Source organism: Buteo buteo, chromosome 1 (genome assembly GCF_964188355.1).
Source record: "Buteo buteo chromosome 1, bButBut1.hap1.1, whole genome shotgun sequence".
Classification (NCBI taxonomy): domain Eukaryota; kingdom Metazoa; phylum Chordata; class Aves; order Accipitriformes; family Accipitridae; genus Buteo; species Buteo buteo.
The window spans coordinates 59,486,808-59,630,170 of NC_134171.1; the positions used below are offsets into that span (position 1 = coordinate 59,486,808).

At 40.1% G+C, this 143,363-nt stretch overlaps 5 protein-coding genes across 11 annotated transcripts in view; 4 read left to right on the forward strand and 1 right to left on the reverse strand.

The window, feature by feature from the left end:
* Positions 1-42, reverse strand: part of CFI (complement factor I) — a 15,864-nt gene extending 15,822 nt beyond the window's left edge. The window contains exon 1 of the mRNA XM_075032820.1: positions 1-42. This exon is cut by the window's left edge and continues 872 nt beyond it. The gene's annotated coding sequence lies outside the window, so the exon portion shown is untranslated.
* On the forward strand, positions 32-10,543 carry GAR1 (GAR1 ribonucleoprotein). 3 transcript variants are annotated; one of them, XM_075032855.1, is made up of 7 exons: positions 32-167; positions 780-978; positions 1,059-1,213; positions 3,310-3,369; positions 3,779-3,914; positions 4,840-4,956; positions 5,301-10,542. In XM_075032855.1, the coding sequence occupies exons 2-7, from the start codon at positions 798-800 to the stop codon at positions 5,312-5,314; spliced, it is 663 nt and encodes a 220-aa protein (XP_074888956.1). In that variant the 5' UTR covers positions 32-167; positions 780-797; the 3' UTR covers positions 5,315-10,542. The 3 variants fall into 3 exon arrangements, with proteins under 3 accessions (XP_074888956.1, XP_074888972.1, XP_074888964.1); XM_075032871.1 differs by lacking the exon at positions 32-167 and adding an exon at positions 254-593 and having other exon boundaries at positions 785-978; positions 5,301-10,543; XM_075032863.1 differs by lacking the exon at positions 32-167 and adding an exon at positions 256-593 and having other exon boundaries at positions 5,301-10,543.
* A 120-nt stretch (positions 10,544-10,663) lies between these two features.
* Positions 10,664-24,590, forward strand: RRH (retinal pigment epithelium-derived rhodopsin homolog). The gene is made up of 7 exons (XM_075032841.1): positions 10,664-12,041; positions 18,006-18,196; positions 19,789-19,888; positions 20,598-20,751; positions 21,099-21,267; positions 23,361-23,539; positions 24,462-24,590. Exons 1-7 carry the CDS (start codon positions 11,936-11,938, stop codon positions 24,565-24,567), a joined length of 1,005 nt encoding a protein of 334 aa, XP_074888942.1. The 5' UTR covers positions 10,664-11,935; the 3' UTR covers positions 24,568-24,590.
* A 1,423-nt stretch (positions 24,591-26,013) lies between these two features.
* On the forward strand, positions 26,014-38,721 carry LRIT3 (leucine rich repeat, Ig-like and transmembrane domains 3). The gene is made up of 4 exons (XM_075018984.1): positions 26,014-26,144; positions 27,375-27,853; positions 35,835-36,140; positions 37,181-38,721. The coding sequence occupies exons 1-4, from the start codon at positions 26,029-26,031 to the stop codon at positions 38,242-38,244; spliced, it is 1,965 nt and encodes a 654-aa protein (XP_074875085.1). The 5' UTR covers positions 26,014-26,028; the 3' UTR covers positions 38,245-38,721.
* A 17,073-nt stretch (positions 38,722-55,794) lies between these two features.
* EGF (epidermal growth factor) lies at positions 55,795-121,163 on the forward strand. Of its 5 annotated transcripts, none has more exons than XR_012651102.1 (25): positions 55,795-56,420; positions 65,720-65,851; positions 70,268-70,467; positions 71,459-71,640; positions 74,681-74,911; positions 76,498-76,700; positions 81,989-82,114; positions 83,121-83,243; positions 85,714-85,836; positions 87,034-87,159; positions 88,130-88,266; positions 90,188-90,336; positions 91,998-92,102; positions 93,837-94,060; positions 97,629-97,796; positions 98,557-98,706; positions 99,155-99,301; positions 100,543-100,659; positions 101,688-101,813; positions 104,189-104,308; positions 106,718-106,868; positions 109,553-109,717; positions 113,223-113,325; positions 114,728-116,901; positions 118,414-118,459. XR_012651102.1 is itself a non-coding variant. In XM_075032884.1 (25 exons), exons 1-25 carry the CDS (start codon positions 56,294-56,296, stop codon positions 118,632-118,634), a joined length of 3,759 nt encoding a protein of 1,252 aa, XP_074888985.1. In that variant the 5' UTR covers positions 55,795-56,293; the 3' UTR covers positions 118,635-121,163. The 5 variants fall into 5 exon arrangements, 4 of the variants coding, with proteins under 4 accessions (XP_074888985.1, XP_074888999.1, XP_074888993.1 ...); XM_075032884.1 differs by having other exon boundaries at positions 116,799-116,901; positions 118,414-121,163; XM_075032898.1 differs by lacking the exon at positions 104,189-104,308 and having other exon boundaries at positions 116,799-116,901; positions 118,414-121,163.
* The last annotated feature ends 22,200 nt before the right edge of the window (positions 121,164-143,363 follow it).

Consider the following 143,363-nt stretch of genomic DNA (forward strand, 5'->3'; position numbering starts at 1 on the left):
TCGGGACGCCAGGAGCCGCGGCGCCCCGGCAGGACGACTGGCTTTGGGGTCCTTTTGCGACGGTGCCGCTTGGAGCCGGTGCCGTTTACATTTACGGCAGGCAGCCTCGCTTCCGGCAGCGGGGGCGGTTTCCCGGTGGCGGCGCGCCCGCCCGCCTCTGTGTGGAGGTACGCCACGTGCGAGGGGGTCGGGCTGGAGGCGCGGCGGGGGGGGACGTGAGCCGTTAGCGGCCGTTGGCCGTTCCTCAGCGGCCGGGGCCGCCGCCGCCGGTCCTGGCCCGCAGCCCGGAGGGCCGGTGGCAGCTCCGAGGGAGGGCCGCGCCGGGCCGCAGGCGGGGGTCCGGGGCGCGGGGGGAGGGCGCCCTCGGTGGGGATCCCCGCGCTCAGAGCGGCGGCGGTGCCCCGCGGGCCTCGTGAGGCGCCTGGGAAAGGCGCTGTGGGTGTGCGCCCAGCGTGTTCTCGCTTTGTGCCGCTGCGTGGCGGGGCTGGGGCTGGAGGGTTGCAGAGCCTTGTGCTGGGGCTGGAGAGCACGTTCGACCCTCCTGCGTGTGTGTGAGTGAAAAACACGCCGTCGCTGCCAGTCGCTTTTTACAGGTGGGCGTTGCAGTGGATGGCACCTGAGGGGTAAACTTGAGTTTTCACGTGCCTGCGTGTTTTTCGTGAGGACTGAAATGGCTGACCGTTAAATTAACAAACAAGGCTGTCAGGAGGCTTTCATTTGTACAGCAAATCAAACGTGAAGCGGCTTTTACATCTTAAACGGCTGATTTCTGTCCACAGTTTAGGAGGTCGTAGAGAATGTCTTTCCGTGGAAGAGGAGGTGGAGGAGGAAGAGGAGGCGGCTTCAATCGTGGAGGAGGTGGTGGCGGTGACAGAGGTGGCTTTAATCGTGGTGGACGAGGTGGCTTTGCACGGGGAGGTGGACGAGGAGGCTTCAACAGAGGCGGATACGACCAGGGGCCTCCAGAAAGGGTAGTTTGTAAGTTACGTGAAGAGATTGTATTTATTTAATTTAGAATGACTGCTCCACATCTTTAGCTTGTTTGTTCTTTATTTCAGTATTGGGAGAGTTCATGCATCCGTGCGAAGATGACATTGTTTGTAAATGTAAAACAGAAGAAAACAAGGTGCCTTATTTCAATGCCCCAGTGTACTTGGATAATAAGGAACAGATTGGCAAAGTGGATGAAATCTTTGGACAGCTGAGAGATTTTGTATCCTTTGAAAAAATGTGTGATGTACCATATGGGTTTGTTGAAGGCTGATTGATTATTAAATGGAATTTCTCTAGGATTTTAAAGTAGTTCAAGGCTTGGCTACCAGTTAGATGTTAGTCACAAGTCTAGCTGGAACTGATGGTGTCATAGGTGACTCATTCACATTACGTGCCTAACTTAAAGCTTTTCCAGTATGACAGACTACCTTATGTTGGTGTCGTGGTTTAACCCCAGACAGCAACTAAGCACCACACAGCTGATCACTCGCTCCCCCCCCCCCCAAGTGGGATGGGGGAGAGAATTGGGGAAAAAAGTAAAACTCCTGGGTTGAAAAAAGAACATTTTAATAGAAGGGAAAGGAAGAAAATAATAATGATAATAATAACAGTAATGAAATGACAATAATAATAATAAAAGAATTGGAGTGTATAAAACAAGTGATGCACAACACAATTGCTCACCACTCACCAAATGATGCCCAGTTAGTTCCTGAGCAGTGATCCCCCCCAGGCCTGCTCCCCCCAGTTTATATACTGGGCATGACATCACATGGTATGTATTATACCGTTGGCCAGTTTGGGTCAGCTGTCCTGGCTGTGTCCCCTCCCAACTTCTTGTGCCCCTCCAGCCTTCCTGCTGGCTGGGCATGAGAAGTTGAAAAATCCTTGACTTAGTCTAAACATTATTTAGCAACAACTGAAAACATTGGTGTGTTATCAACATTATTCTCATACTAAATCCAAAACATAACACTATACCAGCTACTAGAAAGAAAATTAACTATCCCAGCCAAAAACAGGACAGTTGGGCAGAGGTTTTCAGTCAGTACCAGTACTGGCAGATGTCTTTTGGATCCACGGTGGTTCGAGATGTTACTTTTTTCTAGCTACCCAACCACGTTTTCTGCTATAGATTACTTGCCTATAATAGAGTTGGATCAAGGGAGCGGGTTTTTTTTTTGTGTGTGTGTGTTAGAGGACCTTGCTCATGCTCCAGCTTATTACTTAATTATAAAGGTGAATTTTTGCTAGGAAGTCCTATTGCTCATTGTCCAGCTTATTACTTAAACTGGCAATAAAAGTGGGTTCGTGCTAGGTTGTCCTCTTGCAAAGCAAAGCTGTTGAGACAGAGGCACTGGGTCCATTCTGTTGTCACTGCCATATTGACAGAATCCATGACAAAAGCAGGACAACTAGGGGAGTAACCCTTTAACGTGGCGGTAAGACTTAGCCTGTGTTGGCTGGTTGAGCATCAGTAGCTAGCTGTATGCATTTTCCTCTCCCACATTAAATGTGAAGTAAAATGTGCAGGTTTAAATCACTCGCACGCTCTGAATGTATTAACTTGCAGATTTACTTTTTGTATCAGAATTATTTGAATTTCAGAAACTTGCTTCCTTCCTACAATAGCATATTAAGAAAATACGTTACTGGATTTTGCAGCTCCTTGCTTCTCCATTTAATTTTGAATTGTAATTAAGCAGAGTTGGCCAGCAGCTCCTTTTGATCTTGGGAACCCCGAACCAATGTCCTTGCGTACTAGAGAGCCAAAGGATTCATGCAAGACTGCATGTGGGGTTACAGAGAGTGTCTGCCACTTCACTGTAGAATGAGGCTGGGCATGTGGTTGGTCCAGCAGTCCCTGCTGGCTCTTACCTTTCCACAACCAGGCAGTTGTACCACCCAGCAGCAGCAGCACTAGCAGAGCCCCTGCAGCATATAAATTGTTCCAGATAAGCCTTGAGGTCACCCTAGGCCTAAGGGGGTCATCACTTGCTATACAAATTTGTTTCTTTACAATTATGTTTTTATGTACTCTTTCCACTGCTAAGTTCTTCCTTATGCTTTAATACATGGAGGGAAAAAATGATTTTGCCACAAAACACTGTGTTTGTAACTATGAAAAAAACATGAGAAAAATTAGAAATAGTTTCTCCTGATCTTTTAATTGTAGTTTTTCATTTGCGGTGATGATGTTTAACTTCGTTTATAAAATACTAATTTAGAAAATATCTGAATGTGCCTTTCGTATAATAATCAAAGTTACAATTTCTAATGTTTTATTCCTGCCGTGTTCCTTAAAGAAACTAACAGTATTTTTCAGTGAAACTGTCTGAGAACATGAAAGCCTCTTCATTTAAAAAAATGCAAAAGGTTAGCCAATCTCAGTAACAGAATTCTACTGTGTCATGAGTTAGATAAATCTACTCTGTCATCAGATAATAAAAGCTTTATTAAGTTTCTATTAACTTTAAATGCTAGTTGTCCTTTATAAACATGAAGTATTTGTTTCCTCTTCCTTTTCACTTTTGTGTCTGCCACATTATTCTTTCTCCCTGCCTTGCAAAAAAAGATGTAGCGAATGAAACTCAAGCATCATCTATGTTTTAATAACTTTATAACACTTTGGTTTAATTCTTGCATGCTTTCTTTATTTGGCTATTTGCAGAGGTCAGTTAGACATAAAGGGTTAAGACCCAGTTGTGGATATTTGTAAAGGGAGACATTAATGTGCTCTTTAGTCTTGGTATTTTCAAAGCCTGATGGAACTCTCTTCCTACAGTTTTACATTGATCCAGCAAAGCTGCTACCCCTTCAGAGATTTTTGCCAAGGCCACCTGGAGAAAAAGCTGCTCCCAGAGGAGGTGGTAGAGGAGGACGTGGTGGTGGACGTGGAGGAGGAAGAGGTGGTGGTAGAGGTAAGATCCCAAGAATGGAAGCTGCAGAATGTCGGCTTTTATTTGGTGTGGGGAGGGTTGTTTTGGGGGCAGAGGGGGGCAGGTATTTTGGGGTTTGGGTTTTTTTTGGGGGGGGGGTGTTGGTAAAGCTGCCATTGAGTACCTGAATATCAACAGTTGTATTGCAAAGAAAAATGTTATGCATATTTCTGTTTGATGACTCAACGGAAGAGATGGTGATATCTCTCCAATGGCAAGACCTAGGCTTCTGTAGCTAGCTAAATAACAGCTCCAAAAGATAGGGAGGAGAGTATGCTGGTTTATAAGAGACAGAAAGCATGGCTACTAAGCAAACTTGTGGTAAAAGGTTGTAGATAATACACACTCAAAATTGTCAGTGAAAGCTGTATTTTTAGTATGTTCTAAAAATCTAGTTTGGACAAAATACTTGAAATGCAGTGTTTGAGAGGGGTGAATGACCTGGTAGATCTCATTCTTCTTTGCTTTTTCAACATCATTTGTGATGTACTCGTCAATTAAAGCTGAAGTTAATTTTTTCTTACACTGCAGTTTCTTGCTTCTTCTCCCTACCCTGCCTCTTTGCAGCAAGGCAGAAGTGTTTCAAAGTTTTGTTGAGTTGTAATTAATTAATAATTAAGAGTTTTAATTAATTTTTTACTCTTATGAAAGAAGTTTATCATGGAGTTTTGTTAGTGTCTTTAGTATTTTGGATATTGTATATCAGTTATTAAACAATACCTAAAATGCTGCAGATGGTCCCTAGCAGTGACAAGGTACTAGTAATTGACCTAGTAACTGTCCAACAGTTGACAGTTTCTGTTTTTCTGTTGTTCTTTTCCTTTCAGAAGCTATCAATGAAGTAAGTTGTTATGCATGACAGAGAATTTATATGCTCCTCAAAGTATAATTTCTTTTCTATGTTTAGGAGGATTTGGAGGAGGAAGAGGTGGAGGAAGAGGAGGAGGATTCAGAGGAGGAAGAGGTGGAGGAGGAGGAGGAGGAGGATTCAGAGGAGGAAGAGGTGGAGGAGGAAGCTTTCGGGGTTAGTGTGTGGTTTTCACATTTCAGTAATAAGAATGGCTCCTGATATCTAAAGTTTTTAAATGTTAAACAATGTTGTATTTTTTAATCTCTTACAGATGTTTATAGTTTCATGCAAAAAGTTTCTGTGTATCACAGTAGCTAGCTTAATTCGAAGCATAGTATTCTGCATTTTTTGATGCTGTGTAAGACCATGCTAGTTTTTTTGCATTCAAAAAGGACTGTGAGAACAGCTAATGATGATAAATTATTTTATTCTAACAACTCCTTTAGTGTTATGTATATAATTTATTTGCTTTAAATGCATCTAAGATGTGAATTGTTTCTTCTTCCCTCTTAAAATAGGAAGAGGATATTAAAATGGAGCCACAAGTATCTCCCCGCTGTCTTACTGTATCATCTACAGAAGTGAAGAACAAGGACAAATTTTTGTAAAGCACCCTGAAAAAGCTCTTTTTATAAAGAGCTTGAAGCTGTAAAATGACAACTGTTTTTACACTTAATGACTGTTGATCAGCAAATGAGGAGAGCGTAGCCCCAGGCGAAGAACAGAAGACTGCTCAGAATATACTTGAACTTTTTTAACTAAGTCAGGATTCAATGTTATTCTTAAGCTGTTTGTTTCTGACAAGTGACATTGTCAATGCTTGACTTCATGTTGGAGTTTGGAGTAAACAATCAATTGAAATATTTTTTCACAAAACCCTACGGGTTCACTACATGCACAGTCTTCAGTATGAACCTGTTACCTACATGTGACTGATCCCTAGTTCTCATCCTCTTTTTGTATTGAATCTTCTGGGTTGCTCTAAAGTGGACGTGCCATTTAAACAACCTTTGTGAACCTTTTTTTTACAAACTGAACTTCAAAATTTTGTGTTGATAGAATTTTTTTATACATAATAATGTATAAAAGGAAAGGAAGATAGCAAAGGATATTTTGTGGATTTTTCTGTATAAATCTCAATGAAAGTCAAAGGCGTTAAGACGTGTTCTTCTGTAGAAGCTATCTAATGAATCAGACAAGGTTATTCTTAAGTCACCTAATTGTACCTAATTACACTGATACTAAAATTGCTAAGAGTTTTTAACTGCCCCCACCTCCTCCTTAGCCTGTATCTCTTGAGGTTTTGATGTCCTGGCATCGCACCTCTGGTGCTCTGAGCTTGTGTAGGACTAAGATTAGATAGCCCATCAAAGGGTTCCTCTGCACACAGTGATTTCAGTTAAGTATTGCTTAAAAAAGGCATGAAAAAAATTCCATGAATCTGGTCTGCAATCCAATTAAAATTTGGATGCATTATGAGGATTGTCGAAAAGGTACTAACTGCCCCTTCTTAGGGGTGGAGGAGAACAGGGTGCCTCTCTACTCTAACTTTGGAAATAAAATAGGAATAGAAAAGTAGAATCTCCCTGGATTTCATCCAGAGCCAGGAGTCTGTTCACAGACTCTCATACCACGCGCTTTTGAAAAGGGATCTGCAGAACAATTACATGAAAGTATTTTGAACATCTTGTTCATTGTGGAAAGAAGTACATTTCATAATTGATTGTACTGTTGTATTTTTTAATTAATTAATGCAGTAACAGGCAAATGAGTTATATTAGCCTTCTACATAACAGAAAGAAACAGGTAATTTGTCAGCACCAGGATTGCAGTGTAACTGGTCATTTTAACAAATGTGACTTAGTTTGAATAATCTCTGGAACAAGGTAGCAAAACAAATGTTCAAGAATTCAGTTAAGTCTGAACAGATGCTGCATAGGATAACAGATAAAAATGTTCTTCAGCTTAAAAAAACAAACCACAAAACATTGGAATTTCTGCTAGATCTGCTTTTGTGAGAAGAAGCTGAGTCTACTTTTCAACTGCAGCACAATCGGGAATTGAGGGATACCGATTATATTCCTGGTATTGCTACAGACTTAACTTTAACCAGGTCAGTTAAATCCAGACCTCTGAAGATGTTTAGACTTGTTGCGGTGTATTGCTGGGCCTAAGTGACTTAGGGCTCTGATTTGAGGCACTGTAGAGTTGTCCTTTAGACAAACCCTGCGCAAGTCGTTGCATCTCTGGCATACCACGTTGCAGTTGAACAATACCAACCTGCAGTGGAGCTGGAATTATCATGTCTTTTGTTGTGTTTGTAATTGCAACCTCTGCTGTGCTGTATTCACTGATGCTTCAGTAGCTAGTCCTGGGTAGCTGACTTAGATCTTCCCTTATTTTTTGAGCTTTGGAAGACTAACATAACACAGTCCTCACTCTTATACCCAAATTCATGTTCTGCTTTGCTATTCTCACTGCATGCTTTAGGGACATACTTTATCCCAGGGTATCAGAAGACTACTGCCACCACTTTTAAATTTCATAATGTGACAGCTGATGTTTTAATTGCATGAAGTACCATCTTGCAGCCTAGGACAAGAAGTGTATGCTTTGAATCTCACAGCAGATGGAGCAGTGAGTCAGTCTGAAGCCGCTGCAAGAAAGCAAAGAATTTTACATCTGTGTGTGGAGGGGTTAAAGAACGACATCCATTGCAACTCTAGAGGGAACACCAGTCTCTTGATTATTGGGAACTGTATTGCAGCCCCAGCTGAGAAATGATGAGGAGCATTATGGCATGCCCTACACATATAAATAATGTTGGATGGGATTAACACAAATACCCAGAGAAAATGTGTAATGGATCTTTGTAGAGGTTGTAGGATGTTCAGGTGCTGATGGAAGAATGTCCTCAGTGACTGGATGTGAAATGAGCTGCCATATGAGGAGGCAGTGTCTGGACATGTCTGCTATGTGGTGGTGCCTTCCCCCGCCCCCCCCCCCCCCCCCCCGAATCGGGAAGGATTGTGTTTGGTTGTGGCAAGGCCCATCTAGTCCCTGTTCTGCCTTGTTTTCTCTATGCCATGGCATGACCCTGCCCTCCTAATGCAAGTAGTTGCTAACTGTAATAGATGAAAATTCAGTGTCTTAAATTAAGACATGTCTTGTCTACAGCGTAGTGCTACAATGAACTAAAATACAGGTTCTCTAATCTTATATGACACCTTCCTCTCCGTCTTGAACTTTTTATTCAAATCCTATCTGTGATTCTGTCACTGTGCTCCTGGTCCTAGTGAGTGAAGTGTTTGAGTTTTACATATGTGCTTGCAGATGTCCTAGGCTTTTTCTGCAGAGAATAGGAAAGGTGGGCTTACCACCACCCTGACAGAAACAGGTATGTTGGCAGAAAGGGGAAGTTTCAAGTAGCTGTAGTGTCTGGGGAAAAAAGTCACAGTGCAGTCTGAAGCAAGGGGGATGGGGGAGAGGTGTTAGTGGCAGTGTAGGTTCTTGATGATGGTTTGGTGTTCCCTTGATTTCCCCTCACTGGCAGCCTTTGGGGCAAATGGCTGGGCCACCTAAAGAACTTCTCGCCTGCCACCCGCTCCAGCAGCCCAAAGGGTGTTGCTGTCCTGCAGTATTCCTCAAGCTCACGAGGAAGGTAGGCTTCAGCGTACCCCACAGTGCTTGGCTTCCCACCCAGGACACAGCAGTAGTGGTGTCACCTACCTGTCTCCTTGTCCACTTCTCAGTGTCTGCATATGCTCACTGTTGACAGAGGCAGAGCATTCAACAACCAAGTCCGGCTTTCAAAATGTTCCAAGTGAATGTGTTACCCACTGCAGTATTTGACCCAGACAGAGGGTCTGACTTTCAGCTGGTTTTGAAAATGACAGCTGGTAAATCACTAGGATCAGGTTGCTTAAAGGTATTTAGAGTACCTTGAGCCTTTGGCCTGGCCACACTGAAATTCTGGGTTTATATTTTTTTTTCTATGTGGGATCTAAATCCTTGCTAAACAGAAGGTAATACGTGGAGGTGTATTGTAAAGCTTAAATTGTTACCAACCAAGAATGGCTTTAGTACTCCTGCATTCCTTCTTGGAGGGATGTTTTTCCTCCTTGTGTTTTCTGTAGTCACTGGGATAGGATGGCTCAATATAGTTCATAGATTTGCTATGTTACTTGACAGAGAAATTTGCTGAAGTGCAGAGAATAATTGGGATATTTTAATATGTCTGCAGCACTGGCTGTTGTAGAACAGAAAGGATTCTTGCTAGTACTGACACGAAGTAATAGATGTTTGCCTGAAGTATCCAGTGCTGGATAGTCGCATACATACTGGTGCAAAGTTATTTGCGGTTGTGCAAAGCATTGTCTTGGCAAGAGACAATAGTGGTGTCTTTAAAAAAAAGTACAGCTACTGTACAAGGAATGGCAAGTAAAAAGCTTTATGGAGTCACGTATTTTTTCAGGGCGTTTTCTTCAGTCAGCTGAAAATCTCTTTAGAGTAAAGCTTTTCTAATCAACAGTTTAAGTCTCTGTGAGGGAGGGTAAAAAGTAATTTATTAACTTGTTTTCCATTGGGTTTGAACGATTTTCATCTGTTGGCGAAAATAAGATTAAAGGGAAGTTCTGCTTCATAGAGCCCTCTAGTGGTGATGTGCTTAATAAACGTAGGAGGGTTTTGTTTTTTTAGCGTGGTTAGCACTGAAAATGGGAAAGAGGTTTTGTTTTGGTTTTAAATTTTTAAATTTTTATTTTTTTTAACGCAAACGGTAAGTTTCTTTACTCTCATCACTTGTGGATTGAAATATACTTTACACATAACTGAAAGCAACTTGCTAAACCCTGTAAAGAGTTTTGCATTGCCCCATATCTATACAGATACCTACTAATTGAAGAATGGACTTAAATAGAAAATGTGATTTGTTGCAACTGGTCTGGGACAAGTGGGAAGGAAAAGCATCACTTGAGGTTATAAAGTGCCCCTCTGACACTAATAATACTATCTGATATTGGAGGATAAAAACAGCCTGAGGTTTTGGATTGTTTATTTTTTTTTTCTTATGCCAGTATTAAAAAGCAATGTGGTAAGCCATATTTTATCTTCCTTAGGAACTGTGGTTCCAACTTTCTAGATTACCTGTATACTTTAATACTTAACTCCTTGCTTTATCTTTTTGGCTTGTTTTATGAACTGCAGTGTTCTAGAAAAAATTACTTTTAGGTTAATGATAAGTAATGTCTGCCTTTAATTTTTACTTTTTTTTTTCTTAATTCCTGTTGCTGTAAAATTAGCCAAATTTAAGAGGAGACAGAGACAATGCGATGGTATATAGGATGGACTGCACACATTAGAAACTTGCTTTTTAACCAACAAGTATGTATAAAATTTGTGTGGTCTCATTAACTGCTACTCTAAGTCTGGAATCCTATCTGAATAAAAATAGTAATGCTTTGCTTTTCTGAGACATTCAGCATTGCAAGCTCTGACTTCTGTGGAAGCTGCAAGATCTGAGATGCTTTTGAAAATCTTGCCAAAGTTTCAGGGGAGGAAAGCAAAGATATCAAATTATCACTATGCTTTTATCTTTTGAGGCAGGACTATGGGGCACTAGGGAAGTGGCTTCATTGCCAAACAGATCGTCTTTTCTTTCAGAACCCTCTCACCCTGTTACTGCTTAATCCTTTTCTGACAGGAAAAATACCTTAATGATAGAAGTACCCCGAGAACTGTAAGAGTGAGTGTAGATTTGTGGCATTAAAGAAAATGTTTGCTGGTAGAACTGTGACACATAACTGTCTGTAGTAATGATGACTAAATGTTGTGACTGCACAAGTTTTTTATCAAAATTTTCTTACTTTAGATTAGGTGAAAGATGCAGGATGTCCGTTTTGGAAAGCTGAGGAGTGGGAGGGAATGCTCTATGAGTGTTTCATGGGTTAGAGAAGGGAGAGCTTTTCAAGTATACTTCCTTTCTATGGGATGGCTATATTCCTCAGTGCTGCCTGTGTCACTACCCCCTTATTGCTGCTCAGAAGACACAGCCCTAGCCTGGGAGCCTGCCTGAGCTGCCTGCGAACCACATACAACTGAAGAACCATTGGTTGCTCATCCTTGTCACTATACCCATTATGAGTACAAAACTGGAGGCAAAAACCATATGAAGGGGAACTGGTGGGAAACACCTTCTTTGATTGCGTATACTGATACTGCATATAAGCTCTTTGGGCAAGGGTTTATTGCAGCTAATATTTATGCAGGATTTTGTGAAAGGTCTTTACTTTGGTGTGCTGCTACCCTCATCATTGAAGAGAAGAAAACACGAGCTTCTGCTGCTCAGGGCTTTGGAAAATGCCTAATGATTTTCTGCCCAGTAACATGCTTTGGAAAATTTGCCCGAAGAAAGCTTACATGTGTGTGTTTGGGAGAGGGAAGGTGTCAGACTTGTAAGGCATATTCAAGAACCATTTTCTGCAGACCGGGCTATTTTAGAAATGTAGCAATTGGGTTTTCTCAAAGTCATGCTTCACTTCAGAAAATACTGGACTGTGTTCTTGTGTCTTCTGTCTGTGTCAGTTTGAGAGTTTAAATCAAATGAGGAATCTTGAAGTAGATCTTTAAGGATATGAAGGGATGGACTTTAGAGTAAGCGTATCCTGCTTTTTAAAGAAATTGACATTTGTGTCTATGTTGTGCTGCAGTTTTGTGTGTTCACTGTGATGATGGGAATTAATTCCAAGCCAGGCTGATGACCAAGTGGCCTGAGCCAACTTTTGTTGAGGTTTCCGAAGCATTGCACAAGAGGTTTGAAGGAAAAAGTTTGGGGGCATGTGACAGTTAATCTCTTTAGCAGTAAGAATGAAGTTTAAGCATACTGTTGGAAATGTACTCTGTTCTGTGCTGCTCTTTGTTTTAATTAACAATCTCCTGCAGAGATTGGGAGTGTAAACTTCTTTGCACTTTAGTCCAATTAAATCATGCTTGGAGGCTGTCAATGGTGGGGGGGGAACTCCCCCCTACTCCCCTTTTTTTTAATTGTTCAGTGAGTCTGTTGAATAATGAAAGAATTTGCCTGACAGGGTTTTGTAGTGTTTCGTCGTCTTGATGAATTATTGCAGAGGATAGACGACAGTCTCTTTTGTCCAAAATGCATTGGAATGATTCATCCAATTCCTCAGAAAGTGACAATGAAGCTCATTCAGCCTTTACACAGACTGAGCACAACATAGTTGCAGCTTACTTAATAACAGCAGGTATGGGCATTGGCAAATTGTTGCATAACTTTTTAAAATAGAACTGTAGATCTGAATGCTCATTTTGTATAGTAACAGCGATGGTATTTCATTTTGTATTACACAAATGTCTGATGGCTTTTCTCCATAGTTTCCTGACAAGTTAGCAATCAGCAGGCTGACTGAAGTGTGCAGAAACATCTGAAGTGTGCAGAAACATCTAAGCTTTCTGTTCTATATTTGAAGGAAGTGTTGTATCTCGAGAAATATATTTTGTTGATACATAATTATAGAATAGAGTGAGAATTGATTTCTGCCAGCTTGCAAAAGAGATAAAAATAGGGCATAGCTGTCACATCTTGCATTTTTCTGTGATGTGCTCGAAGCTATCTTGAGATTTCTCCTGGGCCACATGTTCGTAGTAATATATGTGTAGTCTGAGCATGTGAGCGGGTGTCTGTTAGGGGGATGTAAGGGGAAGGGTTGGAATGTGACTTCGAGGGAGGGAGCTGGTCATTAATCAGAGAAGAGCAGACTCCAGTTGCAGCTGTATTTTTCACCGATGACACATGTTAGAAAAAGCACGCTGAAGGGCTTGACATCGTGTTCATTCCCTGTGACTGCAATGGCCTTTGGCTAAACTTGAATTATTATGGAATTTTTTTTTTTCCTTTGAAAACTTCCTCATTGTTATGACCGCAACTACTTCAGTAATGTTTTTCTGAAACATTGAGCGCTATAGCAATGAAATATCAACCTGACCAAAACCTGAAACCTACTGTGTTTAAAAATAGGCCTTCTATACCTTTATTATGGAAAATTAAATCAGTTTATAAATACTTTATTCACAGACTGTACCATATATTTTCTATGCTATAATTAACTTTTAAAATACTTTAAAATATTAATGTACTTTAGGTTTATATGAAATAGTATTGCTAATGGTCACATTTTATTTAGCCTATCTGTTTGAAGTGGTGACTATCAAATTGCTGTTCTGGTAAAGAGGGTGTTTTTGAATGCAAAGGCAATATATTTCAGGTTTTTAGAGAAATTGGTAGAACAGCTACACAGAGCAGTAGACTTGTTAAGAAGCTGTAGAGATGGATGATGGTCAAGTATTGGAAGGCTAGATACACTCTGCAGTACTACCACACTATTTGCAGATAACTGGATCAATTAGGTGCTGCGAATATGTATGATACTTGTTATTTTAGTTAAAATTGATTACACTGTATGTAATAAGGTGGTCTTTTCACATAGTTTGACCACCTGGTGTTAGGGATCAAAGCTATAATAGGTGATCAATGGGATTAGTCAGAATCAACCCAGCTCTTCTTTCTTAATCTTGCATGGAAATTAAATGTCTTTCAAAAAAAAGAAGTTGGATTACTTTGTGGGTTTTTTTTTCTTCTTTTTTTTCTTAATATAATTGGGGGAGTCTAGTAAATCTTTCACCTATAGCTTGGACTTTCCTGTCTTAATGAGGAGTGTTCTTGACAGTAAGGTCTATAACGTCTTTGAAAGTATGATCAATTGCTTTGAAAATGCCTTACCACAGCAAATCTCACACCTGGAAAAATTAAACTGTGTTAATACGCAGATGTCTAAGAATAAAAATGAAGTACAGGTACAGTGTTCATCATTATGCTGCTTTTTAAAAGGTTTGAATGCTTTTCTCTCTTGCAAATAATTGCTTTGTTTTCTGAGAAAGAAGTAATTGTTAAGTATTGCACTCTACAGTGGTCAGTGTATTAATTTTAGTGATGATAACAGGGATACTCAGGCTGCAGGAAGCAATACTGCCTCATGGATATTCTTCACCTTATAATGGTGAAATTCTCTGGTATCATTTTAAAATGCTAACTGAAAAAGTAAATTCCGTGTTATACACGGACCTAACCTTCAGTGTTTTGATGCTGCTACCCATGTGTCTTGCTTTACTCTGTTAGGACTTGTATTTGCATTTGGTCTGCCTTTAGTTTTGTTGCTTCCCTGGGAAGAAGGAAAGTAAGAAATTCTGCTCTTGATCAGGTCATGAGGTTTTTATCTTCACCTTCACAAAACTACAAGATTTAATTAAAGAAATATGGGAATAGTTGTCTAACCCTAAGATGTTTCACAGGCCAAGTGGCAGCATCCATGTGCTTTTTCTGAATCACCTGAGTTCATCCCAGCTGATGATTTCAGGTTACTGAAGGTCTTGGTCTGCACTCCCTGCCCTCTAAGAAATCAGAGAATCATAGAATTGTTTAGGTTGGAAAAGACCCTTAAGATCATCGAGCCCTACCATAATAAACCTAATACTGCCGAGTCCACCACTAAACCATGTCCCTACGTGCCACATCTATACATCTTTTAAATGCCTCCAGGGGTGGTGACTTGACCACTTCCCTGGGCAGCCTGTTCCAACACTTGACAGCCCTTTTGGTGAAGAATTTTTTCCTAATATCCAGTCTAAACCTCCCCTGGCGCAACTTGAGGCCATTTCCTCTCATCCTATCACCACCTGACAGAAGAGACCAGCACCCACCTCACTACAACCTCCTTTCAGGTAGCTGTAAGAGTGATAAGGTCTCCCCTCAGCCTCCTTTTCTCCGGACTAAACAACCCCAGTTCCCTCAGCTGCTCCTCGTAGAACTTGTGCTCTAGACTCTTCACCAGCTTTGTTGCTCTTCTAAGGGACACTGCTTAACTGCTGCCTGGAGGAACTTTGTTCTACTTGACCTGATTCTGAGAAACAGGGAAGAGCACTTCTTGAATCTACATGTTTTTTCTCACTTTGTTCAAGATGGAATCCATCTTCTTTCTTCCATTTTGCTCCCCAGAACATTTTTGGGGGGCTCTATTATTAATTTGTTTTAGTGGTGCTAAAATTTTTAAGGAATTGGCATTCATTAGCATTCATAGCTTACCAATTTCTGCTTTCTCTTCCTTAGTTTAGCTTGGTTCCCTCTCCCCTCCCCTCCCTCCCCCTCCCTTCATTTTAAGATTGGGCTCTGAAGCATTAAATTTAAGTGTCTAGCAGGATCCTTCTTTCACCCTGAGGATAAGACTTTACAGTTCTGTTGTATTTCTGATTTCATTCTTGGTAGCTGTAATATCTGTTAAAGCATGCCTTATAAGAAGCCTGTACTGTTTTATAAACTTGTAATTCTATTTTGCTTCTTCTCTCCCAAGAGATGACACACTACCTACCTGTCAACAGGAGAGGTGACAGAACTGGCACTGCGAGTGCCTTTACTGTGGTGTTAGTTTCAGATGAGATCCCCAGCTCCCTGCTTTTGTTCATTTTAGGGGCTCATAGCATCACAGTGTCATTCCTGAAATGTGTGAATATGATAGCTGATGGCATCTATGTGGCTATGCACCTCCAATGTCATCTGTAATGTAATTTTTATGTACTAAGCAGGAGACTTGTGCCTGAGAACGGACACACTTGGTGGTTTTAAAAAGAGAAAGGAAAGAGATAGCCAAGAATGAAGTATAATTTCACCTCATTTGATTTTAAAATTACAGAATCTTTTAAGAGACTTTCTGTAATGTAGGGGGTTGGCACTGATTAATGAAATGTTGCAGTGAAACTCCTTATGTGAGTTTCAGGTAAAAAAGGTACCAATTTACCTAATTGAAATGGAGAAACTCCATTTAAAAGCTGAAGAATTGGTGGTGTCCCATGTGTGTGTTATCCAAAGTATCATCTTTGTTATATTTTTATGCATGTTATTATGATTGCACTGGTTTTCCTTCTGCCCTTTTTCATGTCTGTCATGGTATTAACGTAGCTCTTGCTGAGCATAGTGGTTCAGACAGGACTTCTGATGTGTATTTGACTTTAGAAATGTCTGCCTCAGTTTGATGCACTGGTGTGTGTGCTTCACATCTATGGATTGTGTTCCTGTGGACTGCCAATGATGGAGTCCACAGGACTTTCCATGAAGGAACTTCCATATCAGTACCAGTTGAAGTCTTCAAAATTCAGTTGTAGAGCTGAAGTGCTTGAAACTGATTCTTGCCCTCAAGTTTTCTAACCCTGCTGATTTGAAGTTATTGTTTGAACTGCAGCGTGTTTGTAGTCTGACTATAAACTGATATTAGATTTTTCACTCTGTGCTGCAGCATCGACAGTGACAGAGATGGAAGAACATTGTATAATACTTAAAAACCTTATTGCCCTTTCCACAGAGGCATGTCAGCAAAAGTTGTGTGTGTCAGGTTTTTGGTGGTGCCAATAGAGGAGCAGAAATCCTATCAGTGAAGGTGATGGATTGCCAGGGGACTGGAGCAGGATGGGCAGTGACTGTGAAAGAAGATGGGTCTGCTTTTGGAAGTCCGCATTCAGTATGACAGCCATTCGTTCAGTCTCCTTACAGAATTATGCCTAAGATCTGTGATGATGGAAACCATAATGTTTTGATTCATAGGTGAAACTTCTTAAATAAAAAGAAAAATTCTGAGGGGCATTTCCACCGATAACATGTTAGACTTTTACCAAAATAACATTCCACAATGCACTTGTAATTTAAGGTGCCCAGGCTATACAAATGTTTATAAGTTTAGGATTTGGTTCAGTAACAGCTGTGCCAGACTAGGGAATCCATGAACAATTTAGAAATTCCTGTTATTATTTACAAGTTATTTTTTTTAATGGCTGCGTTTGCTTGCCCATGTTGGAATTATCCATTTTATTGATAAAAGCCCTGAGTCTTTCTCTGCTGAGGTGCAAGGGGGAGTTTTTAACCTGATTATCTATTTATTAATAGCTTGTATTAATAGGGGGTTAGTAAAAGTTTAGAGGATGGGAGTTTACTCTGGATATCTCTGCAACAGGCTAGAGTCTGAAGAGAATAAAACCACAACAAACCCCCACCCCGTTTTGTGGGAGTGCCATGTAAAGTCACTCCAAGAGCCATGCAGTAGGATTTGGCTAAGAAGGAGGAATAGCGAGAGAAAAGGAGGATCTGGAGGTTTTAATATAGGTCACCAGGATCAGCAGGAAAAGCTTGCTGATCCTCAGCGTCCTGAAGAGTGTTCTGGGCACCTCAGAGAGCATTAAGTCCAAAGCAAATTTCAGATGGATTGGACATGAAGAGAGGAGAATGTACATTTATCTTTAGTACTGTGTTTCTTTATTACAACTCTTTGTCTACTGCCCGTTTCTTGTGTTGCTTAATAATAGACTTCAGACACAGTTTGAGTCAAGCCAGACCGAAGAGGTTTAAAAACACACAGGTCAGCGAGGCAGGAGCAAGTTCAGTGCAGAGGTGGACTTTCACCATGGCTATGACACAGCCCTAGAGCTCGTCGGGTGGAGGAAATAGCTCTGGCGCAGGCCCAGCCGTGCCACTGTGGCAGGTTGTGCGGATCGTCCAGGCTGCTGGACGAGGCTTAGAAAGTACCGTCTGCGGCCGCCTGAGCCACCTCTGATGCTTGTGAAGAGCTGGGACCTCATGAGCAGAGAGGGGAGTCAGTCTGGCTAGGATAGTGGAAGTAAAGTCAAAGCTTCTATATTCCTTTTGCTCAGGATTATTGTCTGAATGCACAGGAGAACCTCTCTGCTGAGAAAGGAAGATCTCAGGTGGTGGCAAGGGCCTTCTGCTAGATCAGGTGCATCATAAGCCCTGCTTTTTTTGCCAGTCACCAACCTGCATTCTTTTTTGCCGTGGAAGACAGCACTGTACTCGGTGGCTGGAGTATTTGAATTGTAATCCTAGATGCTCTGGAATTTCTGCTATGCTTGTCATTGCATCGGAAGACCCAGGTTCAGCAAAACACTCCGCTTTTGGTCCTTACTGAATCCAAGTTACGTAATTGGAAAAGATTTTCTCTCCTTTTCAGGTGTCTATCCTCTTTGCAAAATTGTGCTTGACTGAAAATAAAGCTTGTTTAGGATTTGGATATTACAATAGGCTGCATTTTCTTCTGCATGTATATTACTGACTGGTGTGTATCTTCTATAAAGTTTCCCTTTTTCTGTCTTTACAGGAGTGATAAGCATTTTCAGTAACATTGTTGTGCTAGGCATCTTTGTTAAGTACAAAGAGCTTCGAACAGCAACCAACGCAATTATTATCAACTTGGCTTTTACTGACATTGGTGTTAGTGGCATTGGTTACCCCATGTCTGCTGCCTCAGACCTGCATGGAAGCTGGAAATTTGGCTATACTGGATGCCAGGTATTGCAATTCAGTCAGAGAGAAACTTTTGAGCACTTAAAAGCAAACTGAGAAATAAAAAGTAGCTCTACCTGATATTAGATCTTTTAAGAGACAACAATTTTTGGATATAGGATTTTTTATGAATTTCATTCCAAAATTATAATCTCAAAAAAATTAAAGTGTAACCTTATATTTATCAACTAGAGATTTAAAAATAGCTTTAAGGAGGCTTAGGAAATTAAATCCCCAAATGAAGAAGGTTATAGTAGCCTATGCACATTTGTTGGTTTATTTGATAGTTAAAAGACTTTGGACATGGCTCCTGTTTTGATGATGATCTTGACAGATCTTAATGAGTTCTGCTTGGCAAACACATGTTCTTTCGGATGGTACTACTAGGATATCCAAAATGAAGGCCTGCAAGGCTATTTGTCTCCATTAAAGATTTAGCCTAGTTTTAATAGCTGTCTATTTTTAAAAATAGACTGGCTGAAAAATTATACTTCCATAGCAGAGAGATGGTACCCTTTGCTCGCTGTGTACTGTGATTTAAATCTACTTTAAAAAAAAGAAAACAACTGCTGGGCTTAAGTGCCCAGGAGAATGACTAGTAATGTAAAGACATGTGCTGAAAATGTGACTTAAGGAAAATATTAGCAACACTATACATTTTGGACCTTTATATAATGGATGTTTGTAACAATCTGATGTCAGTTGCCTGAGTACACGGTTATTTCAAGCTCAGAATTCAGTCACTGTTTGACAGGAAGCATCACTTGCAACATCTTTGGATCTAGACTGACTTGTAGTGGGTTGAAGTTGATGTTAAATCTCACTACCAGTACTTTGGGAGTTAGGATCACTTGCAGCACAACTCGTGTCAACCTAAACCAAGTGAATCCTGTGAACGGAGATGGCTTGAATGTCATGTGGTTCTATTATAACCACTGGTGGCATGTGGTCTGGCACAGGGGCTCTGTATTTCTGGGGTGCCAGTGGTAACAGAGCCCTCCCAGGCATCCTTCCTGGTCAGGCTGACCATGGGATGACTGGGCAGATGCATTTGGAGCATCTTGGGATTGCAGCATATGTTACTCTGTCCAGTCGATCTGAGACATGTAAAAATGTGGGCGATGGGGTAAATCAGTGTACCGTATCTGTAAAAAAAGTGTAGTTATACAACAGAGGAAAGAGTGACAATTCAGGACCCCACATTTGCTAAAGCCATAACTTTTTTGATGAATCAAACGCTCTTCAGGTTTCTTTAACATATACTGAAAACATGAATTGAGCGCCCCAACCTCCAAAGTCTTTATGTCTGAATCTCAAAATTTACTTATTGAAGTATGGGTTTTGTTTGCTTTTTAGACTACTGTCTTTAGGATTTCTGATGTGCACACAAGCAGGTTGCTTTTGAAATGTTTAATTTTAAATGAGCCAGCTCCAAATTGTCTGCATTGAATTAGTTCCTTCAGTACCTTGCTTATGGAAAAGAACACTGGCTGAATGTAATGTATCATAGTGCCTTCGATTCAGTCCACAAATTTGTTCTTGTACCTTTGAAAGATTTCTCAGAAATGTTTTTGTTTGTTTGTTTGTTTTAATTTCAGATCTATGCTGCCTTAAACATCTTTTTTGGGATGGCGAGTATTGGTTTGCTCACTGTTGTTGCAGTTGACCGTTATCTGACAATCTGCAGGCCTGATATAGGTACTGTACTTATGGTCAAAAATCGTTCACTGTTGGTCTTCTATGAAATAAAGAGTCTAGTTGTATTGTTTTCTCATGAATGACTCCATAATTACAGTGCTGGCATAATTTGAATTTAGGGCATGATCCTACAGTACTTGGTTAAGTTATCTAGTTGGCATGGATGGTACTGCTTGTGAAAGTGAAAATTGCACAATTAGGCTGTTATTCTGTTTATAAGTTGTATTTTCTTGGCTATTTACAGTCTTTAGAGGGCCACATCCACACACAGAAGGACATGAAAAGCCTCTAGCTGTGGGAGGTTTTGACCTCTGTCAGGACGGTGTGTGCCTCTAGTGTTGTGTTAACACTGTGCTGGATGTTTTTCTCTCCTCTGTTACAGCTGTACTGTAACAGCCAATTCCTCCCCCTGCAATCATGCAAAGATGTTCTTGAGTGCACTGTTGCATAGTAAGCTTTTTGGCGTGGGGTTAGAATTGCCTGTATGTTGTGAGTTGGAACAGGTGATGGTATTTAAGTAGCATTAGAGGCTGGAAAGCTTGGATGTTCAGCAGTATGAAACAGGTATGTTACAGTGTTTGGGAGTGTAGGCCTTTGAAATGATCATTATTAACCTGGCATACGCTTGCTGGAAGCCACTTGTTCAAGTTCAACACTGGAAAGAAGCAAAAGATGACAATGGTTTGTGATTCTATGTGCTTGGCCACAGGAAGAAGAATGACTACCCGTAGCTATGCCACTCTAATCCTTGCTGCTTGGATAAATGCAGTCTTTTGGGCTTCCATGCCTACTGTAGGCTGGGCTAGCTACGCTCCGGATCCAACTGGAGCAACGTGCACAGTAAATTGGAGGAAAAATGATGTGTAAGATTCCCTGTCACCCTTTCTTTTAAACTTGCTGTCTCCTGAAGGCTAAGATTATTTAATTCACCACTATATAAGCATAACTTCTTCTTTCTGAAGTATGAAGCCTGATTTATAAAAATCATTTTAAAACATAGAGCAAGTCTAGAAAAAACACAGGAATTCAGCCATGCTTGAAATGCAAGACTTGCAGTTGCTAATAAAAAAATTAAAGTTAGAGAAAATTTTCCTAATTCTTTAAGAACTTGTTTTAAAATTTCATAATAAATCAAAATATCAAATTCTTCAGTAACTTTTGCTGGATGACTATTTGTAAGTTACTGTGTTTTGTTTTTCTGTCTTATCAGGTCCTTTGTTTCCTACACAATGAGTGTAATTGCTGTTAATTTTGTTGTACCCTTAACAGTCATGTTTTACTGTTATTACAATGTTTCCCGGACAATGAAACAATATGCCAGCACTAACTGCCTGGAGAGCATCAACATAGATTGGTCTGACCAAGTAGATGTGACAAAGGTATGGTAAATGAGGGCATGTTTTCTTTCAAGCATGTTCTTTTGTGGTAAATTCTTGGGGGCAAAGGAAGAGTGCAGCCTTTTAAGCATTTCTGTTTCCTACATTCCCCCTTTTCCTTTCGTACTAAATATTAACTGAAATTTAGCCTTGGTGAAAACTCTTGGCTTGACTTATAACACTAGATTCTTTACTTCTGGCCTAATACTCTTTCCAGATGAATAGCTACTTTGAAGGCTGGGAACAACATGAATTTTCCTTGCCTCTGCCCTCTGTCATTACATAGAAATGTACCTCAGAGGTGTCCTAGGAGGACTTTTACTCTGTGTCTGTAGAGTCCTTAGGCTCTCTGCTAGGTTCACAGGTGTATCTGGTCTGAAATGGATTGGTCAACTCTGATTTGAACTCATGGCCTAAAAATGAAAGTGCATTTCCAAGCTCCCAAGCTGTGTGATTCCGATCCCTTGTTCTTTTAAGTCTGTTGAGCTTATCTCTTTCTTATGTAAACAGTAGCGAATGTGAGTTATGGCATAAAATGATATATCCTGCCTGGAAGGCTGACATTCTTTTAATGTATAAAAGTCCTTGAGAAAGCTTGAAGTTCACTAGCTCCTATGATTTTGTGTAAAGATATGATTTATGGTTGGGCATGATAAAAATGTGAGAATTGGACAGAAGAGTGTGTACCTATGCTTTTGAATTACTTATCAATGCAAACTTAACATTCTTTGGAAAACTCTCACTGCTAGATTCTGAAAATGGTATTTTTACTGAAAAATAATAATTTGAGCATTTTGCTCTTCTGAAGAACTTTCAGAAAGCTTGAAACTGAGGGTTCAGTTATAAATTTAGACTCACATTTGTGAAGAAAATGCATTTTCCTGTTTTGCAGTTGAAGACACTGAGTTATATTTTGGGGAAAAAAAAAAGGAAAAAAGAAAAAAAGATTGAAGCTTTGGAGTTAAGCAGTATCCTTTAGAATTGGACTGCTTGCTTTTTTACAAATTAGCATCTTCTAAGCTTTCTATGCATGAAACTTCTAAATGAAAGGTTTCTTTCTTTATTATCAATACATATTGCATTTGTATTTAAATAGGAGTCTTCTGTGGAGAGAGGCACTGCTTGTTTATTAGTCATGCTCTACAACAGCTCATACAAAGTAGCCATTTACTTCTTGTTTCTCATTTTGTTTGCCACTGAAAGACTGAATAAGGGTATAGGTAAACACCACAAGGGAATTCTGTACATACAAAGAGCTCTGCAGTTTTGTATGGTTTTCTAGTGATTTGTTTTGTCCTCTTGATTAATTTGAGATTTCCATTCCAGTTTCCATTACTGATTCATGTCCCTGGCAAAAGCCAAAAAAGTCTGTCCCAACTGATTGCTCTCCTACCCTCCCACTACTCCCAGTTTGTCACTGTTGAGTTCTAGCTGTGACATGGTGTGTTCTGGGGTGTGAGCCCCAACGTGCCCAGACTGTTCTTGCTGACAGGCAGGCAGAGAAGACATGACTGCTCAGGTATCTCCTCAGTATGATGCTTGAACATGGCTATCATGCTTCATTAAACCAAGCAGACACTTCTGGGTTCCTTCAGTATATGGCCTGAGCCTTTGTGTCCTAGAACATTGACTTTCCTTTATTTAACTGTACCATAGTTAAGCCTTATGAAATGATTTTATTAACAACCTTATTAAATGTTTGGCTTAGATTTTTCTCTCTTTTCATATCTGTTGTTTGTAATAGCTTCCCTGAGTGACCTGTTATGGTGGTCATAATTCATATGTGCAACTCTCTCTGGCCATTTAAACTTCTGACGGACAGGTTTAACATAATCAGTAGTGCTGACTGTGAAGGAAGATTGTACATAATGAAATAACAGCACGCTAAAATCCATGGCAGTGTGATGTGCTATTAAATCCCCAAAGTGAGATTTCATTATAACCTGTCAAAATTTGTCAGGTGTGCTTGTTTACATGTTGTTGTTTGGTTCTGGATAGCTCTATTTTCACACAGGTGCATGTGCTTTTGAGGTTAGGTTGCGAGGTCTTCATCTTCAGGTAATACTGGTTATGTGTCTGTTCCTCTTGTTTTACAGATGTCTGTTGTGATGATTGTAATGTTCTTGGTGGCGTGGTCTCCATATTCTATTGTGTGTTTATGGTCTTCCTTTGGAGACCCAAAGAAAATTTCTCCTGCAATGGCCATCATAGCTCCTTTATTCGCAAAATCTTCCACATTCTATAATCCCTGCATTTATGTTGTTGCAAACAAAAAGTAAGTGTTCCTAGCTTAGTACCAGTCTACTTCATGATTTTAGCATATCATCTAACTAGAGAAGGATCATCTGTAAAATATGACAGACTGACTAGTGAAGAGATAAAGGGTGAGCCACTGTTGGTTTACCAAAGATGACTTTTTGGACCGGAAAGTCTAAAAGAAATTGTTTTGATCATCATCAGAACATACTGAATTGATAAAGATTTTTGAGAACATGTTAACAAAGCCTTTGTAAGACAGTTTTGAAAGTCCCTTTGTGGTTTTTCAAAGGGACTCATTATGGAATTTGGGTTGTATCAGCAGTAGACTGGTTTAATGACTGTGGCCAAAATGTGTGGCATCTTAGTGACATGTAACTTCTGTAGATTTCCTTGCTTGATTTGGGATGTGTCATATTCTGACTGATGAGGATGGATTGTCACTTTTCGTTAAAGTAAATAAGTTAAGTCTGTTCTTCTGTTTTAAGCAAGCATATCCAATGCTCTAACCAAGCCAGTGCCTCTGAGAACTGAGTTTTGCAAAGAGGCATCCTTCCTTTCTCTTCTACCAACCTAGAAGCAGAGCCTGTGATCTCTGTCTAGGGGAACTTAGCTGATTGTGTCGAGTCAAAGAAAACCCATCTTGTTTTTTCCCCATTCTGTAAGTTCATCTTTATCGTGGCTATATCCTGTCCTGGGATAAGCAAAAGCTGCTGTGACCCCTGTTGTAGAAGAAACAATGAATTTAACTGAGTTATTCCTGTACATGGAAGTGAAAATGACTCAGGTCCTTTTGAATTCCAAATACACCATTTTTTATTAAGTAAGTTTTAATAAAATTGAAAACTATTGTAATACTTAAGGCCTGCTTACCCAGTTTTTCTTTGTATTTGGTTCTCCAGCTAATGATCTTTCTACTTTCCCTTTCTTGTCCTTTGCAGGTTTCGGAGGGCAATCCTGGCAATGGTGCGATGTCAGACAAGACAAGAGATAACTATAAACAATGCCTTGCCCATGAGTGTATCTCAAAGTGCATTGACATCGTAGAACTCATGTCATTTGCCTGCATAAATTAAATGGAAAGGAGTGAAATCTGGGTTAAAGTTAATTAATCTTTTGGAAGATTAATCTTTTGGAATAATAATCTACCCCAACCAGCCAGCTGTTTTCTGTTAATCACAGTAATCTTTTTAGATAGGTTAAGAAGACAAAAAGACAAAATCCATTAAGACTTTAGTTTTTGAGTGAGGTTTATTGGCCCAATATGTCTGTCCCAAACAAAAAAGGCTAGTGAAGTGGTCACTGTGACTCTTACAGGGTTGGACAAGGTGACATGGGGGCAGGGAGAGACTGGAGCAGGAAGCGCTTAGGTTCGATTTTGCACCTGTAATTCCTTATTTTCCCTCAAATTCCCTTGAAAGTTTTCCAGACTTGAAATATTCTGGATTCTCCCTGTGTGAATATATTTCTATACCAAGTGTCCATGTTGATATGCTTTGCAAAGTTCTGTTTCTGTGAATATGTTAAGTTACCAAAATACCTAGCCAAACCCTATAGAACCTGTTATCAGCTTTTAGGATTTTGAAGGAGTTTAAGGGTATTTAATGTATTTTTAAAGTTTTGGCTCATGCAACCGAATGAATTTGTAGGAAAGACAGCTTTTGTTTTAGTAGTAGTATGTTTCTAGTGCTTGTGACTGCACAGCAAATCCTGAAAATGAGACAAAATGCACCCTAAAGCTTGACACTTGGGAGGCCATAAAACTGAGTAAATATTTATGGTAATTTCTCATCATTTCTAAGTCAATCTCACGGTTATATAGGTCTGTTGTGTAATATTCAAAAAATACCTTTGGCGATGTAAGCAATGGATTTATTCAGGATGGAAAAGATGACTGTGTATAGATTTATCTATAAATGGTAGTATATGCACTTTTGATGATTCTCAGATTTTGAGAATAAATACCTTCTACTCTTATGTATGTATGCATCTGAAGTTTGGCTTTGCAGTGTGTAACTTATTTTAAATATTTTGGGGGATAAAAACCTGTTTTTATGGGATTTTTTAAAAGCTCTGGAATCTAGGCTTCCTATTAATTTGTAATTCTTAGTATTAAAGAAAATGCCATGCAATATCCTCATGCTGTACTAGATTTCCTTCAGGAACCTTGGAATTCTTTATGGACAGTAGCTAATGCATTGCCTCTTAGAAGGAGCAAAGAGATATTTTATTACATGCTGACCCTACAAGCTACATATTAAAATAGCCTTGAAACATGCTGGATATGATTTGAAACAGAGTATGTTCTGACAGAACAAAGAATGAGCTGGTTTAACTGATCCCTTTCAGGATACATTTGAAGGTTAAGCAACTACAGATCTCAGCTAATCTGATGTAATCTGCTGTTACTAAATGGATGTCTACATTCACATTCGTAGCACACTGCACATGAGTGCCTAGGAATAAAGTTTTCAAATTTTTTCATATCAGTTCTGCTGGGAGGAAGCCATGTATCTGTTTATTTACTTCTACCTCCTAATGAGCTTTTTTGAAGAAGTGCATGGTTTTTGTCCTTCACAATGCACTTGCATTTACCATGGCAGAAGTGATGGCACTGGAACAAGGTATATATATTTTATTATTTGTTATACAAGGCAATTTATAAGGAAGAGGATTGAAGAAATTGAAAATAACATTCTTATACATTGCAAATTAGTTCTAGCATAGTTGAAATAAAGGCATATTTTATACTGGTTTTATATGGCTAGCAGCATTCCTGAATAGGAGCAGATGGTGATTATGGCTTTGTACTTAGCAGATAGCTTCTCTAAATCTTCAGTTTTTGCAGAAGGCAATTTCTTTCTGCTCCGCGATTTTCCTGCTATTGTAATGTCCTTTCTATTTCTACAAATTAGTTGTCTACTGTAAGGTTATTCTGGTTTAAATAAACACAGTAGTTTGTTCTTTTTTAATCTGCAGGAAAATCATATAGGTTTTGGTAATAAAGAGGTTAGTTTGAAATTTGATGATCTGGGTATTGTTTTGTCAATTTTGGGAGATACTGTTTGTCATTGCTACTTATTGTCACGACATATCCAGTATAAAGCTGCATGAGGAGAAAGTAAAATAAAGGAATAATATAGAGAAAAGAGGGAGAAAATTAAAGATGGGCTTATTGAGGGGAGGGGACTCTTCAAGCTAATATGTGCAAACAGTGTACCGCAAAGAAATTGAAACATACTTATTCTTGAAACTGCTGAGGAATCCCATTTCACTGAAATCAATGGGAGCAGAAAGTTCTTAGCACCTCTAAAAAGCAGGTCATTTCTATGTAGACACCAGAAAGAGGGCTAAGAAAGGTCTCCTTTAGAGAAATATACTAACACTTTCAATTTTCAGTCTATTCTGAAAGGTAAATACAGACAAATACTTTGAATCTTCATCATGCAGAAGAATTAGGAATTAGTAATCCAATATTCTGAATTTTAGTAAAACAGATGGTGTGCAGTTCCCACTTGAGATACATGCATGTATTATTCCTTATACAATGGCTTTTGTTTTTCAGTTGTCAGTAGAATGATGGACAGAAGATTGTGCTTACATGCTTTAGAAAAAAGCAAATGTAGATTTCATGTGAAAGTATCATTGCCATTTTGTATTCTTTTTCTCTTTAGAAACTCCATGTTTGTCTTCTCAGTTTTTAAATGCAGAGGGCTGTTCTTGATTTGACATTCTTTATTCTGCTAGTAGTGTTGCAGAAAGTAATAGCATTTGCATTTAAATCTGAAATACAAATTTCTGATAAAGAAATGCCAATACCTCTCTCTCTCTCTCTCTTTTTTTTTTAATGCTAGGTCTGTGCTCTGTAATGATCCTGACATGTATGAGATCCCTGTGAATGTTCCTGTGGATACTGTAAAACTTCGTATAGAGAAAACTGTCATACGAAGGATTCCAACTGAAGCCTTTTACTACCTAGTAGATCTCAAATACCTGTGGGTAACTTACAACTGTGTAGCCAACATTGATATCAGCAGTTTCTATAACTTGAAACAACTGCATGAGCTACGGCTGGATGGTAATCTGCTCTCGACTTTCCCTTGGGAATCGCTGGCAGAGATGCCCAACCTACGGACTCTTGATTTACACAACAATAAAGTGACCAGCATTCCTGCTGATGCTGGCCGGTACCTGAGAAACCTCACCTACCTGGACATATCCAGCAACAAGCTAACCACCTTGCCATCAGACTTGATGGACATTTGGCCCCCCTTCTCAGAAGCTGTCCTGTCCAAGAACACAGACATTCTGGCGACCCAGAGAGTCATTTTGGGTAAGTTAAACAGCCTGTCTCATTCCTTATTAAAATACCTAAATGTTAAGTTGCACGTGAGAGCAGGTGGGGGACCAGCCTGGGATTCAGGAGAGTGGGTTTCATCCCAGTCAGTCTTCTGGTTTGCTCTGTGAATGTTTATTTATTTATTTTCTATTGGTGACAGAAAACTATAAAATGAAGATAGTGACCTCCATGTATGTTGTTATCTCAAGGTTATAAAACTGGAGTAAAATCTACGAGATTCCGGTCTACAGAAATACAGGCCATATAGAGTATTCAGTATCTATATAAATGCAATACTTCCAAAACCTCTGTTTCTGATGACATTTCCCTCATCACTGTATGTGGTTGCAACTGCAAGCATGTCCATTTGCAACTGTTTTTTCCAGTGGCTCACAAGCTGAACAGAGAGGTAGAGTTGATGCTCGTATGAAGCCTGTCCTGAGACACAGCACTGCAGATAGTGTTGGTGGCTGAAAAGAGGGCAACTCTGCTCTCCCCATCACTCCTGCTGACCTTGTGTTGCTCTAAAGCTGACTGATTATCCTGAAGTTTTTCTCAATTTACATGTTGAATATGAGAGAGAGAATAGGAATCTGATCCCTACAACTTCACAGTACTTTTTATAGTATTTAAGGTAAGTATTTAAGAATAGTTTGGCCAGACTGATTCTTTTCATATTTTTGTTCTATCTCTCTAGTATACCATCGCATCAGTTCTGCTTGTGACTTTTTGCTTTATCTTACACTTCCTCTCCACTTCCTAGTCCTGCAGGTAACTCCTTTTTCTTCCTCAGTCTCAGAACATGGCTGGAACAGCTCTATCAATAGTGTTCTCTTCGGTCACTGTTTATGTATAAGTGCACTTTTTGACAATTTTGTACTGTAGTGTAGCAGGTGGAAGAGAGGAAAACCAGCTGGTGCTCTCTACTGCAGTAGTTCTATACCCACTGGTAAAGATCTGCCATTGTACTGCCCAGTATTTCCAATTTCTTGATCTAAACCCCCACTATTCAGTGTTCATTTGTTCAGCTGCTTTGTTTCACAGCAGAAGCTGCAATTTGAAACTCTCATTCAGATGAGATTGTATGTAAGTAACTTAATAGATGCAAGTAGGCTGAACGAGTTCCTCACATGCATGATAACTGTAGGTTGCAGCATTAATAGGATCTTCATTTATTCAGGATTAAAAAAAAAAAGAAAAAGCTGTAAAAGTAAGTCTAGCTCAGTACCCTTTTCCCTGTCCCTGCACTGAAGGCTACAGGAGGCAGTAAAGTAGGAGGTGACCCTGCTGGATCTAATCCTCCTGATGATCTCATGTGGGAGTCCCAGAGGTTATTTGGTTTCCTTGTCTTACACAGCCCTCACCGCTTAAAAAAACAAACCAAAAGAAACAACCCAAAAAGCAAACACCCCAAAACCACACACACTCTTCTCTCCTCTCCTTCCCCCTGGCAACCATCTGCGGTCTTTGTTGGTGCGGGCACTTTGCCAGCCTCCTCTAGTCCTGGCAAACCCTCTGGTGCCAGCACTGAGTTCTCTAGAGACTCAGGATGTGACCTTTGGATCATTTTCATTTATGAACTACAGCTGGGCTTGAACACAGATCTCCAGAGGGGAACACACACTGGGTTCAAACAGGGCCTTGCTTCTCTTTTTTTTAACTTACCATGCTGAGGGAGGCTCTGCGCAGTCATTACAGATTTGGATCTGAGGATGCAAAATGCGAGGTAGTACTTTCATGGTGTTGTGTTGAGTAAATCTACCTTAGGTAAACTGTGAATTATTAGCTGAATTTGCTTTCATTGACATCATCGGCTTCTGGTTAATATATCCCAATGCAGACAGACAGTGCTTCCTATATAAGAAACTCTATAGTGAATAAGAAAACATCCCCTTCCTCTGGAGATTAGAAAGTGCAGTGCTCTTTATGTCATGCGTTATTTTGACAAGCTTACTCAGTCTTCACTAAGTTTCAGTTTATTACCTATATTACTGGAGCTTGCAAAGTGTAGTTATGCCACTCACACTCGCTGCCAGAGGCTCATCCTTAGGTTGCTGGATTGTTAGAAAGCCAGTGTTTTTCAGGAATGGATGGTTGATAGAAACTATTAGGCTAGAAAGATGACCTAGGAGTTGAGATGTCTCTATAATGCTCCAGCCATAGGAGATACCGGCTTAGAACAACAGGAGCAAGATGTGCTCTGTGGCATTGCTTCCCCTCTGACACCCTGACCCCCTCCTGTCTCTACCAGGATTGCTGGAACCTGAGGGAGGAGAAACACATCCAGTAGATACTCTCTTCCTTCTCTGAGGTAGAGATGAGGATCACAGAGGTGTGTGATCAGGAATAATTTCAATAAGGTCCCTAGCCTGCTGGGATGCAGATCCAGATGAACTGAACCGTTCTGGTTAAGTCAGTGCTGTTCTTAAAGCCAGACCATTCCAGAGCCTTCTCTGGTAACCTCTTCCAGTGCTTATCTATCAGGATAGTGAGAAAGTTTCTCTTAATATCTAACCTCAATCTCCCTTACTGCAAACTAAGCTGATTACCTCTTGTCCTACATGAGGTGGACATACAGAAAACCTAATTACCCTCTCTTATAGTAACCTTTTATACATTTTCCTTCCCTGTTTGCCACCTTAACTAATTGCACTATTCTTTCACAAGTTTCTTATAGACTATGAGGGATTCTTTTTTTTTCATTTTCTACCATAGTTACTGGTTCCCTTTGGACTCCTTTGGGCTTTAAAAAAAGAGGTTTCCCTTAAAATGTGATGCCCACAATTGCTTTGATGCTCAAGAGTGTCATATGTGCTCCATCTGTCCTCTGTGGGAGCATTCAGCCTGACCTATGTGCCCACATGGAATGGTGACTGCAGCCAGAGCTCTCTAGATGCTGGAACCCAGAGCAAATAAACGCTGGTTTTGTCTAGTCAGGAAAACAGCAGTCAGATTCTACTTAGTGGAAGCAATTACAGCTTGAGCTGGCTTCTCTCCTACTTCTGGCAGAACAAGATTGTCACTTGTATTTAATTAACAAGTTCAATAACAGCAAAGCCCCCAACTCAAATGTTTGTGCATATGTATTTTTTTAACACCAGGAGGCAATTTTATCTTCAGTGTCTTGACTGAGCATTAAGGAGATTGCATGTAAGAGAAAGTTCAGGTTCCCCTTGTTTACTTCAAGGACTCTTGGAGGACCCACGGACTACTTTTGCCAGGGGACTGGCAGGTTAGCATCTCCTTTCCAATTCATAATCTCTCTACTTAGGGGGTTGGGTTTTTTTATTACCTCCCACTGAGTGATGTTCCTCTGTGTGGACACTATGCTAAATGAAGGAGGGTCAGGGAATGCTGCCTGGCCCTGTAGCCAAGTGGCTCGCTCTGGCTCTCATCCACGTTAGGGCCAACTGTCTTTAAAGCTGATTGGCTGTTCCACACTTTGTACGATTTAGCCCTTGGTTTTCTCTGGGCTCAGGGGCATGCTGCAGTGACTCTAAAATGTGACTGTGTGGGTGGGGGTGTTTTTCCTCCAGTTCAAACGGCCTGAAGTAATGCCAGAATTGCATTGCAACCCATGGAGTTGTGCTTTTGTAGTATAAAATAGCAAGCTATGTTGTATGCCTGGTAGGCTGGTAGGCATGTAGGGTAGTTTGGAGGTGCAAAGCCTGCTGCATTTATACTGGGGGCAAGAACAGGATAGAACGAGCTGTCCTTGGTATGGTCTTATCCATAAGCCTTTCAGGAAGCAATGCCTGGATTGTGAACTGTCCCTGGAGCCCCGTCTGGCTTTGTCTTGGAGAGCACCCTTTGGAACAGTTCAAAACAAAGCTGTGGAGTGAGGTGACAATTAAGCAGTGGAAGTGATCAAGGGGCCAGTGTGTGAATTCATCTAGCCCCCTCTCGGTTGTCTCTGGAGCTATAGCCTAATACTTCAGTCCAAATCACAGCTAAGTTTCAGCACTGGCTGCTGTAGAGATTGAAATTTCTGGCATGAGTGATGGCAGTAGCATTTGCCATATGGAAGATTACATCTAGCGAGTCACCGAGAGGAACGGAAGAATCCAGGATTTGATCAAGTGGCAGTTAGATGAGATCTTGCCTCTGTTGCACGTAGAGGTGCCAAAAATTTGAAGTGCTGCAGGTCCATCAGGCTGCCAGCTGTTATGCTGGGCCATTGGGTAGATGCTGCTTTTCCTGAAGCTACTCCCTAGCAATTACTGTGTGTAGGAAACGTTGGGACACAGTGCAGGAAGTGGGCTTTACTGTTTAGAACCATGGATCAAAAAATTTGTAGCTTGAGTTGGAAGAGAACCTTGGGTAGGCTGGCCCAAGCTGTGGTGAGTATTTCCATCAGCCCAAAACTTGAATATTTCACATACTGCCATTTTATAGGAACTGAAAAGCAGTATATTATACAAGTTATGGTCTGAGACTGGTTACTGATTTACAAAGGAAATTTCACTCGTAGCTATTTTGAATGCTAAAGTCCGTATTGACACAGCATGGGGAAACCCTGCTTACTGAGAAGACTGCAAAAAGGTGCATGCACAGGCACACATATACATATATTTGCCATTGTACACACAAGCATACATATAAATATGTGAGAAGTAGATTTAAAATATGCTAAATCTAGAATAAAGAATGGTTTTTAGGGCAATTTATAATCTATATTTAATGTTAAAATACACTGCATTGGTATATTGCAATGCATAAATATTTATCAATGTTTGTTTTGCCTTTGTTAGTATTTCTTTCTCAGGTCAACAAACTGCCTTAGTATTTCTACAAAAGAATCCAGGGTTTATAAAGACTTGGTGTTCCATCAGATACACATGCCATTGGAGACTTATCATTGTTTTTATTTTCTCTTCTTAGGAAATTATTTTCCCAAGGGATTCCATCTCATTCCTTTATTAAAGCTCCCCATTTTTTCTGGTTTCTTTTTTTTTTTTTTTTCCTTTTTTTTTAACCTTTTCTTTATTCTTTCATGTGTTTGTTCTCACTTTTACCATCTTGTAAACACAAGCTGTTAAATTTCAGAATGGCCTTTGTAGTTTGGAAACTAGGTTTACATTCCCATTTCTGTTCTCTCCAATAGCTAACTGAAGGATAATCAAATTCAGTGTTTAATCCTTGCTTCCAACTCTATAGTGCTTTCATCTTTTCATTTTGGGAATTCACATGACTTGATGACTTACAATGGCTGTGCAAGTTTACTAAAAATAATGTGAATTCTGTCAGATATTGGCAAGACACAGATAAATAGAAGGGATGAGCTGTGGAGGCAAGGAGGGAACTCCTGTAGCTATATATATTATATGTATTTATATAAGTTCTGCTTCTTTAGCCAGTTCCACTGGAAAGTGTGATGGATGGGGGAGATGAGGTGACTAACTGAAATAACTCTTTCTTTGCACTAAAGCACGGAAGTAGAGAGTCTTCTGGGACTACAGCTTTCTTCTAAAGGTGAAACCAAGCCTTCAGAATGATCTGAGGTGGTCAAACCTCTGTCCCACACTGGACTAAACAACCATCCAATCTATTTTGTCAATTTCTGGTACTTACTGTAACAACTTCAGGTCTTATTTGGGACATCAGGAGAATATGAAAGCTATGTATTTATATATATTAGGAAAAAATTTCTTCACTGAAAGGTTTGTCAGGCGTTGGAACAAGGAAATGTTTGAGTCGCCACCCCTGGAGGTATTTAAAAGATGGGTAGATGTGGCGCTTAGGGACATGGTTTAGTAGTGGACTTGGCAGTGTCAGGTTTATGATTATGTAGTATTAGAAACAATAAACCCCATCCTTTTCTGCAGTAAAGCTTGTAGGATGCAGAAAGGTTGCAGAAGAAATGCTTTCAGTAGCATTCAACATAAGGGAGAATCTGCTGCCTGGTATGTGGGCGGGGAGCCCTACTGATGCTGCAAATCTGTCCTGATTATCGCTGTGGACCCAGAGCTTCTGCCCTGCCGCCTGCTTGCAGCACAGCTGCCCCATGCTTCTGTCCTCTAGATAGCACAGAGGCCGTGTTGGGAGTTCACGTGCGTTTTAGCAGCATTTGTCATGGAGGAACTCTGGCAGTTGAGGGCTTGGTTCAAGGGGATCCTGTCTTCGCTCTTACACTTTAGGGGAATTTAATTTTCAAATGCTCATATAGTCTCTTTCTTAGCATAGTGAGGAAAATTGACCTCTTATAAGCAAGTGAGAATGAAAAAAAAAATTACAGGAATATTGTGTCTAACTACAAACTAAAGCTTGCCTAATTTAAAAGATGAGCACAAATAGTTACATATGTGTGCTCAATTGGGCAGAATTTTTATGAGCACAAATGGTTCATGTGTGTAGACATATGGAAAACATTCAGATGGTATCTCTTTTGCTTGTGAATATGTGTGAAGTTCACAGGAAAATTTTTTCTATTTTGGAGGTTTTTTTCTTTTTTTTAAAGAAAAGCAGTTGCTGATACAGTTTTCTTGATTTTTCCTTCTCCATTCCAGTGGGCAATAAGTAGTGAATAGATGTAAAATCTCTTATGTCTGGAAGGGGTGAAATTGGATTGTGATGTCAAAGTCATGGAATCTCTTCAGGTCAACACATTTTAAAGAGTGGGGATTAATTGGGCTTTGCCACAGTTTTAACCAATCACTGCCATTGTGCTTAAAATAACCTAATCTTGGTCAGGCGATAAAAGGAAGCAGTAGATAATTATTCATGTATTCTTTCATCTACAGGTTTCTTCCAGAATAAAAAGCAGAATTTTTCCATTAGCTGCTTTGATAATTCCTAAAAATACACAGTGAACAATATTAGCAAGTGTTTCAAGTTTTTTTTCTTTTAATTTTTGTTTAATTGATATGACTTGTCTGTTGCACTAATCAGTGAATTCAACAGCAACGGGTTCTTGCATACCATCCCTCGTTTCAGACTGTAAGTTCTGTTTATTGTTAATACTCAAAAAAATGAAAAAGGTATACCCAAAAGTCAAATAAGAAAATATTTGAACTCACGAGTGATGTGCTGTGTGGTGTTTTACCTGGTGAAGCCGCTGTTGCTCTATGAAGGTCAACATAGTGAAGTAATCAATACCAGCTGAGGATTTAGACTTCTATTTCTCAGAAATGGCCACTCTCTTTCACTATAATAAGGTCACCAAGAGGGAGAGGCCTCTCATTCAAAGGCTTTGGAATCAAGAAGCAAATGTTATAGCCTCTAACAGAGGAGGAGACATAGTGTTCTTGTGTGCCATCATAAAAATATTGTAGTCATCAGCTTTTTTCAGGGCCCTTCCCATTTTATACTCTTCTGGTATTCTTTTTGAAAGTATTTCAGAGGTTGTCCCAAATTGAAGCCAGATTTCTAAGAATATTGGTATAGTTCAGAGCCAGATAAGAATTTTATTGGCCTAAAGCATTTTCTCCTTAGCCTTTATCCTTTTTTGAAGGGGCAGTGATGTTGATATAAGCTCTAAACCCTTAAATCATCATGTTCTCTGCAAGCGTTGAAAAAAGGGTCTGAGAAAATCAAACTGTAAGAGCCCAAAGAAGGACTAAGAGCAGAGGAGAGTGATAGGATACAATAGCCCTGAGAAGGTATCTTTCCAGAAGGCACAGGCAGGTGAAAATGTTTCATCAGCCTTAGACACCTTTTCAAAGTGTTTTTTCCTAGAAAAATAGCAAAATTAAGCAAAGGTAGTGCCAGGATGTTAATATGCTCCTGTAAACTGTGAAGAAAATGTTTAGCTTAATGAGTACTTAATTGTACTGTTCTTCCACACCTCTTCAAAAACTCCCCCACCAATCAGCCGAAGGAAAAGGGCAAATTGAAAGAGAAAGGATTAACTCAGAATAGGTCCATGGTTCTTGATTGTACTTGGTGGAAGTCCTGTGTCATACTGTAATCACAATATCCATATATTGCCTGACAAAATTTTTTTTTTTTTCTTTCCTCTCTTCCCTCCCTGCTTCAGGTTTGCAGGATAACCCATGGTTTTGTGACTGTCGCATTTCAAAGCTAATTGAATTTTCCAAAATTGTGGACAACTCCGTTGTACTTCTTGATCCATTGATTTCATGTAGTGGACCTGAGAGCCTGGCAGGAATCTTGTTCCAGAGAGCTGAGTTAGAGCAGTGTCTTAAACCATCTGTGATGACATCGGCGACAAAAATCACTTCCCCGCTGGGAAGCAACGTTCTGCTACGCTGTGATGCGACTGGGTACCCAACACCACAGCTTACTTGGACTAGGTCAGACAATATACCAGTGAACTATACAGGTATAATTGCTCTTTTATAGGAAATGGGGGAGCCTGAATTTGTTGGGTTGCTTGTGCTTTGAGATCATTATAATGAGTAACAATGGACCAGGTATTGCACCAAGCTGGCAATTGTATCCATGCAACAGCTGTTATGAAATTCTTTGTCTAGGTCTCGGTCTGAACAGGTTCAACAGACCGTTCTGATTATGGATGTGGTCTGTAATAAGAACAATATGCATGGAGGGGGGGGAATGGATGAAGCGGGGGAAGGATTGAGGAGAGTGGGCGTTGGGATAGTTGGTCCCTAACTCAGAAGCTGAAAAGCAGAAAGGAGAATTCGTTGCTGGAATCTCCATTTGGGTTCAAAATGTTAATGTTAAAAAAGCTAGTGAGGCCATAACTGAGCCACTTAAAACTCAGCTTTGTAAACATAGGATTATCCAAAATCATGTTTTCTATGTTATTTGCAAATGTTTATTGTTTACTCGAATGCTGAAGAGGCTGTGATTGTCTGATATTGTTCTAGCTGCTATGATAGATATTTATGCAGTAACTTAAATATAAAAAATGTTTCTTGCTAATGCCAAGTAGTTAGCAGTTATCTTAAATCGTAGATCCGAAGAAGGTAATAGTCCAAAGCACTGAAATATTTTAAGACAAAGGTAATTTCCAAAACTGTTTTAAATGGCTAGTGTGTTCAGTGTCACTCGAAGTCAGTGAGACTTGTATTTCCTAGTCACTTAGCAGCTTTAAGACATTTGATTTCTCGTTATGCGGTTTTGTTTTACTTAGTGAAACTGCCAATTATATTGTAATTCCTCCAGACATTCAATTCCATTTTGACCCAAGCTGAGCACTTTTCTGCAGTAATATAATATGACAGGGAGTTCCATACTTTGTGTGTGGGGTTTAGTTTGGTTTTGGTGTTTTGGGGTTTGTTTGTTTGTTTCTTAAAGTTTAATACGTGTGATTCCTTCTGGCAGAAATAACGGAATAAGTAGTCTAATATTTTCTCTTGCCCGCTTTTATAATGTTTTACTCTTTGCTTTTTCCTGTAGTAATTCAAGAAACACCTGGAGAGGGTGTCAGATGGTCCATAATAAGCTTGACAGGGATTTCATACAAGGATGCAGGAGAATACAGATGTAAAGCCAAGAACTTAGCAGGAATGTCAGAAGCTTCTGTTACTGTCACAGTGGTTGGTGTAGTTACTACAACTGTGTCACCACAGAAGTATGGAAGGAAGCAAGAGGCAGAGAGACAGAATACCACTCAGGAGGAATCCAAGCCGGAACCTGAGAGGACAACCACACCTCTTCCCACCACACCAACCACCACAGCACTGGTTAGCACTGAAAGATCAACGAGCGTCAAGTTTACTGAAAAGAAGCAATCCAGGCCCCTGTTCGATGGAAAGAAAAATCCAAAGGCAGTGACAAATGGAAACAAAAAGCAGACTGGGGAGATAAGCAAGAAAGGTGAGGAGACATTATTGAGTACAGCAGGTATGGCTGAGCAAAATGTTACTGTAAAGAACCTAAGAGTGATCAGTGAAACTGATGAAAGAGTGACCTTAACTTGGAAAACTGTCAATGCCACAAGCAACTCTGCAGTGACTGTGTTATACTCAAAGTATGGTGAGAAAGATATGTTGCCTCTGAGCACCGATTCTAGCAAAAACAAAGTCACAATTGATGGTTTGCAACCTAGTACTCAATATATGGCATGTGTCTCACCCAAAGGAGTGCCACCTACAAAAGAGCAGTGCGTTATTTTCTCCACTGATAGGTTAAATGATGAAAACAGCTCTCAGTTTTCTATTCTGATACTGGCCAGCAGTGCAGCATGTGTGGTTGTTCTACCTTTGATATTTTTCTTACTCTACAAAGTTTTAAAACTTCATGTGAAACCGAAAACTGCAAAGGAAGCTGACCTTGCAAAAGAGACCTATGTGAAATTTGAAACACTATCTCTGAAGCCTCGAACAGTGAGTGCAGGAGACCAGCTCTGGGCACGAAGGTACACAGATGAGTCAGAAAGACTTCTCCTCTGTTCTAGGTCAAGCATGGATTCTCAAATGACCTTCAAAAGTGAGGGCTCTAGGTCTGAATATCTGTGTTGAACATAGGTGAGGGTGGAGGAGATAGAATGTAAGATAGGTAAAATTAATCCAAAATGATGATACTGCATCTGGAAGCAGGTTGGTGCTAGGTGGTGGTCAGAATATATCATCTGATGTAATGCAGTCTACTGAATGGGTAGGGTGGTGGGTAAGAAGGAGAATAGAAGAAAAATGTTGCCTGTTTTTTTTTTTTTTATGTTTGTGACTTCGGATAAAAAGGAATGACATTCTTCAAAGGATAAATACAGCATGAAATGGTTGCCTGATTAAAGATCTTCTATTTTTTGTTCTCATTAAAACATCATTCTGTTTTCTCTTTTCTCATTTTACTGTACGATGTGCTAGTTGCATGTATCAAACATTAATCACAACCTTTATAAAAACGGTGTACTTAAAATTAATAGGAAAACAGTTTAAACTACTTCTATTGAGGTCAAAACTTCATTTGAAAGTACAAGCTTTCTTCTGACTTCAGCTTGTGCTTTGAGATGTCATACAGCTCCATTTGTACAGTATCTTGGACTGGAAGTGATCTTGGGGCAATCAAGATTGAAGCTAGGTAACCACAGCTTATGGATTCTTGAGAGGTACAATACGCATCATATTGTTGTTTTGCAGATGCTATGGCAAAGGAGCTTCTTTAGTATTCTGAAGCTCAGGTAAGATATCATTATGAGTAACTCTGTGAGAGATACTAGATATTAATAATGTTAATTTACATCAAATGATCTTATTACAAAATCTCAGCCTTAGAATTTACTTGGATGCATATGTCTATATACCTCAATTTCAGAAATCTCTGTACAGAAAATTTTGTGGTACTGTGTAAGAGAAAACACACTCTTATATACCTATATATTACTAGATATTGCACAATATTATGTACTATACTGTAGTAATATAATACATTTTGAGATACAGTAAGAGGAGGTCTTGTCCTCGGGTCATGTTGTATGTGTAATGAAGTTCAATGAGCACAGCGAAAGTTAATTGTGAACATGCTTCCCAATGTTTAAAAAATCAGATATTAATATTAATAGTAATGATGAATGCAGAATTGCCTATTAATGATACTAATGAATTGTCTTTTCTGAGGCTGCTTTTTTATTGCCTGAAGTAAATAACAGAGCTTTTATAGTTTTAGGTTCAGATATTATGGTTAGAAGTATGTATGAATTGTTTTTCCTAAGAATTACAACTGCATTGTTTCCTTGGACTTTTCTATGCCTAGAAAAACTGTTTGTTTTGCTAGGAAATTGGGAATCTTCTCTTCCCAGTGGGAGAAATTACTCAAAGCTACAAACCAAGGCTTAGTAAGTTAACTTTAAAATAGTGACATTTTTTGGTGTTGCTACTGTAGGATTAAATTTTGCCTGCTGGAATGCTAGAGAGTTTATCTTGCAAGATGGGAGGAAAACACTTCATCAAAAACCCTCCAGTATTAAAATCATGGTAGAAAACGAACACATTGAAAAATCTCCATAGCATCTACATGATGGTGCTTCATGGTCAGGAATAATAGAATGAGTATTTGAGACCATGGGAGCTGTAGTAAGGAAGCAGATGAGATGTTCAGAAGTGCAAATTTAGCTTCACTGCATATGCTTTTAGAATTAACCTTGATGTTCCTTTCTGTGTTACTAGTATGTGTAGTTAAAGAGCGATCTTTCTTCTTTTTCTATGGATAATTTTGATTGCAGTGAAAATGTTTTTAGTTTTCTGAGTGGAATATTTTTATTTTGACAGTTTTTTTGACATTTGGGATTTTTTTTTTAGGGAAAGCAGATTCTTTTTGTGTCAAAACCAAGGTTCATCTGACAAGCAGTTTATGATAAACCGAATTTTTAATGGGACCTGAAGTGTTACAATATTTGCCTTCTATTTTCCATATAGATAGTGTAGCCAGTAGTTGTTGCTGAAGGTGTTTCCAATTAAAAACACCATGTTTGTCATTAATGAGAGCAATTATTTTAACATTTATCTTTCAATTCCTGGACAATATTTGATTTCAGGTTTCAAACCTTTCAAGAAACTTGAATCTAATTCTGGAGTTCAAAAGTGCTGTCACCTGACTTGTAGATGATACATCAATATATCGGACTGAGGTGGTGCAAAGCTCATTTGAAAGAGCTCACTTGCAAATGTGAAACCTTTTGGTTTGACTAATCCTTGTGGAATTAGCATGTCCTAAAGTTAGAAATTAATCTCTATGACCGTGTGTGCTATCAGTATATCAAAGATGGAATGTATTATAAAAGGCATGTTCTTTCAAGAAAACATGAGACACATTATTTTCTCCACAGTTCTTGAGACAACAGAGTTATATAACCCAGACATGCTTCTGTACCTCATGTCAAAACAGCAAATTTTCTGGGGAATTTTGGTAGGAATTTGATCTAAAGGCCAAATCACACAATAAAGACTGCATCTGCATATAAGATGCCCTGGATCACCCAGGACTGGTTTAATTAAAGAGCTGAAGAAATACTTCTGGTAACAGATGCAAATTTTTATACTGTAAATTGTTAATATTAGTGATGGAATCATTATGAGATAGATTTTGTCACCTGTAATCAATTTGTATAATATCTTCTGAAATGCAATTCTGAATCAATCATCACTATGAGCAGTGATGACTATAATCTGTGCTTGCCTGGTAGGAGAATTTGGAGAGGATTTAACCAATGTTTATGCATTGCTTTTCATATATTTTGCACTTTGTTAGCTCAATTGATCCTGCATTTCACCAAAAAGGTTAGACCTCTTTTTATACATTACCTACAATGGGTGTGTCAAAATTGCATGGTTAATGAAATATCTGATTAATGTGAGCTGAATTCCAAACAGACCTCATTTTTACTTAAAACTTTAGTAGGCTTCAGCACTTGTCATAGCTAATCACAATCCTGGCTTCAATGTGCACTTACTAAGCCCAACTTTAGGCATCCATGCATCTATTTTAGTCCTTGCCATTGCTCACAGTGGACTTTGTATTCCTTGTGCTATCATCAGATTGTCATACTTTTCTCAGACGGGGGATTAAGAGAGAAAACTCTTTCATGCGCACCATGAAAATGTCTGTAATAGCAAAAACATTCAGACTTGGGCTGTATCTAAGAGGCTAAACAAAGAACATTTTAAACTCATTAGCTTTTCAAAGAAGTAATTAAAATACAAGTTGTTTTGATGTGAAAATAAAGGATTGTTTTTGTACATGACATTGTGTTTGCCTGACGCTTTCATCTTCGTTTATAGCTTTAGACAATATGTGATGAGTGTAGCTGTGGAGACAAGAGGAAATCTGAGAAGAAATGAGAGAAAATATAAAAAGAAGGCTGAGAAACAATGGAAGGGTAATATCCTAGAGAATGGTGGGACTGCGTACCACAAAGTCTTTTGCTTGCAATTCTGCTATGTCCGTGGGAAGGGTGCTGGGGCGTCTGCAGGCAGGTAGCTATAAAAGGATGGATGAAGATACTGCCAGCTTATTGCAATGAGAGGAGCTCTATACATGCCCAATTTAGAGAAGGTGGGGGCAGCTATAAAACTGGAGTCTGGAACAAAGGCAGTAGGGGAATTTGAAGAATGTACTTGAACCCAGTCTTAAAGCCTGCCTGTGTCCCAGTGAAAGTTGTGAGATCGTTTTGAAGAACATTGTCTATAAACTGAAAAGGGGGGAGTGAGTAGTTTATGCATTTATTGCAAGAAAGAGGGGTATGCATCAGTAGCAATTCCGGCTAGGGCATGAATCCTAGACATAATATACTACAATAGTCCATCATGATCTATGATATTCTTTTAAAAACAACCAATTCGTTAGATTTGTGGCTGGGAGGTAGACCAACTTGAAGTTCCTTCACAAGTACAGATGAGATTTCAAAATTAAACTTTTAAAAATTATCTAACTGGGTGTAGACTGGAAACATGCTGACCTGAATGCCTTCTCTCACAGAATTCATTGCATTGCTCTAGGTGTTATAGTCAGCCACAAAAGCTCCAGGCTAGCACTGTCACTTTCCTTTCTGAAAATGAGAAGTTTTCAATAGCACAGGTGTTTTCTCTTTTCTTTTTAAATCACTGCAAAAATTGTCCTCTGAATTTCAGATCAAAATTCACATCAGACTGGAGGCATGATTAATATATCACTTTTATAAACTACTTTTTATAAATCTGAAAGGCTCCCTTGCTAAACAGTGGTAAAATCAAACTGAAACATCAGTATGAAACAGCCTATAGCAAGGAGAGAATTCTTTTTACAAAGCTATGTACATTATTCATCAGTGTTCAGGATGGGAATCTTTTCAATCAATAAGGCAGAAAGCAACTATGAACAAAATGATATCGTCTTTCCCGAGACCTAGGTAAAAAAGACGCACTTTTTTCCGAGTTACTATTTTTTTATGAAATAACATCCTAACCTTGTGTTTAGAAAAGAATGTGAAATTGCTCCAGTTATTGCAACAAGTTCAGTAGCACCTGTCTTGTATGTATTTTAAATATATCTGGCCTAACTTAAACTCTGGTATTTTTGAAAGATACTTGATTGGCTTAAGAGTGTTATGAAAGGAGTTGACTGCACAAACAACTAGAACTTTAACCTCTCATAATAGTGGAATACCAGTTTACCGACAGTGTGAATTACTGCATTTTGGAGAAGATACTCTGAGAAGAAAATACTTTATTCTAAAATGTGATGAGTAGTCAAATATTTGGCACACCTTTTTAAGGAGGAGTCAAAGGAATTTGGCATGGTGTGGGGGTTTTGTTTTTTTTTTTTATGGCACTAAGGTGACTGAGAGAGGACTTGGTGAAATACTTCATGTCCAGAGAAGGCTAAAATGGAATGTGTTTTCTTCTTCTCTCTTAATACAGGAGAAAGGAGCTTTATGTATGTGTGTATTGAGGGCAGGAATAGAGTATTCCAGTGTTGCCTCAGACAGAGTTCAAGTAGTTTCTTCTGAGGCCTCTGGTATGGGCTGCTTGTACTTGAGACATGCTACTGGCCTAGGTGGAAAGTAAGAACAATCCAAAATGACAATTACTAGTAGTTACAGTGCAACTATAATTTAAATTCAATGGGTTCCTTGTTTAGTCAGCTAAACAAGTGTTTTGTTAATATATTTTTAGTCTTTTCATTCATTTAGACATACAGCTGTAGGAAACCTTTAGAGGCCTCAAACAGCTGTTTCTCTAGTCCTTCAAAAGGTAAATTCATAAACAAATCTCCAGATCATGTTCTTGCTTAACTCTTTCTCACTTATTCTTTCCAGTTTAATATTGTTTTGGAAAACAGGAACAAAACAATACATATAGTCTGCTTTGTAATATTTGCCAGTCTCTAAAACAATGACACCTTTGTTGAAGAAAAAGGAAATTAAATCCAATAGCCATAAGTACCTTTTTTTTGTAAGAACCTGATTTAATTAATGGCACTGAAGTCTAATGCCATGGGCTGATCGGATAGACTTCTGAGTCATGTGTCTTGAATTTTATGCTGCTAAGATTTGGCCAAATGTTTGAGCCTCCAAAAATAACTCTTACCAATTATATTTTCTGTTTCATAGCCCAGTCCCTTGTGTTTAAGATCATGTGGAAGTTAAATCACAGAGGGAGAAAGAGGACAATATAAGAGTATGGTAAGCAGCCAGCTATAGAGCATGACAAATTAAATTCAGAATAATATTACTTTCTCTTTTATGATACTTTTCTCTTTTCTTTGTCTTTCAAATTTTATCCTTACTTGACTTTGGATAGAGCCTTCTTCTGTGTTAGACTAATCCTGCAGTGTACTGCTAGCTTCAGATTACACATGAATGACATTATCCGTGGGTGTTTTTCCAGAGCATGCTCTCAGGTCTTGAGTGACATGTTCTGTTTTCTCACTGATTAGTGTAAAAAAGAAAAATACTCAGTATTTCTTGTTCTCTAGCATAAAAGTGACATGGTGGAGTGATTTCCTTCTTGCTGAAGCAGGAGTGTGAAAACGGGAATCATAACATTCCTGCTTGTTTTGGGACTCAAACTGCATAACTGAGGATCACTTACACCTTGCAATTGTATTGTTTGCCACCATGTCCGCCTTGCATCAATATCCACAAAACACTCAGTTCCTGGAGTTCTGTGCAGTCATTCTGAGTTCAGCCTAAAATCTGAGCATAATATTTTAGTAGAAGTTTGCCCCAAATTATTTCTCTACATTAGGAAAGAATTTCTCTAGAATGGCAGAGGCACATTTTCACGCACAAAAGTGCTGCTTATTTGTTCCTTAGCTTGCTTGAGCATTCTTTACTCTTTGACAGAGGAACAGACATTCCCTTTGGATAGAGTAATCAGCAGCAGAAACAATGGAAGCCACGTTTTTCATAAGCCAGAAAAATAACGGTCTTTGTTCTGGTCAGGCACAATGATTGAATAGACATTATGTCCAATATGTATATGAACTGCTTCTTTGAAACTGTAACAGGGACTTCATGAGGAGAGGTAACTAATAAAGTTCCTTGTTTATTCATAGGAAAAAGTGACATTTTCTTGTCTTTAGCAATGACTTAGCTCTAGAGATTGCCTGAATGTGAATTGATACAGACAGAAGTTCAGCCTGTCACAAGATGATTAAGTTTTCAGTTTCTTACTACTGAAGACTCACGTAGAAGTGAAGTCTGGATCAAATGATATGAGAGAAAAAAAATGTTGATTCTTAAAGCTCATTGACCTTCATAAAGAAATCAGAAGAATGGTCATGAAAATTCTTTTAAGGCTTGATCAGCCAAAAACAATGCCAAAAAAAGGAATAATGGTTAAACAATTGCTATTTTTTTATAAAAGACTGGGAAGGCCTAGAATCAGCAGATAGACATTTGGAAAGGCACTCAGTACAAGCAGAAAGCATAAATGATAGTTTGGTGGCTGGGACATGAAACAAGAATTTTTAGTACAACTATTTATGTGCAAGTCTGCCTTGGAAGAGAGCATTAAATTGGCAAACTGATCAAACACAGTTTCTAAACAAGCAAAAAGGCTGTGGTGAAGGGGAATGCATGAGTAGCAAAGAAGAAATTCCTGCAGAAAACACAGAAGTAAGATTAAGTAAAGAATAAAAACACTCTGCTGAAATGTACTCGGTTCCCTGAGTGGAAAGATCTCATCCACCAATCTTTTGGCTTATAAAATCATGGGCAAGAACTGCAAGGAGGAAGAATAGTGAGAATTTACCAGTTCCAATAACTGGATCCAGGAAAGATCTTCAGCAGAGTTAAGAGAAATCTGGTCTGGGGGACAAAAGATCATATTGTTGTACATGATTTATTCATTATATTGAATATTAATTCAGGAGTTGAGGTAGCTGCTTTGTAACAAGACTTGTGGAAGGGGAAACCCTAGACTTAGGCTGAAGGAAAGAAAAAGATTGGCTTTCTGAGTCTGATGAGGCTCTATAGGCAAAGAGCCATGTGATTGACAGCTTTGCCATCAAAGGAGTCTAACGGAAGTGTAAGAATGGGATGGGCCACACATTAAGTGGGAAAAGCTAGGACAGTATTTGATGACAACTGCCCGCTAGAAAGATAGCTGCAGTGAACCCGGACAGCACTGCCTGAATGATTTTCAGTCTTACCGAGAAGAATACTGAAACAGAAGAGAGAAATAAACTATGAAGATGATGTACTTTTATAGGATCTGTTATAGTCAAAACACATCCTTGCATATCTTTCTGATCCTTCCCAGTTATAGGAAGTTCTGGGCAGAATGAATTGACAAAACTTTAACTATAGGAAGCCCATTACAGTACAAATAACTTGTGATTCACCAAAAGGGCAGGGGGACACGCCTGGAGGAAGTTGAAGTCAAATGTCACCACCTAAAAATATATCTGAAATGATGAGGTTTCTTCCTCTGATGAATATTTGGAGTAAATGCCACAAAAGGCCATGCTCTTTATGAACTGCGTGATGCCGACCTTGCGTAGGCTGGGGATAAAACATAGGAATGGGTTCTGAAAAGATGCTCTAAATAATTTATTGACCACATCCTGGCTGGGAACTGGCATTTGACAATGTTTCTAAGCCCACAGCCTTTTCCACAAATGCCACTAGCTCAAGACTTAATGGAGTGGTACTCCAGTTACAGTGAGCTGAATCCTGTCACAAGTTGTTTCAGGCAGCTCTCAGAAGCCAAGAATAAGTATGCACAAATAGCGAGAGTGTCTAGCGAGAGGTTGGGCCATGGGAGAGATTCAGAAGATGCTTCCACATCTTGGTAATTTCAACAATGTGACAGGTAGATCATAAGCCACTTGTGGTACTAATAAAATAGTAATAGTCAGACAAAGTGCCCCTCACTAATGTGTTTCAAACCCATCTCAAAAAATATTATACCAGGAAAGTCTCTAAGGATGACTGACCGTCTATTAAGGAGACCATAGATGACTGAGATTTTCATCATGATAAAGGAGCCTGTGAAGATGCAACTGAATGGCCTCCTGTCATCACTGTATGAACCTGGTGTGTATAAGTAACCACTGATGACCACAGACAAATGAAAATTATCTGTGGTTTTTTTGAGTTGATCTCAATAGCCATCAGGGACCTGTGTCCTGCCTGGCACTTTTGTGCAAGAGGGGGGAGCTTTTTGTGTATGTGCAGCAGTTTCATAGCAGTTCCACCATCCTCAAAGGTCAGCAGTTCATGAGAAGCAGCCCTGGCAGCTGCCATACAGTTGCCTCTCACAGAGCTCAACATATCCACTGCCTAAGTAATGAGGCTGCAGAAAGGTAAAGTGACTGCCATTTGCAATGTAGCATACCATTTCCTTCTTTGGTGTTGGCGGACTACTTTTTCTAGTTTTGTGGAGATGCTGCTTCTCAGTAACTCTGCAATTCAGCTGATCACAGAAAATCAATTGCTTTGGCTTCAGCACTCCAATCTCAAGAGTATTACTTCAAGCCCTAACCATTTTGACTGAGCACTGATTGCCAAGAGTTTTGCTGCATCAGAAAGACTTGGATTTTTTTCTTCTAAGCTACTGACTAGTGACCACAATACTTCTAGGAATAGTCCAGTTGCTTAATCAGGAGAAATCCTGACAACTTTGGAGGTAAATTGATCTATTTTAAACACGTGAAGCTAAGATATGGCAGTCTTTTCCTGTCTGTACATTTGTCTAAATTAAACAATATGCTTAATCTGATGGGTCCTGGTAAAAAACAGAGTGATGTGAAATATGAATGTTTTCATTTATTCATTGTGGGTGCAGCTGTAACAAGGGTTCTCAACAGCCATGGAGCAGTACAGACAAACCATTCAGCCTTAAATGCTTATAATGCTTTCCTCTTTTGAATTATTCTGCACTTAATAGATTGTTCTTCATCTTATGACAAAAGCATTAGTAGTAGCTGAATACTTGATCCACAGAACACTACGACTTGAACAATTTTTAATAACCGATAATTTCTGATAGTATAATTGCTCTGTTGTGTAGTAGTGAACAGGTGCCTGTTATTGGCAGTAGAGGAAAAGGAATTTGATGTCAATTGCCAGTTAATGTTTGCTGCTGGAACCTCTTGTGGACTTAAAATTGAGAAAAGAAATGTCTGTTTCATATGCTCACGCAGTGGCAACTTGTGTTTGGGACAGGTGTAAAAGTGCATAGCATAAAAACTATATCTTGAAGCCTTAATCAGCTTGTCCTCTGATTTTGCCTTTACTTTTACTAGTATTTTCTAAAATATTAGAAATATTTGTCAATATTTCTCTTATTTCCGAGTATCAGGCCTAAGTTAAATTATACAGGTTTAAAAAGATACTTAAGTAGCCCCTGGAGAGCATATGATAGAGATATTCTCTCACCCAGCGACCTAATATCTTGATTTCTGTGGGAGAAAAAAGAAATGTGCTTATTTAGAGCTGTGTTGAGGGTTAAGACAAGAGTCTGTCCCTTCCATTAGATAGGCCTAGTCCAATGTTTTTAATGCAGTCAATGGAAGTTTGATATTGACTTCGGTGAGCTCAGGATCAGTTTCTCCTTCATGTCTGGAAGCAAAGGGCTGTCACTCTGGGTATTTCATCCTGGAACGTGATGATGAGCCTGTGATCCAGCAACATTCGAGGAGAGTCCCCGCCTTTGGTCTGCATGTTTTGCAGCAATGAGTGGCTATGAGCATTGAGAATGTATGCAGGAATGAGTGTCTTTGACTTCTACGCCAACATACATAAGGTAGGTCCTTCTGTAAGTCTCTCTAGAGATATATAGATGATATTAGAATTTTACTGTTTGACCCAGATATTTTGTGTATTCAGGTTTCTTCTTATGACATGTTCTGCCTTGCCTGCCAGCCCAGCTCTAAATAAGGCAGTCAAACGCAAATGTGCAAATGGAGAGGTTTCTTTAGCATTGGGAAACACATGCAGACTCTCAGAATAGATTTCCCGTGCCCCTCTCCCCTTACTAGAGTCTTGTTTCATTTTGGAAAACTGGGCACCTATGGCTAATTTTCAAAGCACTGCCCAAGAGATACACCAAACCCTCTCCCACGGGCATTGCTGAGAAGGATTTGGGTGGGTACTCCTTTTTATAATTCTGTCTTAATGCCCAGTTGATCTTAACTGCAGTAGGATTGTAATATTATACAGGATGGCCCTGAAGTACTCTAGTTTTTAATAAAGCTGCTACAATAGGCTGAGGTGAATCTTATAGATGGTAATTTCGGATTAGCTACTATGTTCGTTATTATTGTGGTTTTAGTTTGGTAACTTGTGAAGTGACTTGAGAGTATGAGGCATTTTTTTACATAGCGTATAAGGCAATGAGTCTCAAAAATGCTCTCTTACTACTTTAAGCTAGCTGCTGTATTCCTACTTATATATTGTGTTAGTTCTACTAAAGTCACGGAAGGCTTTTGTGTATTTTATCTCATAGCACTAGCAGGAATTTTATTATAATAAACTTAGTTTGCACTTTGAGAAATAAAAGTTTCTACAATATAGTGCAATGATTTTTGGTAGAAATACAGTATAACATTAACATATCTCCTTTGAAGGAAGTGTATTTTTACTATGCTTTTCTGTATAGACGTGAAGTTATATTGCATTCTGGGAGTAACAAATAATATTTAAAAATTTTCGGTGCCTTGCAACACCACTTGGCAAGAAGATTTTTTTTAATTTTTGATGCAACTAATGTACAAACCCAAATTAATTTTCTCTTTTTCCTTCTGTTTTGTGGCCTAATTTGTTCTCTCTATGTGATCTTAGCAGTAATAAATTAACAATTACTTTGCAGTTTTGAATACTACCTTACAGACAAGGATCTCAGTGCACTTTATAACAGCTATTAAATTAAGTAACCCTCCTTCATGCAAAAGGGAAGTATTGGTCCTTTTTATTATAAAAAGATGAATATTAAGGTGTGTAGATCTTGCACAGTATGCCAAGATCATGCAGGAAGCCTGTGGCAGGGCTGAAGATGGAATGAAGGAACCTTTTAATACGCTGTGCATATGGTTATAGCAGCTGCAGAATTTGTCTGTGTGTCCATAGAAATTTTAATTTACAAAGCCTAACTATGCCTGATTTCACTGTTGCTTTTCCTGGCTTGTAAGTGGACAGCCTAGTGTAAGGCAAAGGCTACGCCAACCAATGTGTACTGGCAACTATAAAGGAGGTAGGTGTCTCTCTAGGGAATCTGTTCACTTTTCAGCTAGGCAGACATTGCTTGTTGCTGTGCAGCTGAACAGACATTTTGTAAGAATGTATGTGACTGTTAATGACCATTTTGCTTGCTGTCTGTTTGCTGGTTATAAAATCACTTGCATGCTGCTCTGTTACAAAATGATTTTCCCCGGTCCTTAATGCTTAACCCAGTGCTTAGTACTTGCTTGATCAGTCCCTGAGACCAAGCCTCTGTTAGGTTGTTTTGTTTTCTTCAAAACCACCATGGGAATAACAGTATTTCTGACTCCTACAGGTAATCTCAGGGGATTCCTGTAGTTCAGTAGTGTTTGACAGGGCTCCAGAGGCAAAGGGAGACTACTGCAAAGAACTTTCTGAAATCACTACTGTCACCTGAGTTTGAAGCGAAGCCTCCGTATTTACGCTCCCACCAGCAATACAGGATCTGTCTGAAGCTTTGGGGTACGCAGAACCATTATCTAAAAGTTAGATATAATGTGGCCTATTGCTTGTACTTAGTACGCCTGCCTTTTTCTCCACTGCTCTTCTCTCCTTGTCCCTCTCTAGATGGAGAATTGACAGCTGTGGCCTCAAGCAGGGTGTGTTTGGTAGCTGCAGGATTTGGATGCCAAGTTCTGGGATATCATGCTCACAGCGGCATTTGGGGCTGTGATAGGCTCTGGCATTGCGCTGCCTGCAGCTGTGAGGCTTTCTCTGAGGTGGCGTCGGGTCAAGCTGCCTCTTCCATGGCAGAGCCCCTTGCTGATCACTTGCCACTTTCTGGACCAACTACTTCCAGATATGGTATAAGAAATCCACATGCAGGACTCTAATGGCCACTGTGGGTAGCGTCTGACAACCATATATTGTTTTGCTTTAGATCTGTACTGCACCTGTAAAATTATCTCACACAGTAAATGACATCGCACCAAAAACTTGCTCTTCCAGTGCAAGCTTACTTTCAGCAGGCTCTGGGCAAATTCATCAGGAGGTTCTCAATGCTCAAATATTTACTAGTTAGGACATATTTGCTTCTGGAGATCTCTTGAATCTGTTCTATGAATTGTAGGGAAATGAACATTCCCAGCAGTTAGCAATGTATTTTATTGCACCTGCTCTTGGTTCCCACCAATTCATTGATGAACCCTGCTGGCAGCAGCTGCATGGCCACGTACAGGAAAATGTTAAATTTCCACGAAGAGAACGTGGCTTGCAGCATGCTCAGGAAGTCATCGCCTCCTTCAGAGTGTTGGCGCCTGGCAGCAACTGGGAGCATCCTGCAGTCTGCTCACAGGAGCTCAGTACCAGGCACTGACAACATCTTTGGTAATGGTGAATGCTCAGCAGCTCTGAAAATCAGTGAAATCAGATTTCAGCCAGTACCTTTGTTCTGAAAGATCTGTTAGAGTGGCTGTTCTCATATGTGCACTGGAAATCATTTTGCTGTGAGTGAAACAGAGCTATCCCTGGGACAGAAAAACAGCAAAAAAGCCATGGGGAGGATACATTTTTTTGACCCTGGTAGTGAAGTAATGCCATACCTGCTAAGATCTTTCCTTTCTTAAATGTTCTCGTGTAGCAAGCTGCATAGACCTTATTCATATTAAAAAATGACTTGCTTTATCTTCAGTTTTATCTCTGCTTCAGGGAGCCAAATGACTGTTTCAACATGCTATTTTAACTACTCCTTTATGTCTGCTAACATAGAGGCCTAATGTAGTCATCTAACATTGATAAATGTCATAAGTCAGTAATGTGCTATGTGGCTTCCCCAGAATGTTTTGCTCTTGTTCTGAGTGTCTGGATACGAGAGACCGAGCATATTTAACTTTCTTTCTGGATCCTTCTGTGGATTCCAGCATGATCTAGCTGATGAAATAAGTATTCACTCTACGGCACCTGGTGAAATGTGCCTGTCAAAATGTTAAATGTAAAAAACTGCTTTAAGAAGATAATATTGGTTATAATTAACAGGATGGTTTTAACATGGATTTTTTTTGTCTTTTTCTTTTCCTTATGATCAGATTGCAGTAGGAAAAATTGTAACCCTAGCAGAAAAGACATGGGACTCAAACTGTCAAAAAAAAAAAAAAAAATGCAGTGGGTATTTGTCATAATTGCTGCTGTGAAACAAATTGACACAACTGGAAAGAAATTACCTACAATAGCACTTGGCTTTCATAAAGCTTTCATGATTTAAAGCCCCACTCTTTAATTAATTTTACTAATAAATTAAATTACAACATCCTGCCAGCCAAATATCATCTCCAAATTGTTGAAAAGAACAATGAGTGACATGCTTGAGGACAAAACCAGAATGGCTGTCATACCTCGGGAAGAGATTTCAGGCATTCCTGGCTTTTAGAGATCACTGGAATATGCCATTCTCTCACGCTGTGCCTCCTCCTGCTCTGTCTGACAGTCAATTTAATATCGCATAATGTCCCTTTTGTCAGAATTGTACACGATGCAGGCTCAACCTGCTGAAATGACGTTAGCAGTACTGAATCAAGCACTGTCATGTCAGAGAGAGTATGGTGATCAGTCAGCCCTCTCCACAGTGACCCTGAGATCAGGCTTCAGTAAGTAGGTGTGAGGCATGGCTTATGAAATGTTGTGTATTTTTCCTGAAAGCTATCAGAAATCCCCGGTATAGTTGTAAAAGTTGCTTATGTCAATTAGCTAGTGCTCTGGTGGCAAAAGCTTCTTCTGACAGAATGACACATACATTAACACATTGACCCAGGGGCTGGCAGATTCCCTGGGGCCATCGGGGAGGATCTGGAAGCTGTTTTGTGGGATCTGAGTGTTCCTCACTACTCTGTGCTTTTTGTACTAGAGACAGCCACTACACTTTTCCTACTCTATTTCAGTGAACTCTTGCATTTAATCATTAACCTGTGTTGGTGGTAGTTGGGATCGTGATGACTATAAAATATAATTTAACCAGATTAGAATATGCCTAAGGCCAGAATCAAACTTCCAGAGGCTGACAGGAAAAGAAGTCAAAGTGCTGACAAGCTAGTGTAGTGTGTAGTAAGCAAGAATAAACACCAATATATGATTTAAACAATGTGCTAATTAATACAATATAGATACTGAAAGCTCTGGGAAACTGAGGGAGGGCTCCGTTTCCTTCACAGTTTAGAAACAGCCAGAACATACTGTCCTTGAACTAGATAACAGCAGCTCTTTGCCAAGGTAGGGGAGAAGACCCTTTCCATTTGAATCGCTAGCTGGTCTTTACCAACTTTGGCAAAGAAAGCTTTCCAAAGCTAGCTGAGATAGCAGGAATTCCAAAAGAAAGTTATAAAATATTTATTTGTCGTTAGTTCATCAGTCTCTTCAGTCAGCAGGTCAAATTAAACTAAGTCAGTTCTTTGCATTTGACATACTAGGACAAATAATTTTAAGATCATTTGGACTGATTCTGTGGTGAGCCCTTCAAATGAGACTACTGTGCTATTTTAGTCTAATTTATCGTATGAGTGCTAGACTAAAGTAAATTGCTGTACTTAATACCTGTAGGTGAACACAATAGTTTTCTTTGTAGAAACTAGTTTGAACAACTTCTTAGATGCTAAATGACTTTAGGTGTGAAGGAATTGTGTGCTGAACCGCTTGGTGAAAAATGGTATATTTGAAAAGTTTAGGTGTGGTACAGCCTGATGCATTTCATACTTTATTGAGAACTTTCTGGTTTGGTCTAAGGGGAGTTGATTGGTTCTATCCACTTTAAGTAACTTATTTACATCCTTAGGCCTAGACCATGTCATATCATGGTCTGAGCTATATTTGGGTTTTGAGGGCAAAAAAAGTAATCCCACTATTAAGCGATTTTTCTTCCTGTTTTTAAACCATTCCTATACTTCTAGGATGGTAAAATTAATGTCTTTATTAACCATTCTTTACCTGACTGCAGTGAAGGGATCTCTTCTTCCAGAAAAGGTCATTGTGGCATTGGCATGTCAGACAGTTCTGTCTTCATTTTTACTTTAGAGTAAAAAGAGAAATTCTGGTACATGCCTTTGACTGTGTTTTGAGTAAAGGCAATAAGAGGAAATGGAGTGGGGATGGGGGGAGGAGATTGAAGGAGTTGTTCAGAAAAGACAATTTGTGTAAATAAGAGACTAGAAGAATGTGAATAAGACAGAAATTGCTTCTGGGTTTTAATAGCAAAGGGAGAGCATATTAATTGTGTCTCCTTCAGTGAGTTTGTCTGAGTCTGCCCTGGAAGAGGTCAGGGCTGTGCTGGGATGGCCACCCTCACGGTCTAGCAAACACTCTGCTTGCTGGTGGTTGCTCACAAAGAAGTGACACATTCCTTTTGAGCCGTTTAGGTTGTGTGCTCCCAGCTTGAACACTGAAGAAAATTGTGTGAGGAGGAACCGACGGCTGCAGAATTAGTAAAAGAGGTTCACGTGGAACATACCACAGCTCCTGGGCAGGATCCTGTAATCCTAGATGGGATGGCATTATACTGTGCTTTCACATTGGTTGCCCTTTTGTATTCCAGGCGACTATTTGGAGAAGCAAATGCTGTTTGGCATGAGTCTGGCCCCGCATAATTTACATTACTGTTATTGTATTTTATAGCATGCAGAAGAAAGTCTCGGTTCTGAACAGAGTATATGGAAATGTGGCTGCCATTTGTCAGTACGGATTTAATTAGTTGCATTAGCTGTAGCAGTGAAGATTGAGTGAGCAGAATGTGCACACACAGAGGCAGAAACATCAAGAAACAGTTGCTTTTAATGGAGAGCGGTCCAATTTACAATCAGGTTTCATGCTGCTTATTTTCTGACAGTGCAAGTCTGGACTCTTATTGATTCAGACACATATGGGAAGGCAGGGGGGGAGGAAGTGGGTGGATTTCCCAGAGATGGAACTTGTACAGCTGTAGGTTACCGTCTGATACTTCTGCTGTATCCAGCTGTTGTATCAGTATTTATTCTAGCACAACACTGCAGAATTTAAAAAAAAAAGGGAAAGAAAAAAGTGACAGAACCAGAATGCCTCACAGTAGTTAACTCAACAAAGCCTGGCTGGTGCAGTCAACCATTTAAACACCTGCTTAAATCTCAACACGTTCAAAATTCAGCAAGTCACTTATGCATGTGCTCTAGAGCTTTGCTGGTCTGGGCCAAAGGACTGGGGAAAAGGAGATTTTTTTTCAGTACTGGAAGAATTATGAGCTTGATCATCTGCAATTTGTCTAGTTTATATACCTCGGCAAAACAGGTGTAAAGAGCACTGCATCACAACAGTAGCCTCTTAGAACACTGATGTGTGCATATAATTGACTGCAACATGAGTGAGAGATGCAGACTTGGAGTACGTTGCCCCAGTCTCTGCCCAGGTATTTTCCTGGAAGTGCAGAATAGCCAAATTCAGACCTGAGAGAGATGATTGCAACTCCTTTGAAATCAGAATTACAAACACATACCCTAGATCTGAACTTGACCTTAAGCCAATTTGTATTTTCAGTTGAAATATGTTGGGGAAACCAGTGGGATTTTTTTCCCCCTTTTTGCATGGAATATTTTGATGACAAAGTTTATTTCTGGAGGTAAAACACATGACAATGTTAAAATGAATGCAACTAATTACGATTGAACAGGTGTGGTATAAACCTGCCTACAATCTCTGAGAAATGAAACTTAGTTGGCATGCCACAGGTACTTCTCAAGCAGGAGGGGCTGCTTTTCTAAATAGACTGTATTTATTATGGGTGGCTGGGTATCTGCATTCTGGCTCAGTTCCCTGTAGTAAGGAACTGACCACATTACTATTTGCAAACACAGGGTTCACTCAAGTGGCACTAAAAAGAGAAGAGGTGGGGCAAGCAGAGCTTTAAAAAGAAAAGAGGAGTCCGTCCAAGTTTGTATGTAAGAAGCAACTGCATTTTGGAGAAGCTCGGTACCTGGAGATCTCGCTCCCTGTACTCCACTGAGGACTGTGGTGAACAGTTTTCCAAATTCGCTGTTTTTAAGATTTAAACAGCAGCTTTGCTTTTTGCGAGGAAATTAGCTGTGATCCTTGCGAGCATTGCTTTTAAGCTGTGTTAAATTTGTGGCAAGAGTGTCAGGCATTTCATACTTGGCTTCCAAAAAAGAAAAAAAAAAGAAACGAAAGAGAGAGAGGAAAAAACAACTTGTGTGTGGAAGAAATCTCCCAGGAATTTCTTCAAGGTTGTAGTCAGACACAGTAAGGGCTAAAGTGACAAGAAAAGCAAGGCAAAGATAAAACTTGGTATTGTGATAAGATGTCTGAGTGTAAAGTGGGAGATTGCAGAAACCTTTTGGGATTACACATGCTCATCTTGTCCTGGATATGACTGAATACAAGCTAGTTTTTCTCTCGTGACAGTTCAAAAAACCCTCAAGATTATGTTTCTCTTCCTTGTTGCTTTTTTGCCAGTGGTTTTTAAAATTGGTTTTGTCAGCCTCTCAGCTCTGCAGCACTGGAACTGTCCTAATGGATACAGATTAAAGACTGAAAACTCTGTTTGTATAGGTAAGTTGCTGACCATTCACAGATTAAGAAAACTACATTTGTATTCTCTTACTTGAGCTTTATAATTTTCAAAGAGTTTTTTTACAGATTGCTTGTGTGTTGTACTGGCAGAATTGATAAATCAGCTTCTCGATATCATTTGCTTCTCATAATGAACAGAACTAATTTTATTTAGTTTGTTTTTCAGAAATCAGTCACTGGTCTGTCAGTTTAACTATCAGAAAGCAGGATAAACTTTTATATGATCATTAAGAGATCTGAACTGTTCCCTAGTTACCAAAATTCCTCGCCATAGCTTTAGTGTCTCTGTACTTTCAATACATGCGCATGCACATATTCATACTTCTGTATATGTAAAGTTTGTGTATAGATGTATTGTTGTTTCTCTGTATGCATATAGAAAGAGTATTTTAATGATTATGTATTAGTATATACTTAGATGTGGGCTAGATAACTTTAAAAACTATTCTTTCTATGTTTATTGCTGCATGTGGATATGTGTGCTTATATTTAATAATACGTCTCATAAAATACATGAATCTCAGGTGTATTTGATACTGTAGTACTAAAGTCCGGGTGAAATGTGTGACACTAATATTAGTAAAATCACCCCAAGTGATTCGGAACATGTAAAATGCAGGTTCCTATTCTTTACAAAGTGTTAAGACAAAGAATGACAGAACCCTTCTCCCTACCCTGCTACCTTGAAGTCGAAGTTTTTTTTGAAAGCCAGAGCCAATGAAGTTGTGGACTTTGCAGTAAGAAGATGCGGAAATGCTCTGTAGTGATTCAAGCAAACAGACCCAATACTTGGAGTTAATGCTTTTGCCTTAGATTGCTTGGGCTTCAGAGGCTCTGACTCAGTTCTTGACATGATTCCAGTGATTTAATAACAGGTGCCTCCTCTGTGCATTCTGCCAAGAAATACCATCTTGAAAGCAGAAAATAGAAGTATGCATGTTAAATGCTCTCGTATTGAGAGAGGAGGAGCTAGGCATTTTTTGTGTACAAATGATAAACCTGACTGATGGTTTAACTGAGAGCCAAACACACCTAGGGTGCTTCCACACTGATGCATGAATTCAAATGAGGAGCAGCATACTTCTGAAATGCTTCTCCATACTGTTACCTCTTACTATGCTTGTCTTCACATTGCAGAGCACTCTCAAAGTGCACAAACAGGATTCCCTTTAGGCCAACCTAAACCAGAAGCTGTTCCCATAGGAGAGCATCTATCCTCTCTGCTGTTGATGGCCATTCAGTCCATGGGACCAGACTAGACCTGGTTCTCCGTAAACTCGACCTGAAATATATGCATTGTGTATGTCATTTCCTCAGCAACTGTTGCACTTTACACAGCCTCTCCTATAGGTCCATGCTATTTACTGATATGTACGTAGCTTCCACAAGTTAATTAGGATGTGCATTTGTTATGACTTCTACATTACTGGGTTGTCCAATTAAGAGCTCATGTATAACAAGAGAAACCTACTGACATGAAGGGAATTGCTTGGCTAGTGTTTAATGAGTCAAAATGTACTCTAAATATTGACATTCAAAAGGCTTCAAAGATGTATTTGTTATTTCAGTTGACATATTTTGTATACTGATGTACTGTGCTCTTCCATTAATGGAGACATAACCTGCTCTGCATAAGGTGTTTTCTGTTGAAAATTAGATACATTCAGCTGCTGTATGAATGAGGGGAGTTAGGTAAAGCACCTAAACAGAATGGCCGGTAGCTCAGCAAACTCTGCAGGAAATAGTAATAGAAGTTGTCTTTTGCATAAGAGCTAACATTACTATGACATACTCTGAGCAACTCCATGTAACATAGAATAAATGAAAAATGAGATGTGCTAAGGTATCTTTTTAATTAGAGACCGCTGGGTTACAGGGGATTAAGCAAAGGTGAAATTTTGACATGAAATGTAAGACTGAAGGATGCTTTGATGGAATGGATTTCCCCTGTTCTTTCCTCTGGGTGCTGGATACATATGTCATGTTCTGAGCAGAAGAGCGGATGTATGATATTCAAGTTCATTAACTATGTGAGATGGAGGGTGCAGTGGAAGCAAGTGGTAGGAAGCTGGAGGCAGGCTTTGAAGGTAATAGAGGGGATAAAAGTGGTGAGTGGGAGACATGACTCATACCACTGAACTGTGAACAATGACAGCAAGCTGAACTGTGGCTTGGCGACCATTCTTGGTGAACTGTAATAAATATATCAATTGTAAAATGTTCTTTATCGTCTGTGACTGTGGTGGCATCCTGCCAGCCGTAAGGACTACCCTGAATTGAGAAGGTGTCTGCCCTTGGTTAGGGCACACACTTACTGGAAAGTGTGTAGGCTTTTCTAGATTTGTTTTCCATATTGCCACTACAGATAAAGGTCTAGGTCGTGCTCTTCTTACATTGCTGAATAGCTCACTTCTTAATTAGTTCCTTTTATTTCTAGGGATATTCAAAGATCAAAGACCTTCTCATCCTGTGGAAGGATAATGAAATCTAACCCTAAATGTCTCACATAATTTTATACAGTTATTTTAAGAGAGATTATTTGATTCCTGACTTGGTATGCCAAGAGAGGAGAGGCCTTTCAGAGGGGCCGTTGTGTCCCACAACAGCAAGGTTTATAAGACAGAAAGTACGGTAGAACAGATCATGAGGTCAGAACAAGACTAGTCTGGTGAATGAACATACCAATTTGTTGGCAAGTTATGGTAGAATTGGAAGCATTTCTGCCAGTTTTGACATTGCCATCTTGATTTAATCATTTATTTTAAGCTGATGTCAGGACTGGGGACTCAGTTACCTTTAAATAACTAACCTGTCTTAGACCTGGTGAAAACATAGAACCTTCTACATCTAAAGAAAAATTATCTGGGCTACACAGGAGTTATTATTCCTACAAGGTAAAAACATGTGCATATTTGATCCCAGGAGAGCTTTGATTTCTAACATATTCGACCAGGTAAGCATACCTGGTACATCAGGGGCTGGGCCTTATGCCTGTTGAAATCAGTTGCCTGTGTCCTCCTGAAGTACGGCTTTATCAACACTATTTTTTACTCTCTAATGATGTATAGATGCTTTTCCCACTTGAAACCAAAAAGTTTCCCACATGGCACTGTTTATCTGAAAAAGTGCCTAAGCAGCCCACTGCATTTTCAATTTTAGACTAGATACTAGTGCCTGTTAGTCTTGCGCTACCCTAGGTAAATATATCATGTACTGGATACTGCAGGACTGGAGGTGTACTTTGGCTTCAGGGCTGACTTCGAATACTCACTTTGTAAGTCTTAAAAGTGAAGGAAGATAGTTATTTAAAAAAAATCCAACAATATTGTAAAAAAAGTTTTAGAAGAAGGCAAAACACGATCCCCATTATTGAAGTTTTACCCAATCATAGGTTCTTAAATTCTGCACATCTCTACTAACTTCTGACATTAACTGATCAGACTTTGTCACTTCTTCAGGGCTAACATGCTGCACATTCCTACAGAGCTACAGCCTGCAATTGAAGGTGACAACTGCAGCTATCTAGGTCAGCCCTTTTGGTCACATGCTTCTTTCTGTGTCTCAAGCTTTCCTCCTTTTTTTCTTGCTGTTCACCACTCTCCTGCCATGGAGCACTGGTGGTGCAGAATATTAAGTTATTCTGCTTTGTATTACATCTTTAAATCCACTTTAATTAGCTAAATCCTGGCTTCACTTTGCTCCATACAGCCTTCTGAAGACACACTGTTAGAACTTCCTATGTTGTATTCTAAGAAATATGAAACGCCAAAGCCTTACTAATTCACAGCTATCCTTTCTTCACAAGTGTCACATAAGGAGAAGTAAGAGCCAATGAAATGGGGAACTGTGTTGTCTACCCCTGTCATGACATAGGGATAAACCTGTTGAGACCCCACTCTATCCCTCCTGAATTTCAGAAAAGCTGCAGTCGAGGCATGCTTGTTTCCCTGCTTTCAGTGTCTTCCAGCTAGCTCACTTCATATTATACTGCCTTAGGGAAAGATGCTTGAAAATATTGTTGCCAAATAGTAGTCAGGAATTCTTGAACAGGGGTCTGAACCCGCAGACCAATTCAGGAGAAGATTCCCATTGAATTCTCTGGAAATTGGATCCAGCTGAATGTGGACAAATACTATCTTTAGCTGTAAAAACTTAGATCAAAATAGGGAGGAGGCGAATATGTTACAAAAATGACAGAAATGGTGTCACATATCACATGAAGCTTAATCCTGAAGAGGACTTAGGGGCAGACTCCAGGACCAACGACTAATACTGCAAGACTCATCATTGTTTTGCTCAGCGGAAAATAGCAGATGTTAATTTTGTGTTCTGTTTTAAATAAAACTGACTACTTTCTAGTATCTAAATTGAAACCCGATTTTAGAGGGAGCTGGATGACAGTATTTGCTGATGCCTTTCAAAGAGGGCCAGATGATAGCCTCATGAACTTCATCTTTGAAAGTCAAGCCAGTAACAGTATGTTGCAAGTTGCATGATCTGGGAAGTGGTGGTCCATTTTGTAGTTACTAATTTACACATAGAATTTATTTCAAAGACAAAACCAATATATATATTTTTTCCATTCTAGTGTCCAAACCCTTGAGATCTGAGTCCAGAAAGGTAAAAAATGAAAGATATTGTAGTGCCTTGATCTTTTTTACTGTTTCTCTTCAAGATATCTACAAGTGGTTTCTGAATTTTATTTCAATTCTAAATTTGATTCTACTTTATACTTGATTAAATCATATGATTGCTCTCACCGTCATATCTGTGATATGATCACCTCTGTGGCTCTGGACTGGAAGAGTCCAGGAGTTGATAACCACCTTATTGTAATCACATTGTATTTCTTACCATAATATTTGAGCACTTCACAGGCTTTATCCTCTCAAAAATTGAGTGATCAAATTGTACTTTAAACCTCTTTTAAAATTAGCAAGAGAAGATACTGAGCCATGTCTCATCCATTTTATTGTGACCTCCTGATGGAGCATCTTTTTCCATTTCTGGGTATTTTTTTTTCTTTAAGCTGTATGCTTTTAACAAAATAGATAAAAGGGATGGGCTGCTTTCTTTGTAAGCCAGATGAAATTTGGGTGATGAAACCTTATTGAAAAGATTATGGTGGTGGCTAGATATAGCAGATTGAATTAATCCCCAGTCCAACTCCACAGAAACCAAATTTGAGTGAGGTTATTTGAGTGTGTGTATCTGCACATGTATATTTTATGTATATAATGTATGTATTTGGGGCCATAATGAAACGCAAGTTCTGGTTCACTGTGGTTTCTCTGTATCCCTGCCAGGCATACTAATGCTTCACCTTCTGCAATCAGAGCATTTCTCAGGACTCTCAATAAAGTAGCATATTTGTATGCAAAGTCATTGAGAGCTGCCAACATCATGATGACATGATTCATCGTTTTTGCTGATTCTCAAGGCATTTTTTGCATAAAGAAGCCTTTGAGAACTGAGCAGAACCTCATTCTTCCTTTCAGGGCTGGCTGTCAGGGCGCTGCAGACAGCTTTTGTGTTCACTAAGCCGATTTCTTTCACAGGGTAAAGTTCCCACTGGGGGATGTGGTTGCCAGGACACATAAAACAGCTACAGCAGGATGCAACTTCGTGCTTTGCTTTGGCACTAAGAGTGCAGGTGAAGGCACTGCTAGTCACACCTGATGCATGGTTTTATGATTGAGTTCTCCTAAACCTTAAGAAACAGCCTCTTTTTTTCTCTTTTTTTTTTTTGTACTTTAAGCAACGAAGAGAGCCTGTTAAGCATAGGACCCTCTTCCATTGTTAGTGCCATAAAAGCTGAATGATCACAGCGCTGCGGCGTGTTTTACAACAGCGCTGTGTCTGTTGGCGCTTCCTGTTTACCACTGGAAGAGGCATTCTCCAGTGGCCAAGCTGCCTGTCGCTGCTGTGCCCCTTGTCTTTGTTGGGCGGTTATTCTTCCACTACAGCCTTTCTTCAGCTGGAGCGGTTGCCTGCTTTTCAGTATGTGTGGGATTTGCTTTATTATGTGAACTTTGGTGGTGGTGAAAATGGGCAGACTGATAACTCTGAAATCCTTTCTTCAAGTACAATTACTGGGGAGGCAGTGTAAATTCTTGTAGCCTGATCAATCAGCGTGCTCTTTCATGGAGAGTCAGTTTTGTACACTCATAAAGAGCTGGAAAATCCGTCCTGCAAATAACAGGTCATTGTCTAGTTACCTCGGTACATAGCTCAGTAACCTGGGCTTGGTTAAAGCATGTCTTCCCAGTCTGATCTTGACTTGAGAATATACACTGATGTTTTTCACATCGTCACAGTTTTTCTCGGTAGCTAGTCCCCTTAGTGAATCATACTTCCTGTTTAATGTGAATTTAATGTCTAAATTTGATTCCCCTGGCTTCAGTTCTCAGCCATCAGTCCTTGTTAAATCTTTTCTGCAAAAGATTACAATGTCCTTTAGAAAACCTGGTACTTTTTCTTTGTGAAGGTATTTATATACTGTGACCAATCTTTCTCCCAAGCTTCTTTCTGATAATCTAAGCAGACTGAACTCTAAGTGTCTCACCAAAAGGCACTTTTGCTTACCCTCAGATCAGGCTTTTTATCCTTGTTGTATACACCTTCTAATTTTTCAGGATCCTTTAACAACCTATATCTGAGGAATACAAACAACATGCCAATATAGTCTGACCAATACCATATACAGAAGTAAAATTATCTCCCCACTGTTATTCATGTCTCCTGGTTTATATGTGTTATGATTTGAATTTTCTTGCCCAGTAACATGCTAAGAAGTCAGTTTTCTGTCCAATATGAACACAAATCCTTTCAGAGTAAGCAGACTTCCAGATATAATCTGTAGGTCAGGCCTATCTTTCTTGTTCTTATTTAATGTGCTCTTTATTGTGACTGAATAATAATTCTTTCATCAGTGTTTCACATTGCTTAGTCAAACAATCTCTGTCTTTAGCAATCTTACATCTACACAGTTGTCTTTATCACCCATACTTATGATTTCCTCAGAGAAATAACATCAGGTTTATTTAACAAGCCACTATTATCATAAAAGTATATTGACTAACATAAACTACATTATAGCCTTTATCAACAGTCTTGCCCCTGCTTGTGTACTGGTGAAAAGATCAGATTAACTGTCCAGCTTAGTCAGCCAATTACTCCAATTGAAAACCAGTGCATCAGGGAGAGATACAAACAGTAGTGTTCATGCCTGCAGACTCCTTCACGTCTCTGTTAACAGTGACAGCAGCTGTGACAATGAGCTGAGGTTGTCAAAGCCCTCCTGTATGGGCTATCAAAGTGCCCTTTAGTTTTAATGACATCCAGGCAATGTTAGCCAGGAGTAACTGGTTTTAAACTGGTAACCTGGAGCTCACAGTTTCTGTAGCCCATTAACAAACTTCTAAAGCAGTCAAACCTTTCTAGAGGGGATTTGGAGGAGTTACTCCTTTAATGCTGTGGAGAATGGCATGTACATCCCAAGTACGTGTGGGAAAATATGCTCCTGAAAGCTGATTGTTTGAAGAACATTGTGGGTTAGAATTAGAGTGCTTTATGGAATTAAATTGTTGAAAATGCTTCTGCTTTACCTTCATAATCTATTCAACAGAAATCAGTTGCATGTACATTGTCAAATGAGTTCATCTGTTATGTGGAACATAAAGTTGTGGGAAAACTCTTAAAACAACATGGAAACTTTCCCTAGTCTGTACGGACATGTCAGATGGCTGTAAAACACTGACTTTTTTTGGAACAACTTTGATACATGACACAGAAGAAACCCCTAAACACTTCTGCACATAGTTTCTTAAAGCAGTTAAAGGACACAGGTTCCCAGAAGCATGGGATATCAGAGATCTGGTTGCTTAGCTCTCCCTAGGTTACTGAGAGAGAAAGTTTCTTTCAAAGTGCTGGTGTGAGTTGGTTAAATTGCAATTCCTCGTAGTTATCATGAGGTGCCATTTCTGACCTTCTTTGAATTAGGGGAATCCACACCTAACACTCACAGACCTTCTGAAGCACTGTGATAATTGGCACTTGATTCAAATGATCATATAAGTTATCGAAGGAGAAGTTCTTCTTCCATTGCCTTAAATTCTTGATCACGAATACAGAAAAAAAAAAATTTGTTGTGAGCTATACTTGGAAAAACTCAATACGTATATGTAGTTTTGGTTATGAATTGATGTCCTTTAGTGACTTAATTGAATGTGTCTCTAAAATAATTTCTGTTGATTTCCTTTTTTCTTGCATGTGCAAAGTCAGATGATAAAACCCAGAACAAAAGCCACTGACATAAAATAGATCTTGGGCAGGGAAAAGCTGCTCCTTAGAGCAACCCTCACAATGGTTATACAAGAAATATACCAGGATATGATACTGCCAGATGTCAAGCACCTTGGGAAGTTACTATCGGATGCATTTGGTTTTAGTAGGAACTGAAATTTATCTAAATTTTCTGGGACAATCATCCATGGTACTGCCAAAGGGGTTAATTTCTTTCGCCCTTAGTGTAAAATATGCTACTCGGTGGTGACCTTTTTTTCAAAAATAAAGTCCTTAATTAATAGTTACTGCCTCAAGCCCTGATAAAACACCAAAAATACATCAAGTATGTTTTAATTCCTAAAGGCTCTAGCCTAATCTACAAGTTAACCCCCCAATTTCTAATTAGTTTGCTTGTTGCTTTGGTTTGGGCTTGTTGCTATCAGAATATAGTGGGCTTTTTAGTTTTTTGTATGTGTTTTTGAGATTTGACTCAAACCAAAATGAGCTCAATGTGGAACTTAGTGCTGTGGCAGTCTGTCTGCTGCTTTGCTGTTTTGCAAAGTTTGTTAATTTGTTGGCAGAATTATTACTGTGGAAAGAGGGATAAAGATAGAAGGAAGCAGCTGCAGGCAGCATTTGCACAGCAAATGATAACGCAAATCACAGAAATGGAGTACAAGACAAGTCTGTTCACTGTGTTTGGGCAATCACGGAGGGACCAGAGTGCCCAGACACTCGGGAGAAAGGTAATTTCCCTGGACAGTCATCTTAAAAGGAATAACAATCGCTGTGCGTGTGACAACAGACAAAACAATAATTCTGAAATGAATGCCTGAAGCAATACAGCCATCCTCCTCTCCTTTTTTAATGATGGGATATTAAATTTTGTGACCAATTATTATTAGATAACCATGTCAAGGGTATCCTTTCTCTTTGCTCTTTGCTGCTTTTGCTGGCTGAATTTTCCTGATCTGTTCAAAACCATGTTTCAGATATTGATGAATGCCTTGAAGGTGGTTTGGGAACCTGTGGCCAAACCTGTATCAATGTTCCAGGGTCCTACATCTGCTCCTGTCGGCCCGGCTACACTTTGGATATTGACAAACGGTCTTGCTATGTGAACGGTAAGGTCATTTTCTTTTTTGATGGCTAAAAAAGAGTTTTAGAGATTTATTTAGCATTATTTTTCAAAGCGAACCATGCCCAGCTGGTTCCTACTGGACAGCAACTGGGGTGCTCTTGTTTGCTGATAGAAAAACTGCCTCTTCTACTGTGTGGGTACGTGGCAAGGCCAAAAGTGAGTGTCATAGAAGAGTGATGGTGAAGAATGGGAAGTATGGTGGTGGAGAGATGAATGAACATATGAAAACAAGCAAATAAAACTAACCAATGACTTCTTGTTTAGTAGACATACTCTCCCTGTGTGCTCAGAACTGTAAACTCTCTTACCCCGTCCTTACTACTTCCAGGAAAACATGGCACTACACAAGATTTTGCTACCTTTACCTCTTTCAGTCTGTTGGTGTTGATGTCTTTCCAGTGTGTTTAGGTTCACAGCACTGTGAAATTGTAAGCAGGAAGTTCTTATTTTTTGTTTGGTCCATTGGCAGTTTCTGAATAAACATGAGTGCTACTGTGAGTTCTTTCTCCCCCTTGCTCTGTCCTGAGTGTATAAACTGATTTTTGAATTTGTAAGATGCATTTAAATTTTTAAAGTTTTTAGCCCCTCTAAGAGAAAAATATCCACAGTTATGGCCTTTGAATATCCTTCATTTTGTCCTCAACTGATGCTACCCAGGGAAAAAAATCTAGTTGGATTTTATTGATTGGTGTAACCCTATATTGCATCTAGAATATGAGGTGGGAGTGCTCTGAAGTTCACCTCTCACTTCTCCACTTTGGTTTCCTGAATGTCTGGTTTTGGTTCCTGTCTGCGATATGCTGGGATATGCTTTGGATCCAGGAGCTCAGGTTTTCTTTTTCTGACTAATGTTTACCTGGGACTCTTGCTAATGCAGAGATGGGATGTGACAGGGCATGTTTCTGACCCAAGAAGTAGGAGATGTACTTCAGTCCCTGTGCACGTAGCCTTTGGGACCATGAACATAACCAAAAGTATTCTGCGTAGCTCCCAAATTGGCACCAACAGGATCACTTCAGTCAGCTCCTAGAATCATCATTATTGACAGCAACACATGACTCACAAAGACCCGAGCTGGATTTTTTGTACTCCTGCCTGAACATCTCTAGCCCCTTAAATAGTATTTCTAATTTTTTTTTTAATCAAATGTTTTGTAAACTCTTCACTTCTGAACTGAAGTGAAAACAAACATGTTACCTCACAGTGATATCTGTGCACAGGTATCTTTCAAAGAACAATCCTACCTCGATATTGGAGGACTTCAACATTTTTTTAACATTATTACTAACATTTATAGCATGAGTAGAAAGTGACTGATTGTTCAGGAGCTACTGTAATAAATAAGGAACCCTCATGCTAGGAATAAACCCTTCCGTTGGGGGTACACCAAGTGAAATACCCTCATGTTTTAAAGACAGGAAACTCTTTGGTGCAGGTGTTGTTCATTAAACCCCTGATAAAATTAAGTCCCGAATCTGACTGGTGCCTCTGCAGTCAAAGTTACATTTATTCTGTCCCTGTTCCATTTACAGCCCTCATTCATGGGTGCCTGCTAGGAAATTCAGAGAGTGGAAAGGACAAAAACAAAGTATATAAATGCTCTTGGTCAACTAATTGGCAAAAATGCAGGCAGTACAGCTGTCAAATTCCTGAGATAAATCAACCTTGCTACACTTCACCATTCATTTACCATTTACGTAAAGCAAGTCTTCATAGTTTAAATATTCTCACATGGGGTTGCTCAGTGCAAATAGCAGCAGAAAAAAGGGAATCACTATAAATCCTAGAAGCAGCTGTTATAACTGGGTGATAGCTTGAAAACTTGAGATACAAACCAGTCTGTTAGTATAGAAATAGGGCGCTGATCATCTTCGTTGTGAACAGAAGAAAATTGCATCTTGGGTACTTGTCGGAACTTTCTTCACTTGGAGAAACCAAAATTGGTCTCATTCCTCTGCTGTGAAAGGTGTTAAATCAAACAGCTTTGCAACTGTGATGAAGGTGGAACATCTGGCTAAAATTTGTAGAAGTGATGTCTATTGAGTTTAAAGCCTCAGGTTTCATTCTTAATAGTGAAGATATTTAGTTAAAAGGTTGCAAAACTGGTCAATAAAACCAATTTAATTTTCAAAAGTATATGTGCAAGAAAACTGATGATAGTGCATCTTTGATGATATCCATCCCTCATAAATGGAGAGTTGCTTCTGCATTGCAGGAAGATAAATTCAACAAGTGATTAGACAGGCTTGAAAGCTATCATTCTGTTGGTTCTATATCAATAATTGCATTTCAAAGTCACTTGGTTAGAGCATTACTTGTATGCCATGATCTGTCATTTCAGGCAACCATGTTATAAATCCCCACCATTACCACCACAATGGGCTTTCTTTGAATTTTGTTTTAGTGGTAAATTAAAGACTAGGCTGTATACCCCCAATTTTTTATTTTTTTTTTAATTAGGAACACCACCCCCACCCCCATTTCTTCTTTGTTTTGGGTTTGTGTGGCAGGGTTTTGGTAGTGGGGGAAGGGCTGCAGGGGTGTCTCCTATGAGAAGCTGCTGGAAGCTTCCCCAGCTCCAAGTCGGACCTGCCTCTGGCCAAGGCCGAGCCCATCAGTGATGGTGGTAGCGCCTCTGGGAAAACAGATTTAAGAAGGGGAACCTGCAGTGAGTAGGGGGATTGGAAAGTGAGAGGAACCCCTCTGCAGACCCCGAGGTCAGTGCAGAAGGAGGGGAGGAGGTGCGCCAGAGGAGGGGATGCCCCTGCAGCCCCTGGTGAGACGGCAGGCTGTGTCCCCCAGCCCATGGAGGGGAGCGGGGGAGCAGATGCCCACCTACAGCCTGAGGAGGACCCCACACCGGAGCAGGGGGATGCCCCTGGAGATGGCCGTGACTCCATGGGAAAGCCTGCGCTAGAGCAGTCTGTGACTGAAGGACTGCACCCTGTGGAAGGGACACCCGCTGGAGCAGTTCGTGAAGAACTGCAGCCCATGGGAAGGACCCATGCCAGAGAAGTTCATGGAGGACTGTCTCCTGTGGGAGACCCCCATTCCCCGTCCCCCTGTGCCGCTAGCAGGGAGGAGGTAGAGAAATCGGGACTGGAGTTGAGCCGGGAAGAAGGGAGGGAAGGGGGGAAGGTGCTTTAAGATTTGGTTTTACTTCCCATTATCCTTGTTTTTTATTTGATTGGTAGTAAATTAAATTTATTTTGTTTTTTCCCCAAGTTGAGTCTGGTTTTTGCCTGTGACCATAAGTGGTGGGCAATCCCTCCCTGTCCTTGTCTTGACCCACAAGCTTTTCTTTATATTTTCTCCTCCTCATCCCACCGCAGGGGAGGAGTGAGCAAGTGGCCTCATGGTGCTTTGTTGCCAGCTGGGCTTAAACCACGGCATTTTTTAAATGAAGGCTAAAATGTGACTGGTTACATAAAAACTCCTTTCCTTGCTACACACTTGATAGACATCCATAATATTCAAATTGCCTAAATGAAAACCATTGTGCTTTGGAAATGCAGTTGAGGTTCTTTGGGCAATCTTAACCCTGCCCTGTGGCAATACCCTAAAAATAACAAAGAGGACGTGATAAAACTGGGGTAGTGTAATCTGCAGCCCCAATAGTTATGTCCTAGTAATTGTACTTCCATAATTATCACTTGGTTTTAAGGCTGCATTAAGGCTATTTGGACCATCCTAGTTGCTCATCACTTTCAAGCTTAATTGGATTTCTAGAGTTTGAGGCATAATTAGAACACCTTTCATTTTAACATATTTTATTTAAGTTACTGATAAGGTCTTACCCTTCACTCAGTATGAATACAGTTTTTGTCTGGAAGGAGATGTTGCTGTTGAGCTGTAGCAGTTTTAAGTACAGGTCTTTAGGTTTCCTTCAACCTTCTGGATCACAAGAAACCTCCACTGTCTCTACCTTCTTCCTTTGCCCTGTCTTGGGATCTTCGATTTCCCTGTTTGGATAGTTAAAGTGAGACTCCAGACCGCCTCTCTGTGACAAATTCTTGCTACAGCACAATAGTTGGAAGTGGTCTTCAACTTGGAGATGCACCCATGGCATAGTTCTTCTAACCCCTGTTGGCATGCATCCAATGGTTCTTCTGACTTCCAACCAGGCTGTAGGATTTGGGATTAGTGGTAACAACCACTGCAATCCCAGTTTCATGACTCAGATTTTTGACCTAGCATTCAGCATTAAATGCAAAAGGACCATTACATTTATATCTTATTGGTTCTCTGTGATATGCCTAGAAAGTTATCATTAAAATATGAGAGAGATGGTTAGATCCTGAACTTTCTCTTTGACTAGTATAATAATGATGAGAACTTAATGCAGCAAAAATGCAATGCTTATCTATTAATTGGTCTCTTTTTGTTTTCACTACACCAGACCCTGCACCATTCCTACTTTTTAGCCATGGAAATGCCATCTTTAGAATTGACACTGAGGGGACCAATCACGAAAGATTGGTGGCTGACACTGGTCAGTCAACGCTTATGGATTTTCATTATACAGAAGAGAAAGTGTATTGGGTAGACTCTGAAAGGCGACTACTTCAAAGAATTCACCTGAATGGCACAAAACGAGAGGTAAAGTAATCAGTTCTTTGGAATTCTGCAAGTTAATGGGCATAAAATCCTTTATGGAAACTACCTGCTTTTCAGGTACAATTCTGCCGTTCCTGTTCATTGATGAGCACTTCAGACTTATTTAAAAGTCTTCGCTGTTGCAATAGTTATGGTCCCGAGTCTAGGCTGTTTTACTGGCATTCACAGTACATTTAGTATTTTCTGTGGATCAAGTAAAGGGGAGGAAGGAGAGGAAATTCAGGCAAACTAAAGCTTTGAAGTCAATAATGTTTCTATCAGTTTTAAATTAATCCCTGGCATTATAGAAGTTTGTCTTCCAGATTACTGTAACTCAAACTGACACAAATGGTATGAGAAGAATGTGCTTGAATTCCTACTCATTTTTTCTCAAACCTTTTATTGGTTTCTATGGTTGCAAAAATGCTTCTTTTAGCACTTCATCCGTTGTTCAGAAAAAGCAGTGCAGTTCATTGCATCTGGCTGATTAAGTAGGACAGACAGGCTGTTGTGGCTGAACTTCAATGCTGTGAGAGCCTTCTTTTGTTTGAGAGAGATTGCCAGTGTTCGTGTACCCATGTGGAGTCTTCACTGATGTATTTTACGTTGATTTTTAAGGATCAGGGTCCAGCAACAGTGTGTTAGGAAGTCTTCCATCTGTAACAGTACAGATCTGGGTGCTTAACGGTATGCCAAATGCAAGAAGTTGTAGCTAAAAGATCAGTCCAATGTATTTCTCATGGAGAACACTTTCCTCTTTCACAGGGGGTCACTCAGTTCATAAGGTATATGTGCAAGTACAAAGACCAAATGAAAGTGATTACAGAATACAAGAGAGAAATATCTACAGGTCTGAGAGAAAATGAAGCAGGCAAAGGAACGAAATGGGAACCTTCAGTCTGGCACCCTATTCCCTATATTGAAAGTCAAGTTTAGGGTAATCATTAGGATGCTTCTTGTTGGTAACTTTTTTTTTTTTTTTTTTTTTTTACAGAGACTATGTTACATAGACAAAGGCATTTCGGGATTTGTTATTGACTGGATAAATCAAGACATTCTCTGGGCCAATAGACAGAAAGCAACCATAGAAGCAACAGACATGAATGGGAAGAAACGCAGAGTTCTTCTAAGAGATGTTGGTCATCCCACAAGGATTACTATTGATGCTGAGCAAAGGTAATTTTAACTAGGTCAGTAATTTCGTTGAAGTGGACTCAAAATATGCAAAGTACAATGATTGTGGTTTATAGGCTGCTGGGCTAGCCTGTGCACAGTGTATTATCTACAGTCCAATACCTCCTTGAACTTTGCCAAAAGAGGATAAAAGATTAATAAGCATATAAGAGATAAATAGAGAAGTGCGTGGGAAAAAGCCCACTGAAGTCTAATGCAGAATCTATACCTCCTGGTCAACAGGGAAAATTTTGCTAGTGAGGAGAGCTGAGGGAAAAGAGGCATTGCTGGTCCTCTCTCAAAGGCAGCAGAAAGCATGACTGGAGCAACAAGGGGAATGATGCCTGCAAATGCTGGGAGTCCCTTGTGTTGCAAACCTGGCACACATAGAATATAAATTGGTATGTTTTCTGAAAAAAGTCTAAACTTACAGTTTTGCTCCTGTTTCCCTTGTCACTCTGTCAGTTGCTCTGAATATTGGTTCTGAATCTACTGTTGCTACTTTGTGTCACTAGTAATTTGGCCTTCATAAAGGTGCTTCTTTCAGTTTCAAGCCATTTACGCTGAGAACCATGCTCACATAAGAGATTTGGCCTCCTCAGGAATTATCAGTATGAATTGTCACAGTGGTCTCTCCATGGTAATTTCTCTTTACTCATAAACCTCTTCCATTAAAGTTGCAAAACAAAAGCTTAAGCAGACTTTGAGATGCTTCTCTTTAGTACAGCAAAAGTATGTTTCTGTTGCCACTTCTGATTTGCAATAAAGTTGCTCAGCAGTGTGTGAAACTATTTTAATATTAAGGCTTATGTGTCTTTTCCTAGTACATTTATACATAAACCAATCTTCTGATGCTAGTAGCATTACTAGTATTCATTGGAGTCTTGTCATTTGGGTAGGATTTAAAGGCCTGAACATCAGCCTATATATTTTCTTTTCCTGTTTTTTGCTTTCGAATGTAGTATTTGCCAGTCTTGGAAATATTCACAAGTCCTTAAAGGCACTGTCAAATGCCACTGAAACACGTTACAAATGGCATTATAAGGATATATTTGCTGAACTTAGGCAAAAGTCTGGGGAGACTCAAGTGCCCATATTCACCCAGGTGTGATTCACCATGTTTAAAAGCTGTACTCATGTGCTTACAGGGAGGCCAGTAGGCCAGTGATAAACTGTAAAGAAAGTAGACTCCAAGAAGTCTGATATCATTTTTATGCCCTATGGTAATTTGCTTGTGTGAAAACTCTGAGGGCTCTATTTTTAATGTAAAGTTAATTAAAACGCTCAGTATGTTTACGTGCACAGGTGTAAACATGAACTAAATCTGATATTAACAATGTCTTCCTTCGAATGTGTGCAACTCTTAAGTAATGTGATACCCGAATAATAAAGTTTTTCTCAAAAGATGTGTCTGGATATTAGCAGTGATAGGATTATTTTAGTAGTAATAATGTAACTATTGCTGTAAGAGTGATTTGATTTTTTAAAATTCTGTTTAGAAATGCCAAAAAATAAGGATTAAAACTAAAGAAAAATAGAAGACAAATACAGTAAAGGCTGGCAATTACTCAAGCCAGTTTCTAATCTTCATTCTTTTTCTGTCTTCCTGTTTGTTCATATCATATTCTGCCCCTACAATGATTTGCAAAAGTTGCGCATAGAGACTATAACCCTATAGCCACCTTTGTTTCTTAGTTTCCTTATCTGTAAAAAGAGAATCCTAGCATTTCTCCAAACTTCCAGAGTAGTGACATTTCCTAAATAACAGGTGCTCTAGAAATGCAAGCAGATATTAATAAAATGTTTTAAAATGGCAGTATAAAATCGGGCTATCCTTCTGGAAACATGTTTTCACCTCTATATTAATAACCTATATAGACTATGTATCGTGAGGAAAAGCCGTGAGGCAGGGGCTGATTCTTCTCACTAGTTTGGTATAGTCCCTTGCCAGGGAGATCTAATCCATTTTGGGGTCTTTAACAAATTCTTAAAATAAACGTAGTAAAGCTGGCTTTATGCTACATTTTTTTGTATGTATAAATTCTGCAATTTTGTGAAGACAAGGCAAAATGATGATGCTTCTTGGAATTTTTGTGCATAAGAAACCCAGGCAAAGAATCTAAACCCAAACATTAAAAAATAAAATATACATAAATGAGGGATAACTTGCCATTTTGGAAGAACTGTTGTTAACTTTAGTCACATCGGTAAATCTGGGGTCTGATCCATGAATAACTTGACATATAAGTAGTTTCAGTGCATAACTGTTTTGAGTATTGGAGCTGTATTTTGACTGTGTCTTAATTTAATAACAGCATAGTCTATCTGCTATAACCAGCAGGAAGTTAGAAAGAAATAACAATCATAGAAATGGTATTTTTAAGTTAAGAACTTAAGTGATGTTAAGCATTTAAGTGATGTGCTCAACTAGAGTTTCTGGAGATAGATTCTTCCCAGAGGCAGAGGGCAATGCGGATCTGCCTCAAAGACATGCCTTTCTCCAAGTTTGCAGGAGTTATCCGTAGATTTGAGAGGTTATTCCAGTTTCCTTCTCTGACTGCATGACCAAACAAAGGAGACAAACAATAGTGCTTCGTGGTTAAGCTGAGATGATTCCTGCTTGACCTACCTGAGAGAAATTTCTAGTATCTCATTGCTTCCTTGAACAGTCATATAGTCTCTGATAGAAACCTATTTATTAAAATAAGAAAAAAAATGTAACAAAACTTTAGTGGTAACATTGCTTCTGTGAAACAGACAACACTTTGTTGTCAAAAATTGCTTCCATTCTTCATAGAGCTATGTTAAGTGGAGATGTCTATGGGGCTTTCCTGAAACAGGTGAGTATGTATTAATTCCCTTGCTTTATTATTAATTTTGGTTCTGAAAGCAGTGTGGTAAGACTGAAAAATTCTATATATAGGAACAACTAAACAAGGAGTGTGTAGCAGTGATGTGATCTTGCAAATGTGGGGTTTGTTTTTTGGTTTTGTTTTTCTTTTTTTTTTTTTTTTTTCCCAAAACATACCTCTTTTGCCTGCAGGCTATTATTTTGGTCTTCAGATGGTACAGTTTCCAGCATACACCGAGTGTCCATCGGTGGAAGTGATGTGAGAAATGTTTTAAGAACCACAGTAAAAATAAAGGCCATCTCACTAGATCTGGTTGACACAAGGATCTACTGGATCCAACATGACCACGGGAAAGAGATTTCCCATATTGGATCGTGCAACTATGATGGCGGAGCTGTTCGTTTGCTCAAAAATTCTGCCCGGTGAGTTTTCCTGAGCTTGTCAGAAATGAAATGCTCATTTCCTGGGGATGCAGTTAAGCTCTGTTCCTCATTCTCCCTTCTATTTTGTCAGTTCATAACACAATAAGGGTATAAAGTGTAGTGCAAATGGCCTGTAACTGTAAATCTAAAACTACTGATAGGAAAATGGAAAAAAGTCACTGTTGTAAGGATAATACTGCCACTCAGTACTCTCCATCTTCCAAGCTTTTTAGCAAATGATAACTACTTAATCCGTAGAAATCCTCTCTGAGTGTTTATCAGTGGCCTTTTTCTGCAGATAGAGAAGCCAAAAGCAGAGATTAAATGATTTGTCCAAGGTCACAGCGGGTGAGCTCAGGTGTCTGAGCTGTACTCAAGAGACTGAGCTAGATCAGGTCTTTCCCATTCTCCTCTAAGCCTGTTGTCCTCCTGCGCTGCCAGGGGGAGAGGCTCGGGCCCGCGCCCAGGCTCTCCAGCAAGCGTCAGCAGATGTGCTGAAAACTGTCCTACGTAACAGACTTGCTCCCCTCTGATCCCTGGTGCTGGGGCTAAGCACAGGGGGCTGTTAGACTCCTGTGCTTTTGGATGCCTTTAATATTTGGGCTTCATGCTCTGCAGTGATACAGATGTTCTGTGGCGGGTGTGTTTTCAGCCAGGTGCTCAGCACTGCAGTTTCGGTTGGTATGGCTGGATCAGCATAGGTGTAATAGGGATTGCCAACGGCAAAATGAGAAAAAGACGTGGTTTCGCCGGCCTCCTGCTTTAAATATGCAGCACACCATTTGCATATGATGAACACAAAGTTGGTTTCTCCCTACGTTGCCAGCTGTCACATTGGATTTTTCTCTACCCTTTCTCCTTCAAGTTGGCTGGTGTTCACTAGGACATCAATACTTTCCCTTTGAGCCTGGATGCTATAGATTCTCCTTTTTCTACCTGGAATACGTCCTGGAGAGTGGAGGCCAAAAATCCCTCTTTCAGTATTTTTTCTGCTTTCCCTCTTATTTAAAACTGGGCCCTTTTGTGGTTCCTGCTGGCTGCTATAACTGACCAGCAAATGGAAAATAAATTCCTGTGATAGGAGAAGCAGCAAGATGGATTTTAGGAACGTCCTACTCCTTCATCTCCACCCTGATTTCCTGGGACAGGCAGAAGTGTCAGAGCAGGCACTGGAAATTGGGAAAAGGGAGAATTTATCTGGCCTACATCCTTTAACAAAGCAAGTGTCCATTTTAGTTGCTGGGTTCTCCAGAAGCAGGGTGATACCTAGGCTTTCTCTGTCATTTGAGTCAGTCCTGAACAACAGGACCTGTCGTACACAGGACAATATAACCTGTGAGAAATGTAGGTTATCCATTTTGCATCTATTTCTTGCAAATCTGCAGGATTCTGGGTGCTGGATTATTTGGGAATGTCTCTGACACCTCAACTGATTCTCATATGTACAAGATAATATAAGATATATAAGAATACAAAGGTTATTTACAGTGAACTTGACTGAACTAGATGCTCAGAAAATGTATGACTGAGTAAATATATAGGGATCATGTAATGTGCCACTTTGTGTTATCTTCTCTTTGTTGTAGACATCAATTGCTTGGTATGTCTCTCTTTGCTGAGCACCTGTACTATTCAGAGTTGAAATCTGGTATGATATGGAGAGCCAACAAGTATACTGGAAAGGTTGTAGTCACAATTAGCCTGAAGCCATCATTTTTTCCACCAGTGGAGATAAAAGTTGTACATCCATTTAAACAGCCAGGTGCAAGAACAGATTCTCAGGATTTTGGTAAGTAAACTGTAATGATACAGTTGTATGTGTGAGAATAATAATGTCATACACTCTGATTTTTCACAATAATAATTTTCTTTGGCAAAATTCCAGGCCTCAGTGAAGTCAGTATGCTGGTTGACAGCCAGCTAAATATGAGCCAGCAGTGTGCCCAGGTGGCCAAGAAGGCCAACGGCATCCTGGCCTGTATCAGAAATAGTGTGGCCAGCAGGAGCAGGGAGGTGATCGTCCCCCTGTACTCGGCACTGGTGAGGCCGCACCTCGAGTCCTGTGTTCAGTTTTGGGCCCCTCACTACAGAAAAGACATTGAGGTGCTGGAGCGTGTCCAGAGAAGGGCAACGAAGATGGTGAGGGGCCTGGAGCACAAGTCTTATGAGGAGCGGCTGAGGGAACTGGGGCTGTTTAGTCTAGAAAAGAGGAGGCTGAGGGGAGACCTTACCGCTCTCTACAACTATCTGAAAGGAGGTTGTAGTGAGGTGGGTGCTGGTCTCTTCTGTCAGGTGGCTGGAGATAGGACGAGAGGAAATGGCCTCAAGTTGTGGCAGGAGAGGTTTAGGTTGGATATTAGGAAAAATTTCTTTGCTGAAAGGGTTGTCAGGCATCAGGAACAGGCTGCCCAGGGAAGTGGTTGAGTCACCATTCCTGGAGGTATTCAAAAAGCAAGTAGACGGGGTACTCCAGAACATGGTTTAGTGGGCATGGTTGATAGTTGGACTCGATGATTTTGAAGGTCTTTTCCAACCTAAATGATTCTATGATTCTATCATTCTAAGTCAAGGATGAAGTTTCCTTTAACTGCAGTGATCCACAGTTCCAGCTGGTGTGTGTAACTCCAGCTGGAGTATCAAGCTGGAAGTGTGCTGGGCATGAACTTCTCATTTCATTAATCTGGATACACATGCCAATAAACGTGATTTTTCTCCTTCTCTTCCCTTTGTTTACACAAAGATGTTTTTATACTTTCCTGCTAAATGCACAAAAGCATACAGCTTTTTAATCCTTCATGTAGATTATCTTCATCAAGTGTCTGCTCCCTTCTGGAAGTTTTATTCTAATGTTCATCTAAACAGCTCTGATTATTAGGGCACTGAAGGTTTTTAAGTGCATAGTATGTCCTACAAGTGATACTGTGGATGTCTTATCTTTGCTGTGATATGGCTGGATGATGAGTCAGGCTATTTTAGACAGACTTGAAGTTACCATAACAACTATGAAAGAAGAGCCTTGGGTCTCTTTAATTGATATCAGTTGCAGCCTACAGTATGAGGTGGTCATGTCACTGCCTTTCACTGTGGATCAGAAAAAGAAGGTAGTTGATTATGGATAGCTTACCCTCCTTGAGGATTCCTGCTGAGGCAGTAGGAAGTGGAGGGTGTCCAGGGAAATAATATATTGTTCCCTGATCTCTGGAAAGCAGACATAGAGTATTCTTGCTTTAGTGGAACAGCTTTGTCACCAGTTTTGCTTGGGTATGAACAACTGACCAAACAACATAGAGGCATTTTTGTGTTGAGCAATGGTTGCAGAACCTCCAAGGGAAGATGGCCGTGGGTTCCCAGAGGTATAGGTAGTATACAGGCATGAGGAGAAAGTAGTGTTTGTTCATATGAGCAAAAATGAAACTGTAAATATCTCAAACCATTTCTAAATATCTACTATAAAATAGGCTTTGTCTTTCTTCATGCCAACAGCTTTTTATGGTACCATGCTGTCTCTTCTTCCTGAAGCCTGGTCTGTGTGGGAAAATCAAAATCTTCAAAGGAACTTTCTCCTTCAAATGCTTTGTTTGTAGTGCAAAGAGCTGTTGAGGTGCAGAAGAGAAAGTGTTCTTGGAAATCAAGCTTATAGTTGTAAATGCAGGGACCCTCCATTCAGAGATAATACCTGTTCTGTGCTTCCTTTGAGGAAAATGGTCATCCTGGCAAATGGAAGCACTTTTTTCAACAGACACGTTTGGTGCTCTCATATAGAGTAACTAGGGAAGGATATGTTTGTGGTACAGACAGTGTGGCATGTCCTCACATCTCAGGGTTGTTACAATGAGATTTGGAAGGTCTCATGAGGCCTCCTTGGGTGTCTGTTACCATGTCTGCATATGCATGAAGTTGGAGAGGAAGAAACAATGACCAAGAAAGGTAGTTCATGACAGTGGTCTCCTGAATCTCAGGGGCTACTGGTTGTGTTACATATGTCCTCTCCATGAGAGTGTGTAGCACAATTTCATCAACTATGGACACTTAGCTTTTATTCTTCTCTCAGAAGATTAACTCCACTTCTTCCACAATAACATGCTGCTTTCCAGTGTTTCCCTTTCTGTTGGAAAGAGGGTTTCCCCACCTTTATTAATAAATAAACTACCAGTGTTTTTAAACGCCTTGCAGTATATACCCCTGTATTTCCAACATGTTTAGTAAATTTTTGTATGGCAGTAAGTGCTGTCAGCAGTAGGCCTTTTTTTTATTCCAAATACCTTCTTGTAAAAATGTCTGGGAAGTGATGGAGTAGAAAGAAGCTTAACAGGCTGAATCCAGATGAACCTTTTGGACTTTACATGTATGTTGCTTGGCTTATCCAGTGCAAGAACTGGGATGAAAGCAGGACTAATGAGCCTGGAGTACAGATGAGATTTATAGCTGCTCTTACAACAGAGAAAGATGGAGATAAAAGCATACCTAGACTAATTGGATGCTCTGTAGAAGCTAAGAAAGTGTATGTTGCAATGTAGTGTCAGCCGTGAATTATCAGGCTTTCTTTAAAGCAGATAGCAAGTGAGTTCCTTCAGATGAAAAGGGAACTGATGAGAAGTGCTCAACTAACATGATCTGATTTTTTACTGGAATTTGGATTATTTACTTTACTACTTAAATTCCTCATGTCCCTTCTTCCCTTTCTCCTTTGAAAGACTTTCCTGGATTGGTCAGGGCCAATAAGTAGAGAGAAGAGCATTAATTCAGCTAGGGGGTTGCTATAACCCCACACAACAGCTTTAGTATGGTAATATCTGGAAGAGGGCCTCTAATTTACCTCAGTTCTTTTTGACAGCTAACCCTTGATTTGATGACAGTATGTGTATTTATAAATGCCTGCTGGAATGTTCTTTAGACTTTTATTAATGGCTCATAAAATATGTTCATTACCTTAAAATCTCAAAGACTGCCTCTGGAATTTTTTTGAAGTATCTTCTCTGACAGATTAATGATATTCAGTACACTCAGGATATTTTCTTGGAGGAATTATGTTATGTTTCTTTCTAGTGTAAGATACCAGCCTCAGGCTATTATATGAGAACACTCATTTCCATAGAAGAGAGGTGATGGGAGGGAAAAAAAACAAACCACAACAAACAAACAAACTAGAAAGTATCGTTCATAATGGTTGTTTTTCCAGAAAAGATTACCTTTAAAACTTCATGATTCATAATTTAGTCACCATTCACTTTAAGTTTTGAAATGTGATTATTTTTTTTACATATTGATTTGTCAATATCGAGTTCTAATAATTATTCAGTTAAAAAAGAATATCTTCTTGAGATTGCCCAGATGGCAAAATTATTGCTTCTGTTATTTGTCCTGTAATTTCTGGTTGTCTTAGGTCTCATTAGACCAATAATGGTACAAGAAAGGGGCAGAAAATCAGCACCAGTGATAAGCATAAGATGCAGCCTTGAATGTGGTCTTGTTTCTGGTTTTTATTGTTTTGTGCTTGCATGTACTTGCACTTTTGTCATTCTAATGAGTTCTGTATTTGAAGATTAGACACCCCACTACTATATGTTCCTGATTCAGTTGCAGGAGGGACAAAGATTAAGGGTCAAGTCCAAAACCAGTTCTACAAAAAGAGAGACTCAACTAAAACTACGTAAAATTCAAGTCTCTCGAAAGTTAACATGCTTAATAAGATAGATAATATCCACCTAGTCATCCATTCATCATTTTTCATTTACTGATACAACTTCTGTCACAGAAGAATTAATCAGTTTGATCCAAATGAGTACAATGTTGATGATTTCAGCCAAGCTGAAGTGTCTGTCTGGGAAATTATTTCAGTCTTTTATAGATATGATTTGTCATTCCACCAAATGGCCAGCATTTTCTCTGTTGTGGCTAGCAGAAGACTAAATGTCAAATTTAAATATTATGCTACTTTCCATTTCTTGGAATTTGGAAGGTGAATTGGAAATAACACAAGAAAATTGTTCACATACAAATTTCTTTGCCTGTATGAGCCCCTGTTCTCTTATGCGTTACACAGACAGCACAGGGCAAAGACAAAGTTGTGTGTGGGTGGCTGCATACCCACATTCAGTAGCGGCAGTTCAGCTATTCTTAGTTTGGGAAAGGGGCAAACAATCCCAGAAGAAGATTAGGAAGATTAAAACTAAAATAATAGTTTGGGAGGCAGAAATAAAACCATAAGCACCAGCTCTAAAAGATAGCTGAGCACAGACACCCTGCAAATTGTTCCCATGAAAAAGGATACGTGAATACCTGTTTGCCTTTTTCAGTGAAGCAGCAGCAGGAGGAAGGCTTCTGGGGGTCTGTTGGGTACTTTTTTCTGCTTCCTTTGAAGAAATTTTGAGCATATCTTGGACATCAGAAACATCCTGAGTTTTAAATCTGAGTTCAAGATTTATAACACTTGTATTTCTTATAGTCAGAAACCAGGATCCACTCCAGTACAAAGATTCTCTAGACTGTGCTGAGACTTCTTGTCCAAATGAAACATATGGTCATTATGATCTGTCCAGCTATTTTTTTGTTAAATAATGTGAGACTTGAGCACTGCTAACAATTTTCAGTCTTCGTATAGTCTCTCTCTTTTTAAAAATCTCTCTTCTCTCTCTTTTTGCATGCGTGCTGTCTCTCTGTTGCTCTCTTCTTTCTGAGTGTTTTACAGAGCCTGGTAATGTAATACTGTGCAGGACTGGTGGCATACAAAGCCTGCTACGCAGGGTTTTCCCTTTCATAGTGACTATAGGTATGCACCCAAACCAAACCGTCCCCTACTTCAGGCTCTCTCTAGATATGCTTATGCTGACACAGAGCTAGAAATTATCATTTGCACAGACCTACTCTTAATCTTCCAAGTACTTTCAGTTTTTTTAAGTGACTTTTTAGCCTGATTTTACCGATAGAAAACAATAGAAGTTATTTCTATTAATAAGTTCCTCGGGTTGAGCAAGTAGCTGTTGAGAAGTAGACACATCACTTTGCTCAGAATAGTTTCTCCTTGAAGGTTGGTATGGTAAGAACCCCACTACTTTTACACTATATTTGTTCTTCCAGAAAAAGGAACCTGTGACTTGAACAAAGAAAAGTGCAGAAGAAGAATCTGCAGGCCAGACTCAAGGACTCATCGGTGTAAATGTTCTAGTGGCTTTATTTTAAGTCGAAATAAACAGTTCTGTGAAGGTAATACATGAATCTCCCATCAGCTTTATTCCATCAGATGAAAAAATTCTTGTGTTCTTTTACTTTACTCATATTTTATGAAAAAACACTCTGAGGTCTTAAAATTCCAGTTGTGCCATTTCAGTTTTGTATCCTTCCATGTTCTGAAATAGTCTAAAAGGAGACCTATGAAAGTGCCACAAGTCCTATTCTTGCAAGAAATTTTGGTCTTAGCCTGAGTAGTTAAAGGAGCGTCAGATAAGTAGACATGCTTATGGTTGCTAATTTAATTTTTATTTAAAAATTAAACAGATATATCACCAAAGGTGAAACATTGAAAAATCCTGCAACAAGATGGCTGTCTTAAGTCCCACTTTCAAAAAAGACACAAATTCTTACCATGCTTCTAAATGATTTGATCTGGATTGTTTTAATAAAAATCTAACATTACTATTAATAGTAGCTAACATATCACTTTTAGAAGCATCTTTTTCACTATGTAACCAGATTTGAAAAGACATAAAGGCATCAAAATTTCTAGCTTACAGGATTTACAGACCTGCCTGAGGAGCAGCCATCCAGTTCTCAGGAAATTCACCAGGATTGCTTTCTGAATTTCACCTTCCAAACCACTTCTGTGTTTTGAGAATTTTACTTAAGTCATGTTGGAGCCAAATTTTTTAAAAGAATTTTTTGTCTGAAGAAAGTGTCTAATGTAAATTTTTTGGGTGGACACAGGATTTAACTGGCACTGGAAATCTGTATGAGAAGGCATACTTTTGAAAGTCCTCTAGGCACCTATGCTGGACACATGCAGCCTGAGTAGGTTTTGCTAGAAGGTTTTTAAATTTTATTTGAATAAGGTCTGCAAACCTGCTTTTTTGTAATTCATTAGGGCCAACATATTTTTGTAAAATGAATGGGAAAAAGAGGTACTTCTTGAAGACTGTTGGTTTGTTGCATTAATCAAATTCCCTCACACTGGCTGATGACATTATTCTGACAGACCAAGTGCTTCTTTTGGCAGATATCAATGAGTGTGGCTTCTGGAATCATGGCTGTACTTTGGGCTGTGTGAACATCCCTGGTTCCTATTACTGCACCTGCCCGAGAGGTTTTGTTCTGCTGCCTGATAGAAAAACATGTCATGGTAAGTAGCAGTAAAACATAAACACTTTGAGTATCATATTGGAGAGAGTCCTCATTTAACATTGGAACTGCTGAAAGTTTTGTGTGTTGCATTGCTTGCTTCTGATCCCTTATTATGTAAGTAGGATCAGCTTAAACTGAGTGAACCAAATTCAGATGTCATGTTTAAGGAAGTATAAGTTACACGTGAGTAACCAAGTGTGAGCCTCCTCAAAAAAAAAAAAAAGAGTAGGTCTCCAGAGAGACCTCTTTGCTCAGATTAGGCTCTGTGACACGTTCCAGGTAGATAGACTTATACCTTTTAAAATGTGGTTTCTGAATTTGGCTCACTCTGGCTATCCTGCATAAGAATTTGCACAGTCTCTGAATGAGCAGCTTACAGCATCATCTTTTTTTCTCTTCAGATCAGGGTTGATAGCATTGCTAATGTGCGTGACATTAATGAAATTAAATGCATGTGCATCAGTTTACAACAAATAAGACACATGGAAGTACTCATAAAGTTGTTTATTCTGGGGATCTGCTGCACCTGTGGGGTTTTTTTTCTTTTATCAATTAAATTGTATATGAGAAGTATGCCTGAGAGAACTTATCCATATAACATAGGTACATAAAGCAGAAAGCTCTCTGAAGCTGCATAAATATGAATAAACTAAATGCGGAGAACACAGAGAAACGCAGGGAAAAAACAAAGATCTGTCTGTCAGTAAGCTTCAAGGACCATATTTTAGTCACAGTAAGAGTCAGAGGTGAACTTTTTTTTTCTCCCTTTATGCAGCACTGCGTATATTCAGCCTACAAATGAATTAAGCCTTTTGAGAGTAAGTCTAGAACATAAAATGTGAAATGCATCCAAGTTTTGAAGTCTTGGGATATTCCCAGTCACTTTTCTATTTCATAATGAAGTGAAACTTAGGCATAGGCAAAGGTCCTTCTACCTTGTTTCCATGGAAATAAAACATTGGTATATGCCCCAAGTAGAAGTGCCAGTGCACACCAATGAGTTCAGTCTGGATCATGGCAGGATCAGGACCTAGGGTACATTAAATATCACTACTAGAGAGTAAATGTAGCTGTAGAGACTAACAGACTCTAGCAGTCAATTTATTTTAGTCCTCTAAGAGTCACTTCTCCCTCTCTATTAAGAGGGAGCCAGGAGCAGGATTCAGTGACACAAACGTAGGGGTCCAGGCTGTGTGTGACAGCTGGAGAAGGCAGCCAGATGTGACAGAAGACCTATGGGAGACCTGCAGCCAGAGGCTATTGGGAGGTGGGATATCCTTTTGTGTCCAAAACAACACTTAGACACTGTGCAACTCAGTCCTACTCTGGATGACTAGCTTGAACTATATGCCTACATTTTGAGTGGCTCAAATTAGATAGAAAATAATGTTTTTCTAACACAGGCTAGGGATGCAGCATGGACAGTATAACTCCTTAACTACTGCAGCACAAGGCAGATATGTCACCAACTGTGCAACTTGAGAGAAAGAGAGATGCAAGGTGAGAAGTCCACATGCTGACCAGACATTTTGATACTTTCTCCTCCAAGTCCTTTACGAAGCTCTTCATTTAAAGCCACAAGCTCTGGTCAGAAAGAAACACGAGAACAGTTTCTTGACCCTCTTCACTGTGCTTAAGTGGTTAGAACAATCCAGTCCAGAGTGCAGTTGCCCTGGAGAAGCAATATTTGCAACAGCTATGTACCATTTAAGCTGGTGTATGCAGCTGATTCAAAGAAGCAGCTGTGGGAAACTCGCATTAGTTCCAGTCTTCCAGCGGGTGTTGCCATATGGCACTAGAATTGGCGTAAAGAGATGCAGCACTGCAATACAGAAGGTGGAAGGAGCATATCCTGTGAAACTGCATTAAAGAAATGCTCACAAAAATGTTGGGGCTCCAACAATTATAATGGAAAGTAAAGGAGAGCTATTTCCAGGTCCTCAGATGGTTTTGCCCCTACAGCTTCAAAAATTGCTGCTAAAGAACATAGCTTTATTTCTGGAAAGTTCATCTTCTGTTTTCATTGATTCTACCTCTGTTACCCTTGGAGTTGTAGGAAAGTAGTCTTTCCTCATTCTCTTTTTGTTTTATACTTATTCTTTCAGTATAACTTCCTTGTAGTTTTCAAAACCAGATCTATTTTTGATGAAATGTAAAAAAGAAAGTTTTAAAAATTATTTCTATTTTGATAACATGTCTTCATACAATTTTGGAAAATTTAAAGCTGATCTGTATAATGGCTTCAGGACCCAGCAATTTTGGCTTTCTCCTTTGCTATAATTACGAGAGGGTGGGAAAAAAACAACTTTGGAAAAAAAACCAAAACAAACCCCAGAAAGACCACAGAAGCGTTGTACTCTCAACATCCCACTTCTATTTTTTCTTTTTTCTTTCTTTTTCCTTTTTTTCTTTTTCCTTTGCTATTTAAGAAAGAGTTGTGGGTTTTTTTCCTCTTTAAATTACTGTAGAGCTAATTTCCTGTACAAGTAACGACACCGAATGTAGCCATGGTTGCCTTCAAACGTCTGAAGGGCCTGTTTGCTTTTGTCCTGAAGGATCTGTACTCAAAGTGGATGGCAAAACATGCACAGGTAAGTAACATTTTTTCTAGCTGTGGTGACTCCCAAACTCTGTTTATTCTTGGCACTGAGAGCCAGAAGTGAATAAAGGCATTTTACACTCATTTTGCACAGCTGTAAATGATTGGACAAGACAGGAGGCAATGGAATGTCAGGTGCTTTGAGTGCCGAGATGAGTAGTATTCATCTTCATTTTTAATAGATGTTTCTTAGCAGCAACATCCAATGTTTGGAAGCCAAATTCTTTTGTTGTCAGCACAGATCAAGGCATCTCCCAGATGTTTGTCACAGGAGACATCTAAAATTTGTATTTGAGGGGAAATGTAGATACAAAATTGGGGCTTGGGTGAAATCTGAAGATGACTTTATTGACATTGTGCAACCCAGGTTCAGAGTCACTCTAACTTACAGCAATTTCATCTAATTACCCACAAATGTAATTTTTGCAGTCAGAATATTTGAAGCTGCTACACCCACTAATTTGTCATTCCCCATTCCAGCAAGATTTCCAAATTCAGGGACCTGTAGCTTTTCAACTGTATCTCTTCAGTCTTAGGGATCCATTAATGCCAGACTTAAACCTTGAAAAATCCCCTTCCCTTTTACATCCCTTAAGTATTGTGGACTGTACTGTATACGTAGATTCAGTCAGTGTTGCTGTTTTGTTAAGGACACTCCACTGAGTAAGCTCAGGTTGGCATTGAGGCTATAACCATTGTACAGCCCCAAGAAGAAAGAATTGTTTCTTTTTGTATGAAATCTTGCTTTGTAGTATTAGAAAGTAGCAATTCACCATCCTAGCCTAATTAACTTCTGGGGAGACAATGGCATTAATTTGCTGTTTCTTTGCATGGAGTGCACAGTGTGATAAAATTTGTTACTCTATTGTAGATGGGAGGAGACTTTCATGGGAGAAAGAGTTCTCTGAAATAATGAACACATGGAAGCCTTCTTCATATAGTCCATCCCCCCATCTTCTGTTGTGAATTTTCAGGAAAAACTCTGGAAGAAGTTACTACTAATTTGCTTTCACTTCCTTAGACTTCTGCTTTCAGCAGGAGGCCTTTCAGTAAATCTGTCACTCACTGAGATGCCTTGCAGTGTAGAAATCCCAAGCAGAGTGAATCATTCTTTTGCTCATACCTCTGATTTTGTTGTATTTTTTTTCTTAGAATGGCACAGTTAAATTTTTCAAATGCTCTGTTTAAGGTTGCACATCTCCAGATAATGGTGGCTGTAGTCAGATATGTTCTTCTTTAAGCCCATCCTCCTGGGAGTGTTCTTGTTTTCCTGGATATAAGCTTCAGCAAGACAGAAAGCACTGCACTGCTATAGGTCAGTATCTTGGTATGCCTCCATACTTCTGCCAATATAAGCAAAACCATTTGAGAGTCCTTTAAAGTGGGTTGCATAACTGGGATCCATTTTTGCACTGGTTTTAGGTTATTTTGTGAAACTTGGGAAGTATTAGTTGTTTAGAAAAATAACCTATTTTGGAAATATACCAGAAAAAGTACCAGTATATGGTTCACTCTGCCTCACAGAAGATTCAGTCTATTATCCAACTACTGCATTTCACTCTGGGCTCCTGTACTGCGGACGTCGATCTGCCAGTATTCAGGTTTTTCTGCCTTCATACAAATGTGGGTGTAGTTTCTGCCCAGTGTTACAGAATTGGGGTTGAGGTGTCTACATTTGGAGAACAGGGCAGGGAATAGTCTGTTGAAGGACCTTCCCTACGAGGGTATTTCTCCCCCACTGGTCCCAGGAAGCCCAGGTATTTGATGTGCATGTTTGGTTTCCAGGCTCTTCTGTTTCTTCTGAAAAAAGGCCAGACCGTGGAGAGCAGCAAGTTATAACCAAATGCATGAGAGAGAGGAGGAGAAAGAAGTTTGTGATTTGTTTCAGAAATAAAGGAAAAGCTTTATTTTTTGGAGGACAACATTTTTCTTGAACTGTGAAAGGCTTCTCATGCGCAGAAGTCAAGTATTCTGGCATTTATGGTGATGCTGTGATTGTCTTGAGGCTAAGTCACTCAGTGTGAAATGCAGCGGGGCTAGTGACTGCCTTTATCACAAATTTTGTGGCTGATCTTGGGCAAGGCACTGATACTGAAAACCTATATTCATGTTTATCTTTAATTTCTGAGGCAAGTGGAATGTAGGACAAGGGCCTTCATTTCTTCGTGCTTCCCTTCCTCATTTTGTCTTCTACCATTACTAACAATGTTAGCTAGGTGGTAATGCAGGCTAGAGATCACTTTGAACCTAGTGGAATTAACATATGTGCAAATACTCATCAACAGGTCCTAAGCCATTTTTGTTATTTGCAAATGGCCAAGATATCCGCCAGATCAGTTTTGATGGAACAGATTATGCAAGTTTACTTGACTGGCAGATGGGAATAGTCTTAGCACTGGACTCTGACCCGGTGGAAAATAAGGTAAGGCATTAAAAATGAGAGGATTTTGAAGTGTCGCAAGGACAAATGGATTGGACTTTCATGTGCCTTAACCTTTCTGCTCTCAGTGATCCAGATTACAATTTGTGCTTCTCGTTGTTCTGTTGCCTGTCCAGGAGCACAACTGGTACAGGATGCCGAACATCCTTTACTTACCAATTGAATGTGCTTTGTACATTGACATGGCTAATTCACAGAGAATTTGGATTTCTAAATTCACGTCAGGCATGATTTCAGTTTCAAAGAACTTTTGTGTTATTGATAGTTTTCTCTCTTAAAATTTCAGTACTATTTTCTGGAAATATATTGTGGTTTGTTTTTTTTTTTCACTGGGTAGCTGTAAAAGCAACAGTATCTTTTTTCTGTACAGCTACATCCCACGATTCCTACTAAATGTATGAATAATCTTAACAAGAATTACTTCCCATGTCCTGACATTGTTGAACAAAACTGCTGAGCGCTCGCTGGGTTTATTGCTCTTACAAATTGTATTCCTTATATTACCATACATTGTTGTTGGAAACGGGAGTCTTCTCTGCATAAAGAGCTGTTTGTGTGGCTGCATCCCAGTGCCCTGCTCCTTGCCTGCAGATTTGGGAAGAATAGGAGTTCAGCTGTGCTTTGCTAAACCTTCTGCAGCAGATAGTTATTTTTTCCCATGGTGAGACGTATTTACACTGTAAAAGTGTTACGAAAGACCCTGGATGGTGCAGTGAAAGCTGATGAGGAGCCCGGTTAAGTTGCTGGAAACATCTCAAGGCCTGGACGAACACGGCTAAACAAATGCGAATGTTACCAGATCTGTGTTACAGGAGGATCATTTCAGGCGCTGCTGGAACATGGCCGCTTGCTCCTGAAATAGGGCCCTGCTGGGGAACTGGGAGTTGTTCCGTGCTCTGCTGAACGTAGATCAGCTGCGCCGGTGAGGCCGGGTGTGCAGCCTTGTTCCACTTCTGCAGGGAGCTCTGCACGACGGCGCGGTGGGCAGTGCGCGGGAGAGGTGACGTGCACTGGGCCAGCCAGGCTGCAGCAGCCCGGTCCTGGCAGCACAGAACGGAGGACAAGGCAAATTAGCTCAGCATCGCTCTGTGCTCCCATGGTAATTGAATTAGCTGGTTTAATGCTAGAGGCCTCCCTCTTGCTTTGTTTGGCCTCGTGTTTAGCATCAAAACTAAGTTATTTGTTTTGTTGCTACTGTTTGCCAAGAAAGCCTCAGCATTGCTTCGCATATTGTTCTGCCATACAATGTTTGGCTCCTTCTGGATATCAAATGCAAGACAATTTTTTTTTCCTCATTCTTGGAAAACACAAACCTAGTTTCCCCACCAGCAGAGAACTTTTATATTGATCCAAAACTGAGAAGCCTCTTCTGGAAATGTCAGAGCCTTACAGAATAGACACCTGGTAAAAAATTAAGGTAAGTGCAGGCTGAAAGAGGAAAAAAAAATAGAAGAAAATTATATAACTCCTCTTCCCTTCCCAGCTCCTTGACACACATACACTACTCCTCTCTTCTCCCTGCTCAGCCCTTTTTAAAATGAGCAGCCAGTGAAATGATAACATACTTCTTTTTGCCTGCGCCTACTCTTGCTTCCTCAGCTGTGCTTCACGTGAGGTAGCTGCTTGCCGAAACAAAACCGCAGGATATTCAGAGGGCTGTATATAGGGCAACAAGGATTTACGGCTAAGCACAAGCTGCCTGTAGAAGTCATCCTGGTTGAAGGATAAGTGCCTTTTTAATTGATCAGGGATCACAGGTTACCTGTGCAGCTTTTTGTGAATAAGCAGTTCAGGGAACTTTCAAGATGAAAAAGTTATTTTAGAAGTGGAACTATTAGACAAGGGAAATAGAGCAGAAAGTGAGATGGGAACTAATAACACCTCATCTGTTATTTCTTCACAGATTTACTTTGCCCACACCGCCTTGAAATGGATAGAACGAGCTAATCTGGATGGCTCAAATCGTGAAAAAGTTATTTATGAAGCTATAGATATACCCGAAGGCCTTGCTGTGGACTGGATTAACCGTAAATTGTATTGGACAGACAGAGGGTACATGCTCCATAGTGCATTTATGTTGAAGCATGCCATAAAATATTTGGATTAAATGACTGGTGGTACAGAAATAGCTGATATATCATCCTAAATTCAGTAACACTTCACATTCTGGTTGGGTAGCTGTAATCTCAAGTATATACAGTTGGAAGGTTCTTTAAAACTGAAACACTGGAAGTTCACTTCGAGTCTGCTATTGTATTTTTATCTTTGTCTTTCAAAGAAGCAAGGGTTTGGGCTCAGTTGCAAGGAATCTAAAGCATGTACTGCATATATACATATACGTATGTGCACACGCGCATGTGAATATATATGTCTACATTTGTATCTATATACATACACTGCATGTGTGTATATATACATATATCTTTATATCTTTTTATATATATACACACACACACATATATATATATTTAATAAAAAAAAAAAAGTATTACTGTACCGAGTACGTCTTGGGCAGAAGTCAGCATTGTTGACAGCTAGAATCATGCCCATTTAAGCTAATGGAGAGTCTTTGTCAATTATCTCTAATAAAAGAGGAATGACCACTGGCAGACAATATTACTTCACATTTCAGCTAATATCTAACCTTACATGCAGAGAGAAACAAAATTGACCTTTCGTGAAAAGGCAGTCTCAGATCAGAACACATAATGAAGACTCCTTGAGAGTGGTCATGATGTTTCAGTGTGACCCATAATTTATTAGTCAATAAAAAGTGGGTTTGAATGTCCAGATCACCTTCTTTCCCCCTTTTAAATATGCTGCTAGTCCACTTCCTTGTTATTAGGTACAATCTTGTCTACATGATTGCACTCCTGTATAAATATGCCAGTGTTTCTTGTGAAACGGGAAATTGTGGTGCTCGACTCTGTAGGACAAGAGTCAAGGGTGAAGCTGTGAATTTGTATCTGCCACTTCCTTCTCACACTCACTGCATTTACCTGTTTGTATTCCACCTTTGCGCGAATATATTTCTCCTTCCATTTTAGTGTGGCATTTCTTTGCAGGTTCAGATAAGCATGGGAGGCTGTAGGCTTGCGTTCAGGTAGAGGCTGATACTTGTTTGGCAAGGTGAAGTTTGTAGCAATAAGTACAGTTTTCTGGAAAAAAGTTGGATTCAGGGACTGGCAATGTAGGTTCTGTACTTGACTCTGGCATAGACTTTATGAGTGATCATATGGACCTTACCTTCATTTTTTCCTGTAAAATAGATATAATGTGTAAAATGGTTGGCAAGTTCTGGATGAAAAATGCTATGCAAAAGTACTATTTAAAAAAAACTTCTTTATACATTTGATAATGCCATTCAGTTAGGATTTTGTTTTTCTCCTGACTCCCTTTAAAGCTAACAGTGATCTATTAGCAATCATACTTCCAACTCATTATTTGCCCAGAAAAGGAGAACTTCATGCCTCCTGCAGAGCAGCAGGTATTTTATCATCATGACCTGGACCAGACAAAGAGGCAGTAACATGAATTACTTGTTGATAAAACAACTAGACATTGTACATCAGCAGGATTATTTCCTGTCATCGTAAAGTTACATATTACAGTTTTGTGCTAAACTAAAGCAATGCAAAAACTTAGTACATTCTGCCTGAGAAGGTAATTCAAAAGATAGCAGGGAGGACCTAACAGTGCCATGTGTGTTGCAGGAAGGCATGCATTGAAAGGAGCAATCTGAATGGAATGCAAAGAAAAATGATCATCTGGGAGGATATCTCCCAACCCCGAGGGATTGCTGTTCATCCATTTGCTAAGTAAGGAATGATTAACCCAGTTAATTGTGTAATACTTGGGGAGGCTTTTCAAAAATGAGCATGCCAGCCTTGCCCTTTTGGCAGTCAAAAAGTACATTAGTCTCATGTTAGGATACTCATCGCCTTGCAGAGTTGTGTGAACTGCAATGCTTTATTGCTGGGTTTCTTTTGTGAGTTGGGACATGTTCATTTCTCATATAGATTTTAAAAAATACCAGAAACATTAAAGATATTGTGTGCGGTTTAAGCTAAAGAATAGCACGAGCAACTGAAGTCACCCTGACGGTTGTAAGCACCACACTACAAACTTTGATGGTTCCATATCTATTAGCGTGAAGAAGGTAGTCACTTTTAACCAATGGTGCTTACAAAGGATTTTTTTCACCATGTTTCAGTTTCTGAGGAAACTAAACCAAATCTACTGTTGTGGAGATTTGTTGATTTAAATGCACCTTATATCTTCTTATCTAGTGCTGAGATGATCACAGGAGTTTTGGATGTTTAAACTTTTGATGAAATTCTGGCCATTTTAATGAACGGCAAAGCCCCATGGATTACAGTCAATATGGCTGTAGTAGGATGATTTAAAATCTATTGATTTTTTTTTTTTTTTTTTTTTTTGATGCTCTTATCCTGCTATAACTAAGTACTGATGAATGAAGGAATGAAGCCAAATTGTGGCGGGTGTTTTGTTAGCTTCACTCTGGACATAAAAGACCTGAAAGAATCTTTCAGTAGAGGTTGAACACAATAGAGGCATTTTGCAGGAAAACTTTTATGAACAAGTAGGTTCAGGGAGATTGTTCATTAGAATTATTGGTAGAGGTAAAGCCTACTAGGAGAAAGAGAGGAGGAAACATCACTAAAACCTTCTTTATTAGAAAGTTAACAGTGAAAGGAGGAACAGACATTATAGCAATGTCCATAATTGTAAAGTCAGTTTTAAAGAGGATCTGAGACACAATTAAGGCTACTGAAAATACTGATCCCTGCATTGGCTACAGCAAAACTGCTCATGTAAATAAAGCTAAGTGAATCTGTGGGTTATTTCAGTAAACCTGACAGAGGCAGCTGATGCCTGGGAAGACTGGAGTCCAAACTTCAGCAGTAATTTGTGATTTTGACTATCCTCATTGTGAGCTGCCAGGTAGCACTGCCCATTCATTGAAAAACAGTAAGCACTCAGTGTCTAACACTCAGGACTCTAGAGGGAGACCCTGAGAATCATGATTTTATTCAAAGAAGAAAAGAGGCTGGGCCTGATACTGGTTTATTTTTTAAAAATAAAATAACCTGAGGACTCTTGCTTGCTTTCTGTGAGTGGTGGGTAATTTTGGTTCCCTTTGTGCATTGTTACACCCTTGTTTAGACAAGGGGCTGGCTAATGCATCATCTTCTGTTGCCTGGGTTTGCTAAATCGCTGTCAGCAGTCACGTGCAAAATGCAGAAAGCAGATATGAAGAGTTGGCAGTTAGGACAGGTGGGAGTTGTTTTTCAAAGGTTTGTGCCAATGAAAAGAGTGGGGATTCTGCTTAAGTCCCAATGTAATCACCTGGAGTCTTATGGCAAGTGTGAAAAGATCAGCAGCCAATACATTTGCTTGAAGTGTGCACTTTTCCTCATGTGCCCCAGGCCTGTATTGCTCTGATCTATCTTTCTGCTTTGAAAGAACTCCATGGAGAGGAGGACAAACATTTACTTACTGACTTCCTGTATGCATTTTGTTTTCTAAAGGAGATTATTCTGGACTGACATGGGGGTCAGTCCCCGGATTGACAGCTCTTCATTAGAAGGCATCGATCGCCAGGTTATAGCCCGTACTGGTCTGGTGTGGCCCAGTGGAATAGCTCTCGACTACTTAGCCAACAAGGTGTACTGGTGTGATGCTGAGCAGTCGGTGGTTGAGAGTGCAAACCTGGATGGTTCTGGTCGTCGAGTTCTTGCACAGAATGATGTAGGTGAGGCTTTGGGGTTGATAATTACCTACTGCTGTTTGTCAATATGCATGTGTATCTGCATATGTGCATGTGAATTACAGGCCAGTAGCTGTGCTGTATATCCCATGCAACTCTGTGTTGAAGTTAATGGCATCACTTAGTTCTTCATTCTGTTACCCAGTTGACTTTTATTTATTCATTTTAGCAAAAGAACACCTTTCTAACACTCTTTGCTTTTACTAATCGGCCACTTTGCATTGTACAGAGAACTTCTCTGCCTTCACAGAAAAATGAAAAGAAGGGAAAAGTTAGAAATGTGGTTTGCTTGTCCCATGCATGGCTGCTTAGTGTAATTCAGGTTTTGCTGTGTTTGTCACACCAGCGAGTTATATTGATCTAAACTGGAAAAGAATGAATCTTGGACATTAAGGACCCTGAGCAACAAACCTGCATCTGCACAGTGTTAAACACTGGGATGATTCTAAATACACAATAGACACTGAATGGAAAAACGATTTATGCGATATGCTGGTGGTTGTTATGGCTGAGATTTCTATTGTTTGGCACATAACTGTGTTGTTGTAGAGCAAGAGAACAGAAATATTAGCAATGAGGAACTGATGTTGTACCACATCTAAAGTAAACCATGTGTTTAAAAAACCTTGTACATGGCAAAGTAGTTTCTGGAGAGGACAATTCCCTTTGTGCACGCTATCTCTCTGGGGACCATTTTGTAGGTGTGCATACAAAACATGGGCACAATGAGGACTCTTGGCTCAATACCATGACTGCCATGGGTAAAGAGTTTACAGTTACTCTGTTAAGCAGCTGCTGTTCTAGTCCATGCTCTGAGAAGACGTGTGTTCATCTACTAAGCCAGATGCCCTCCCACTTGTTTGAAGGTGAGCAGAGTGAGGTCTTGGAGAGAGCAGTGTTCTCCAGTTTGTAAGACATCAAAAGCCCTGAGCAGAGTGACTTCCCAGCATTCCTCTCTTTTCCCCTGCTGTACATATTCTGCTGTATGCTCCACCTTGCAACTGATCTGCAAAGCAGGACTGTGAAGCCTGTTGACAGTTTCACTTTGTTCCTCCACAAGGAAGGAGACAGTGTCGTATGGGAAGAAAACAGAGAAGGAGAGCTAGGAGTGCTGGAGAAGCATAGGGTATGGGAAAGGAGGTAGGCTTGGAGCAGTGATACGGCTCTTTGGAAGTGGGAAAAAAGGACATCAACACCTGTATGGAAAGAAGTGAAAGAAATGAAGTGCAGACCTGTAGGGGTATGAATATAGAGGGACAGAGAGGCTTGATATCCTGATGTTTTGCTAATGCTGTTAGTGAGACCAGGATCCAGCTTCTGTTCTTGGACAGCTGTATGCTCGAGGACAGGAAGGTGGCGTCTCTGCATAGGCATTCTGCTGTAACATGAATTTTTATTACAGCAGCTCCCTCTAGTGCCCCTGTACTGAGAATTCATTCAGTACAGCTGCATGCAAAATAGGTAAAATTATTTCTGCTCTTCTGCTAGCCCCGTTTTCAGCTGTGAGTAAAACAACCTGTAAGCACCTGGCAGTGAACAACACAACCATTCCTTTTGTTTATGCAATGGGTCAGGTTTGCACTGTTGTGGAAAAGGTTCATGTGATTATTTATTTTTCTGTTCCTGCTATCACCATTCATGACAATACACTTCTATTTTTAATCCTTGATTTATTTATAAGTTAAGAGGTTAATGAAATGCACGTCAAAGCAGGGTGTTGTTTGTTGATAGTGCAAGCTATAGATCCTAAAATTGTGAGTAAATGTTTGGATGGGGCCAGTATCTAGATCTTGGGCTAGTTGCTCAAATTTCATGGAAAGAAAAACCAAGAACCATGCCCAGCAATTAAGTATGGTTCACTGGAGGTAGTGAAGTGCTAATAGAATAACAATATGCTCTTCAACTTAACACTTAAGAACACTTAAATGGTGTCTTAGAATTTTTTTTTTTGTGTGTAGGAGTGGGGTTTTTTCAGTTTATTTGTGATGTGTATTTAAGATATACTAACACATACTCCTTCTCTCCAAAGTTCTAATTTATCTGTTGTTTTGTTTGCTTTTTTGCTTGGCTTTGATTTTTTTTTTTTTTTTAATTTTTTAAATACCTTTTGGGATCCCAATTTCATTACTGAAATTAAACATCACCTAGTTGAGGTCTACATCAAAACCAAAAAAACAGATCATTAAATCACATGCCTACAAAATATACCTTTCAGAGGGGCTCAGACTGCAGTGGTGCAAACTGAGGTGCATATTTAGACTGTGAGTAAGGACCAGCACAAAGCAAACCTGCTTCAGCCAGGAAGCACCCACTCTGAAACCAGGTGGACATCCATAGAAGAACAGTATATGTTCTCACCTTCCATTGCAAAAAGCTTGCCCAAAGGCTATCCTGAAAGCAGGAGATTTCTAAATATATAGAAAGAATGCATAGTCCCATATGGACTGATGACAACTCTTCATCATGACAGAGATATTAAAAAGAGTCAGAATCATTTTGCAAAGATCTTTATAAGGATGTCTACCTTTATATATGAAAGTGTCCTTTGGATTCTGAATTGCTGAGCTTCTCTCTGAAAGTTAAACTAGGGATCTGAGTTTTCCTAGTGCAGATAGTGTTGTGCTACTAAGGAAAAAGTGCTGTAATCTGAACTTGGGGTGGAATTTCTCTCACCTACTGTTAATCATGTAAATGTTAGGTGCCTGGTCCAAGCTGGTGTCTAGATTCCTGCTGTAATCAGTGAAAAGAGAGGAAGCTCCCTGGATGATCTATTTCATCCTGCGGTTTGTGTTAGCTCTTACTGTTAGTTAGCTGGCTAACAGACAGTGACTAACTAGTCACAGCCTACTGCTGCTAGTTGGCTGAAGTGAGGAAAATTAATTCCCCTCTTGAATTTTGCACTGTGATGACTTGGCTAGTGAATGTCTATGCATGTTTGTATGTACATGTGGATCACTGTATTGCACTTGTGTGTACTTTTGGCACTTGCATGTACTTTTGGCACTTGCAGAGACCGCACACTGGCTTTGGGGTCCTACCAGGAGTCAGTGGCTATAGTGTCTGTAGCTACCAGGCTGCCCTGTGCTGGTACACATATGCAGGATGACACATCCATGAGCTCCTCTCCTCCTTGTTATGTGAAGGCTGTAAAAGGAGCTGTGTACCTCAGCAGCTCTGTGCTAGGCCACTTATTGGCAGAGGAGGGAGGCAGTCCTTTTCTGAAAGGCTGGTCCCAATGCTACTTCAAGAAATGATGATGTCTGAGGTAGAAGCATCTACTGAACTTGATCTGGTTGGAGGTCACCAGCAGTATAGAAACTGTACTGAGCCAGCCAAGCGTCATAGCCTCCTCTGCTAAAAGCATAAGTAATATGTGCCCATGGTCCATCATTCATGGACACTTATCCCTCCCCATGAGACATCAAAGTGTAGAAGTGGCTATAGCTATGCCAATGTGTTGGAAGCTGACCTGTATGCAGGTACTGTTTTTGTTTACGTGGTTTCTTGTGTATGTCCTACAGATGTGGAAATAAGAAATCTAATTTCTTTGTAGGCCACCCTTTTGATGTAGAGGTGTTTGAGGATCACCTTTGGTTTTCTGACTGGGCTAGGCCATCACTAATGAGGGTGGACAAGAAGACCGGCCAAAACAGGGTACGTCTTCGAGGCAGCATGCTGAGACCCTCATCAATGGTTGTAGTTCATCCTTTGGCGAAACCAGGTATACTGCAAAAATTAAGCAGTCATTCCCTTCCAGCCTCCTCTTGTTCACTCATATCACTAGAACAGATGTCCCTGGGGAGATGATTGTCTTCTCAGAAACAGGCTCTGTAAAAGGCCTTGCATAGTCAGACTGGCATTTATTGAAAGCATCATCTGGGCATGTGTCCCAGGAATGCTAACAGATTTTGTATATTTATGATCAAGCCCAAGAATAGATGCTGATCAATTGCCACAAGGCTACCATAGTCTTCTAATTCCTATTTATCCTAGTTTATTAGCACCCCTCACACACACAAATGATAACAAATGACATGGAGAAAGATTTTGTAAGATTTATTAGTTTTGGATCAAATAATTTGATTTTCTGTTGGGAACAATCTCCCTGTAAGCAGAAAAAAGTAATTCAATAGACCAGGATTGAGAGAAGGTAATCACAGGTTCTCTATGCCCTTGTAATGTTCTTTCAGGGAATGCTAGGACTCTAAATACTAAAGTAGAAATAATGAAGGAAATTTTTAAAAAATTGATAAATTTATAAGACACAGAGTATGCAAATCTGCTTTCCTGCCAGGGGCTAGGTGATAATATATGCTTTATATGTGTGTCTGGTTTTAATTAAAAAAAAAAAAAAAAAAAAAAAAGGATGTTCCAGTTTTTGTCAGTCCTTATTCTTTTCCCAACTGCTTCAGCTCTGCACAGCTAACAGGAGATGTTGACTGAAGAAGCAGCTTGTTAAGTTGCCTGTTTTTCTGCATTAGGGGCAAATCCTTGCCTTTATGAGAATGGAGGCTGTGATCAGATCTGTGAAAACAATTTTGGAGTTGCCCATTGCATGTGTCATCCAGGATTTGGGAAAAGTCGAGATGGAAAAACCTGTCATGCTCTGGATGCTTCCAACACAACAGCAGGTACAATCCTCCAGTTCCAGAAAAGACCCTCTCCAAACCCTTGAGGATCCTGACAGAAAGGATTGGAAAATATTCACCTTGCTCTACATAATGAATGATGGTTTCTCTGAAGAATGAAAACACTGGGATGTTGTCCTGGGACAATAACATGTTTTCTGACCATTGTAATTTTCCCCTTGGCTTATTAGCAGTAAGAGAGATGTGTGCAGTGCTAGCAAGTATTGTGAGCAATGAGTTGCATTCCTTGTCTCTTGTATTTGAGAAAACCCACCAGTGAGTGGTTTTAGGAATAATTTGAGGCCAGACACAGGCTAGTCTGGGAGGATATTGATGTTTATTTTGAAAGGAAACCCCCATGATTATTGGAAAGTAGACAAGTGATAGAAAATGAGAAAGTTAGTTCAGTAGATTTAAATAGTCTGTGTCACTTTTTTCTTCTCTTTTTCAGGAAGCGTCTCTGTGCACGAGGGGGTAGCACCAATGCCAACACCAGAGACCTTACTCCGAAGCACCCAAAGCAGTGGGATATTCAAGGATACAGAGAGTGGGGAAAAGAAGATCAGCATTTTGTTGATGGCTGAAATCATGGTATCAGGTAGAGTCCGATGATTTCCTCCCTTTATTTACTGTGGGGCTCTGGACAGGTTTATAGAACAGAAAGAAATCATAGGCCTGAAAGGAAGAAAGGCTCGTTGTCAAGACTGGTGGCATTCATGCTCTTAACCCTCTTACAAGAAGTTGGGTCTATGCAATTATGCCAGGCAGCGCTGCTTTTTTGTTTGTTTGTCTCCATGTTCCTTTGCTATGTCAACAAAACTTGATAATATTATCCAGGTCTAGAGAGCAAACATTTCTAATTTGGAACACTTGTGAAAGGCTCTCCCTTAGATTTTCTGAGTATATTAAGTACAAATCTCTCAACAAAATTACAATAAAGCCATTGAATTCTACATACGTTCAATGACACTAGATCATGAAATTGTACAATAGGTTTTGTATACAATATTCAGAAATCCTAATACTAAACGACTCTTCAACTCCACCTCGACAAAGATGACAGCTCTAATGATTGTATTGGCTTGTCATAACTAACCCTGGAGAGCTATGTTTCAAACTTTGACTGTATGTTCTGGTTTTCTTGTTAGTTTTTTGCTTGGTTGGTTGGTGGGGTTTTTTATATACAGTACTGTCCTGGTTTCAGCTGGGATAGAGTTAATTGTCTTCCTAGTAGCTGGTACAGTGCTATGTTTTTGAGTTAGGTATGAGAAGAATGTTGATAACACACTGATGTTTTCAGTTGTTACTCAGCAGTGTTTATACTAGCCAAGGATTTTTCAGCTTCTCATGCCCAGCCAGCAAGAAGGCTGGAGGGGCACAAGAAGTTGGGAGAGGACACAGCCAGGGCAGCTGACCCAAACTGGCCAAAGGGGTATTCCAGACCATGTGACATCATGTCCAGTATATAAACTGGGGGAGTAGAGGTGGGGGGATCGCTGCTTGGGGACTAACTGGGCGTTGATCAGCAGGTGGTGAGCAATTGTGTTGTGCATAATATGTATATTCCAACCCTTTTATTATTACTGTTGTCATTTTATTAGTGTTATCATTATAATTAGTAGTTTCTTCTTTTCTGTTCTATTAAACCTTTCTTATTTCAGCCCACGAGTTTTACTTCTTTTCCCGATTTTCTCCCCCATCCAACTGGGTGGGTGGGGGTGGGAAGTGAGTGACCAGCTGCGTGGTGCTTAGTTTCTGGCTGGGGTTAAACCACGCAAGTACCTCCTTTGATTGGTCCAAATGCATCTAGTAGCTTTTTTGGTTTTGTTTATGCTATAGATCAAGATGACTGCACTGCACTAGAATGTGACGTCAATGCACAGTGTGTTTTGCTGGAAGATGGTGCTATGTGCCAGTGTTTGAAAGGATTTACCAGGAAGGGGAAATCGTGCTATGGTAATACAAGACATTAATACAACCTTCTGGAAAACCGTAGACTAGGGGAGAGGAAAAAAAATCTGTATTTTCTCACATTGGCAGCTCTGCTGCGTGATCCATCACAGAAAGGTCAAAGGTATTGCTTGTTTTGAAAGAGATGATGAGCAGAGAGCATGTGGGATGAAATGGCTAATTATCACATGCCTTATTTTCCCCTGAGTCATGAGTGTTAATCCTATTAATATTAACAACCTATAACGGTGATAATAGAATAAAAGCATAATATATTTGTAAAAATTGTCTAATTAGAAAAGCTTAGTCCATAGACATGATAGTTGATGTATAAATTAGAAGTATGTATTAAGGAATCTCTTAAAAATTAGTATTCCTGATGTAATGTTTACATAAAAGTGCTGCTCTTGTTTCTTTCTAGCAGTAGAAAGAAGCTCTAACAATCAGACAACACATTGCTCAGAGTGGCCTTTAAGTTTTTGGACTTTCATACAACATAAGTGGAAGCACTTTGTTCTCTCATAAAGGCCAAGACAGGAAGGCATTAGAAACAATTTACCAGTTGGTGGCTGAGCATGAAGACTCACAGAAGTCTATGTTGCTATGGAAAAGAAAAAAAAAAAGGAAGGTGAAATGAATGTAATTTTTTTCATTGTGGTACCTTTTTTTTAAGCTTATGTGTTCTTTCTGAAAGCAAAGTTTCTCTCTAAGTAAGGTTGAAGAATATAAGGCTAGTTTTGAATAGGATCATTCCCTCCAAATGGGATTTTTTTTTTAAGCAAGTGATATTTGTGGAACCTCTAGGTCTCCAGTTGAAAGTAGCTGGTTGACTGTCTTAGGCTCTTTAGAACATTCCCATCAAATTTCATACCAACAAAAGACCACAAAGCCCTTCTCTTCCTATTTGCTTCAGATGCACAAATGACAAGTGACAGCATAGTCTGAGTGAGATTCATTATGTAGACATTTCTTTATATCAATTTACCTGATGGTTTCATGACCCATGTGTCCCGCCTCCTTGTTTTGTCTCGCAGATGTGGATGAGTGTGCTGTAAATATGGACCACTGTAATCGCAATGTGTCGGGCTGCATCAATACGGAAGGGGGCTATGTCTGTAAATGCCTGGAGGGCTACACTGGAGATGGAGTCCATTGCTACGGTACGGGCATGCGTGAGGGCTGTGCTGTATCTGGAAGGCTGGTGCAGGATGAATGAGCAAGAGACATGTCTTATGATTTGGGCTAGCCTTGCATCAAGCTATGAAGCTGTCAAATGAGCTCTTCTGGTTCTTTTTAAAAATCTGGTAGGTGCATGGACCCTAACAGTGGCTCCTCCAGACGGTTGACATTTATCATTTCTTCCTTTTTTTATTCTTTCCTTCCTGTTCAAAGTGTGGCAACCCCTGTAACTGATCAATATGCAAAGCCTGTAACTGTCAGTGGATACCTCCTCTCAGTGTTTGCACTCCTTTTAGTAGCTACAGCAGGAGAGAGAGGAAGAGTGGAGGGGAGGAGGGAAGTGGAGGTGAAGCAGTAAAGTTTTATTGGAAATCGTTGCCATGAATATAAACGAAAGCAGGTATTGAGTGTGTCATAATACTCATCAAATAATTCCAGGTCTGTTTAATAGGCATGAGGTTCAAGGTGTTGACACTGACAACTTGAGTACATTTAGAGTCTTGTTAATAATCAGACCCACTGATTTTTCCCATCCAGCTCTAATGCCAGGTCTTTACTTCATTCCCTACATTTCTTAATTTTTTAATCCATTTTAGCAGTAAATATGATGGAACAGGAAGTTTCCCGCCCCAGTATTTGACTAGCACACAGTTTGTTCAGAACTTTATGAGAGTCTTGGCTTCTCTTTTGTCCTTTCTTTTTCCTTTTTCCTATATAGCGTAATTCAAAGCCCATTAAATTTGACACAATTCTTACATAGTCTTTACTGGGCTTTGGTTCTTCGACACAGATAAGGATGACTGAAAAATTAAGAACAATATCATTATTATGGGCAGGGTGTGGAAAGTATCAGAGGCAGGAGGTTCGAGAAGGCATTCTGCGTACACTGGTCAGAGATCCAGAGCTCATGTCTTTGAGGCTGTTTGCAAGTGCAGGCAGAAATGACAAGCTCCTCTTGCTGTCCCAGTACCACCTACAAGGCATGTCCCCGGGCAGCCCTGGGATCTCACTGTCTGTGGTATCATTGCTCAGCTAGAATGATTGTGGTACCTACCACTATTATTGAAAAACAGTCCATTATCTTCCTGAAGTCTTTGAGTCCAGAATATGGTAATATATATTTTCACAGTATTTTATAAATGATGCAATGTTGCTATGATGTAAACAGAATTCAAACTAATTTTGTATTTGGTGACTTGAAATATACTATAAAAACCAGAAACTGGTAAGTAAGAAATTTTATACTTCAGTTTTAGACACCTGCATGCATGCACAGTGTCCAGAAATGTGTCAGTACATCCAGACATGGTACAAGATGAGTTCGTGTTGTGTTGTTGAAATCACGTTTCTTGGAACATGCTGCAACAGTTTTGTTCCTGTATTTTTGCTTCTAAAATTGCTCTGAATTTTCTATACTGTTTTGGGCCAGACCCTGTTAATTTTACTGTAGGAAAAGTCCCAGTGGTTTAAGCAATAATTTCACACAAATTGGGATGATAGATCTGTGATTTTGTTTTCCCAAAGTAGATCTGGCAGGTGTATTCTGCTGACAGCTCGTGAAATGAATCAGAGGTCCCAAACTCTGGTATGTGAACCCTTTCAAAGTTCCCACCTTTGAGGGGGTGCTTAGGCAGGTGCCAGCCCAGGGGGTGAGTGCCAGCCTGGCAGGAGCTGCCGCCAGGGGCTGTGCTAGAGAAGGTGTGGAGGCAGAGTGAGGGTGCACAGCAGGACGGGGGTGAGAGGAGTGTAGGAACATAGCATGGGCTCTGAGCCTGGAAACTCTTCTTGTAATCAGGGAGTCTCTTCATAGTAATTCAGAGACTCGCTTCATTTCAGAGTTTACACAAACTGGATAAACCTATAGGTTTCTAGACCCTTTCCTTCTGTCTAAACTTTTTGTTTAGGCTGGACCAGGTGGGTGGTACAGGGGTGGGCAACTCCCCACTCTCAAACCCTTGTGCTGTCTTAATGCAAAAATGCCAACTGACAGTACTCTAGTATTCATCCGGTGTGAGAGCTATGACTAGCAATGCCAGGAGAATATAAATACAAATAAGTCTTCTCTTCAACTCTACTGTACTCCTTACGTGTCATGGGGAAGCTTTTCCTTCTTTCTTGTGGAGATCTTCTGCAGCAGCATAGGATGCTCTGAGTGGCTGGGCAGGCTGCGATTACTTGATGTAGAAAGTATGCTGGTTGCTCTTCCATTGTGTTTTCCCTGAAGGCATATCTGCAGAGGGAAAGTCTTTGGTGTTTCTCCTCACTGCCAGGAGACTGTAATGCTGCAACTGCTGCCCTTTTAACTGATGCTCTGAGGCCATTTCATTCTTCTAACTGCAGACTGTTTGGGTGACAGATATTGATGAGTGCAAGACAGGGTCCCACACCTGTGGAGAGAACATAACCTGCACAAATACAGAAGGAAACTTCACTTGCTCGTGTGCTGATGATGCTTCTGGAACTGGCATTGGTTGCAGTGAGTAAATGGAGTGAGCAATTAAAAAGGAAGTGGCCCCTGACTAGGTACTGTGCTCTTGGATAAATCTTTATACCTGGAAATTAAGGAAGCCCTGTATAGTGACATACTGGGCAGCTTGTGGATCTATTTAGCCTTGCTTTAGGAGGCTGTTCTGAGGTGGGCTAAGGAGACCAGATTCGAGTTTAGTTTGGAAATATCTACATTAAGGTTTAATGCTAATTTTCACTGTCTAAATGTAATGACACATTTATCTAGTGGACTTTACAAACAGCAGCAGAAGTAAATGCTCCTTGGAGGTAACATTTTGGAGGTGATTTCAGTCTGTGTAATTTTCCAAACTCTCCATGCCTTCTTTCACTCTGCAGAAGGCTAGCACAAAAACTGAACATAATTTAAGTCCCATTTAATTCTTCAGAATAAGCTAGTCTTTCAAGCCAATTTTTCAAAAGGGCTCTGAAACTCTAGAAAATCTGGTTACCAGTTTAATGAAGGGAGCTGCTGAAGTTTCAGCACTAGTGACTATCTGACCCTCATTTCAGTGCCTCAATGTGACAGCAGCATTCTCTGAAAATGTGGTGCTAAGTGACTCATCATCTTACTCTGTCAGCCCTCTTCATGGGGTGAATTTTACTCAGATCAAGTGACACTCTGATGACGGAGGGACACTGTGTGATTGTCACAGATTTGTTTCTGCAGAAAACCAGAAGGAAATTATAGCTTTTTTAAGTAAAAAGCCTGTCAGGATCCCTACCCCCCTTTTCAGTTACTTAAGTTTTCAGTAGTTTCAGGTGTGACTCAGGAAATGATGATTTTAAATGATGCGTGACTTGGAAGTAATGCCTTCTAGGTTGCTCAGCTCTAAGTCTGATCCCATGTCTTCAGGGATGTTAACACACTGTTTTAATTCTTTGCCTAATAAGCTCTTCTAGCAAGTTGAAATTTTCTTTGCAGAATGCAGTCACACCTGCAGTTCACTAAAATCACTCATCCCTTTCCATTCAGGCTCTTTGCCATGGTAGTTCTCCTGCAAATGAAATTTTAAAAACCAAATGTCATTGAAGGTCATGTTGCAATAAAACTGGTGTGAGTCATAAAACTGATCCCATAAATGTATGAGAGCGATTAGGAGCATTTCTGCTAAGCCATACTGCTAGAAATTCTTTGCCATGTAGATGTGTCATGGTTTAAACCCAGCTGTCAACAATGCACCACGAGGCTGCTTGCTCACTCCTCCCTGCCTCCTCCAGTGTGATGGGGAGGAGAATCAGAGAGGAGAAAGAAAAAAAAAAAAAAAGAACCTCATGGGTTGAGAGAAGGACAGTTTACTGGGACAGCACAAGGAAAGAAGTGACAACAACAACAATAGTACTGATAAAAGAATAGACAAAACGAGTGATGCACAGTGCAACTGCTCACCACCTGGATCCCAACACTCTGCCACTTCCCCTGCTGAGAAACCACCCCCCAGCCCGCTCCCCAGTTACATACTGAGCATGATGTCACATGGTATGGAATATCCCCTTGGCTAGTTTGGGTCAGCTGTCCTGGCTGTGCCCCCTCCCAGCTTCCTGTGAAAATTAACACTATCCCAACCCTTCCCAGGACAAGCTGTTTGGTTCTGACCTATAGATTTGCTGTAGCATGAAAGTAGGCAAGAAAGCGCTCCTTTTCTGTAAGGGCATGTTTGCACTGTAGGTCATGCTGTGCAGAGATATTAGAGCTACCTTTAAAACTAGGTAGTTTGAATACCTATGTAGGTGACAGTGTGTGCAATTCAGAGCAGGCTACAGAACCCTCTGAAGAATTGGGTCAATAGAGTTCCCTGCTTCCCCAGTGATGCTGTTATCTGTACCTGAGCTAGCTTGAAACAATAAAAAATGTGATCTGCAGTCACACACGGATGCAATCAACTGGACAGCAGCAGAGTAGAAATAATCTGCATAAGAATAACAAGTTGCTTGTGAAAACTTCTCAGTCTGAGATCCAAGTGCATGAAATACAGTCACCCTTCACCTGTACATCTGACTGGTATTTTATGCATCGTAGAGATTTACTATACCCTAAAGCTGCGTAAGTTGCAAAAATAATTTAAGCGTAAGTAACTAGACAGCCAGTACAGTTTTTCTTCAGACCTGTGCTCACACATCTAAACAGACAGAACGCTGCCAACCGCTGTGGGTTTTTTTGTTGCAAATCTAGAATCAAGCATATTTAGTATTTTGATCTAAAGTTCTGTGTGCCTAAATTTGATAAGCAACATAAGCAAATAGGTAAAACACAAGTAATTGGTCAAAATTAGAGATTTTTACCTACTTTCCTATCTCAAAGTCCTGGAACTCTTTTGTAAGATCACGTTGCCAATGTGGCCAAAAGTTTTACATGTCCTTGTGAAATCCTGTGTTTCAGAATCTACTGTGTCCCCCACTGTTGTCAGCAATGAATACTCCACACACCCTGTGCAAGGTGATATTGTAGGATGCCCTCCTTCATACGAGTCATACTGCCTCCATGGTGGAGTGTGCAATTATGTTTCTGATCTGCAAGACTATGCCTGCAAGTAAGTACAGAAATTTGTATTGTCTGTGCTGATGAATGGTATCCTTAGGGCTCAGTTGAGTGCAGATGTGAAGTGTTTGTCCATAAATTATCTGTTCATTACTCATGCTAGCAATTATCATTAGACTCTGCTCTTTTCTGTAAGTGATCACTGTAAGTTTCTGTAAGTGGTCACTCCATTCACACCTGTTACAATTAATAGTAGGATTCGATTTGTTTCCTAAGCACTCGATTCTTTGCTTTGGAAATGTGAGATAAGTTGTTAAATGACTTAGTGCTCATAGCTTTATGAAAGAGGTGCTTGCTCTTTCTCCTTTACATATCGTGCTGACTTGTACCTCCCTGTCAGCCTTGCTGCTCATGTGTAGCATTCACTGGGATGGAAGAGGACACCTCTGTCTTGTCTTCTCTGATTGGGACCAGGGAGGAGAAGCCTGGTGTCAGCATCTTCCCTTACAGTTTGAAGAGTCTTGATTCCTGGCAGAAAGGGTACAACATGATGGTCCTCTTAAAAACAGGGAAAGTAGCAATGAGACCTCAAAATCGAGACCTCCTTCCTCTCGTCAGTATTTTTGTGAAGCCTAATTCCTGGTTCCCCAAATGCAGTTACTGATAAAAGCAAAGAGAATCTTTTATCTCCAGAAGTCAGCCTTGGTCTGGTCAATGTGATGGCCTAGTCCCATGGGGTAATCATTTCTTCAAAACCATTAGTGCTGGAACTTAATTTTGTAACCTGTTTACATTTGAATCTCTCTTCTATCTTTCTTCAAAATCAAGCATAGAAGTATTTGCAGTGGGACAAGTCCAATACCTGCGTCCTCCCCTGGGGTCTCACCTGGTAAGTGAGGACCTGTGCAGGGGATGGATGCTGTTCTGTAGTAGGCAAATCTCCCTCTGTGTCTCAGTAACTCGGGTGGCCATCATGTAACCCTGGAGTGAGGAGAGCAAGCTTTGTGCTGAAGGGTTTCTTTGACCCACCATTCCTCCAAATCTACCTGCAGGAACCTCTGTACCAGGCCATTCCTGCAAGCACTGTCAAATCCTAGGCTTTCTTATTTTTAAATATGGATGGTCTCCCCTACCTACAGACCTCTGTACCTGCAGGAATATGAAAAGAATGTATCTCATGTACATACATGGGAATGAAGTGGATGCTTTGTGCCATGGATTTCCTAAGCTCGGCAAAGCCATTACAGGAGATGAGACTCATGGTCATCTCTGGTATATGTTATGAATTTTTAGTGTAAATTTTAGAGGCATTGATAACTATGTTTTTTTCACTTCATTGAGCTTCTCCTATTGAAACTGAAGAGTCTACAACTGCAGAACTTTCAAATCAGATCACATCTTTTTTCTTCTATTTGTTAGGTGTTAGTGCAGAATAAGAATCCAAATGTACATATTTTTCAGTTCTGGAAGTGGAAGCCATTTAAAAAATTAAGAAGCAACTGTGCTTAGCCGTTTTCTTGGAGGTCAAGGTTTGTGTGTGGACCTTGCTGAATTCTCACATTGTTGAATTCTCACTAGATGGCAGCATTCATTCATGTAGGCTGTATATATGAACTACCAAAACGAAGTAATGGAAAAATGTTATCTAACAAAAATATCTAGCAAAAATCACATACCAAATGTGATTTGTGTTTTAATTAATAAAAGCTCTTACACTAGAAAGTAAATCTTCTAGCTTGTTTGGAATTTATTCTGATCTTACGTTAAAAATTAGCATTTTTGTGCCTCCTGACATATATGCATTCTAATTTGTGACAGAATGAGAGTGCTTGTGCCTGATTTAATAATGAATGCTGATATAATGTTTTCAGGACATTACGTAAAAGCTGCTGCAGGTAAATCCTGCTTCTTTTGCTCATTTGACTAGCTCTTCTGACTTGAATAAAACTAGACTGATAAGAATTGTGAGAAGGATTTGAGCCTACATTGCTGAGAGATTGTTATGAATTGAGTAGACTGGTCATTTTTTATGTTTACTATTTCCTTTTTTATGTCTCTCACCTTGGACATTAAAACTAGGCTGAGATTCTTGATGTATTTCTCACTTCCTATTAATTTTTGATTTTAGGGTTTCATGAAATGATAAGTAATTTTTGTATTGGGTTTCACAGTGGTAAAAACAAACAAACAAAAACTACCTACAGAAGAAGCTTGTATTAAAACTAATTCTGAAGATATTTCTAATCCATACTAGGGTTTTTTTAAACACTTTCACTCGTCTTTTATTTTAAAGTAAGGATTTAGATTAAAATTTGATTCCCTTAACCAAATCGCTCTGAAAATACGAACAAGTCCTATTTGCCTATTTCAAAGAAAGGGAAGCTTGCTGCTGTAAACAGTTAAATGGAAAATCTTGCGGAAACACTAATCACGCGGCAGGATTTAAGAGAAAATTATTTTTTCTATTCTTTACCATTGGAATTTGGAAATTATAATCTTTGTATAATTCTGTAGGTGACTCAATAGCTTTATAGTAAAAAAACCTTTCTCATATTGAATTCTACAGGTTTTGACAGCCATTCCTCTAAAGTAATTTTGTCTTCACAATTACTAAATTAAACCAGGTATTTCCATAGCGGTTGCCAATGGTAAATCAATAAGCAAGGTGACTGAAGTGATGATCCGGGGCTTTTCCTCTGCCGCCAGTTACAAAGTGTGCTCACTTCCTTTTGGCAGCTGTGTGACGGGCTACGTCGGAGAGCGGTGCCAGTTCAGCGATCTGGAGTGGTGGGAGCAGCAGCATGCTGAGCGGGTGAAGATGCGGAATATCACCATCACGGTGTGCGTAGCAGTGCTGGTCCTCCTGCTGCTGCTGGGGTCCCTGGCTGCCTACTGCCACAGGTAGTGCTTCCAAACACGTGCTGTGAACGTGTGGCACGGGGACTAAGGTCCTGCTGACTTTCACAGAGATCTGATGGTGAAGAACGCGAGCTGTTCCTCAGCTGGTGGAAATCGCCGTATCATCCTTGCTACTCTTTTGCTTTTCAGTAATTGGATCTATGAATAATTCAGAAAGTTCTGGCATGTCCCTTGCCTGCAGTAATCACATTGGTGTTAGTGAGTAACATGTGTCTGGGGGGAAGAAGGATAGACCTGATTAGGTTGGAAGAGGAGCCATAATTTGTATTGATGAGAGAGTTCAGGAGCCATGCTATTCACTTCTTCCTTGGTTTCCCGTAAGAGCTCTAGATGTCTGAAACTGTCATGGTAGGGTTTGGCTCTTCTCTGCTAGCTATCCCATTAGTTTGGTTTTGTTTCCCTTTCAGTGTAGAGTGGCACCTGAAAGTTTCCTTGCCATTGAGAAAAGCAGCTTACTAACCTTCCAATAGCAAACTTCCACAGTGATGCCTCCAGCATCTTCCAGTATGTGAAAGCATTTTACCTGGCAGTAGAAAGAGTAAAATTAGGGATGTGAGCCTAAGGCACATCTGTTGTAGAAGTACTCCCTGGCATTTTCCATGGCTGTAATGAATTGTGCAGGTTTGGGATTCTTCTCATGGCAAAAAGAATCCCTACACTCACTGTTTAAGAACCCAGTCTGATGTGAAATTAAATGTCATCGATGTCCCTTGGACTGGAAAGTATTCAGCATTTAATAAGTTAGAGTCTTTTGGCCATGACCTTGGCAGATAACTGTTCTCAGAGGTTCTTGTTTAAATGTATATTTATATTGAAAAGTAAACAAACAAAAAGCCAGACAGCAGCCAAATCAAGTCTCCTGCTGCATGCCAACCTGCCCTCCGTGGGCAGGGGTTTTGTTTGTGGTTTAGGTTAATTTTAAAATTAGGCTCTCCTAGGCATAAAAAGTTAAGCTACAAAAGAAGTTAACTATGGAAGCCAATATTTTCCATTCTTATTTAATGGTTCCTAGCATATTTAGTCCATAAAAGTAGACAAGCTGCCATGTTTCTTATTTTCTATTAACTAATGGTAGATGTCCAGAATTAAAGCTAAGCGCAGCATGGTTTGTTCTCATGACCTGGGATTCAGAAGCTAATCAGTGGAATGAGACATTCAGAATAGACAAATTGTGAGATTCTTATATTTCCCATGTATGTCATATAAATTGTCATGAAAAATAGCTAGAATGTGGCTGGTTTTAAGGTGTGAAGATACTCATTCTCTTCCCTTCCTTTCTCTTTTGTTATTTCTCCCTGATTTACCTTTCTTTCTTGCCAAATGCTTTTGATCAATATAACTATTTACCCCAACAACAAGTTTTCAATTACATGCTTGACTGAATTTGTACTGCAGCTATTACTAGCATAACTAGATCAAAATGAAACCACTGACCTAAAATCCCTATTTAACTGGAGTCTGGAAACCAGTATTTGGGTTGAAATTGCTATACTGCTTTTTCATATTATCTACTGTATTTTGAAATATACCAATTAGCCTGTAATAGTCCTGTTCCTTCCCCTCTAAAATGCAGACGCCTATCTCCTTTTAATTGGAGGAAATGAAGTTGGAGATCCACACTTGCCAATTCAAAAAATGTGTAAACTGGAGGCCAAGAATCCCAAAGTATCGTGTTGGTTTGTTCAATGACTTGTCTGCTGAAGAGCACTGTGTCATCCTTAGTGTTAGGTTCATGTAGTCTGACTGTATACTATGCCAAGTTTCCTATCTTTCTTGGGAAGCAAGGAAACAACTCTTTTTCCAACAACAAAAAATAATCTGAATCACAGATTTAACACCCAGAATCCCTCCACCTCAATTGGCCAAGGCAGTGCAAAAAATGACAGTAGGACTGGGATTAGGATTGAGAAATTCTTGGCCTCTTGCCCATGCTCGGTCAGCTAGATCTCACTGCCTCGTCTGCTTGTGCTCAGTCACACATGAAGACTCCCATGCCCGGCATCTGCTACTCTGCATGCTGTAAAATAAGATGTAGAATTAGTGAACCTCTTGAGCGGGGCATCCCACTGAGGACGATGCCCGTGTGTGAGCTCTGTACAAGGGATTTTACAACTCTATAGTAATAGGCTTGAGTTTTGTCAGCGCTATGAGCTGCAGTGTGAAATGAGCACATCCAGGTGACAAGACATGAACAGCAGCCTTGCCACAGTGTCAGGAAAAGTCAAAAAGGACTATTTTACTTTATTTCTCAGCATTCTGCTCTGTGGATGTACCCTCAGATCTGAAACCTATTTGATTTCATATTAGCAGTCCCAGTCTTATCCCCTACTGGAGACAGTTGGGTTTTTTTATTGTTTGAATACACAGGAACACGTTATGGAGAATCTGGGGAGAAAATCTGTGGTGGAGACAGGTCTTCCTCATTTCTAGCAAAAAGCAAATTTTATTTACATTATATACTCATGAAGGGAGCAACATATGATAATTACTGCAGATGCACTTTCCAGTTAGTATATGAATATGATGTAGAAATAAAAGGGAAATTCCTATTTTCTTTGGTAGATGTCTATTAAATTTCATTTAAAATAGACTGAGTAAAAGGATATTCTAACTTGAGACTTCCAGAATTTGAAGAGTGTAACATTAATCTTGTTAGCTGATGTCTAGATGGAGAAAAACCATGTATGCAAAGTCAGTAAAGATGTACTGATTTGAATCTCAAGCAGTGTAAATGAACTCTTTTTCTTTGGACCATGTTTTCTATGTTGGGGCCTATATGGGCTTTTAATACTGCCTTATTAAGTGATTGCTGTTTTACTGTAAAAATAGCAATTTTTTTAATTTCTGGAACTAGCCACTTAGAGCTGATTATTTGTATCCTTTTCCAGCTGCAGGTTGTACTCTTGGCTTTTCCCCCTCCTTGAGTTAATTTGTTGGTCATGCTTTTCCCTGGAAATGTCTTAGTTCCAAGGTTTTTGAGGCTTTCAGTTTATTTCATAGTAATTTTTGCAATTGTTGTCCTCCATACATGATGCAGATGAATGCAGAAGAGACTTTCATAATTGTAACTATGAATGGTGTACAAAAATATTCAGATTTTTATTTCTGAGCTTCACCCACAAACGCTGTTCATTGTATTGGCTGAAACCTAAATCTTTATAAGAGGAATGTATTATAAATAGAATGATATAAGAAAATGGAAGGGGGTAGTTAAAATTATGAGGTCTATTGTTTTTTCTAATGAATGACCCTTTACAGATGGCACATTAGAACAAAAATTTGTTCACTTCTTACTGACTTCTGTTTCTGACAAGCTGTTTGTTTTAACTACTGTGCGGTAATTGACAGTAATACACCCTTTCAAACCAATGAAAGAAAACAAAATATATATCCCTTCTGTAAATACCTATAGAATAATGTGTGAAAGGAAGCAGCATCTGTTCCTCCCAAAGCAAAAGAATTTGTTTCAGCTTTTGTTCTATTGCAGAAGTCAAAACTTGTATAAGAAGAATCTCTATGCAGAAGCGATAAGAGATGCCAGCAGCCGCGCTGACAATGAGAACGTGACACCTACTAGCAACAAGTCTCGGGTAACTATATTAATGTGGAGTGGAGAGGGAAGCAGGAAGGATCAAAGAGTGTTAGGGATCCACTTGAGATTATCCATCAAATAATTCACATCTTAAATATATTAAATAACTGCTAGAGTCATCAAGTGCTTTGCTGTGAACCCTAGTTCATCTTACCTCATTGTTATCCCTCAAAGTTCACAGCTGCCTGGATGTATTGCAACCATTAGCCAGTGTTATTGTTAGCTTTGAACACAACAGTTGGGGAACTGTGTTCTAAATTAAGGAAATGGCAATGTGATGACATGGCATATCACGGAGTTATTTTCACAGGAAAGTATGCCCTCTGTAAAAAAGGCTCCTTGGAAGCCAAGTATTGTGTGTGCTACATGAGATGTTGAACTTTTATTTTGGGGATTGATGAAATGAAATGTCTTTGTCTTAAAAGCTGCTGCCTTGTAAAGAAAAACAACCAGAATGTTATCACACAGTTTGGGAGGGAATATAAAATACCAATTTTGCACTGGTGTAGGTAGAAATGCCATCATGATCTGGTTGTACTGGCCTGTTTCTGTTGTCATTTTTGAAGTTGCATCAGAGAATTTGGCCCCATAAGATCTGATCTAAGGACCTGATTCTCACTGGCATTAAAATGACATTACACTGCTGGGTGATGGCAATTGAAACTTGAAGTGGGCCAAAGTGACAAAATTGGCATCTGTGGCTACTTCTGTGCCCGGTCTGAGACTCCTATCTCAGAAATGTGTGACTTACCCTAAGAGCTTGTCTGCACACACATACCATTCAGCTCTGAATAAGCTGCTGTAATGCAGGTATCACCATACTTGTCCAGGTAGTATCACATTAGCTAAGCAGCGTCCACTCTTCAAAACAAGCACAGCTATGCCTCTGGGAAAGACTAAGGGAAGAGTTTATACTTGTACAGGATTGGTGATAAACTCTAGTGAAGCACATGCCTTTTTACTGGGGTAACTGCACAAAGTTTTTCTAGTATAGGTATTACTGCAAGGCTTTAAAGCCTTCCACACCCAACTATAGCTGGAAAGGTACAAGAATTGTGTGCATAGTAGTCATGGTCACAAAAGAATTTGACTTTAAATGGCCTGAAGTTTGACTCTGCTCCAAATTTTTGAGTCCAGAAAGAGATGAGTTTGTTCTACCTGGGAATCTGAGGGGTTGAATATCATAGAACATTTATAGTGAAAATCCAAGCATTTTTAATCAACCTGAAGAAGGCCTCACAAATGGTTTAGTTTGAGTGTCTGGTAGGATTTGTGAGTGGGTAGCCACTGAAACACACTATCAAATATATGTTGAGAGTACTGAATTTACTTGACTCTGGTTACAACATATTGTTCCTTAGCTGGTCAACTGCATACTCTTGTGGATCTTTTATTACCAGCGCTTTGTTACTCCACATGCTGGACAGCAAATGTGCTGAATCGTGACGATGCCATCATTTGTTCATAGCAGAGACAAAAACCACAGCTTGCAAAATATATGAGGCTGGGAAAATCAGAAACATTTGTTGGGAATGGGAACAGCTCGTTGCCTGGGAGCAGTGCTGTAGGAGGCCTGCAGCTCATCAGCTCTGTCCCCACCTGCTGTTGCCCCCACAGTTAATGCTAGTGGTCAATGATATTTTTGCTGAATATAGGAGTAATTAGACAGCTAAGCAATGGACCGAATCAACAAAACCAAATCCAACCTACTCATCTATTACACACTCGTGTTAAATTTCACCATGCATTCTTGTACTGGGAGACATCAAATACATTAATAAAGTAATTTATTGCAAATGGTTTGTTGCAGGCTGGAAGAGGAAATCACTGACCCTTTGCTAATTATTGATGCTTACACAGTAATGGATTCCTGTGGTTTCATGCGCGTGATTTGCTCTGTGCTGATGTAGCCATCGAGTGTTAAGTTCACTGGGGCTTCATGCATGCATGCACTCAGGTTAGAAACTGTAGAGTTGCCAAAAAGCAGCAGGAAGTTGTCCATTTCTACTGTTCACTTAAAGTGGATTATTTGGGAGCTTTATGTAAAAAAAGAGATTATACTACATCAGGGATAGAAAACTCTATAGCTCCTCAACTCTTAAGGTACTGGAAGAGGTTTTTGGGTATTGATTTACACAGCATTAATAATCCTAATGAAGGACTTCATATGGGGACAGGATGATGTGTATGCAATAACTGTAAAGAGCTCATGAAATTCACTTCTTTTGTAACCCATAGTGCTACTGCTCATTTGTGAGACTGGGGAGAGGGAGAGTAAAGACTTTCTTGTTCTTGCCCATCTACGTTAATGCAGAGGATAAAAAGATTTTACACTATCACACATATCAAATGCTAGGTATCATGATACTGAAACTATACCTATAAATTGTCCAAGTGTCATGCACTTTTCCCTTTACTTCTATTCTGCCAGGTGAGGCTACATTTAGCTGAGGGTATGCCTGGGTATTTTTTCACATTTGTATTAGAGTTCCATAATCCAGGCTAGGTTTGTCCTAGGGATATGTAAGCCTTGGTAAACTTCTGCACATGCCTGGATTTTGATGCTGTTCTGAGACTTTTCATCCAGCAAGTGTTCTGCTTTGCACAGTCAAAGATATTTTGCAGAACTGTGCAGTGCTGAATCTCCTCCAGGGGTCTGTCACATGTGGGTTAGCAGCTGTAAGCCTACAGATTTTATGTAAATGAACTGATGCCTAAATAGTCACACCTGCTACATCTGTGATCTATCCACATAAATCCACCAATTATCCACCTGGACCACTGAATCTGTCGGTCCTTCTGTTGGAACATCTTATTTACAGACATTTTCTCTTCTTCCCTGTCTCTGCTCTTTAAACATCCCCCCTTTACTGGGTTTCCCTCTTTCCCTCTATACTATTTCAGCACAGTGCTTCACATTGCTTTCCTCTGCTCCTGTTTTTTTCTGTTTCCCCCCCCTGGTCTTTTTCAGCACATTCCCCCAGAGGGTCCCATCTTCTGCTTCTGAGGTGTCACTTCCACTGTCACTGTGGGATGATGGAACTGCACCCCCAGATGGTGCTGAGAGCCAGAAAGGGAGGTTTGCTTCCTTCCCTGTGTCTGACAGGGTTTCCTGCTGTCTGGTTTGCAGGTCTCTTTAATACTTTAAAAGTAGCCCTCAGTACTATGGAGAGGGTTGATTTTCATGAGTTTTTGTTCTTGCATCTGGAAAGGTTGATTTGCAAGGCAAGAGAATGGGTAGTTCTTTACTAGACTGGAACCGCGCACTTTCCAAAGACCGGGGCTGTCATCATCTCAAATGTTTAATTATCTGCAGGGGAAGGGTCACCCCTGAAGCCAAGGTGACCTTTTTCCCCCTGCTGTGGTTGGAGTGTGTGGCCCTTCCAGTTTGCCTCTTGGGTTTCAGAAAACCAGTTCATTTTATATTAATTTGGGGTCTGTATATTTTGTGCATATTGTATGTATTTCCAGTTTGCGGTTATTAAGGAGTGTAACAGTTCTCCGGAGACTAAAGCGGTTGATCTAATAGAGTGTGAGACAGCAGATCCTCATCCTGCCTGTCCTTCAGAATATGGTGAGTAGGATTTCCTTCCTTATTAGATCTCTCCTCACCTTTGTACCAGCAGGAGCAGTGGCTGATAGAGGAGACAGAGAAATCAGAATTACATTTCTGGCCTGTTTAAAGCTGCTGTGCACAGCAGAAGCTGTGTTTGTTTTGCTGTGAAGAGACCATTCAGTCCTTCACTTACCAGATTATTCATGAGAAATTACACTACAGCAGTGCTTTCACACTCATAAGAAGCCAGATGCTTCTCATGATAGTAATAATATAATATTTTTGCATTTGTATAGATCTTCACAGGTTTGCTTCATAGCAAGTGAAGTTATGCCCATCATACTGATGGGAAATGTATATCCATCGAATGAGTTCTTATTCATTTAGGCAGGATAACTGAAATGGTGTGAGAAGCCCAGGTCTCCCCAGAAACCTTTTGCCCTGAGGCAGCAACTGCAGTTTTGCTTTTTGTGTTAAATGAGATGTTTGACTGCTTGGGGCTTGTTTGGTGCTTCAGCAAAGGAGAGATGAATGAAGGAGTTGTGCCTCCCATACCTGGTGCAAAGGCAGCAGGCAGCACAGAAGCACACAACAGGCTTCCATGGACCACAGGTTACCACCTGGACTGCTCTGAGTTTTAGGAAATGCTGCCTTATGGATGGCAACTGAATCTCCTAATTGCTCAGATGGTGAGAACTGATGGAGAAAGACTGATAACCATTTGTCCTCTTTACCATATATACCTCCTAACTACAGAATTTACTAGAGAATGTGGTTTGCATCCATCATTTAGAAATATGCAAAGACAAATGTCTGAGGATACTTGAATGGGCAGGCATCTCACAAGATTTTCCAAATTGCCCATCCTGTCCTTAGACATATGATGGGAAGTCACTTTATTCATCAGTAGAAAATATGCCTCACATTTACTTGGTTGGACTAATATTGTGAACACGTGTAGAACTGTATTGTCCAGTGAAGGAAGCCTGATGTTTCCCATTAGGAAGCTCTGTTTTCATTTATAGTTTTATCAGATGCAGCTATTGGAACAGAAATTTCCCATGACAGGTGTCTGATTTTTTCCTAGTTGAAAATTTTAGCAGAAGTGGTTCAACCATTTTAGACAAGACTGGTAAATAAACTGATGTCTTTTCTAGCATGTTAAAGAAAGTTCTTATACCATGCCAGTGAATAATTCTAAGATATTTTGACTTTGGAGCAGGGGCTTTAATTTTGCCAGGCAGGTAGTCTTCCTGTCCTGGGCATGCTTTTTCCTGTTCTTATGTATTAAAATGGAAACCCATGAAATTTGCATAGGACAAGTAATTTCTTAAACTCTGAAGCAAGTTCTTGACTTTGCCTCTTTTTTTTTTGTTCTCCTGACATGAGTTGGTTTTGTAATTTTCTGAACCCAATTCTGTGCTTCCTTTCATAGCTTTCCTCTCTCAAAGATGCCATTAGCTTTCTTTTAGCTTAGTTCTTGTGAAGCTTCTCAAATGGCTTTCAGTAATACATATCGGTTTTCTCCAGTGGAACAGCCTATAACATACGACAAAGCAGCAGAGACTCTGGCAGAAGAGGAGAAAGAACAAGGCTGTCAACAAGAGATTCCCGTTGGTGAGAAAGCACGTCAGCCCATGGGGGCAGCAAAGGGCCCTCCCCAGGCTCCTTGGAGCATCCACCCGAAGTCCCTGCTGGAAAGGGAGCCCTGCGAGCTTGCCCCAGCCAGCCTGCTGATGCAGCCAGACTAGAAGCAGCCTGGGTTTGAGTAGGAAAAGGAGGAAGGATGAAGTCAGTAGAGAATGGGAACTCATGAAACACTGAAGCAACCCTCATTTTTTCATTAAAATCTGCTTTAGAAAAAAACACAAATCAAAACAAAACAGAAAAGTCCCTGCCACTCCTTCCCTGTCATGTCTGCTTGGAAGAATTACTGTGAGCAATGTATTAGCAATGAGTACTCTGTAAGTATCACTTTAAGGGTCACTGCTGCTAACTTCATTAACTGCCTGCTAAAAGGACATTGAGGGGAAAACAGCCAAGTGGGTGATTTATCAGAGATAAGTATTTTCTAATGGAGTTTTTTGCAAGTAGTGGTCTTTACACATACACAGAGTCCAGAAACCGCCTAGAAAATGGGCCACAAGGACAACTGCAGAGAAACTGGAATGGAAAATGATGCAGGAAAATGAGTTAAAAATGAATATTTTTATTAAAATACTGTTCATGGACACTTTAAGCCTCTCCCCAGCACTGCTGTCAGGCCAATGTAACTTCCTGGACTTCACCACAGATATTCTTGTATCTGCTTCTGTAAGTGAGCACCAAATGGGATCTTGTATTTCTCAGGTTTGGTGGGCTGGAGGATTGTTTGTGAGCATATGGTATTAATGATGGTCACATCTATGAAGTGAGAGGTAATGTTTGAGGGGAAAGGTGATTCTTCATTAAATTTTCCGATCTACACTGGTCTTTCAGAGCGTTACTGGATTGTTTCTGGACTGAGGCAGTGGGCCTGAGTCTGCTTTCAGCCCTGCGAGGAAGCATGTGCTGGAACTGTCCCTGCCTCACAGAAGTGTGTCTGGCAGCAAACCCTGGTCCATTACATAGGAGTTAGTGTGGGGAAAGAAGTCCGGCCAGTTGCTGCTCGAAAAGAACAGGAGGAGTGGGACAAACAAACAAAAAACCACCTCGGTTTAGACTGACTTCCATGTAACTGATCTGTGCTGCCTGGTAAAATCCATGGGAACAATTGGAAAACAACACCAATTTTTCTTGTAACTGGCTTTCTAACAGCTACAGTTCCCTTCCAGTTATTTACTAAGAACTAACTCACTTATAAAGCTCTGTTGTATACAGAGTTATAGCTTAGTTGTTTATCAAGTGATTTTCACCACTAGTCTTGACTTCCTAAGGCTGTTTTCAGAACATATTGGAAGATATCTAGAAATCAGCTAGATTACTAATAATGTTTTCATTGTAGGGGATCTCTCAGTTCTCTGTCTTTGAAGCCTACTACTGTAACTATCAGACACCTTCTTTAAACTCCACTAGAGTGCCCACAACCTGTGTTCCTTGTAATTCATTAGCTGGATAATAGTAGCAAATGTTATTGATTTGTGTGTTTACCATGCTGTTTTCTGTTTTTTTTAGAATTCTGCTAGCAAGGTATGGGATGTTGTTGTTTGGTTACCAGCTCTGTAGGCCAGTGAAGGGAAAGAGTATTGAAAGGCTCTTACCTTTTGTCCAAAACAGTTACACACTTGAGTAACTTTGTGGAGTCGGTTCTGATTTATGTTGGTGTAAACAGTAAGAACATTGAGCCCAAGGTGTCTGAATTACAAAAATTATAATGCTTTGTTGTGTAGAGGGTTGTCACTTATTTGTTTATCTTCTAAAGTGATTTTTGCTGGTGGTTTTGAATTAAGTCTGTTTTCTAATCACATCAGTTCTGAATTCAGAATAAACTTGTAAAATAGGCATTTCCAGAGGTTAATTGGAACTAGTAGCAATGAAGATGCGTTCTCTTTTGTGAATGGCAACAAGGGTACTTCCATGAAAAGAGAAGTGGTTGGGAAGAGTTGGCATACTAAACTGTGTTCAGGAGAGGACAACCACTGGGCTGAACCATTAGTATTTGATAGATTTGATTTTAAGTTCAGTATAGTTTAATTTCATTAACATTGTTAAAAGCATCTAGTTTGGATTCCCTGGTCTTTCACAGTTCATCACTGATCTTGTGTATTTTGATGGGAAGAGAGTCCAGCTATAAAGGCCCCGATTCAGTAAAGCATTTAATTTCCATGAGAGCTAGACAGTAAAATGACTTTGATCCCTGTACTTTGATTATCTCTGGTGAAACATGTTTGCGTGCTTAAAATCAAGGAGTTGTGTTGAATGACAGTCAACATTTAGTTGGAAGTTTCCCCGGTCAAAGGAAAAAAAGATTTGTGACTTTGACTCTTGTCTAAACAAAGGTGTTTCATACTCCTTACAAATTAGTTTCATATTCTACCCTGTGTTTTGTTTACTTTGCTTTCCTTCAGTCTAGGGATCTAATTTTAAATTTGATAGTGTTCTTTACAGAATAAGATAGGAAAATTAAGCTGATATGTTTTTGTAATTAGGGTGTTTTGAGTTTTAAATGTTTTCTAAACTCAGCTCTAAACTCAAAATAATCTTTAATGTAAAACCTTGAAATGGTATTTCAACACAAATATAATATATTTGGTTTATTTGTATGTTTATAAAGCTATTGATTTATAAAATAAATAAAAAAAAATCCCTGGTGTCCCTCTTGTTTTAAAAGAAGAGAACGCAAAATTTTGGTTTCAGTTAACCCATGTCATGTTTGTTGATAGTTCCATTGGTTTCATACAGCCACAGTGTGTAAAGTGTTGGTGCAGCATGTGCAGATATCATCGGTTTTTCATTCACTGCTCAGAGAATCTATACTAATAAGGATTATCTTCTGCAGCTCACAGGCAGATCCTAGCTTGAATATGGTAAGTTTTTATTTATTATTTTAGTTATACATTCCCATAAACCAGTAGAAGCCATGTACTCCTTTCAGTGCACATTTAAATGACTGTTATGAATGTTGTTACTTGTTTGTCTGGAAATATTACCCATGGCTTCACAATATGTTTTCAGACTGGTCTCCAAGAAGTTATTCTTAGGCTTTACATGCACATCAGTTGAAGTGAAATGGTTGAATCCTGGAGGTTTCTCAGGTTTTTTGGCTAAACTTTTTTTCAGGTATGCAAAACAAAACCCCCAAACTTTTAAAATTATTAGACTTTCTGGGTATGTAGCTAACAGTATAGACCTCAAATCCTACTGGTATACTCTGACTTTTAAAAAATGAAATTAACATGTGTTATATTAGGCTGTAAAAGAGGAATTTAGAAATGTAAGGGGAGAAAGCTTGACAAGGTCCAAAGTGACAAAACTATTGGTCAGTTGTAAAAAGCAAGGGAGAAAATGAGTTTGTTTAGTTTAGTAAACCCTGACTTTTTTGAAGTTGACATTTCAATTCTCTAAAGCCATATTTTCATCGTAAACAAGTGAGGAATGATTCATGCTCATTCATAATGGACATAGGCAATGCAATGGTTCCTAGTCATAGGGATACATGACACATCTCATTTTAAGCCCCTTTTGCAGTCACTTGCAGCTTTGCAGAGGTTTATCTGTTCAGGCAAAAAAATTCCATCCTGGTAATGCCTTTCAGGATGAAAATATTTAAAAAAAAAAATCTAGGGAAAAAAAGTAAAAAATTATTTGGAATGGGATTAGGGGAAGTCTCTGCATTGTTAACATATATTGTGTTTTTTTCTTATTGGGAGTCATTTTATCTCATGTTATTTCAGGGTGATGCCTACCCTGTTCCGTTAGTCTTCAGGACACACTTGGTGTTATTGCTTCACTCCCTGATAACTTGCCATCTTTATCTCTGTGCATGTGAAAAGGAAAGATGTTAGTGGCATTAGAAACCTCCCCCCAAGCCCCAGGAATGCACCCCAAACACAATCTGCAAGGGTGATAGCATATGTTGGCTCACGTTCCTCTGATCTTTTATTGAGACCGCTGTTTAATGCCAGTTTTGATGTGGACCAGGAACAGCCAACTTTGTGAAGACCATTCATCATGGGATTAACTTTCAGGCACTCCTCAGTACTGAGGCAGACTAGATTCAGACCAGTGAAAAGCCTTAGTCCCTTCTAACCAGCCACAGGGGCCCTCAATATCCTGCAATTTCAAGAGCTTGGAACTTGACTTTTGAGGCAACTGTTTACAATAATAATCTATAAAGATGCAGAAGCGCTTCTATATTGGGACCCTGGCCACTATCAAGTCTTCCTCCTCAAGCCTAGGTATTACAACCACAATGTTTTCTCCCTGCCAACTTTCTTTTTGGAGGGGATGGCTCTGTCTTTTTCATTCTATTAGACACAAGCAGAAGCTAAACCAAAGCCTAGAAGGAATTTCTACACTTCATAGATCAAGACCGTGTAGTCTGGCAGCTACCTTTTTTCCAGGTAAGAAGTTAGGGTGTGTCTCCAAGATTAATTTTAAGAACATCTTCATCCTAGACCCTTGGTTTTGCTCGTACCCACTACCGCATGACACTGTTACCTTTCCAAGCATCCAGCTTTGTAAAACATGCCTTCCAGGAGCTTCGGTTCACATGTAGTCTTGTCCACGTTACCCTTAATCTGGCCCCATCAGTCTGACCCTCACTGTATGCTCATTACGAGTTATGGGATCCTGTCTGCCAGCCAGTTTTCAGTCCATGCAGCAATATTGGCCTTACCCACATGGCCTTTATCCAAACCAATTTGGAATGGTTTTAAAAGTAAGTCAAAGACACCATGTAAGGGAATTTCTCACTTTTATGTGAGCAGCTACTGGAAACAGAGCAGCTGGACTTCTGGTCCATTAATAAGTCCCCTAGGTATCAATATGATGCAAACAATGAAAAGAATACTTAATAATTTATAAAAGAATTAGCTACTTGTGCCCATATAAAAAAGAGATATATTAAAAAAAAAACCACACTGTTTAATAGCTTCATAGTTTCATGACCCAGCAATTTTTGAGCAGCTCTGGGCTTTTTATTGATTAAAGCCAACAAGTTTTATGTGCTGTCTACAGAACAGTGTGCACATTTTAATGGACATGATCTTTGTTAATATTGATTGCACGAAACAGTACATTTGAGTGTGATGTAATAAATTGAGAGAATGCACAGCTGACATTTCATTAGTCTATTAAGAGTAGTTAGTCATAACATAAGAGGAGTGAAAGTGTGCTATATATAAATTTATCCTTTTTTCACTCAAGAAAGAAATAGAAATAATTAGCCTAAGATTTTAATGGCCATATTTCTGTTTACTTCTTGTTTACAAAAGTAAGTTGGGCCCAGATCTGTGCAGCCTTTGTGCCACGTGTGTGCCTGTAAATAGTAAGTTCAGAAGAAGAAACATGTATTTTAAATGGTTCTTGACAGGCAACCATTTAAAAAAGAAATCAATAAACTAAATACAGCCAGATGCTGAACAAATCACTGGAGACCAAAATCACTAATAATTCTGGGAGATTCAAGGATCCCTACAGTATTGGTATGAAATAATAATAGAGTTCAAACTTATTTCCGCTGACCTTAGTGTTGCTCATCAAAGGTTTTAGCAGAGACCTGGATACAGTTGCATTCAAGCGAGGTGTTTGGAATTAAAATACAGATAAAAGGAAAAAGGTTAATCCAGGTCAAGGGAACAGACCAAAACTGGGATTGCATAAGATTATAGTATCTTTCCTCATTTCTCCAATGGTCAACAGCAGTTAGTTTTAAGTAACACCCTTCTCTGAAAAATCTCCTAAATGAGAGCCTAAACATGGTATTAACTGTCCATTTTTTGGCTTTCTCAGTATCCTTAATCACTATACAATGATTTTTGATCTCTAAGAGACTTTTGTTTGCTTAAACACAGAAACGTGCTAAACACCACCTCTGGGAGACTGAGATATATAACAAGGCACCCTCTACTGCTTATTATATGTTGTAATCATAGTTCTTTTCTCCTTTCTCATACCTAATAATCTGTATCAATCGTAGGAAGTATGTCAAAACACACCATGAGCCCATTTTCATAATAGCGAGTGAACCATGACCCCAGAGCTGAACACTACTGAATGCTGAGGCAGTTGGGTCTGGATCTGATCTACATTGTGGCTGGATGTAATAATAAACCAAACCTAAAGTCTTCATCCAGCCTGTGGTTCCCTACTCTTCTTCTTCATCTCATGTAACGTTCCCTCAAAATGCAAATTCAGAGCTTTGTGGCTGAGGATGCTGCTACATTAGAGTGGTAGTGAGCAATCAAGAGCTCTTGGTTCTGTTCCTCACTCCACTGCTCGTGGGGTGGGGTCAGGCAAATAACTTAGCAGGTCCTTGCAAGCTTCCTCTCCACTTGAAGAAAAAAAGAGAAGGAAGGAAAGAGAGAGAGACACACACACAAGAATTCTTACCTATAGTCTAATAGCTCTCCGTGTGGAGTGTTTTTTGATCTTTGAAAGAAATTCCCACAGAAGGGCTATTCTTATAAACAAAATTAACATTAAAATCAGTGGACTTGGAATCAAGCTGGTTGAGATTTACATTTCTTGCTGCTCCAGAGACAGATTAAGACCTGTTTGAAGTGGACGCAGCTTTAGCACAGTTGTTACTGTTGACTCATTTTACACCAGATCTGAATCTAACCCCATTCCCACATTATTATACACAAAGAAGGGGTACTGCACACCCGAACTCACTCAATATTTTATTTTTGAGTGATGTTAACTAACTAATCTTTCTTGGTAAAACTCAGCCCTTTGTCTAGAGCCTGTTTGCCATAGAGTCCAACTTAAATCCTCAAACAGTTAATCTGTGCTAACCTTTTGTGTAGAGGTGAATTCACCCTCTGTTTATATGTGTAATGATAAGCAGATACAGATCTAAGATTTTAGCAATGCTTTACAGAACAGAAGTACTGAAGGTCTGCATCAGGAGGCTTCAATAAGCAAAACACAGGTATGTTTGCCTCAGTGTATATTTTAGGATGAAGGGAGCATTAGAAGCATTTGAATGTATTGGTGCGAGGTCTTCTGATCTACAATAACACAAAGCATGCAGTGTGAAGTCTGGTTCAAGAGTCTTTTCAATTAAAGATTTCAGCCAAAGCCATAGGGTGTAAGCTCGGGTATGCGAATGTGCTGTGTACCACCCAGCTTGCTATGAGCAAAGGAGGGAAAAGTGGCTGGGTTCTTTAAACAGTTAGACCTAACAAATGACTCGTTTTGAAGTCTTAGGAAAGAATGTGTGCTAGAGTGCACTAATACTGGCAAACAACAGAAGAAAAACGGATATGGCCAAAAGTTGGCAGATCTTCTCTTGGAATGTGAAGGGGGGGGGAAAGAAGCCAAGAATAAAAAGGCTAGGTGTTATTCTTTCCACATGTGTTTATAGAAAAGGGATAGATTTCACGTTTCACCTTTTTCCAGTTTAATGTGTATTTTTTCTTCTGGTTTGGTTTTTTGCTACTTTTTTTCACCATCCATTGTTCTATTACAGGTCATTCAGCCTTACGTTTAGATGGCTTTGTAACCCAGGTAGTATGCCTCTGCTTCCCATCTGCAAAATCAAAGGGTCATATTTAGTACACTACTAATCATTTGCATTTATCCTGCATGCTGTGCATAGATAACAAGCATCCACAGCCTGCTGCTTCAAAAACAAAAGCCAAACACATGCCCAGAAGGATGGGAAACACCTTAATTGACAATGGCTGGCAGGTTTCAAATCTTGTCATAAAAATAGGAATGAAATAGGGAGGTTATTTATTCTGCAAATGGTCTAGAAGAGGGAGAGGGAATGAAGAAACGGTGGTTAAAGGCAATGGTTCATCAGAACAGGTCTTCCTGAAGACAAATCCAGATCATCTCTCATATAACATAAATTAATATAAACTCTTTTTCTAGACCTCTCTTTCCACTATTTCTATGTGTGAAACTACCATTTCTGGTGCAATGTTTTGAGGTTCTTTTGTATGCATGTTTGTGTGTTTCTGTCTTTACATTAGCACATAGTGCATTAGTTTTAAGGATTTAGTAGAACAGATTATGCTATTATACTAATGGACAATGGATATATCCAAGAAATATCACAAAGCTGAATGTAGTGTTCAGTGGAAATGAGCTCCTTCCAAGGGTACAGAGTCTCACTCTTGCCCCAGCCTGTGGATGAATGCAGTGTGTGCTACCTCTTTGGGTTCAGTTCAGTACCTCTGGGCAGTGATCAAGCCACTCTGCAACCTGTATTCACGCTGCATTGTGCTTTATACATGTGCTCACTGTTGCACTCAAGCTAATAGAGAATGTAGATCAAATATCCACACCGTTCTGCTGGTTACCTACCTGAACTGTATCTACTTACCATATACTGTCTTACTGAGTGACCACCTAGCCCCCGTGAAACACACAGATTTATGTAGGAAGACCATTTGTTTTCTTCACCACCATGGCTAAGAAGCAATATCAATCGACACTTTCTCAAATAGGAACTTTAGGTATTCCCAGAAATGTGTAAGTTAATGTAACATTTTCTGTCCTATCAGGTGAAAGGGACACAGCAGAGAGTTGTTTCAGTATTACAGGTGTTAGATGAAAGTAGATCCAGTGGTTAGATGAACTGGTACTCTGAGCTGTAGGATACATATTTTTTTTCTTTAAAACTCTAAAAGGTAAATATAATTCTAAGTGTATGATTTGTCTTCCTGGCTACTGGATAGAAAAGTGATAGTAAGTTTACGGTAGCATCTCCCTCTCGCTGAACATATAGAATCAGTGTTGCAAAACCTGAGAGGCCAGGTAAATGTATGCAAGATTTCCAGTCACAGCTCCAGTCCTGCAGGGTATGAGACCTTCAGCTTTTTTTTTTTTTTTTTTTTTCCCCCCTTCAGGACTTTCTAAAAAGCTTTTTGTTGCAGAACTTTGCAGACCACAAGGGTTTGGCTAAGCTTCAGAGAAGAGTTATGTGAATGTATAGGATCTGTTTAACATCTTTGTTGGTGACATGGACAGTGGGATTGAGTGTACCCTCAGTAAGTTTGCTGATGACACCAAGTTGTGTGGTGGGGTCAACAGACTGGAGGGAAGGGATGCCATCCAGAGGGACCTTGACAGGCTTGAGAGGTGGGCCTGTGCAAACCTCCTGTAGTTCAACAAGGCCACGTGCAAGGTCCTGCACATGGGTCGGGGCAATCCCAAGCACAAATACAGGCTGGGCAGAGAATGGGTTGAAGACAGCCCTGAGAAGAAGGACCTGGGGGTGTTGGTTGATGAGAAGCTCAACATGACCTGGCAATGTGTGTTTGCAGGCCAAAAATTCAACTGTATCCTGGGCTGCATCAAAAGAATTGTGACCAGCAGGTCGAGGGAGGTGATTCTGCCCCTCTACTCTGCTCTGGTGAGACACCACCTGGAGTACTGCCTTCAGCTCTGGGGCCCCCAACATAAGAAGGACATGGACTTGTTGGAGCAGGTCCAGAGGAGGGCCACAAAAATGATCAGGGGGCTGGAGCACCTCTCCTATGAAGACAGGCTGAGAGAGTTGGGGTTGTTCAGCCTGGAGAAGAGAAGGCTCCAGGGAGACCTTACAGCAGCCTTTCAGTACCTAAAGGGGGCCTAGAAGAAAGACAGACAGGGACTTTTTACAAGGGCATGTAGTGATAGGATGAGGGATAATGGCTCTAAACAGAAAGAGGGTAGATTTAGATTCGATGTAAGGAAGAAATTCTTCACTGTGATGGTGGTGAGACACTGGAACAGGTTGCCCAGAAAAGCTGTGGATGCCCCATCCCTGGAAGTGTTCAAGGCCAGGTTGGATGGGGCTTTGAGCAACCTGGTCTAGTGGAAGGTGTCCCTGCCCACAGCAGGGGGGTTGGAACTAAATAGTCTTTAAGATCCCTTCCAACCCAAACCATTCTATGATTCTATGATCATAGCTGAAAGGAACCTGTCAAGGTTCCTTTTAAGTATCTGGTGAATGCCACTGGAGCCCCTGGTTTTGTAGAACTCTCAAGTTGTTTTTAGATTTTAAGAGTGTTTGCATTCAATAAACTTTCTTCTTATACTTTGAAACTCCATTTATTTTCTTGAGGAGGGTTTGAGGGTCTAATTTTTAACCAAACTTCTAGCTGAGGGCATGCCTCAGCTGTAGGAGCAGAGAAAAGCCTCAGAAAAAAAAAAAAAGATTGACATGAATGAGCGAATGCTAGATATATAGTACACCGCTCACAAAACCTCCACAAATGAAAATCCATTTATTTACTAGCAAAGCCAATCAACTAAAAATTATTAGATGTTGCACTAAAAAACTGTCTGTCCAGCATTAATTCAACCACTTTGTTTATGTGCATTACATTCATTTATTTTCTTTGCTCCTATGGATTTTTCCTTCACTCATGAACAAAATGATTTAGAATAGATTTACACTAAAAAATTATTTTGGTCCTCAATCCTGATTGTATTTTACCAGCAAAATCCCTGTTGTGGTTTTAGAGAAAGGAAGCGTTAAATTAATTTAAACAGAATCTTAGAAAGTATAAAACCATTTTCAGATAGAGCTTGGATTTGAAAGCTGAGTTCAAACATGCCTGCTTCACAACACTAACACCATTGTGTAAACTATTAGCAATGATGTTCTGGGTTGTCTCTTTGTCCTGCTTTACTACTGCTGTTACAGTTGCTCCATCAGGAAGCCTCAAAAAGTGGAATTGACCCTGATGCGTCACCTAACTCCAAACCTGCATGCCTGTTGTGCTTAGCTTTCAGTAGGGGCAATGAGACTTTTGTAGAACCTGTTCACATCTGAGTTGCAGAAGTTAAACACAATGAGTTTAGGAAAGGATGGAGTTCCAGCTCGAACTCTGAATTTCCTGACTTCTAATTAAAACCAGATGCTTGGTACTGTTACAAAATAGAGTTTTATGGGTGAATACAGCAATATTTTATTTCATAAATGTGTGCTTTACAACAAATCTAATGGGAGTTGTAAAGTAGTACCTGACTATCAATGTTTAAATGTCCCAGTGTAGCATATTAAAACAATTGCAATTCTTTGCTCGTGACACAGCTGAGGTGCAAATCCTTATGCTGATACCCTCTGTAAAATGTGTCAGATGGAAGAGAGGAACACAGTCTCTCAGGACAATAATTCAGGGCCAAATGCAGTCTCTTACGGGATGTCTTTACAGATCGATTTCTTGGGGCTATGAAAAATAAATGTAAACATTCTTGCAAAAGTCTGTCAGCATTTATGGCTTTGCATTATGTATAACTTCTGCCCATTTATGTCAGAAAGAAACACCACCTTGTGTCATACAGACTTTTCTATATTACATGCTAAATGTTGCATCGGTGTGTCAATGGGATTTTGAAGAAAATCTTGTCTAGCTCAATGTTTGCTTTCTTGGAAAGAATTAATTGCACACCCACATCCTTCTCCAATGGGAAAATCCTATGTAAAACACTTTTTTTTTTTCTTTTTCTTTTTCTTTTTTCCCCTGTCTCCCTGCTCTGGGAAGGTATCCAGCCATGTAGCAAGAAAAGCAAGAGCACTGAGAGATACACTCCCAGCCAGTAAGTGGTGGAGCTGACTCTGACAGCTGTCAGTCCAGTTGCTGTTCCCCCTGCCTGACCTGTTCATGCCAGTGCCAGACCCAATGGCTCATATAGGAAATAATGAGGCTTTGGTTGTGTCAAGGCTGCTTGAGCTTGGTGCCTCAAGTTTTCACCCTATATTGCATTTTATAGCAGAGGAAACTTGCCTCTGGGGTAAGGCAAGGGCCGAACCTATTCTACAAACAAGGGTCAGAGTGCCATCAGGTGTGATTTGTAACTGAAACAGCTGTACTGGCAAAAATTCCTCATGTGAATGCATATGCACAGATTAAACTTTCCTTTAATTGGCCCTGGCGGCGAGGTACGGTGCAAACCTGACTTTCTATGTCCGCCTTTCCTTTTTGTTCTTTTGCAGGAGCTGCTCCCTCTGCTTTCATTGATCTTTCCCCAAACCCAGTATGAACATGAGCATATGAAGGTAGATTTCAAGCCCACAAGAAACCATGTGAGCAGCAGATTTAAGAGCTATAAAGTTTGCGCCAAAATATTGGAGGAAGAGACCTGACACAAAGCATCAAACGCCATTTTTATTTAGGAATGAGAGTCAGGACAAAACACCACCATGAAGTGTCTTCCTCATTTCAGAGTTACAGCGGTCAGAACATTGCGTGGTTCACCTGTAATTCCTGAATTGGGTGTTATGCTTTTGTTCCACTTTACAGATGACATGGCTGAGATCGAAAGTGCTGGAATGGGTTGGTACCTTCAACCTGTCTCCTGTTTTCTGTGCCAGGGAGTCTGTATTTCTATAGGGAGTACAAATGAAGGCATTATATGGATGAAAGTCTGGATCATCCTGGGCAAGGTCCATCACTGTAACCGTTTGATCTATGGGGGAAAAAAATGTCCTCTTATGTTAGATCTATTTGGTGTTTGTGAAGACATATGGAGTGAGAATACTGGAAACCACATGCCCACATTTATCTGAAGGTTGGGGATTACCTTCCTGACAGGTGAGAAAGAAGTTGTCTCAAATCTCATTCGAATGTTTCCTTTGTTTCAGTAAATCTTGGAAGAGAGACAAATTATAGCAAATATGTAATTTTGACATGAAAAACAGTCCAAAAGGGCCTGAAATGAAACCACACGTTCCCTTCAGCTAGGCACAGATATTAAGCATGGCTCTCTTACAAACAATCTGCTCTTGCATGTTGAAATTCCAAAGATTGGTCTCTCCTTCTTTTTCTCTTTTTAATTGGAAAAAAGGATCATTGCTCCCCTACCTCATTAACTCTGCCAGTCTCCAGTGGTATTAAATCACTCTTCCTAGTAGTTTAAAGCAAGCCTTTTGCATTGTTTTAAACATACACCAGCATCAGCTTGTTGAGCGTCCTGCGTCCAGGTGTCAAGCTGGGCATGGTGGTAAGAGCAGGACCTCAAGGAGGGGATCTTCATGCTATGTCAAACTACTTCTGGCTTTGACCTTAACAGAGAAAATGTGGCCTAAGGGGACTGCGTGAATCAATGTAAACCAGCAACCTTCTCTTCTGGTCCCAGGTTTGCCACTTAACTGCTCTTTGATGTTGGACAATGTGGTGCCTTGTCTGTGTCTCTTTTCTCCGCTTAGTCTGTACCTCTTGAGACACCCAGCTCTTTGGGTGCATGAGACTCCCCTCCTGTGCGAAGCCTACTTAAGCCATGACCTGCAGCGCGGTGCCCAGAGACTTGCCCAGGTCTACCCAAGTCAGGGCCAGAGCAAGATCACCCTGTTGGTGCGGCAGGTTGGGCGCAGGGCTGGGCCATGCCATTGCTGGGTTGGGAGCAGACCATAAGAGTCTGGATGCTGCTGCAACGTGATTCGGCTTAAAAGTGCCCTAGCTGATCCACAAATGGTAATAATAAAATAAAATGTATGGTGTTGCTGTAGGATGCAGCACTAGTGTTTATCTAGAAAATAGAACATGGGGGGGGGTTTCCACTCATCTTCCACTGAAACTGGAAGACATGTTCACGTTAGGAAAAAGTGTACCACTGAAATAGCTATGAAAATTACCCATGTGAATGATCATTTGCATCAGCTCACTAGTCCTGTTGCAAGTTCTAATGTTAAACTTCACTATATTTCAGTGAGTGTCAGCTGCCAGCATATTTTTTATTAGTATATAGGCTGTCACTTCACTGCTCTCAACACTAGAAAGCGATGGCAGACTGAGAAACGTGGAAAGCTGCTGCTATTTTGTCATCCTCTCCTTCCCCACTGAAGGTCCCTTTCCTCTACGTTGTATCATTTAATCTGGAGAGCAGTGTTTTGTCTTGCTGTGGATTTACTTGAGGCAGACATTGGTGTGATGGCAATCAGTAACAGGCTTTCTGCTCACAACTGTGACACCACAGAAACTTTGTGACTACTTCTCTTCTGTTCTCAACTTCTCTGGCATCACCATTTAGGACGTGCTGGGGAAAAATAAACCAAACCAAACCATAAAGTTCCTATGTAAGCAAAATAGGATGTTAGGTTAAACAGTCTGCTCGAACCAACTGAAAGCTCTGCATTAAGGGGTAAGCCACTTGTTGGACGGGTTGGAAATGGTGCGAGGAGGAATTTGCAAAACAAGGCTGTACTTCTGGGAGCTCTGTGCAGGCCTCTGGAGGGAGGGAGGAAGGGAGGGAGGTCTCCTCTTTTATTATCTGATGAACATCAGTCCCTTTGGTCAGACTGCTAGGCGCCTCCTGGAGCTTAACCTCAGATTAACATCTGCTTCATTTCAGTGTCTGTCTGATAGTGATATCAATAAACATCATCACCTTACAGTAAAAACTGATAATTAAATCTGTGCCTGCTGACTCACTATCTATTGTGCTCTGGGGAATAACTGCAGATAGTGAAGATTTAATAGATTAAAAAAAAAGTTATATTTCACTGAATAATGAATATGAAACTCTTGTAAGCGTGATTAACCACAAATAATGTGTATCTATAGATCATATGAAGAGCCGCCAGAGGCAGGCTGTGTTTTCTTGTGTTGATTTAGACCTGCTGTAAATGGGTAAGTCCTGTTGACCAGGTCTAGACCTGTTAGACCAGGATGGTACCCGCAGGTCTGACCCCTGCCTCCTTTCTGCTTTGCAAAGATCTGTGGCAACTGAAAAGAGTGTATTGGAGGAAAAACACAGGTGAGCACAGTGTCACATTGCATATACATTTGCAACTAAGAGCTCTTGCACTCTCTAGTAGGCAGATTTACTGTCAGGTTTTAGTTGGACAGACCTGCTCTTGAGCTACCAAAATCCATTTTTCATGACTTTCCTCTAAGCTGCCCCATGGTGTCTGGTAAACAGTCTCTCGAAGTGATGGGGCTGCACCTCCCACCAGTGACGAGGAGTAAGAAATGTCCTGAAGGAAAGCGTGAGGCATGAAATGCTTTGAGCAAGGCAAGGGCTGACAAGCACTTTCTAGTATTACATGTGAGGCCCTGCTAAGAACCGAGCGTGGTTCAGCGGGGAAACTCCTCGCCGGCAGAAACTTCTCTCCTAGGACCCTCCGCACGGTAGCGGCTGAGCATCCTGCTGAAACCAGTGTGCAACCCCCCAGCGAAGTGACGGAGCGGTGCTCCTGTCAGCCTCCATTCGTCACTCGCCCCGTCTCCTACGGTCAATGCCATGCTAAAGTATAGACTAGGAGCTGGAGAGGACTCAGTCCGCAGCTTTGGAAGAGATTTAAGTCGGTGTTCAATTCTGTGCACTGCCAGCTGTTTCTTAGGTGGTGCTGCAGGCAGGATCAGAACCTTGAGCTGAGGGGGTTTGGTTGGTTTTTTGAGAAGAAAGAATGGGAAAAAGACAAAAACTGAGTATTTAATTTTGCTTTTCTAAACAGCCAGCCTACGTGTTTGTACATGCAGAAAAAGTCACTGTCAGGAAATGAAAATGCAAAGAGTGAATTGGAACAAGAGTACAACAATGTAGCTCTGCCATAAACAAGAGAAAAAGAGACTTCTTTCTCGAATTTTATATCAGATTCTGTCCTGCTGGTTTGGGGAAAAAGATACAGTAGGAGATGTTAAGCTGCTTGCATAAGCACTGATTTTTATTTTTTTTTAGTAAGTAAAAGTGTAAAAACAGTTAAGATACTTCAGCTGTGTGCACATTTATCTTCTTCAGTCTACCTGTTGATGAGGGGTTTGTGCAACTTGCCTAATGTCATTACTTCTGGAGATGGACCCAGAGACACAATGTGATCCTTCTGTGACTGGGGCACCATGTCACCAAATCTGCATGAGGATTTGGGCTCACTTCTGAAATCGTGTGTACAGGGCATTTGGGGTGCTGTTAGCAAGTGGTGTACGCTGGTACACAGAAAATGTACGTTTGAGTTAGGATCTGCTCGGCAGCCCAGGTCGCAGAGCCAGAGTCATACCTGAAACTGCCCCTGGAAAATTTCAGGGTTTAATTTGTAGGTCTGAATTTCGTGCTGCTTGAGTTGTTTATGAGTGAGGATATTTAAATGCCCTTGCTAGACATTCCTAGATTGCACTATCGTTAAAGTTTACTTACATTTAATTAAAAACCCCAAACACTGACAACCCCCCACCCCAATACCCTGCAGTTCTGCACTACCACTGACTGTCATAAGGTTAAAGCAGAGGTAGGTGAAATATCACAGCACTCGAATGTGAGAACCCACAAAATAGGGATCTGGGGACCCATATTTAAGGAATCTTTAGAGATCTGAGATAAACTGTTCCTACTTTAGCTAATCTCCATCATTAAAACACGTGCATTTATCATGGATTAATACATATCATGTTGTGATCCTGTTAAAATCAAAGGCAATTTGGTCCTTGATCTTGATGGGCTATCATTTCAGTTATTTAAATAATGTCTATTTTTAAAAAAAGAATTATCTGTAGCTCTATGTGTATATTCAGTGCAGAGACCCAGCGTGAGATCAGTAGCTTGTACCAATATTTTATGTAATGCTTCAAAACGAGGCCCGGCTGGCAGTGAAATGGGGGACTGAGGAAAGGCAGTAGGACACATTCGTCAAAGTTTTCATTGACAGGACAAATCTCATTTGCCAAGGTTTAGGCTAAAAGCTTTTGCTTCACTTTTCCCATGTGGACGGTTCCTGTGGTTCAGCCATGTGCATTAACCCATTTATCTGCCCAAACGCGTCTGTTTGTTGAGAGAAAGGAGACACCCTCCTCCTACCCTCTCCCCAGGGGAAAGGAGGGGACACTTGAGCTTTGTTTGGCTTAGCCTGTTTATAGTTGTATTTTGCATTAGGAAAAGAAACTTTATGTTTAGTGGTAGGTAAGAGTGGCAAAGCTTTGGGGAGACTGTGTGTGGTCTCAGAGGGTCTGAATTTTGAATTGTGCTTGGTTGCAGATTCAGGGGTCTCCCATCCCACAGCAATGCCCTGGGCAACTTGGAGGGAACTGGGGGCTCCTCCGCTGCTTTGAGCACACGGGGGCACCTTGCGGTTTTGGCTCTCAGGGGCATCCTCACCTGCAAACTGGGGATAGGGTACTGGGGGGGAGCATAACCCCCTCCTGCCCTACTTGCTGAGTCTGAGGCTCGGGCAAGGGTTTGCCCTCTCTCTGGGGCCACGTCTCACGGACCTGCAAAGCCACGCTGCGGCCTCTTCCCTGCTCCAGGGACCGACGGACCTCGTGAAGGTGTTTAACAGGGCCTCCAAGCTGCCGTCTGGCTTTGCCCAGCACACAAGGCCCCAGCGTTGCTTTGCAGCCCGGGGAGGGACAGCTTCTGGTAAGCGGCCGTGTGTGGAAAAGCTTACTAGAAAAGGTGCTCTTTGGCTTGACGGAGTACCACGGGTGGCCGGGTGGGCTGGAGGCAGCTGGCCAGTATATGCAAGGTCATACCATCAGTCTTCCTCCTGGCACGGGGTCCTGGGCCATGGGGGCGGGCACGGAGCTGGCCAGTGCAATGGAGCAGGAGAATCCCGAGCAGCTGGGGTTAATCGGGTAATTTGTGCATGTTGCTTTGAACATACGAAGGGATATAAAATGCCAATTAATATTACGAGGTGTCTAACAGCCCTTTTTAATGTATAGGTGCTGTTTTCTTTAGTGTGCATTTGTAAAAGGCTTCTGGCAAAAAGGACTGTTATTGTTAGCATTCAGAAAGGAAAATTTTAGGCTATGTGTCCAGTGCTGTCTTGGAAAAATTGTATCTGATAACTTGCCTGGCTAAAGTGAGACCAAAATTAATGGAGCAGGGCTTACATTAATGGAGCAGAGCCAGCTCATAGCCTTTGCTCTCTGAGCCCTTTTGAAATTTCTGGAAGCATACAGATGCCTCAGAAACCTTTCTACTTCACTAAATGTATTTCAGCTATGTTCCTTAAAGGAATGGTAGCTCAGTGTGCGATATTATTGGCCTATATTTATAGAGAAAACACTTCCATCCAAACTCTTAAGTGCTTTACTGATGTTAATGAATCCTGGCTGGAGAGAAACTCATTTGTATTTATGAACAGGGCACCTGAGGCATGGAGAGAGTGAGTTATTTTTGTGAGTGCAGAAAGGCACTAACATCCACCCACGCAACATGCTCTTCTTTGTGTCTGCATTGACTAAAACTGGGTGGCTCCTTAAACGTGCCTGTGGCTCAACAGCACCCTTGTGGATCGTATCAGCACTAACCTTCCTCTGTCCTCTCCCTGTCCTCAGTGCTCTCACACCTAAAGTAAAAATGCCAAACACTTGCAAAGATCTTGCTGCTTCTGCAGATTTCATGGTACATTTTCTTTGCTTTCAGTGGTTTCTGGTTGGGCTGGACCTTCCACAACAGACACAGTAGAAAAAACGTCACTCGTGATACCAGGACTTGTGTCTAAACCGGGATCACTTCCCAGCTCCTAGGTCTCCCGCTTGCCTTGACCAAATCTATCCCCACCTCTCAGTGAGACCTGCATGCACCCATACTGCTGGCACCCTGTTTTCCGAGTGATGGAAACCTGCGTGCACAGGGGAGAAAGGAGCTGTGGCAGCCTCCGCCAGGTCCCTGTGTGGATGGATCATCAAGGGCAATATGACCCCAGGCCATGCAAGCAGCACATGTGCCAGACAGAGAGCATGACCGTAGTCAGAGCCATTCAGCAGCAACTCGCTGAATCTGAGTGCGGTCCTCCAGGCCTCCAACTTTTTTCACCTCCTTGAAGTGTACCTGAGGAAGCTCAAGGGAGCTGATAAGGGAGGCATGGCAGGATCACAGCCTGCGGGTGACTGTTCAGCAAAGGGATCGTACAGGCTCTATTCCAGCAGGTGGTTTTCCATGAGCTCAGTGAATAGAAAGGGAAATGATTTGTAAACTGCTGTTATCGAGAAGGTGTCTATTTCTTTTCTAGATCCTGTCTCTGGTTCCTGGCTTACCACTCTAGTTTTTGCATCTGGAACACAGTTCGAGCATGAGAAACATAGCTCTGAGGCAGCAGCTGGATGGATCGCTACAAAGTAGTGGCATCTCAGGTGAGTTTCCCATTGGCTTTACACTACACACTGTTTCCTCCCTTGTTTTCTCTTTCATTTTTCCCAAGCAATAAGTATTCCTGGTATCGACAACTAGCATGTCAAAATGCACAAATTCAGGTTGCAAAACCAGGGAACTTTTCCTTTGAAGCTATAAAATAGGGTATTATTAAAAGCCCAGCCTGTACTGCTGCCAGACAGTGCCATTAAACAAAGAGATGTGAACTAATTCATGTCACTTAAAAACCTACACAGTATTTCTCCCAAAGCTCATATAAAACCCTTTGGGGACATGTCAGGAGAATTTGACAATTTGACATATATTTGAGAAATTGCATAGCAACAGCCTTGAATATGTTTGGGAATTTGTGTGGAATTTTTTCCTTTTGGGGAAAGGAGGTATCTACAGCAATTTTTTTGTGTTATATTCTCCCCAAGTTATCACTTGGGAAGAAATTTGATGAAATGTGCACAAGAAGAATAGAGCATTGTTTTAATGTGGCAGGTATGAAGGTGAAGAAATAAAGAACTGATTTAATTTCAGTACAGAAATGTGTAACTGGAGGAAAAAGAGGATTTGGGGGTCTTGGTTTAGAAAGAAGTTCTTTTTCCTACAGGAAAATGTGAAGATTCATGTTCAAAACACTCAAAAAGTGTTTGGCCACAGTCAGTTCTTAATCCTATAGGCTAATAGGAAATAAATTGGGCAAAGTGAAAACAGATAATACATACCATATAAAATTGGGCTTGCCATAATTTACATACACTCACCTTTAAAAAGCTTGTGCAGAGATTTTGGTAGATATCAAGAGCCTCTATAAACTGTAAGAGGCAGCATGGTGACTGATGCAAATGCTGGGTTCAAATACATTTGAGGAAGTTACAATTGGTCTCAAATATTCTGCAGATAGAAAGAGACTCTTATGTCACGGGATGCGTTATTTGTTGAGAATGAGTTGCTCCAGCTCCAGTTGTGGATGAAAGACAGAATTTAAACTGATCAAAAGTTACACAGAGCCATAACTGTGAGGTTTAAAATTCAAAGACTTTTTTGGGAAAGCAGGACCCCACTGAGCCACAACCTGGACAATCTGTCCATGGATAACCAGGACTTAACTGTAACTCTGATAAAACTAGCTGTTTAGTTTGCCAAGGGGTTCAATGTCTCTCAAGATTTCTTTGTGAGTATCTCGCAGAAAGGCCAGGAAATTGAACTCTAAACTCTGTTGGAGGCAGGTCAGGTAGTTTTTATCTGTAAGAGAACTGTGTGCTGGGGTTTGGTTTGGGGCATTTGTACTCAGTGCTAACATCTCCTTTCATTTTATTGACTAAACCCTTTAGATGTGAGGTTTTACACAGATTAAATTAGGATATAACAGCTGTTTTTTAGTCTTCCATTCAAAAGTAAGTACATTTGAAGAAAAGAAGCTGTAGCGTTTAAATAAAGGAGAGCAACGAGTGTATACCCAGAGGGGCTGTCACTTCAGATAAGTGTGAAGGCAAGTTCTGTAGCGTGCTAACACAGAGAGCTGGTTTCTTCATGTGTTAGTTTTGCTCATTACTTGATATAAACAGGAATCCAGGAGCTGTTTAACCTGACCCAGTAGAATAAAAGCTATATTGAAGTATAATGCTGATAGGTATTCAGGATCTAATATATATCCCCTAATATAGGGTAACAGTGACTCCTATCTGCATTCAGCACATAACAGTAAACATGGAGCTGGTTATTCACCATGTTCTAAAAGCATATATATTCAGTAATAACACATATGCCTGGATGACTGGTTTAATCTCTTCACCTGGATTTATGAACCTGTTAACAAGCCTTCCTATTGTCTCTGAAGAAAGCTGGTATAAACATTGTAATTCAATCAGAAAGATTTTGACCTTAGCACTATCAATGAGAAGCCTTATTGCTGGCTGAGGATGTATAGCTGTATGCTTGAAAGTGGGTATTGCAAAAATATGTTTGCCATGAATTAACATTTGAGTGAATTTTGGCAGCTAGTTTTATGTCTGGTTTTGTCTGTTTTCTGGTAAAAAGATTTATCATGAAAATAGCTGAGAAGAGTTAAATTCGAATTCTAACACAAAAGTATTCAGTGAAACAGAAATGTATATAAGCTACACAATTATTTTTGCTCTTTCAGCCAAGGGCTGGAACCAAGGGCTGGAACCAGTCCCAAGCGTGACCAATAAGAGCTGACCAAGCCTCAGTCTGGAACATTAAGTATTTGTTTACAAGCTGACTTGGTAGATAATTATATATGTACTTATTAAAATAATTGGTAAATTAAACAGTTGCATAGATGCTTGCAGGATGGTGGTTACAACTAGAACTGTACAGAACAAAACAATTCTTTCGGCAGTGGTAGAACAAGAAATACATTTGAGGAAATTACAATTGGTCTCAAATATTCTGCAGATAGAAAGAGACTCTTATGTCACAGGATGCGTTATTTGTTGAGAATGAGTTGCTCCAGCTCCAGTTGTGGATGAAAGACAGAATTTAAACTGATCAAAAGTTACACAGAGCCATAACTGTGAGGTTTAAAATTCAAGTAGGTGAAAGCTCAGAAGTGAAAAAGAGCTATTTCCACATGGCTGAATTGAGATAACGACTTGGGATGAGATCCCTTTGACACAGCCTTGGTCGTTGCAAGAAATTGCTTGGAGGGCATGAAAGAGCCAAGTTTGGAGAGTGCCTAGGGAGAAGGAGAAGACAAAAGGGTAAATTCAGCTGCACTGTTTCAGACTTCAGTGAATTCTTTGGAGGTCAAGGAACTGAATTGTGAAAGCTTTGGTCATAGCCTCTTCTGCATGATTTTCTTTTGTCTCCCGTTTCAAGGAATTTAAAGAAGGAACTTGGGAAATATCATGTTAGCTAACACTGCTGACCAAGTGTGAGGGGGTTTTGTGAGGGTTTTTTGGTCAAAAAAGTAGGTGAGCTTTAAAAGTACACTTTGAAGTGGGTTTTACTGATCTGTTTGATTTCTACCTGGGTTCTGAGATTGGCCGGCAGGGAGAGACAGTGACTACAACGGCAAAGCAGAAAACAGTGCCTCTTCTGTCTCAGAGGGGTAGGACATCCATTTTTGGAGCAGAAGGTCTGGTAGGAGTGGTCTATATTCACGTCTTTCAGGATACCACTGTACCTGAGCTCTTGCAGTCTCAGAGTACTTATCCTTGCAAAGGTCTGATAAAGCAGGATAGTACTATTATTCTCATTTTACACGTGGTGGAGTCAGAAAGAGAAAGAGTAAGTAACTTTTGCCCACTGTGACAGAAGCATATTTGAGGCAGAAAGTTGAGTCTCATTACCTCACAGTTTGCCCACATGGAACACACGTTCCAGAAAATAAGTCGTTTGAAGGCTCAGGTTAATATACTGATTTACAATGTGTTTGCCAAAGGAAAGGGCCAGTATTTATTTTCATTGATTTCGAGGTGTGATGCTTTACAGTGAATAGTTTGGACAGCTGTATGGACCGCTCCTCTTCCAACCCCATGATACTCTTCCGTGAAACTGCACCTCCTCTTCTACACTGATCAGTCTCTCTCTTCTTCCACATCTTGATGCCCCTCTGCAATTTTTACCTGTGCTGAAAATGTTGGTTAAATTTCTTCTTCTCCTAATGACTCCATATGCAAAACTATGGTTGTAAGCCTTTCCTTGAGTACTTGTCTCACATTCTTTTCACTTAAGTCCTCACAAAATTACAGGGCTCCTTTTTCCTCAATCATATGTTTCAGCTGCTTTTTACTCTCACCTTTCAACAGTTTGTGGACCTTTCCTCTCCAGTTCTTCCCTTTGCTCACTGGGGATGCTTCCTCTTTTGTCTTTGTGAGATGTTGTCACACAGCTCCAGCAAGCCACATGTAGAAGAGATTTATTGCAAACTAATGATAGTCCCTGTGTTTATTTGAGTTGCTGTCATGTTTAGTCTCTATCAACGCAGAGCGAGTGGCTGCATCGCTGGCTCTTACTTACAGACTTGTGTTAAATGTCGTTTTCAGCATGTGTTATAAAACATTTCATGGTGAAGATAATCCATTTTGTTAGTTCTGAAACACAAAACTCTCACCAGCCATCAGGAAGAACCTCACATAGGTTGTACAAATGACTTCCTTATGGCCAGAATAGATGCTGAACTCATAGATTTGTAACATCGTTAACTGCTTAAGCAGAAGTGCCTGGCAGGAGAATTCACGCTGACAGTACAGCATAATTTGGTTTTCTACGAAGTCAGGTGGTAACAGCATCCAGTTTTGTCCAGCAAGCATCCACAGGTCTTCCACTTCTTGCATGTTAAAAGCTACCCCTGCTGTAGACAGCAGCTCATTGAAAAGAGTTGTATTAACTGATGTCCTAAGGTATTATTGAGTGCCTGGACAGGAGTGGTCCCTGAGTGCAGCTTAGATACGGGGTGGGGGCCCCAGCAAGGAGAAGGGGCAACTGGGAAGCTTTCCTTGGAGTCAAGATCCAGCTGAAAGCAAGCAACCCGTAATGATGGAGCTTGTCTAAAGAATCAAATAGCCATGGAGACCTCTCAAATGTAACTGGGGAGGTATTTTGGCTTCAGAGGCTCTTGGGTGAAGGGGGCACACACAACACTGAGCTAAACCAGGGCGAGAAGGCTGGAGTGCTGCAGATTTGTTTCTCAGTATCTGTCTCTGAACAGAGTAAGTGATTCTTTAACCTCATGTTTGGGAAAATAATCATCTTTACTTTTACTCCAGGTCTTCTCCAGTGCTGAGTGATTTCAAGGTGGCAGAGCAGCATGCTCAATTAACTGGGACACATTGGTTTTATTCTCCAACTTCCTGACATCTCACCCAGTGTAGACATTCCACGGTATTTGGAGGGTCATCTCCACAAAGATGAAAGGATTGGTAATACATTATGTCTCTTGGGGAATGGCATCTCCCTTGGCCAGATCAGAACCTCCCTGGCATGCAGCGGGACATCAGGAAACAGCCTGAAACTTGGGAGTCCTCCAAAATCTGGAGAAAAGGCCTTCTGCTCACCTTATGCGTGGGATAGATAAGGTGGGGTAGATAAGTGTTCATCAAAGCATGCTGTGTTTTAGAAAACCTGGCCACATCTGTGACTCGTATTGCATCAGTCAGGAAAAGGGCTCCCTACAGACAGGGCAGCTGATGGAGAATAGCTTCACCGACCTGTCCATTTTTGGGGGGAAGGGGGGATGGATGATGATCCCGCAGTTTTATGTATTGCTTACATGTCCGGTTGGTCCAGCAGAGGGGGCTTTTACACAGAGGAGAGAGTTTTGTGTGTGCAGTTCCCAACACCCAAGAGCAAGTGCTCCTGCAGCAGGGAACAGCAGTCTGACCAGAATTCACTTACAGCACTCAGTATGTAAACACAGTGATGGGTTTATTAGATTAAATTTGTGATGCAAGAGACATTTGGCATTTCTTGTTTGTGCCTGGACCAGTCATCTCCACTGTATTGTTATGTCTGATAACAAAATGTTCCCCTGTTGTCACTCCACCTTCCCAATCACAGGATGTTTCAAGAACTGCTATAAAATATGCTCATGCTGAAATGTAGCAGCAGTGATATGATCTAAAAACTCATAAGGTTTTAGAATTAAATTAATGCGGCACCTAGAATTGACCGTCTATAACACAGAATAAGCTTTATTTATTGCTCTGAAATGTCTTGTTTGATTTTTAAGTAAGTTAGTTGCCTGCACACACAAAATTAAAACTCCATGAAATGAAAATTGGTCATTTGTGCAAGCAGGGCCTTGGTGGATAAGAGAAGCTTATGACCTTGTTTTTGACCACTAAATCCCGCTC

What these genes read in the sequence shown, in the direction of transcription:
- EGF (XM_075032884.1), top strand. Translation starts at nt 56,294, where the DNA reads ATGTTTCTCTTCCTTGTTGCTTTTTTGCCAGTGGTTTTTAAAATTGGT. An exon ending in ACTATTGATGCTGAGCAAAG is followed by an intron (nt 71,641 to 74,680) that starts GTAATTTTAACT and finishes TTTTGCCTGCAG; the next exon opens with GCTATTATTTTGGTCTTCAG. An exon ending in TGCTTCCAACACAACAGCAG is followed by an intron (nt 98,707 to 99,154) that starts GTACAATCCTCC and finishes TCTCTTTTTCAG; the next exon opens with GAAGCGTCTCTGTGCACGAG.
- RRH (XM_075032841.1), top strand. Translation starts at nt 11,936, where the DNA reads ATGCATTGGAATGATTCATCCAATTCCTCAGAAAGTGACAATGAAGCT. An exon ending in AATTGGAGGAAAAATGATGT is followed by an intron (nt 20,752 to 21,098) that starts GTAAGATTCCCT and finishes CTGTCTTATCAG; the next exon opens with GTCCTTTGTTTCCTACACAA. An exon ending in TATGTTGTTGCAAACAAAAA is followed by an intron (nt 23,540 to 24,461) that starts GTAAGTGTTCCT and finishes TGTCCTTTGCAG; the next exon opens with GTTTCGGAGGGCAATCCTGG.
- LRIT3 (XM_075018984.1), top strand. Translation starts at nt 26,029, where the DNA reads ATGTATCTGTTTATTTACTTCTACCTCCTAATGAGCTTTTTTGAAGAA. An exon ending in AGTGATGGCACTGGAACAAG is followed by an intron (nt 26,145 to 27,374) that starts GTATATATATTT and finishes TTTTAATGCTAG; the next exon opens with GTCTGTGCTCTGTAATGATC. An exon ending in TATACCAGTGAACTATACAG is followed by an intron (nt 36,141 to 37,180) that starts GTATAATTGCTC and finishes TTTTTCCTGTAG; the next exon opens with TAATTCAAGAAACACCTGGA.
- GAR1 (XM_075032855.1), top strand. Translation starts at nt 798, where the DNA reads ATGTCTTTCCGTGGAAGAGGAGGTGGAGGAGGAAGAGGAGGCGGCTTC. An exon ending in GCCTCCAGAAAGGGTAGTTT is followed by an intron (nt 979 to 1,058) that starts GTAAGTTACGTG and finishes TCTTTATTTCAG; the next exon opens with TATTGGGAGAGTTCATGCAT. An exon ending in CATTTAAAAAAATGCAAAAG is followed by an intron (nt 3,370 to 3,778) that starts GTTAGCCAATCT and finishes CTCTTCCTACAG; the next exon opens with TTTTACATTGATCCAGCAAA.